Source organism: Dufourea novaeangliae, unplaced genomic scaffold (genome assembly GCF_001272555.1).
Source record: "Dufourea novaeangliae isolate 0120121106 unplaced genomic scaffold, ASM127255v1 scaffold14, whole genome shotgun sequence".
In the NCBI taxonomy this organism is placed as follows: Eukaryota; Metazoa; Arthropoda; class Insecta; order Hymenoptera; family Halictidae; genus Dufourea; species Dufourea novaeangliae.
In genome coordinates, this window is record NW_015373890.1 from 3,252,299 (window position 1) to 3,396,477 (window position 144,179).

At 36.0% G+C, this 144,179-nt stretch overlaps 1 protein-coding gene across 1 annotated transcript; it reads right to left on the reverse strand.

Moving 5' to 3' along the window:
• Positions 1-31,929: 31,929 nt before the first annotated feature.
• Positions 31,930-111,150, reverse strand: LOC107186131 (laminin subunit alpha-1-like). The gene is made up of 15 exons (XM_015573945.1): positions 110,967-111,150; positions 84,548-84,855; positions 57,463-57,705; positions 52,204-52,434; positions 46,288-46,501; positions 45,840-45,850; positions 45,622-45,783; positions 44,817-45,113; positions 44,399-44,659; positions 43,215-43,462; positions 41,966-42,200; positions 40,247-40,473; positions 39,053-39,240; positions 37,864-38,154; positions 31,930-32,030 (listed from the first exon to the last, which is right to left on the reverse strand). The coding sequence occupies exons 1-15, from the start codon at positions 111,148-111,150 to the stop codon at positions 31,930-31,932; spliced, it is 3,201 nt and encodes a 1,066-aa protein (XP_015429431.1).
• Between the last annotated feature and the right edge of the window lie 33,029 nt (positions 111,151-144,179).

Below are 144,179 nucleotides of genomic sequence, written 5' to 3' on the forward strand. Positions count from 1 at the left end.
GTTAAAGAAATTAAACGTCAAATAATTATTGCGTTCAATTTGTAATAGTTTTGTTTGGTACTGTATCCATTAATATCAATATCTCTCCAGATTCATTATAAAGCGTAAAATTAACGAAACACCCTATACAAATCAATCTTCATATATATGCTAAAATATCATCGAAAGAAGTCTCACCAATAATTTCAATACTACCCTCAGGCTATAAAAGGATTCGATCCTTCTCGAAGTTCATAACCACAAGAAATTTTTTACAAAAGTTATCCTTGAATGTTTAATTAATATGACACGATGTCACTGGGCTTCGATTAATACCTGTCGTCTCCGCGAGCACGGATGAAAGTATTCGAAATGTCTCCGAAGCGTGTTAACGGTGTACGACCTCGTTTTGCAATACGGGCAACGCAATTGTTGCTTCGCGTGGCAGACTTGGTGGTTGCGACTCACTGACCGACTGTAGAATCGTTTCAAACAGTAAATGCACGTGTACACTTTCGGAACAGCGAACAACACATCCTTCACCTGGTCCCGTTCGTTTTTCCTGTAAATCGGTCGATCGTCCAAATTTTTCTTCTTGCGATCGTCGTTCGTCGATCGAGGAACGTCGAAGAAACTCAGACACGTCTCCTCGAGACTACAATCCTCCAAGTGCGACAATGCGGAGGCATCGTCGAATAACGCCAGTAGCTGTAAAATGTTTCGTTCAAGGTTCAAATTACGCATGATTCACGGGCTTGTTTCGTTTTATCCTGATTAAGTTCCCATGAATGTTTTTTGTTTTAATTCGTATTTGTGCTATCTGTTGTTAGATCGTTAGTGACTTGTTAATTGATAGAACGGTTTTTAAGTCGTTTTATAAAGAATACTATATTTTCAAAGAGATTTTTATTTTACGTATAATGATCAGAGAGTTAACTTTGACATACTGGTGCATGAATAATATGTAAGATTTAATTAAAAATAACTTTCATTTACGTTCTATCGATTTTTACTTATTGAGGATACTTTATATTTAATATTCCTCTATTGCATAGTCCCTATTATAATTGAACTTAGTACGTGTTATTCAGCTGATTTTTGTATTACTTTTTTAGTTAACAAACTTTAGTATTTCTAGTAAGCATAATGTTTATGTACAGATATAATATTAAATTTTCATGTAATGTAAGGTAACTGAATTTATTGAAAATGATAATTTCGCAAGTCTGTAGAGATATACTTTCCCGTCATACATTAATAATTTTACATTCTTACAAATATTTAAAAACGATTTATGTAAACTCTTTTCTAACGTGGAATTCTTAGTGACAAATCAGAGTATTTATATTTTACTATAAATAGAGCCTTACAACATATCATGACATGTAATTGTCATTTCTCATACATGATATTCTAAATACAATTGCCAAAAAATTGTTCATTAAGTAAATTATATCCATATTTTAAGTGATTAATTGAAGCATAAAAAATGGTAAATTTTTTACACTCTGACAGATTTTCATTTCGGAATACTCAATTACCACAATAAGTGAAACATCCTGACAATAGATTTTCGTAGCATTTTAAATGTTAGTGTATTAAATACTGTTACATACCTCATAATCGACAATGTATTTTTTTGCGTTGTCCAGATTCGCCATGATTATAGAGATTGATTGGCGAACAGTAAAACAATTACGAAATGCTTGTAACAGACGAAACTTGGAAAGTACGTGGCTGTATCGGTACTATTCTCTACGCGGACAATCGGAAAATGACAAGCCTTAACAAAGGTCTCATTTGCTGTTTACGTCTCAGAACTTGAACTACCCCTGTTTATGATGGTGGGGGTATCTCATTATACCTGACAAACTTGAAGAAAAATAACTTGGGATTGGCTGAACCATTTTTGGGTGGGGAAAACTGTCGGTTACTGGGGTTAGTGGAATTATATAAATACGAATTTCCTATTATTCGAACGAAATTGTCACCGTGCCCATTTTTTTTCGGTAATTTTATTACATTTGCCTTTGAGTCAACGCAACTGTACCAGAGTGTAGCAGTTTCTTGCACTTTGTAATAATGTACGTTATTCATAGACATCTATCGTTTATAAAAATTTATATTTCAGTGTATAATGTAATAATAATTTTTATGTTACTTCTGTAAATGTATAATAATCCCCAGTCTAATAATTACTTTTTCACTTTTGATTTCGAATGATCCGATTATATATAAAAATGTCGAATGTGTTTTGAGATTACATAGAAAATGTCCATTGCTTTATAATATGTCACATTTGTAAATTCTTTTCATTTTAACAATTAAATTTTTAGTTAATTCCCAATCAATTCCTTTCATCTTTCACTAGATACCTAATTTAATTGAAGTTGCTGTGATACTATTTATCGATAAATAAACATTATCCAATTAATTTATGTTTTTTTTGCGAAATACACTGTAGTGACTTTCAAAGTAAAAAACTATTCGACGTGTGCATTTATCAATCCTACACTCCGGAGCACGCCGTAAAATCAACAGATAATCAAGCAAAAGGACAGAGACCCAACGGCGACGATCATTTCTTCCTGACGCGTACATCTGCATATTACGCCCATATATTTGCTGATATTTTAAATCGCGGCGCGCATCCTATTACGGTGTTGACAGATTTGCACCAAGCAGCCGACGCGATCTTCCAGCAGCAAAGGGGGCATCGATTGCAACGAAAAAGACGAAAAAAAATCGTCAAGACACCGTCGATCAACTCTTCGTCTCACTCGTTCGTGTTTTATCAACGTTCTAACGTGATGCGGGTGATTAACGAGGACATTCCTGAAAATCGCATCAGATTTCTGCGTTGTACACACAGAATCAATATTAAAAATTATCCTCCACCTTCTTCAATTAATTTTTCACGAAAAATCGTCCAAATTTCGAGTTATTCTTAAATCATCTATGAATCATTCTATTTGTTCATTCGTCGTAAAGATGAATCCTACCCTAACAAAGATGGCGTCTCTAGATGACATAACCTCTAAATTCGTCATCCTTCCAGCAGACAGTAACGTACATTAAAATTTGAAATATCCCCTTGCAAGAAGCTTCTTATTACAATCTTACCATAAAATTACTAAAAATGTCACCAAATTTCTTTATGTTTTTGTCTTTAACGCAACAATCACATAAAAATAGTAAAAGATTAATTTTTAGGTACGGAAAAAATCAATCTTTTCTCAATGAATACTATATTATCGCCCAAACAAAAATTTCACCTTTCGTCTGTTGTTACAGCGTCCGTCTATAGCGCGAATGGACAATAGTTAATCAAGATCATCCTCTAATTAACTCGAACATCGAACATATTCGACTTTCGAGGCTCGAGCTGGCTCAGCGTATTTTTCACTCGTCAGAGGACTCAATAAATTCCCCGTGTTATCTGGTATCTCTAATTCGAACCGAATGCAGCTGAATTAATTACACGGGCATGAGCAGAACCAGAACGAACAAAACGATGCACACCACGCGTACAAGCAATAAATAAGATGGCGGGGCAAGCCGTGAGTAGCGTCTGTACTTACGAAACCCGATGATTTGAGAGCCACTGAGAGATGCGGCCGGATAAGATACATACATACACAGTCGACGAACGGTCCATTTGTAACCGGAATGTTATTACGACCGAAACGGTATACAGGTATTAAGTAGTGATATACAATTATTGGTACGTATCGATAATTATTGATTTGATGAAGACCAGCTACCCACGTAGCGCCAAGATATCAGACGTGATGAAAATACGAGCGATCCTCGGCCATCCCGTGGACATAGTCTACGTGGGTGGATCGCCAGTGAGTGGACGATGTTACCAGATCGTACGGCTAAATGCAATTATGGACATGGATGAGCAAACACTGAACGAAAAGTCGATCGATAAATAGTTTTGATTTGTTTTTCTTTTTTAATTACCTACTGTTAATGATATACTCTTTAGAAATGATTGATTTGTAAGAGAGTGAAGTAATAGAGTAACTTAGGGGTCGTATACTAAGATTGTATCACAGTGAATTATATTTGCTTCCTATTAATTGTTGTCACCTCTTTGTAGACACTTGTGAGTCATAGAAATTAAACTGACATGAATTATAATTGAATTATAATTGCTTCCTATTAATTGTTGTCACCTCTTTGTAGACACTTGTGAGTCATAGAAATTAAACTGACTTATTGTAATTTGGTTTGCTGATATATTGCAATTTCTGAGGTGGACTGTTCTTGTTATTAGTGAAATTATTGAAAATTCTTTAGGAGGTTGATGTGATTCTCGGAGACCTTGTTGTCAGGTAATAACGACCATACTTTTCAATTTTTGACTGGCAAAATTCACGGGTTCAAATTACGTTCAAAAAAGTTCAAATTACGTGCAATTAATAAGACCTTCATACATTGCCTACCTTTTGTTATTTTAAGTAACATCTGGCCAATTTCATTGTCAAACAGAATACATAGTTTCTTATAAATAATGAGTCTAATTAATCTTTTAAATAACAAAATCTGGTTAATAATTTTTACTCATGAAAATAGCCTATTCCTATTCAGATTTGAATAGTGTGAATTTTAAAATGATAGAATCACAGCATTCACATTCCCATTAAAATAAAAAATGAAAACAAATATATATTAACAAAACAATTACTAAAAAATAACTTACTGAATTCTCACATTTAATTATTATCCACACTGCTTAATATTTATGTTTATCACAGTCAAAAATGTTTATATTAAAAACATAATCTTTAATTTGATACACCTACAGTAGCGAACAAAAAAATTACTACTTTCCTGATTTAAAAATTTTTTATGATTTCTTAAGATCAACTTCAAATGTTATTATACTGGTTTTTATACACCGTTTAATTATCTATCAGAATACGCATTGAATACATATGTTGTAAAAACTTATAACAATAAAATAAATCTAAAAAACGGTGACTTTTGTCCGCTACTGTAGATAAATTTTCTAAAAATATCTGCATTACAGATCATAAATCTTGTTACAGTTACAGCATTTCTAAAACTCCTAAACGAACGCACCCGTTCAGCGTCCACGTGCATCCTTTAAAAATAGCAATTTCACTGGAACAAGTAAAAAACTCAATCTTTATCATTGCATTAACAACAAACAGGCGTTCTTTTTTTTCATCAATGAAATACGTACTGAAACTGTGCACGGAGTCGTCGACAATCTAATATTATATTGCTTCCGTGCTAGTAGCTTTAATGGGACAACGTACCTGCTATTGTATAATGGCCAAGGAATGTATACATTAACCGATACAAGCCAGTTTAAATATTCCGTGTGGAGTCCGCTTAAGTCGGTTGCGGTAGAGGTAACTGATGCCTACCATACGAATATAATTTGCATATCAGATTATCGATCGGAGTAAATCATTGCAGGTTGGCAACCCGGTAGACCTGCCGGAAGGGAAGCTGACATCCCTCCGTAATATTGATTCCCTGATTGTTCTCGCTTTAATAACGCCATTTGTTTCGTATCGTGCGAAAGCAGCTGTTTAATTAAACCAACAATTTCTTTTTTTTTCTTCAATGCCACAGGAGAACTCGAGTTATGATTTAACAGACAGTGAGTTGTGGGTGAAGATTCTACTTGATGATAGTGAAATTATTACGACTGAAAGAATTTTTTTAAATTTACAAATAAAAACTGGGGATGAAATAAATATATAATAATTACTCTGACGTCAAATCTGTAGAACAGTTTTTTTAATTCATTAATGTCAACTTCTCTTTTTCAACCGATTTTTAAATGATTACTGGACAAAACTGTTGCCACTTAGTATCATAAAAAGATATTATTTGTAAGCTGGTATGTTTTTGTACTGGTCGGTATTAATGGGTTAAGAACTTTCCGGTTAACCACTGGTTGCAGAAATAACACAGCGCATCGGATGATATTTGTAAGAACGTCAGACAGGAAATTGCAGCTACATTTAGAAACGTTTAGCAATTCATGATAGATTACTTCAGCGATCATCTCGACTAATCGAGTGTCGTGGTGAAAGGGAGACATTTACTGCACAGTATTTTTATGAAAATAAGAAACACATGGTCGATTCACCTTTTCTGTTACCTGCTAATATGTTATGTTCGAATTTCATTCTAATGAAGTAATAGAATTGTTCCACTTTACTGTTTCTTCAATTTTTGCTACTTTGTTTAAATATATTATATCGAATAAATCATATTGCATTAATGTTACGTAAACTATTAATATATAAGGGGTTCTTTGGGTATTTCAGATGCTGCATTTTATAATGTATCAGATATAATTACGTCATTTTCTACATGACCTCTCAATTTGTTCTAACAATAACTGATAATTCGTCTTTCACCACTTAGCTGCAATTTAGAAATTTTGAAATCTAAAATATTATCCAAAAGTAACTACCTGTTTACATTTCTTGGCATAAAAATAATTTATTTTGAAGAAACAAGCTAAATAGTTAAAAGAAATATTAAGATAGGAGAGACCAGTTTTGGGGTAATTCCCAAAATTAACCGAGATACCGTTCCATTTCGGTAGCGGACGAGTGTTTGGGCAAAGTGAAGCCAAACACCAGGCATCGTAAATCACTAAATCGACGCGTAACGTTCAAGAGCGCCATTATCATTCGACAATTTTATACACGGTATTTACGCTATCTCGTTCGGGGCCCGCGGCAGCGCGCCAATAAATCTTGTTCGCCAATAAAACGGGAAAACACACCCGGATTTTTTTATGTGAAACTAGTACCATCGCGGATAAGGTGACTAGAGTAAATGTTCCAATTACTGCCAGTGCCTCTAATACTCCAACTTTATTCGTTTTATTTAATAAAAATATAACGTATAAAGAATTGTACACAAAAATTTTTATTATTACATTTGGACTATGATTTATATAAAAACAAAGAAATACATGTCTCTGTACGTATCTGGTATTTCACATTAATTTTGAAAAATAAAAATGCTGTTTAAGCGTTAAAAACGCAATTATCTATGTAAGTAGAAAGTAAGGGCGAAATTACACTAAAGAAAGAACCATAATTTTACCATTCAACATACATATATCTATTGTACAAAATGAATTGTTAAAGTATATAAGAATTTCCTACTTTAATTCTTCAGGTGACAGTTACAGGGACGCTGGGATTGCTCGCAGATTTTAAGTAATTATTAAGTAATTCTTTAGATTTTACCTATAAAATAAATTTTCTTTAATGAAAGAGATGTTTAAATAATGATATATTCCAAACTGAAACGATTTTTAGGTTAAACAACACCCAGTGGCGTATCCAGAAGCCTTTTCTTTAAGGGGCCCGGCGAAACGCGTAAAAACTACATACGTATATTTACAAGTATAACTGACATAATATTTTTATATTATATTACGGTTAGGAGGGGAGCGATCGCCTCTATCATGGATACGCCACTGACAATACGTAAATTGATTAAGTGATGTTACAATAAAATCTTATGATGGCAGTAATTGGGGCACCTACCCTATGGTTCGTCCAATGACTCAGTAAAAATAACCAAAACATTTGCGTGCTGAAACCAGCTATTATCTAGTAACTGTCTCTATCCCTGTTCCACCTAAAATGGTCATAATCTCCCTTTGTTTGTAGTTACTATTGTCTCCATTTGTTGGATGACGTATCCTCGGTCGCAATTGTGGAGTTAGGGACAACGTGACTCACTTGACTCCTTAGAATTTTGAAAATTCCTCAGGGCGAGGGAGGGGGGGGGGTGGGTGAGCGAGTTTTATGGCGCCAGGACGGACAGTTTCACGAGGACTGGTCCGATGACGCAGGTCGTTAGCGTCCTCTCATCGTGAAAATAATGGCGGGACAGGTTGCGCTGCAGGTAGATGGAATTATCGTATACATTTGAATATTTAAACGGCGGTTGCCTTTTGTCTTGCGGTACGCCCGGCTTCTTCTAGGCGCGAGGTTCCCAGCAACATTTGTTATACCTGGACCGATCATTATAACGTTCGAAAACACTTTAATAATTACAATGGCTACCCCGGATTATATACTGTCGCGTGACACACATTTTCGAAACGCCGTTCTGGGCTTCCTACGGGGCTGTTCGGCAATAATCGTCCGATTATGGGTCAATTGTACCGGCTTGTTGTCACCTTTCGCAGTTCTTGGAAAAATGACACCTTGGACGAATAACATGGTGGAGAATTGTAACGGAAATTTTGGGTAGACGATGTGCATTGTTGAGAGAATTTTTTTTTATCATGGAAATTGAAACAGCAAATTTCTAACAAAGCAGAGGTCTACTGTTAATTTGTGGTGTTACAAATGCATGCGTGTAGTGAGAGTAAAAGAATGGATTAAATCGATTAACGATTCATTATTTATTAGTCACCGATGGTTAGATTAATGTTATTCTGTTGTTGATACTATGGGGTACCGACAGCGTCGTATTTTGTATTCCCGCGTCATTTCGGTTTTTGATTCGCGTCATTCGTGACAATGTGGGTGTAATTTAGCGAAGCAGAATATAAATTATTTTACTTTATATCATGATTGACTAATTATTTTTGCACAGAGTTGAGTATTACCTATATAAGAAACCATTTAAGCAGCGATACGAATAATTGATACACCATATCTTTATTCGATATTCCGAAGGTTCGAATAATGCCAGTTATCTTTATTCGACGACAACCGAATAAATGAATTTATTCGATGAGAATTTATACGACAAATAAACATACATTCTTAGTCGAAGATCTTTCCATCCATAGCAACGAATAAAGTTTAATCTGCATCTCAATTTTGTCTCGTCTATACATATGATATGTTAATCTAAAATTGCTAAGGATAAACTCTTATATTTTCAAGACTATGTAGTTCACGGTGACCGCAAATGTAATGCGTAATTCGACGAGAACAGCAAGACCTAACAAAATACACGTCGAACTTCATCGCGTAATTCTAATCAAGCTAATGCACCCGCGGTCGCAACAGTACAAAATCAAATTATAGTAAGTGTTTCACCATCAACCAGATGGTCTCCTTTTTCATTGCAAACAGTTGAATTAGACTCGCATAAAATGATTGAATTCCATTGTTCGTTCGTGAAACGATAATTTATTGTCCACAATTTTTTTTACCCTTAACTTCACTACCAGACACACGGACAGTCTTCGAGTTCAGGTGGTCGAAAGTGGCACGCGTGGAAAAATTCTTTTCGTGCAACGATCGCAACTAATATCCACGCGAAACAATCTAGTGAAATATTTCGTTGGACAATCGAATCTATAAATGGTCGTCCAATTGAAAATATACTTCGAGATTGCGAAGCACAAAACATGGGAGTTGCTCGGCGTCACAAACTTCGTGACATTCGTCCGACCGTACGCTTTCCTCGTTGGTATTCTGGGATACTTCCCCTACAAGATCAGCTCGTCTAAGTACACATTTTCCAAAAAACGCTTCGCTTGGTCCACGATAGTAACGGCCTTATTTTTTATCGGTGTTCCGTATACGATATACACCGTGAATTCTAAAGAGATGGGGATACACGATACAGCGGTGCAGATGCAATACACCTTAAATTTCAGCTGGGGTCTGATCGTGATATGGAGATGCTACGCGACGTTTCGATCGAAATTGCTAGCGTATCAGATGATTTGTAACGTTTCCTGTGTACTGTCCCCCGAAAGTTTCATCAACATTGCTAAATGGGCGTTCCCAATAGACTTCATAAAGGTCACTATATTCTTCTACTTTCTGCGGCACATGCTGAGCGTAAAAACACTGATTCTTTGTAACATAATTGCTTGGTGGATGTTCTTCGTGGCTGTGGCAATGAAAATGTTGTTCGTGAACAACATGTACGTATTGGAGAGTTGTTTGCGTATGATAAACAAGTCGCTGGAGGATTTCAAGAAGTCCCTGATGAACGAGCCTCACCTACTCAGACGTGTCTACCACATGCAGATGAATCCTACATTGCTCAAGGAATTGAAAGTACTTAGGTTAGAACATCTGGATATTATCAAGATCACCGGTATAATTAACGAAACATTTGCCCTAGAGAATCTTGTTATGGTGACGTTAGCAATAGTAGATATGACGTTTAATCTATACCTATTTTTGACGAGCGATACCAGAGATGGTAAGATCATAAAACTGGGGACAATGCAATTAATATTTTTGGTTTACCATGGTTTGAACATCGTCGGGATCGTCGTGGTGTGCGAAAGATTTAAGGACCAGGCGAGGAACATCGGATTTAACATCCACCGGATTCTGGTGATTACTTTCGATGAACAGATAAGTACCGAGGTGAGATAGAACATTCTGTGTAGTTGAAAACCTGTGATTCGCCTTTTTGCTCTCCCTGTTTCCTAACACTTCGTCGTATCCGCTGCTTTGCACGAATTTGTTTAACACTTCTGATGCTATATATTTTTCATAAATGGATCATTTATACTTAGAGTACTCTCCTGTCCCTGGTGCATATCAGCGTTGAGAACTTTTTAGACAGAGCGACGGTACACTTCGTGATTCCTTTTTTATATGAGATCATTTAGTGTTGGCGGTGAACAATTCAGCGGACTCCTGAACACGTTTATAACGTTTACCTACAGTATATTATTTCTTGGACGTGTTTACACGGTGATAGCTTGAAGTTATTAACGTTGAAATAGACCCAGATAGCACATGATGCCTTGAAGACGCCCATTTAACGGCTATTTTAGGTCCAAGGCGTCTGTTTGCTGATATTCCTTAATTTATTTTAAAAAATTAAGGTCTAGGAGAAGAGCAGGCCTTTCTGCCCGGGGAAGTGTTAAGGAAAGTTACAAAATCTGTTTTGTTTTTAATAGGGAAGCGAAATAATTCAGGAAAACACACGGCGGCGACAGTGGGACTCAATGACCTAACTTCGAAACTTTGACAATTTCTTTTCTTAATGGTTGTGTGTCCAAATACTAACACAATCAAAAGTTTATGTTGATAATAATATACAATTTTGTTAAATGTTGTAATAAATAGCTATTCAGTTAATGATACTATAGTGTGTGCGATTGTATCACAACTTTTCTGATTCTATAATATTAAATTAATACTAAATCCAGTTTTCTCAATTTAAAAATTGATGGGGACAGAACCGTTAAGAAATAGAGCGACGACGTATGTATACAATATTTTAATCGTAGATTATTATGGACAAGCTACTTGCAAGGTTACTTCACGGTGAACGCAATTATAATGCCTAATCAGATAAGAATAACAATAACTGATTAAAAATTTACTTTCAACTGCATCGATTAATTCTAATGAAGATAATGCACACGCCACCGTTACGATACAAGATCAAATTATAGTAAATGCTTCACCGTCACTAGATGGTCTTCTTTTTTTCATTGCAAACATTAAATTATACTGTTCGTACGTAACAAGATTACGTATTGCGTGTATCATACTTTTTTACGCTAAATTTCACTATCCAAGAGTCAGTCAGTCTTGAACTTCCGGTGGTCGAACGTGACACGCGTGGAATATTATTACATTTTCCAGCAACAATTACCCGAAGAAACCTAGTGAAATATTTCGTTGTAAAATCGAACCTATAAATGACCGGCCAAATGAAAAGATTCATCGATGTCGCGCGACACAAAACATGGAAGTTGTTCGGCGTCACAAATTTCGTGGCACTCAACCGACCGTATACCACATTCTTTGCCATCTTGGGATACTTCCCCTACAACATTAGCTCGTCGACGTACACGTTCTCCAAAAAATGGTTCGCTTGGTCCACGATGATAACGATCTTATTCACTGTCGTAGCGTCGTATTCGATGTATATCATGAATTTTGTAGAGAAGGGGCTACAAGAAGTCTCGAAAAACTTACATTTCAATTTCTATTTGATCCTCAGTTTGATTCTGGTATTGAGATGGTACGCACGGTTTCGATCGAAATTGATAGTGTATCAGATGATATGCAACGTCTCCCGTGAAATGCCCCCCGAATGTTTCACCAAGATTGCCAAATGGATATTCTCTATAGACTTCCTAAAGTTCGGTATATTCTTCTACATTCTGCGGAACGTAATAAGCTTGAAAAAAATGAGTGTTTATAGCGTGGTTGCTTGGTGGTCATGCCTCCTGGTTGTGACAATGAACGTGTTGCTCCGGAACAACATATATGTATTGGAGAGTTGTTTGCGTGCGATAAACAAGTCGTTGGAGGATTTAAAAACATCCCTGATCAGCGACGAGCCTCACCTTCTCAGACGTGTCTATCACACACAGAAGAATCCTGTATTGCTCAAGGAGTTAAAAGTACTTAGGCTACGACACCTGGATATTCTCAAGACCATCGATACCGTTAACGAAGTGTTTGCCTTGGAGAATCTTGTTATAGTGGCGTTGTTGACCGTAGACGTGACGTTTAATCTATACACATATTTGGTGAACTATACCAGCGATGGTAAGGTCCTAAGAGTATGGACAGACCAGTTAATTTATATAGTTTACACTAGTTTGTGTATCATCGGGATCGCTGTGGCGTGTGAGAGGTTGAAGGACCAGGCGAAGAATATTGGTTATAACATCCACAGGATTCTTGTGATTACTTTCGATGAACAGATAAGTACCGAGGTAAGACAGGACGTTTTAGTTGGAGGGAAATCGTTGAATCGCCATTTTGATCTTTCTATTTCTTAACCCTTTATCGTGTCCGTTGCTTTGCATGTCACTACATTGACTCACAAGAAGTTTTTGTGTTTTTACGTATGCTGAGACGGCACTAGACTGATTCGCTCTTTTCTGTGGTGTCAGTGGAGATGTTCGTCGGTATCGACATTGTCGATCAGTTTTGCCGAACATCAAACTCGATCGGCATAGTGGAGACACCTTATGAATTCGCCTTAACGATCGCTATCGGATTAGGAATAAAGATGTACAGTATTCCATTAAAAGAAAATTATGTTGATCTTCAAATATTCCCCATTATTGCGAGGAATCATACAATGTCCTACTCTATGCCAAACAAGATTTGTAAGGACATTTTTTCCATATCTTGAACGGTCTATGAGATATTCCTGCGTTTTCAATTAAAAAAGCACTTCAGATATTGATATGGATATATGTATACAAAAATAGTAACTATCACATTTATTAAGTTAGTATTCTGGTTAAATTTTATTTTATTAGTGGCGATTTGAACTTTTTTCTGAAAAATAACAACTAAGAGGCGTAGTAGAAATCGTTCAAAAAAATGCCCTTTACTTTTGTCTGCATTTAATATATGACTACTGATTACTAATTGATATTATTAGATAATAAGAATGTTTAGGTAAGGTTTAATAAGACATGTATACTAACTAGTTCTAAGAAATTAAAATGGCGGTTAATATGTGAAGTATAACAGTTAGTAAACCAGGAATTTTAATTGTTTCTTTTGTCTTTATTTTTGAATTCACAGTTGGAGTTGTTCTCTATGCAAGCTTTGCAGCAGAACTGCACGATCTCGGCGAAGGGATTAGTGATAGACGCAACACTATTAACAAAGGTAAAAAATTCTTGCGAAAAGAAAAAGATAAAAAATTCTAACATACGTTTGTTTACAGATAGTGGGGACTATCGCGACGTATTTACTGATACTGATACAATTTCTTTTTGTCAAACCTTGTTGAAGAAAGTCAATTTGAGAGAAACTGGTCTATGCTTGAAGCAAATTTTGTTGTTTTGGAACAAACACAATTCCTATTTACAGGGTTTGCAAATTTAAATTAATGGCACATTGAATTCTCTCTACAACTAGGAGGTGGCATCTACAGGGTTTTCTACAAATACAATCTTCTTTTTCGTGAATTTAAACTACATTAATGCAAAAAATAGAAAAGTTTGTGGTGCATTTGGGTTATGTATTCTTAGTCATATATAGTAATAAAAACAAATAATGTTTGGTAAATAATTTAAAGTCAGGAAACTTCTTTCCTTTTGACAAGTTTCCTTTTTACTAGTTACAGTGTTTTTTACATGTACTCTCAAATTACATATATGTAAATGTTCGGACAGTATTAATAAACTACGAGTATAGAAAAAATCCAACGACATTAATTAAATAATTGTATTAAGAATCCCTACGTCAAAGTTCAAGTAAAGAGGTCCATTAGTTTTGTTAAGATATAACGGTTACCGGTTTTAAAAACAGTTTCAAAGTATTACTTGCGCGGAAAGGATTGTTCGGCTAGGTGTCTATTGCAGGGTGCAACTACATTAATTGTATGAATTTTTAAATAAAAATTTCAAAGAATACAGTTTAAGGGTAGTGTTATTGAATTGAAAATATTTTTTAAAGATCCATTTTTTTACCTACCTAGTTGTACGTAGTCCCTTAAGTAGCGTAAAGTATATTTGGTTCCAGTAAGGCAGAGACTTGTCGAATTTTTCTCTATTCAAATATTTGAATACTTCAGTCGTTCAATTCTTGACGAATATAATTCGAATCGTATTCGAATATTGGAGCATCCAAATACTATCCAGATACTATTGGAATATTTAAGTATTCGAATAGTGATCAAGTATGTACATATAGTACAAAGTAAACAAATTTTATACCATGAATATAATTATTTTTATAGATACAGTGATTAACCACATTGTTTTCTATAATTCTGTTTTGTCTGCTTTATTTTCATAAAAATAAGTGATAAGAATATATAAGCAAGGGAGTGTGAAGTGTGAATGATTCCGTAGTCCATTCGAATCAGAAGTTATGTCGTGGAGTAAGGGATTGAAGATAATATTGTAAGCTAAGTCCACTTCACTACTACAAGCTAAAACTAAAAAGATGCAAATATTGTGGAATGCCTTAAATGCCAATAAAGTTTGAAAACATTAATAAACTGAAGGTACTTGATTTATAATTCACATCATACCATTCAAATGCGTACCACAAATGTCTAAATACATACTTTATCACTATGTAACATATTCGAATACTTAAATATTCCAATAGTATTCGAATATTCGAGTATACGAATATTAAAGGAAGTATTCGAAGTTTATTCGTAATTATTCGTATTCGTAAATTATTCGAATAGTCTCAGTCCTAGGTTACGATTTCATTCGTGGAAACGACGTTTCGTATCCGTCCATCTGATATACTGTACGTACTAAATCGTATACAATGGGAAATGCAGAAGTCGAAGAAAAACAAGGGGCCTCCAGTGACCGAAACCAGGAATGACGCGGGGTCGAATGAAATGTCATGGTGCACCGTCGCAGTTGATTTACCGGCACCGAATATAATAATGCGATTGGCGACGCCCACGGTGCCGGCCGATAGTTAATTTACGGGGTGGCAACGCGGTATACGGTGTTACTAGAGAATAATTCCACCCACGCGGCTGCGGCTGCGGCGGTGGCGGTGGCTGGCGCCGTCGACCGCAGCGTAGACGTGGAACCGGAGGAGATCAAGACGGAGGGAAAGGGTAACAGTCACTGCAAATAAATTTTGTACTGGCCCGATTTCTTTCCGAGGATCGTCATTCTGCTTAAGAAAAACGTGACATTTTTGTTTTACAACAATAATAATAAGATTATAAGTAGACTGCGGATTTTATACATTTACTGCCAATAGGTTTCTGTTAAATACAATCAAGGACAAAATTTTCGTTAAATGCAACGAGTTTTCTGTTTTCTTTTGAGACAATAAGATATTCGAAAGAAGAAAGTAATTCCTATTGTTTTTGTCTTTATGAAGAACCTTCAACAAAAGCATTATTTTGAAAGTGACATTTACTTCTTTTTAGGTTTCGACTATACCTTCGAAAATTGCTTACGTGATCTTATCATACCTTATTTTTGAAGATATATGTTTCCAGAAAACAGGAATGAACTCTATCCGATTTAAGTTCAAATGGGTAGCATTCGAGGAAAGGAAAATAGCCACTCCCAACGATGAAAACTTTCGTTCGTAAATCACCTACTGACAGCGATTCCAGACTGTCAGAGTCTGCATCGAAGCATTTCATCTAGAAAACAATGAAGCCTTTCCTGTGTTATCATAGACGTCCCAAAACTATCGACAAACCACGAATTACCGTGGGGAAAGATTGGCCGCGTGGCTGCAGGCCGAACATTGAACGTTCGGAAACAATGTACACCGATATATCTCGCGGCAAATTGCACCACGATCGAGCTCGATCGAAACCGGGCACGACGAAGGGCAGAGTGAAATCGTGGCGTGGCATAAATCGTCGTCCATAAGTCCAAGTTATAAATCGTACGGTTCAAAGGCGAAAGTACTAGAACGCAGAGATATGGATAGATCTTTTTCAAATTCCCAGGGACTGTCGAAACAATGTATGTAATGAGATAGTTGTAAAACTTGGGGAGAAACGCAGATACGTCGATATACAAGACAATCGTTAAATGGACATTCGTAGCTGGGGGAGTAATGCACGAATACATTTCTGTGTTTGCTTTCTAGTGGTCTGAACCAATAAATTTCTGAACTGATTAGAAAAATTTTATTTACACTTGAGGCTCACTAGAGATTTTAAGATTGATCGATAGAATGCACGCTGTTTACGAAAATTTATATTTTTATGGACTTGTTTAAGATATAAATACGGAAATTTAGTAGGAACTGATTGTCACTGTTAATAGTTTTAGGAAGTCAAAGAATAAATGATTCTGAAGATTTTTATTTGTTGTTATTGGATGAATACAATTTGTATATCTTTACGTATATTTTATATCGAAACTTTTTGTTTGTCCTCTAGTCTTCCATATTCTTGTACATTGTACCAAGGGGTACACAGAGTCTATATAAATAAATTGAATTAAATTTAAAAGAAATTTAACGCAATTATTGAAATGCATTTTTCAGTAAATTATTGAACAAAGTCACTTTTTTGTGTTTCATTTACAAGGGAACATCCCCGGAGCGAAACTTGTGTTTTCAAACTGGCCGAAATTTTGTACAAAATTAAAAACTATCGAATACTTATATTTTTTTCTTGTTGCTAAAAAATGGATTGAAAGGGTGAAACAGCCCCTCAAAGTTTTTACGATTACGTGTGAAGTTATTGTCGTATTGAAAAATCTTCAAAACAAACTGAAAACAAATCTCTTCCAAGAATTTTTTCACTTTTTTAAGTTACTAGAATATAAATGATAGTAGCTTTAATGTCGTGATATAGTTATAATGATGAATGAACCTTGAGGGGCTGTTCGCCCCTTCGAACCGTCTTTGCAAAAACAAAGAAATTATTTAAATACCGTTTCGAATAAACGAAACTCGATATAGAATAGGAATAACGTTATTCGAACTTTCAGATGACAAATACAATTTTTGTTATCTTTCATTCGTTACTTGAAATTTTTATTCGAATAAAGATCTTACCCATCTCTTGTTTGGTATTTCTAGTGTTAACCCTTTGACTCCCAGTATTGTCCCAGTACAACAAACATTTTGAAATTGCGTAAAATTCTGTCGCCGGTTAATATTTGATTTATGCCAGGAAGAATCCGTAATTTCACCGATAGTAAAGTAAATCTCGAACCATTTGATCCAGCTTTGCATGAACAGAGCTCTCTCGATTATTGTCCCTTAAGGGGTCTGGGTGTTAAAGCGTTAAACACCGTACCAAACATTTTCATCGAGCACCCAAATGTAATCCACAAATTCCCATCAGAAATTGAAATACCCCTTACCAGAGGGAAGTCAATAACTCATTCGAAAGATGGTATGTATTATGCATTCGAGCCCTGAAAGTCCCCTAGACACGGTCCCATGTTACTTCGTAAACACGCGACAAGCAGAACGTTGAATTACTCGTCGAGGTATTTCCTCGCGCTCGTAATCGGCCGACGGGTTTTAAATCCGCTTGAATGGCTTGCGGATTCAACGGGATTTCGCGACTTATAAAATATAATAGTATCCGCAGGAAGGCGAGAAAGGGGTGTCGGTTTACCGGCGCGTTGAGAAACTCGTGTTTAACGTTCAACCATCGACGATTCGATCCTTGGCTCCTGCTCGGCCACAATGGAGGCACGTACGAGGGCAAAAATTTATAAACCTGCAACACGAGTCGCTGCTTCTACTGGACTCAGATGCACGCTGCACACGTACACGAGAAAATATGAACTCTTTCGAGGCGCTGACGGCGCTTGAAATAAAACCCAGTGGCCACGCCATCGTGCCTGTCACGGTGCCGTTTCGAAATGATTACAGATTTCACCAGGGAAGAATCCCACCTGTACCACTTCGATTTTATCGATATTTTGTAGGATGATAGAATACATATTTTGTAATGATACGTGTGAAATATTAGCAGTAGTTATTTGATAGTTTTTAAAGTATAATTAATTAAAGTTACATACATAAATGTTTTTTTCTAAATTCTTTTTTATTTATTTTCATGGCTTCCAGGTTTACAAGCCACGTAACAAGTCACTTCGCCATTAACGAATTCACAGACATCCATATTCATAGTACATACATGTATAACTAGATATATAAGTTTAATTAACTATACCTTCAACACTATCAAGAAACTACGGCTAATATTTCACACATATCATTAGAAATATGTACGTCATCGTCCTGCAAAAGATCGATAAAATCGGTGTCGTACAGTTGGGGTCCTTTCCTTACCAGAGATGAAATTTTATGAAGTTAATTCTGTTGGAAGTCTTGAGTTAGACTACGGATTTTAAGCATTTATAGACTATTCGATTGTCTAACATTCGAAATTGTACAAAATTTTTTTGGGAGGATGATTTTGATAACATATATTAAAGTCAGGGTTATCAGGCCTGGGTGTTGTTCGGAAATTTATCCTTATAAAATATTACTTAGTACAAAGATTCGCATTCTAATTATTAAATGTCACAGAGCCCTACAGGCAACAAATGCACAAAATTCACAGTCGAATCATCAAACGAACAATTAAGCCACGGTTACCATAATCCGGCGAACAAATCGCAGGCCAACCCCGTGGTAGTTTCACCTCGGATTAATACACGACAAATGTCGCCAATCGCGAGAGACTGCCTTCCACCATCGAATGGAATGCTAGGGGGTTCAAAGATAAAACGACGCAAGGGGATATTTACTGCAACGAGGCTCGTATAGGTGTCTTCCCGGTGTCCGTATCTACATTTACAAAGTGCCTAAGCACGCTCGAAGTGCCGGCCGAAGTAACGTACCTATGCGCACGAAAGGGGGTTTCCCTCTTGGTCGCGTAATGCAAGCAAAACGACGGGACCAACATCCTCGCCGTTTAACCGAGATCAACGGCCAGTTTATGGAAATTGCCGGGATGTACGGATATTGATTAGCTACAAGCTCGCGGTATGCGGGGGACCACCCGCAGGTGCCAGAATGGCTTTTTAGACTGTGGTTACACACGCGTATGTACGAAAGCTCGCGCGCCACCCGTACGACATAAATACGCGTGGCACCGAGGCAGAGATTCACGGGCCGGCTACTTGAAGGAACGTGGGCAATCGATGAGAGTAACAAAGCAAATATTTAAGTGGGGAGGAAGAAACTCGGGAGAATCATGGGAATCCTTTGAGTAACCAGTAAAACTGTTCGACGGTTGCGTTAAGTTAAGGGATGCAATTTGGATTCTGTGGTGTAGAGGATGTATCAAAATTATGTTACCACCACCATAGCGGGATTCTCCACCTCTGGATCGGTGGAGATTTGGTAAATAATTAGACCGCAAAATTGACCTTAACCTTGAAAATCAAGGTCAAAGGGTCAAAATCTTTTTCTATCGCATCGTATAGTACTCATCGCGAGGAACAAAATTGTTAAAGGGACTATGGGTGTCTTTTTATTCTTGAAATATTTCAAACACAATTGTCAATATTTCTTTTGAAGGTATTAGGACATTCTTGGAAATTAAGCAAACTGTATGTTGATTTTAAATGACCTTTGCTTGCATTCTGTAGGTGTGTATGGTACACGCGCCACTTGTGGTGATTTCAACGCGTGTAGGAAGTCATTTTTGGGTCGTGTTAAAACGGTAAATTGTATGATAGAAACTAGTAATTATTCTTTGCCAATGTAAAAATTACTAGTTACTGTTGTAATAAAACAAGAAACAAAATTACATTTAATGAGATATACTTACATTAGAATTAGTAGGATCGTAAGAAAAATAATCGCTCCTGTAGGATATTAGATCGTTGCACATGAAATTGCCGATTTTAAAATCATTAACTCCTTTCTTCATTGCGAAATTACACAGCGTACTCCGCTCGTTTCAGGGTACTAACATAGCAATAAAATCAATTATGTTCAATACAAAAGCTAATTAATGCTCAGAATGAATCTCAGTTAAATTTGACCATTTCCTCTACATTGAAAGATGTAAATTTAAGACTTCCTAAGGTGCATCTAAGTCTCTGTTGAAAAATACAATTTATATACTATTACAGAATATCACAATGACGACAACATTCAACGAAAAGGTAGGTGGCAGTTACAAGTGTCTTCGAAGAATCCTATTCAAATTGAGTATAATAATTAATAATGATTTTATGAATATAACATGAATGTAACTTTGTATTTCAATGAGAAACGTGTTATAGAGTGTACTTACTCGTGTTTTGTCTAATAAAATTCGTATAATGTTCAATATAATATGAAGTGCCGGTAATAAAACGGTGATTTCATGTGCAATAGTCTAATAATGCATCTGTAATTACTAGACTGCTTACGTGATGCATTTATAGCATATACGATTGAGTAGAATTCAGTGTAATTGAGAGTTTCATAAAATTTAAGAAAGTTTTTATATTGTTTGGAACCTGGAAGAATAATGATTCAAATAAAAAAACTTTTATTCAATTCCATTTCCTGTAAAGTAGACAATGAAAATTTATATTTGCATAAATATCCGCAGTCTAGAGATTACACAATGTCTTTGGTATTTAATTCACAATTATCTTTTTCATATATAAATATACATATTATATAAATAATTCCGCGTGAGTAACTTAAATGAAGACTACCAGATACCTTATATTAAGTATATAAGATATGATATTTCTTCATCCGTTGAATATTTTGTTGCACTAAACTTACATTGCGAAAAATTTCGATGCTGGATAAGCCGAGATCTTGAAACGCACAACAAATTAAAACGAGTGCCATTTAATTGCCAGAATGAAAAGAAAACGACGTGGCGGCACGGAGACGATAAGCAGCTAATGGCATTTTAATCCACCGTTAACTAATTGCTAATAAGCCGGTCGAAACGGAGCAACATTTTCTTTTTCCTCCCAACAAATCAAGTGGAAGATGTGGCAAAGGACTGTCCGGTTAGGCGTTGCGTTCAATGTTTTCCGTGTAATCGAAAGGCTAATGGACGTGTACAATTATCCGAGAAGAATCTTATCGATTTCTTTCCCACAGAACGATGAAGGTGGCTGTTTTTTTTCTTCTATTTTGTTTAATTATTATGGCTTAGAATGCGGCGAACTGGAAATCGTACAAGACTGTGTACACGAGCATTAGGAGTGGGTAATAAAGTCTTGCATTTCACACGAACGAGATAAACCGATAGTTACCTAGGTGCACATTTGTAAGCGCAGGCAACGGCTATCTTGGAATTTTGTAGTACAGACGGAAATATTATGTAATTTCAAACGAGCGTTCTTCAGATTCTTCGTAATTGAGTAAATCTTTCAGCGAAATACACGGTGAACTTTGGAAATTGTAAGTCTACATTGAAGCATAAAATTAGTATTTTTTTAATTATACGGACAATCAAAATTACAAACTCATATTACGTATCCAGTTAACTTATCATTTTAACGAAAAAAAGAACGAAAACGAAATCTATATTTATTTCTTTCTATAATTGTTATAATCATGGCTGGTTTCGAAGAAGACTTCTATCTCAATCGAAGTAGGTCGATTTTATATTATTGATTAATAATGCGTACCATAAACAAATTTATTATTATTATTATTATGTATTCGTATATGATTATTATTTCTTATACCAACTTATATTAAAACTTACTGTAAGTTGTAAATATTAGAAGAAATAGTTCAGTTATAAATTATAAACTATTATAATAGTACTTGGTTAATGTAAAAACGAAATATTTAATATAAACAGCAAACAAAATTGCATGTTTCCGTATGCTAAGTCATAATCAAGCAAAGTTTGGAGATGTTAAACAAAACGATTGATAAATATAGCACGTATGCACAGTAAATTGTTTAAAAATCAACAAGTTTATCTACTTTATCTGACAATTTATCGTTAGATGGTTCCATGAAATTTGTTTGAATAATCACCAGCTTCTAAAAAATTTCTAAACATCTATTGTTTTGACATTAAAAGTAAAATTTAGTAGCATGCAAGTATATCAATCAGACACAGAAGATTTGAAGATATTAAAATTAACTACCTGCTTCATGCAAATTCAAAACGTTAACATTTTTACGTTACTTACGCAATTATCATATTAATCTGCGGATGTTTACTGCAGTGAAATTAAATAGTATTTATGTGCTATTGTCTTAACAACATATTAAAACCCTTAGTATAGGAAACGAAATTCTGTGAAATTATTTTTTGGTATATTAAGTAATGAAATACTAAAAATACGGTTGCTACAATGCAACATTGTGAATCTCTACGAAGAATTACTACGTGGTTCGTGCAGCAAATTAAACGACTTTTCCACCACAGAATAAATCAGCACCAACAAATTACCCACCATTTCGTGAACAAAAGTTACAAAGAAACTGTCCCATGAAATGTAAAGCAAAACACCTAATAAGAATATTCTCAAGATTTCCTTCCTAATGAAATCTTCGTTCCCAGTAATATTTAATTAACGTGCATCGCCGCGTGTGGATGTGAAATACTCCGTACAAAAAGATCAAACTAATTTCACGCGTAATTTCCCAGTTGAGAATACATTAAACCAGAATTTTTCCGCGAGGCTCGAGCCTCGATTTGCTTCGAAAACCTGGCTATGATCGCACAGTTTGTTACGGCTTCACGCGGTTTTATGCGGCCATAAATAAGTCGCCGTTCGGTTCCAAATAGGATACCGTGTGTGTAATTAGTTCCGATTGCAGAACTCGCGTGGTTTACAAATTAATCGCCGCCAGTTTTCACCCCGTTTCAAGAATGAAAATCTCAACGTGCTTCGTCAGCGTTTTCTGCTTGCTGTCTCCTTCTATCTGCGCGGCTAATCGACTGGCAAGGATCTCTGGGAGATTTCATGAATGAAATCTCGCAATCGTCTGACAACGGGCGATACATTAGCGGTGTTTGCTCGCGGTTCTCTGCCAGGAATCCTAAGTGTGTTGCAGCGACCAGGTGTTGGGATACAACCGAGCTCTACCGGGTGTATCAAAATGGTACTCGCCAATTATGTAACCGCGGTTCGTTACGCTACATAAATCCGTTCGCTATTACAGGACATATATGTCCAACGATTCTTGGGTCTAGTCAAAGTTCAGAGTCTGAAAGTTGAGGGTTTGTACTCTTGGTGCTGGTATAGTGGCATCAAAAAGTTTAGATAGTGTATGGGAGTTTGATAATGGAGGTATAGGATGTGAGATTTTGGAATATTCTAATGGAAAATATTATACGTCAACCCGTTTTTCACTACAGGATACGTAGATCGAACTATTCTTGAGTTTCCTCAAACTTCAGAGTCTGAAAGATGAGGGTGTGTACTCTTAGTGCTGGTATAGTGGCTTCAAAAAGTTTAGATAGTGTATGGGGGTTTTATAATGGGGGTATAGGATGTGAGATTTTGGAATATTCTAATGGAAAATATTATACGTCAATCCGTTTTTCACTACAGGACACGTAGTTCGAACTATTCTTTAGTCTACTCAAAATTCAGAGTCTGGAAATTGAGGGTGTGTAGTCTTGGTGTTGATAGAGTAGGTTCGAAATGTTTAGGTAGTTCATGGGATTTGGATAATGGGAGTAAAGGATGTGAGATTGTGGAATATTCTAATGGAAAATACTATACGTCAATCCGTTTTTCACTACAGGACACGTAGATCGAACTATTCTTGAGTTTCCTCAAACTTCAGAGTCTGAAAGATGAGGGTGTGTACTCTTAGTGCTGGTATAGTGGCTTCAAAAAGTTTAGATAGTGTATGGGGGTTTTATAATGGGGGTATAGGATGTGAGATTTTGGAATATTCTAATGGAAAATATTATACGTCAATCCGTTTTTCACTACAGGACACGTAGTTCGAACTATTCTTTAGTCTACTCAAAATTCAGAGTCTGGAAATTGAGGGTGTGTAGTCTTGGTGTTGATAGAGTAGGTTCGAAATGTTTAGGTAGTTCATGGGATTTGGATAATGGGAGTAAAGGATGTGAGATTGTGGAATATTCTAATGGAAAATACTATACGTCAATCCGTTTTTCACTACAGGACACGTAGATCGAACTATTCTTGAGTTTCCTCAAACTTCAGAGTCTGAAAGTTGAGGGTGTGTACTCTTGGTGCTGGTATAGTGGCATCAAAAAGTTTAGATAGTGTATGGGAGTTTGATAATGGAGGTATAGGATGTGAGATTTTGGAATATTCTAATGGAAAATATTATACGTCAACCCGTTTTTCACTACAGGACACGTAGATCGAACTATTCTTGAGTTTCCTCAAACTTCAGAGTCTGAAAGATGAGGGTGTGTACTCTTAGTGCTGGTATAGTGGCTTCAAAAAGTTTAGATAGTGTATGGGGGTTTTATAATGGGGGTATAGGATGTGAGATTTTGGAATATTCTAATGGAAAATACTATACGTCAATCCGTTTTTCACTACAGGACACGTAGATCGAACTATTCTTGAGTTTCCTCAAACTTCAGAGTCTGAAAGTTGAGGGTGTGTACTCTTGCTGTTGATAGAGTAGGTTCAAAAAGTTTCCGTAGTGTATGAAATGTAGACAATCTTGGTAAATGACGTGAGTTTATAAAATATTGTGATTGAAAATATTGTCTTGAACTATTCAGGCGAAAATTGGATGTAAAGAGAATGGAGAGTATATGAGAGCTTTCATAGTGTAAATTGCTATTACGTTTAAATATTAGTGGGGGAAGATACTTTTAATTTAATGTCTGTCGTCTCACAATTATAAATTAATAACTGGTTACTTATTGGTATACACAATAATGTTCACCTGATTTACTTTGGCACTCAATTCTTCAAACATATTGTCGCCCGAGTTCTTAATTATTCTATCTCCACTAGTTCGTAAACTGAGAAAACTGAGTGTTAAGATTAAGATTTAACATTATTGAAGCATGAATGTCGTGAAATAATCAAACACACTATAATATCCCCAAGTGAATAACTATCAACATAAATTTTCTATTCTTATTAGCATTGGGAAATTCAATCATTGAAAAAAAAAGAAGTTTCGGAGTTGGGACCTAAAAGAACTGAATATTTATCGTTTTTTAACTTAGAATTCCTTTATTATATTATAATGAATTTGTATTCATTGGACCAATGGAACGCACGTAGATTGGTTAATTAAATTATTTTGCAATAATGGAGTTAGAACAGTCAAGAACTCGGGATACGATATATATAGTTTCGATCAAACGTCCAAATCCGATCGACGCTTCAAAACGAACTGAGAAAAAAAATTCTATTAAATTAAACGTCCACCCGTTACAGGATCGGCCCACGCGTTCGGCTAGCACGTTCTAGACGGTCAGGTGGGTATGTATATGGAGTTAAGAAGCGAGGAAATAAGGAGCAAGAGAGAGGAAGGGAACGAGAAGCCCGGTCGACCTATCTGATGGGCCGATTGCATCATTAGCGAGTGTACGTGCCTCGGTAGAGAACTCGCGCCCGCAGAAAAGCCAGATCTGGACGATAGAGGGGGAAGGGGTAAGAGGAGGGTGTAGAACGGCGAGGAAACGATCGAGAAACACCAATTAAATCTGATAGCGACCGCTTTCCGATATTCAGTGCAAATGACGTACGAAATCGATATGCGTACGGCTTGGAATAAATGATCGGGAATCGATCGAGGAAGCTTTCAATCTTCGGCTCTCGATAATAATCGTAACTATTTTCCGCTTCGTGGGACGATCGTTCGGATCGATAAAGGCAAGGGATTAAAGAGCTGCACGAGCCGGATAAGGACGCGCCACTGATAAGACACGATAAGGGTAATAAGACGGTAATACGATAGGGACCGTGACAACGCACTGTGCACCATGCATGTAATTGTCCCTGACGTTTTCGTACAATACTAAAAGTATTTGTACACCATCGTATCCATATTCGTTATTCGATGGGCGGATTTTATGCATTTGTAGTATCTAGAATTGTCCGAAATTCACAAGAGAACTTACCGCACCCGCAAACGCTGATTTTAATGAACCTTATGTGGAAGACCGTTCTCCAAAACAAATATTTTGGTAGTTATTTAGAAAGCTGCCGCCATTTTGGATTTCGATGGTTTATTAGTAACTTTTTTCTTTGTATGTTACCGCCGCTTGGTAATAAATTTCAAGATATTCGCAAAAAACTGTGGACCATTCCAGTGAAGGTAATATTGCTGTTTAAAGGACCAATCTTCAATGAATTTGTCCTTGAGATATATTGTTAAGGTTACCCATCTGAGTGATCGTCAGAAGGTTTTAGCCGTTGGTCGTTGTTGGTATAAAATTATTGACAAAAAGATTTCTCTTAACCCAGACCTGCAAGTTTTCACTATGTATTTCATTCGAATAAAATTCTACTCAACTCGGGTTAAAATATATTACATTAATGAAAAAGAACATTGTATTCATTTTCCTTCGATACAACTAGGTATCGCAGAGATCGATACAAGTTATGAGCAAAGGATTCGATATTTTGCCTGATCGATTTATCCCTACTACTACTAGTCATCCAACAAAAAAAAAGGTCTCAAATAAACACGAAGGTTTAATCACACAAGCGCGAATATGTCTGTACGGCTTTGTCGACATACGATGACGAGTAGTCGAAAATCTATACACCAGGGGATACGTCGAGGCAGCATTCCGCGGTTTCGTCGAGTTTTTGCGGCGAACAGCGAGAGTGAAAGACCGACGTCGGGGTCTAAACATCAGCCTGGTATGAAGGGGAAAGCGCGCGAAGAAGAAGACCCGTCCGCGGCAAGAACAGCCACGAAATGTCGCCTCCGTGTCACTGTCCGTAAGGGTGCCTTATACAGGGGCTTATCTGAACGAAGGATCGCTGCCACTTCGTATTGTATATCGGCGGCGATTTAAAAAGGGAATGACGTTTTATCGTGCAGTACGATCGATAAGGCATTCGAGAATGGTAGCTCCCCCACCCCCTCCCCTTCCGCCAATCTTTTCTTCTGAGGGCCAGGGTGCCTCGTAAGAAATGACCTACGGACGATTTTAAGCGCTGCTCATACAGAAAATCGCGGGTCCAGTTTGACAATAAGAAGGACCCTCTATGGTTGTATCTGAATGAAATTCCATTCGGTTGGCCAAAAAGTAATTTCATATTTTTACAGTAAATGGTGCCTTTTTCGTTTTTTTAATACAAAACACTGATCCTAACCAATAAAATCTACACGTATTCTGAAAGCTGACAGTTCAACGCGTTGTTTAAACAAGAACCGTCACAATTGTTTTGAATTTTCTTGAATTTACGTTGTTTTGAAAATGAGCGACGGGAATTGAATCGATTTTTCAAAAATACTTTATTTCGGTAGTGCTGCTTTTAAACTATATTCATTGAAAAGTTTATTTTAAAATTTATAAAATTAACGAGAAACGGTAACAATTATATCTCAAAAATTAATAAACAGATTTATTTGAAATTTAGCACAGGGATTTTTTATATAACTATCTGGTTATTTTCGCCGGAGTTTTGTTAAACTTCATGGTTTATTGGTTATAAATGAAAGAATTTCATATTTCCAGTCATGAAGTCGATTCCTATGTTCAAATGTCTGCTATTTTGCGAGAAATTGGAAAAACAAAAATCGGCTATGAAAGTGCTATTTATTTTTAACCTGACTTTACAACAATTTTTCCTTTGTTACTTCAGAAAAAGAGCAACGAAAAATTCATAGTTACCGTATACTCCTTTTTCGAAAAACCGTCGAACAAAAAAAGCTACCGACCGCTTCTTCTTCGAACTTTTGAATTAAAATTTGACATTTTACAGGCAACAGTATGTCCTTTCCAATATATCTAACGTTTTTGAATAAACAAATTTTTTCATCGAGAAATAAAATCTTGACATCCATCCTACTTTTTCCCTTCATAGGTGTATGTAGCACCTTATTCGAGAGCAGAACTTTATTCGTCTGGCGGTATCGTAGATCCGAAACGAGCCGAGTGATCTGGTTCTCATCAGCGTGGGCACCTATCCGTTCGCGGCGTTACCGCATATTGCGCCCTAAACAATCTTATCGTGGTCGTAACAGCAGAAAAGATCGGAACTGTCAGAAAAAATATCGGAGAACACGACATCGGCGAGCGTTGCTCGATTACGAGAGGGATCGAGCTCGAGAGGCAAGGGAAATCGCGCGCTGATACAAGAGGCGGCCCCGGGAGCTGGGCGGAAAATAAATTTCGCTGCGACAAGTGATCGCCCGACGAGACGGGGGGCGTCGTTTCCTTATCAGATCGGATCGTGTTCATCGTGGATCGACATGGTCAGACGGATCTCGAGACGATCTCCGCGCAAAACCCGCGAAGCGCGAATTCGAACGGCGAGAGCCCGGTGTCGGGGACGAAATCTGACTGAAGGGTGAGGGCCGTTCAGACGTTCAAATAACTTGCGCAAACTGACTTGTGCATTCACGTTTCCGCAAACCAGACTTGGACAAATTTTATTTGACATGAAAATAAGAAATAATTACTTGAAGTAATTTGGACATTGCTGGTGGAATATTATGCAGAACAAAAACACCTACCATCGGATATATTTCAATTCATTTATTATAGTAAAAAACACAAAATGAAATAAGCAAAGTTCAGTAACAAATCGAAGAAATAAAAATAAAAACCATATACTGCATGAACGATATATTTGTATACGCAGGGGTAAAATAATCGAAATAAAACATAGAAGGTATTCCTGTTTCCAAATTTAATAACGGTATGAAAACGAAACCGTATAAATTGAAGGATGTATGTGTATCGCCAACAAGGTGATAGCATACATTCTTGTCGACCCCACATACAGTCAGACTCCATGTCGTTCGGAAATATCGATCTTTCGTGTAGATATCAAATAGGTATCGATACTTTCGTGATAGTATTGGTATCGATCCCATCACTAGGTATTTATAGTTTCGTGGGATATCAAACAGGTTTCGACACTTTCGTGGGATATCAAACAGGTTTCGATTCGGTACCGTATTGGATTGGTATCGTTTCAAGAAAAATCGGTATTGATACTTGGTACCAAGTACCGAAAGTTTTGATACGTATCGATACTTCCACTGAGCACTTTAGATATTGAATCGATCGAATATCATCAATACTATTGGTATCGATCCCATCACTACCTGTAGGTCTCTCTTTCAGAAAGTTCTTCAATTATTTATTCGTTATTTCTATTCAAATGAAAGTTTATTTGAATTCTCTTCGACATTGGACTATAGTGCTGAAGCGAGTAGGGTGTGAAGAAAAAAGGTTTGACATCGTTCACGCGTCGAACCACGAAGAGCGCTCGTGTCGAACCAGCCGCACAATCCCTCAATTTCCCTCGGCTCGATTGTAAAACCGTGTTCTTTATATTCACCGCACTGTTATCCGGCGACGCGCGTCTACATCTGCTTATGTAGATTTCCGTGGCTGATTGCCCAGGCTCACGTGGGCGGACCGCAATTCGCGCTGCAAGATCGACTCTTGTACTTGCCGGATAGAAACTCGAGAACCACAGTATTTGGCACTTCCAAGGGCCGTGAACCCGCGAAAAAGATGTACGAGCCACTGAAATGGGTTCCATGATAATTACATTGTTCAACGAGTACTAAAATAATGGAACCCAATTTGGTTTTTTGTATTGATTAACTCGCTCCAGAAACATGTTTTAAGCATATTTCTGATATTACAAACCCATTGATACAGTTGATGCACTGTTTAGTGGAGAAAGTCAGTGAACGGGTTGAAGGTTACTGAATACAATGCTGGTTCTAGTTCTTCCCCTACATGTCACAAAGTCTAACTGTTTAGATATAAAGTTGGCACAGTTTCAGTTATTTCTTGAATTATTTACGTAGCACAATTTTTCTGACTCTATTTCGTTTTTTTTCAAAACTTTTTACGTATGTTCATTTGAGAGTATTTGGATGATTTTACAGAGTTTCATGGAAATCGGAGAGTGGACCTTTTCGGAATTACATCCCGTTATCATCAGATCTCAATATAATAGAAAATCTGTGCGAAATATAAAATTCTAAATTAAGAAAAATAAATATAAATAAATCCCTTACATTCAAAGTGTATACTCATTTTTTACTCTCACGGTATACCCCCCTCGATATCGTACAATTTCCATAAATAAAATTACCCCTAAAACTAACGAAAATATTCCAGGTGAGTCGAAGTTATTGGTCCACCTAGTGTACACAGATTTCTAATAAAACGGAGTATTTACTGTTTATCATGTAAAATACACGAGTATTTTACCGAGCTCCGGGAGCCAATTTATTTTCAAACTCCAGGAGCGACCATTCAACTGGTTGCATCGATTCCATTAACCGCGACGTTGATAAGTGAACTCCCGGCTACATTTATAAAGTTCAACTCAGGGGACCAGAGGGGGCTCATAGCTGGAGCTCTTCGAGGCCGCCCGCCCTGGGCCTTGTAATCCCTCGTGAAAATGATTCCCTCCGTTATCTTCGGGCCACCGATCGCGTGCGCGAAACGCTACGGTAGGTTCAGTCGAATGTACGGTCTCGAAACGGAATAGAAAATCGTGCGCCGGAGAACACAATGGAACGAGACAGTTCGATCGTTTCCGTGAATGTAACCGAGACCTCGTCGAGATTTCTCTATTACCTTTACCAGTATTATAATGGACCACACGGGAGGGCAAAAATTACGTAGACCTGTTCGATTAAGGATCTTTCTACTTTAAGAAGTAAAAGTAAGATATCTTCAGAGACTTTTCCCTCAGTAAATACAATATGTAATGAAATACATTATTTTAGTATTCATTGAATTACCTGTAAATAATATAAGAAAATTGTAAAAATAATCTTGTATTTTCTTTTAAGTTTTTTCTTAGCATGAAAGTGACTTCTAAAAAAAGACACCGCTAGAGTGTAGGTGATTTCTTGACTGAGATTCATCTGAAACAAATTCAAGAATATTCTTAATTGGCATGAGTGCCCGCTATCGCAGGAATCACAGTCGTGTTTATATCTTTCATTTATCATAATTTTATATAAGAAAGTCGCCGAAAAATGTGCATTTCTTTTTGTTTGATGTTAAGAAAGTTAAGTTTAAAGTCTTTAACATTTTTATTGAAAGCGCAATTTTGTTATTTTATAAGATAAATTATTTATTGTGGTTCCTGCGATAGCGACACTCATACTAATTGAGAGTTTACTTGAATTTTTTACGATAGCTTCCAAAGCGAGAAAGTCACTCGCTTTATCCGAAACAAGAAATTGTACACAACTTAAGAAATATTAATTTTTCGACCCATGTCTATTACGATTTTTTTTCATCATTTGACAAGTACTACCCTAGAAGTTATGAACCCTTTTTGTCACCCTGTAGGTACATATCAACCGACCATATTTCATTAAATCCATCGAGTACCAAAGCCCCGCTAAGTGAGTAGAAGCTGCGAATTAACTTTACATTCTCGTGTCCCAAATCTTTCAGGAAACTCGAGTTTGAAATGTAATATCAGAAGCGATTCCATCCACGAATCGGCATCAGCGCCCATTCTCGATGACTCCATGCTCGAGCCACGCGAGACTTTTTACTATTCTCATTCTTTCCCGTAACTAAAAAGAAAAAAAATAAAATAAAAAGGAAAAGTTGTGACTTCATTCGTTTTGGAATCGACGTCCCGATTAAGCTACCGATGTGCTAATTGCATCTCGGTTGCAGCCTGCGTGGCAGCGTCTATTTTGATGCACGCTGTTACGAGGGTCTTGAGAGGACGCGTATCTTCGCGGCTCGCAGGTGACCATTGGCCGTGAGTTGGCCGTGTACAGGAGGAGAATTTACATACAGGACGACGTATGGAAAACGCGGTCTTATTAAGCCACTCGGATTATCGTATCGTGTACGGCGACCTAAGCGCCTTAGCCATCGTTAATTGCACCGCGGAGCACAGTTAAAGGGGGTTCTAAGGCAGCTTCGAGCGCAATGATTGATTTACAGTTGTGGAAATCACAACAAATCCTAGACTTCTGCTAACTGTTTGTCTAATATATTTGTCTTTCTTGGGAAATGATTAACGCTGGGCTCTTTTTTGCTATTGGAAGATGGGTCATGGGGAGAAATTGTGGTATATAGATTCGGGGACTGCGGTCTGAATTGACGTACAGTGACCGTAAGATGTGTTTTTACACCTTCACTTTTTTAACCCTAAATTACCCACGTTTGTATATGCCAGTGGTTGTTAAGATCTTGTCAAGATAGGAACCATATATCGCCTATGAGAAATACTCCAGAGTCGCATCCTCTATTGTAACAGTGGTAAATTGTGAGTTACGTTTACTATCTAGGTGTGTAGGGGAACCTTTTGTACCTTGGGTACATTATTTGTTTTTATTTTTTTTTTTCAAAAATCCTAAATAATTTACGTACTTTATATACTGTATATATTTTACAGATTAATAAGACATATGACTTAATTTTTGTAGAATGATTTCAATATATTTTACTAGAACTATAAATGTTTCAAAAAAAGGTAATTATGTCCATGGTACAACACTACTACGTACCTCTGACATAGTACTTGTTTTTGTTGATTAGGTAATTGTGTTTAACAAGAGATATTGCACAAAGAGTACACTTCCGTTCAAAAGTATTAGGATAAAACTCTTTACAGCAAAATGAACAATGTTTGACTTACATTCACATTACATTAGTTTTATCATTTATATTAGCATAAAAATTACATTCTGAATTCAATATTTCGTAAAGAAAGTATGTCTTTAATATTCTTAAAATATTATAACAATTTTTAAGTTTATTTCATGTTTGAAAAGTGTTCCGATACTTATGAATCATAGTGTACTTGTAAATTCTACTGGTCTATTTAAAAACTTCGAGGTTTTGTACATAAAACTGTAAACGGAACCTTTATATGTATAAAACATTTATACACCACAGTATAATGGAGATTTTATTATTTATCCTGACCTGCATTTTTTTCAATATTTGTAACATTTTTACCATTTCCCATTAAACCCTTAGCTCATACCCTAGATCTTAATACAAAAATTTTCTAGTCTATACTCATCAATATAAATGTTGTAACATTTTCAATGTCATGTTACACGTAACCATTCCTTCCCACCACTTGCTATACCTACTTTCTGTCGACTTATTTCCCCGTCGTCAGCATTCTCTAAAGATCCCACGAGAGTGCATTAAACGACTTACAAGCACGGAAGTGTCCCCCTCCGATTTTGATGAAACTTCGTATGTTCGTTAAGCAGTCAAAAATAAGGGATACGTATTTTTTTTTATCTGCTGAGACGCGACTATAAGGGGTGAAATCACCCCTCGAAATTTTCGATCCGACATTGTCGACCCGAAATTTTATTTACATTTATGCTTCATTCATTAATCTCTTTAAACAACATACGAAAGATGATAAAAAGTATGATGTTATTTGTTACGTCTATTTTATATGCCATTATACGCAGTTTCCTGCGATGCATGCCAACTTCCTTGTTCGGAGGTTCGTAGTACAAGCGCGGCGCGTAACCAACACTACCGCGGGAGATCCGTCGGCATACACGCGCGGTGATTGGTCGGGGTTTTTCGTTAATATCTCGTTAACAAAGCCTCAGATTACATTTTCGCCAAGGAAAAACTAGTTCCAAATCGCCTCACGAGTGTCCCATTTCAGGGACGAGCAACATTTTTGTTACACACTGTATAAGTAAAATAGAGGCAGGTCCAGGTTAAACGAAGCGTATCGTACAGAGGCGAGAAAGAAGGAAGCTGCGTATTGCCGTGGTTGCAGGAAGTTAATTAACATCTCAGACAAGTCGTGGCTCGGACCCGTAGTCTGAGCTGAACCGAGCTAGAAACCGGCGTTGCACACGGTCCGCCATATCTTATGATATCTGTCCCCGTATCGCGAAGCGGTCGTGAGATACGGTGTCCCAGTCGATGTTTCGACCAATCGTAACCAAGGATTCGATCTTGAATTTTTTTCCAGAGGGGGAATAAATTGCGCAGCTATGAAACAATAAATTTCAGTTTTTCTCTAGCGTGACTTGGGTGTGGGTTAGACTAGACCGTGAAATATTGAAAGGGAGTGTATACTGCGGAATTACGACAATATTCTTGTGAAAATAAAACCACCTAGTATATAATGCGCAAAATAAACCGACAAATGTATGAAGAAACTAGTTTTAGTGATACAGTGGAATTTAATGTATATAATGGTCCATTATACGAATCCAATGCACGATTAGGCATTTAATCCTCCGTTGTCACGGTGGGTCGACTTAATCCAGAATTTTACTTTGAAGTGAAATATCTTCGAGGCATCATTGGAAGTGGTACTACTGGCGATATATAGTAATAATTTCAGATATCTTAAAAACATTTTGTTTAGAATTTTGTTTCCTTCAAAAATGTTTTTACATAATATGTAACATGTTAATTTTTAACCATGAATATGTAATCTACAATGGACAAACTTCATTTCAGAATTTTTTGCGACTTAATTTAACGAATAGATTTTAAACAACAGCTGATTGAATATTGGCTTGGGTCAAATTGACCGAGTATAAGAACTACGTTTGAGAAAAGAGATGTGATCGCGGAGGGTTAAATAAATGGAATGAATTTTAGGATCTAATAATAATACTGACTTCGTTAGTGATATTATTGTTATTGTGGTATGAAGATTATGCAAAGAGAGCAATGATCAATCACAGAAGGTAGATGTCTATGATGATCTACTTTTATGATATTTGGATAGTGAAAGATTTTCATATTTTCTTTACATTTTCATTTGTTTTTGCAAGAAATGAATCAATCGATTTTTCGAATAATGGATTTTCAGGACTCGAGTGTGCGTAGATTACGCAACTGGCGTGATCCCCGGTTAGATCAACGATGACGGCGAAGGAGGAACTGGAGAACATTAAGCGTGTTTACGCGACCATTGGGCCTTACGCTGAATGATTACGATTTATGGGTTTCTTTGTGGTAGCTGATCTGCGAGGCCGATCTTGAACGTTCTCGTGGAATCTACTGGCTGTAGTGATCTTAAGACTGCCTCCACAACGGTTCAAACCATGTTTTTTATTTACTTTTTTTTGTGAATATTGAAAGCTTCTATTTCTTTAATATAAGTGTGTTTCTGGTTGCATCAACTACTAGTGGTTATTGATTTAGTTTGTCACATTTCATGTATTAAATTATATTTCTCTTAAGAAACTAAATAATTTTCTTGAAGTCGATAGCATTTCCTTCAGGTCTTTGATTCTATGATCGAAAAACTTCCATTTTGTTCTGTTGTACCAAAAACACTAGGTTTTTAAAGGTGTAAGAATATGGATGATTATTATTAACGAAATTCCCTATTTTGCACGAAAAAAATATTATATTAGAAATGATATCCCCAGGAAACAATTTACATATAGAAACGCCAAGTATTAAATGACCAATGAGTATATTTAATTTAGCGACGTGCTGATATTTCAAGTTTGCAAGCCAAAGACATTTTGAATGTATAAATGATACCCTAATTATGTTTGCCCCCAGACAAAACTAAAATTATAATTAATTATCTTGCTACGAATTGAGCAAAAAAAAACAACTCCATCCTTGGTAAATTTAAAGTAACAAAAAGATAGGTATCTTTTAGAAAAAAAACTTAATACACATTTCAGGAATATAACATTGTTTTTGAATAAAAAAGAATAAAAACTACCCCGAATGAAATAAATAATAAGTTTATGTAAATTAAAAATGTGCATATTTTTAAACTTTGTCCATAAAGAGGACAATCAAGACTCTATCCTCATTTTTTGTTCAAATTTTCCAATTGGGTTCTATTGTTATAAAACTGTATTTCTTTAAAGCAATTACAAAATAAATAGTTAAAAATATTTGTTTAGCTGAAATAATATTTATTACGCACTCTTATGTCTCCACTCTAAACACCCATAAAGCTCATTTTGATCAGTTTCTTAGTTCAACAGTTACGATTTATTGAAAGAAGATTGACACTACCTATGTATACTACAAACATCTTTAGAACCAATAATTTTTAGAACTGTCAAAAATCCTTCAAGATACATTTATACATCACTTAAGAGTACAACCTATCCAAGTGTCAATCCAAAATATTAAATATTAACAGTCAAAATCCAAAATATTAATCCAAAAATTGTTCAATCGACTCCGAATGTCTGTTCATTGAATACTTTTACTAAATTCACACTAAAACCTACATTAAAATCCGCAGTCTACCCACAACGAAGTGCTAAAAAAAAAAAGAAAAAGAAAACAATTCTATGCCTAACCTTGCAGTCGCTGAAACACGCGGGCATCGCCAAGCGGAACAGTAAGTACCGGCCGCGGAAAACGCGATCGTAAATTAAAACTAAGCTAAACAGATTACACGTCAGAGTCGTTCCGCGGGCCAAGGGTTGCTTCGGCTCTTGTAAATCTCAAGTAACATCCTGAACTCACGATTCCTGTCCGTTTGGATAAGTGCCCACCGTGCTTAAAGAACTCGACAGATAAACATCCGCGGCTTAGTTAGAACAAGACGAAGCGTTATGCATTACTCTTACTCGTGTTCCTGGCGGTTCTCCGCGGCGAAACGCGCCGTTTCCTGCGTCCTACAACACGCTTCCTAATCATCGAACCGACGGTAGCGGTCAGTTGAATGTGCACAAGGGGGATGATTTTCCCCGTGGATTTCTTTTGAAATTGCAAATACTTCCGAGGCTTGGGAACGCCATTACTCGAGGCGAATTATTCGGTGAAAAATGGTAATTCGTCCGTGGCAAAAATGTTAATACCTGCTTAGGAAAAATGACTCCGTGGCAAAAATGGTAATTCTTGGGTATACAGGGTACGTCACACGTAATTGGAACGGGTTATATGTTCAAACTGGTAAGAGATAGAAAGAAACTGTTAAGGGATATGTTGAATGGTTTGTTAGTGTCTATTTTTCTATGACTTCACTTTGTTAGTAAGTGCAACGATGTACTTGAAAAATACAAATGCAATTACATCAGCCAAATCGTCCAGAGACGTATAAATACTTTCTTCGTCACAGTAAATAATCTAACAATCCATCGATCTCTGAAACTATAACCCAATTTTCAATCATTTAATTATTAAATACTTCCCCACGAAATATTTCAAATGAATTAACCATAAGTTTCTATATACAAAAAGCAGAATCGCACGATGCAGCATACAAGAACCCGAGTTAAAGCACCGTGATCAATGGAAACATTACGATCTCGAACAAGCGTTCGTTACACGAACCGATCAGAATCTCAGGAGGGGACCCTGAATCGACCCTTAAACACGTACGAGCCGAAGACACACCACACACCGGCCGCCACGATAAGCCGGCGTTCACTAAAAAAAAGAAAAAAAAAAAAAGAATTCTGAAACGGTACTTACCTTTGCAGCCTCCCACGGACAAGCCGTAATGGTCGACGTCGCAGCGATCGCACCGGAAGCCAAGGACGCCGTCCGCGCACCTGCATTCACCGGTTACGGGATCGCAGACCTCGTCGAGGGCACCCACGTCGCACTCGCATTCCCGACAACCTGCAGTCACGTTCCCGTAACCTTCGATGCAGGAGGAGCAGTCACGACCCTCGAACAAAGGCCTGCACGGACACTGACCGCTCCTCTCGTTACATTCGACGGTATTGCTACCGAGAGGGTCGCAATCGCAAGCTGCAACAATCAGGTTCAGATTTTTAGCATTTGCTCTGGCGATATCGGTAGGTATAGCGCCTCTCCGAGATATAATTTAAAATTCGATACTTTAACAAGAGACAGAATATAACCCAGAAATTAACCCTTTCATTCAAGACTTTGTAGTGACTTCGTAAAAACAGCAGGCCTTCGGATTTTTCACCCCTTTAAGGGTTTCGGTGGCAAGTTCTGTGTCCAGGGGTGGCTAACGTTTTTGAAGAACTACCCAGTACACTTAAGAGTACCACATAGCACATCTATTGAGAGGGTCATACCTAAATTTACTGTAGTTCGGAGAGGCATTATATAGGGTGTAACAAAAATGTTGGAGGACCCGGAAATGGGGACTCGTGAGGTGATTTGAAACAAGTTTTTCCTTAGCAAAAATGTTATCGGAGGCTTTGTTAATGAGATATTAACGAAAAAACTCGACCAATCAGAGCGCGAGTCTGCTGAGGTAATTTCCGCGGTAACGTTGGTTACGCCCTGCGATTGGTAGCAGTAAAACGTTGATTATTGGAAACGCCAATTATTCGAAACACCGTGTGCCGGAACACAGAACGAGTCACAAATGTTTTATAAAAGAATTAGTAAAATAGTTAGTCCAATCAGATATTAAATTAACACTTGTTTGCCCTCTTGTTTCGTACAGACAATGTAGAATGTCAGAGAACAATAACAAATTTACTACGGGGACATATGTTTATCTTTTCTTCTAAGCAAATATTAAATTTAGTAGTAAATAGTGGTTCATTTATTGGTTCACCTAATATATTAATGAAAGTTTATGAAGAAATTATTTCAATGAACATATATATTTGCAAAAATATCCGCAGTGTAACTAATTAAAGGTGAAATGAACTATGAGAATACTCACGCAAGCAGTTCTGTTCCAACGGATCTCCGTAATGAGCCTGCTTGCACTTGTCGCACTTCCAACCTTCCGTGTTGCCCCGGCACTCCAAGCAGCGGCCTGTTTCTTGATCGCATGGACCACCGCCGCAGAGGCACGGTTCGCAGGTACCGCCGGGAATTAAAGGATTTCCAAAAAATCCAATGTCGCAACTGTCGATATAAAATCAGATGAAATACAGTTTGTTCGTATGGCCATCTTGTAAATATTCTGCATATATTATTGGGTTATAATATCAGTAACATCAGAAATAATACTAGAAATATATAAGTGAAAAGAAAATTGTAAAATTTAACAGTAATAGAAAATGTATAATGAATTGATAATAACTGTAAAGTGCCTCGAAATAGAATGAAATTTAAAATGAAAGTTAAAATGAAGGTTATTTATAACTCACAAGGAAGCTTTCCCGACCAGCAGGTTCTAATTTTAATGAAACTTGGGATTGTAGAGGGCATCGAGTTATGCAAGGAACGATTTTTTTCGGCTGACATTCACTCTAAGGCGGTGAAATCACCCCTTAAAGTTTGCCGAATTTTTCGTTTTTTTCAATGTGTATCTTGTTAACCGTACGAGATAGCAAAAAACTTTTAATGAGAAAAGTGAACGATATTAAAAGACCTATCGAACTACAAAAGAAAGAAACGTATATACATATATATACAGGGTGGGACAATAACTATGTCCACTTTGAATATTCCGTTATTTGTAGTAATATAAAAAAATGTTATATAAAAAACTTACACGGTATAGAGGGGGGCATATTGACACAAACATTTTTTGCGTGGGTGAAGGTATAAAGGAGATTTCAGAGTCATCTCTATTTTTTTTAATGAAATGCTATGTTTTTTGTAACTAACAGTTATTTGAAACTCAATATGTATGTACATGAAATAAAATATTTAATATAAATCAATGATTTCATTTCATTTGGAATCTGATGGAACCTTTACTAGAGTCAACAAATTCTAATTTTTGTAAATTAATCGATATAATTACTTAGAAGGCAACGATACAAGAAAATAATACAAGTTTTCATCCATTTCTGATGTTTCAGTTTGCAATGCATAATTTGATTTAATGTGTAAAATATTCATCCCATTTCTAAGAAAAATATTTACGTATACAATTTTTGTGTACGTTTTATTTTGCGTTTACCTTTCGCAGTGGTCACCTGTGTACCCCTTCGGGCACTGTGTACAGACGTAACCGCTGTTGATGTCGTTAGGATCGTCGAGCTGACAGTTTGGACTGAAATTATTGGACTCGACGAGGAGAGGACAGGCGCATCTCTTGCAATCGTCAGGCGTACCGTAAAGGGCGATACCGTAAAAACCAGGCGCGCAACGATCACATTTTGGACCCACTGTGTTGTGCTCGCAAGTCTATCGAACGAATAAATGTAACTTTCATTGAACAAGAAAAACTGGTTTTCAATTGGAACTATATATTTAATTTATTTCATTTCGTCGTGTATTGAAAATATTCTAAGGGATTTTTATTTAATTTCATCGTTTGAATTAAGAATATTCTAATGTAATGTCGATAAAAATATATTAGTTTGTATTAAAATTTACTGTACCATAAAGGTTTTTGTACTGAATTGTGGATTTAAAATACGAAACCATTTTGCAGTTAGTAAGTAAAATAAATAAAAGCAGTCAGTGGTACATTATACAAATTTTTCATCTGAAAAAAATATTATTGACTTAAACATGACACATTAACGAAAATTTTACGCTTGATGAGTTGAAAGGTATGTAAAAAATAAATTTCATTAATGCAGGAATATTATAATGTATACATATACCCTAATAAAAAATATTCCAATAATAATTTAATACAGGATATCTTCGATAAAATAATTTTTTTGTTAAATATGTGATTTACGCGATCTTTTACAGAATTTAAAACGTTTCATATTCTATGAAATAATAATTTAGTTTATTTAGATTATTAATTTTTCTGAACAGTGCAGTATATTTCGATAAATACAATTATTATTTAAACATTCTTATTATTGACTGTTGGTAAAAGTAAAGATTACAAAGAATGTCTGGAACAAAAAAAAGGTTCGGAATTGAATATAAAATCATGCATATGTTCCTGTATCAATTATCTCTTTGGAAATTATTCGGAAGAAATTTTAAATTTTAAATATTTGATAAGAACTTGTAGATAATTTAAACACACTAATACATTTTACTAGTGTATGTTTATTATCAAGTTCATTAATACTTCAAGGGAATCAGTAGTAATGCATACGTATTTATTTGATTTTTAATTATTTGTCATAAAATGTCAAAAATTGATTGACGTTATCATTACATAAATATGTAGTTGTTTCTAAGTTACCTTAGAATACCTACGATATCACTAGATGGTTAGGTTGTTCGGGATAAGGAAGGAACCTATGTAAGCTATATTAGGTTCGTGTCTACACTACCATTTATGAACAAACTCGAAATTTTAGTTTTTTAAACACAGAAAATTTTGAAACAAATGTTTGTTTTCTTTATCAGAAATCTTGATTACTTTTGTATAAATTAACATTACTTATCATTAATGTCTAGTCAATTTTGCTATTATCTTTGTGTACTCTTATCTCGAATAATATTAAAGTTATACTAAAACTGTGATATTTTCATACATTACATATCGTATGAAATATAATATTTATTAAATATCCGTATAAAATATAATATTTATTAATATCAAGATTTACCCAATTAAACCAACATTGATATTCATTAATATCAATATTCAATTCACCAAATGGATATTAAACTAGCACTAGTATTTCAGTAATGTTAAATTATATTAAATAATTTTCATTATTTCACAAGTCGCTGAAGTAAGAAACGCTACAGTACTTACCGTGCATCCTCCCAACACGAGATCGCAGGTACTCGCGTGTCCGTTGCAGTCACATTTAACGCACGTGTGATGTTCCCGATGATCGGATCCATTTTTTATCACTTTTACATAGCCCCACGCACAGTTCTCGCACGAGAATCCCGTGTATCCTTCGGGGCACTCGCACATTTCAACTAAACTGGCACTGTCAGTATTAGCAGTGACCTCTCCGACCGACACGACCGCTGATTGCAGACTGAAACAGAATAACGTCAGCTATAAGTTTTTAACCTTTAGGCCCCTATTGTATATCGTTTCAAATTCCCTGTCCTCTGATAAGTAGAAACAATGGAGAGGCTGGTATGGGTTACAGGTATACTGCGATCCAAACAATTTTGACGCCGCGGTCATTTGGAGGGTCGATGACAAAAATCGTTTTCAAATAAACATTAAAAAATCCAATCTGTCTACTAAGAAATAATAATTGAATTATATGAAAAATTTCTTGCGTGAATGAATGCATCACAGTCAGTATGTATATTTTGGATATTTATATAAATTCGTAAATGGATTGAGTAATTTTGGAAAGGTCGAGATTAAATAAATATTTATTTTTCCTATTTGATTAATTGTATTGGTTTGTAGTTTAAATGTAGACTAAATTTCAACACGATATTTATTTTACTGTGGTATAATAATCAGTTTGATATATCTTCGAACAACCTACATCGAAATATTAAGAAATATGAAGAGAATTTCAATAATTTCATAAGAATTCTATTGTTCATCAAACATTCTGCAACCTGTGTTTTGAATAGATTCTAATTTTGTTCGACGTAGATCTATGTATGTTTAATTTTTCGTGTATTATTTACATGAAATAATATTTAAACAATAATAAAATCATAATTAAACAGCAGATTCTGTGAAATATACCATAATAAAGTAGGAACTTTAACAGAATTTTCTTTTCTTTTTATCTTTTTCGTAGTAAAATAATTAACGAAAGATGTAAATTTTAATTTAATACCTGTTTTTATAAACAAGACCATAAATACTGTAAATACAATCATAATCAAACGACTTCCGCATCATCAAACCATATATTATTCTATTCTGTATAAGCCAGTAAATTCAAAAGGATGATCGTTCTCATTTTTTGGTTGATATTTAAGCTAGAATTTATGATTTATTTTAAATAAAAAGGACCGAAGGAAAAGGATTTGAAACAAAAAATAATTCGAAGAATTCCATTGTTAACTCTGCATACCTTCCTTCGATTTGCTCGGAATGATATTTCGCCCTTATCATAAGATACTTCAAATCCGCGAGAACCCGCATCATTTGTATCCTGGTAACAGGATCCCCGCGAAATTCGGTTCTCCTTAATCTGGTAGGAATATCTTGGATCTCGCTGCGTACGTGATACCAGCCGTTTTCACGAAGAGGAACGATGATCTCCGCTTCCTGGCCATTATATTGTTCCTCGCCGTAAGCTATTCGCATGCCATTATTACCCTGGGAAGAAATAAGACGGGCAGATTAATTTTACAGAAATGGTAATCATTGCTATCTGCCTTTCGGAGTCGAGCTAAGAACCGAAAAATGGAATAAGTAAAACAAGTGGATAAAGTGGCCAGATAAATTTTTGATACACACGAAGAATCTTAACGAGTAGCCACAGAAACGTAATGTCATCTGTTTCACAAAGATTTATAAGTAATCTTCGAAAAAAAAAGAGAAAATTACTCATGACATAGACATAAAAATTAGTTTGGAAACTATTTGTATAACAAAGTTACCGAATCACCCTGTATAATGAAAAAAAATTCTGTGTATTAAATATGTTTATGGATTCTCATATTAAGCTTGAATTTTTTTATCTAATGAAGGATTTCCATTTCATTCTAGAAATATTTTGAAGAATAATAATTGAACCATTTGAAAACTTTTTTTGTCCGAATTAATTTTTTACTGTATACACATAAGTGCGGAAAGAGTAATTTTAATATTCGGAAAATATTCTATAATGTTAAAATATGCATAAAATGTAAATACCAGGAACAATATACAATACATAAATTATATATTTGAATTACTATTTGAATTACTGTAAACAAATCTGATGAAGCATCATATTTTTTTAAAATACTAACAAATACATGTACACTATTAATGCAGACATACAACAAAAATTGTGTTTTTATTCAAAACCATTAGTTTCGGAAACACAAACTTTGTGAAAATATGATAAATTTAAGTTATAAATATAAACTTTTCACTATTAATTATATTCAGAAAATTTTAATGTTACTGACTAAAAATTGAATGTTGCTCCGCGTAATTTAATGGAACCGATTAAAATGTTAAACGTAAACATTAAAATTACAATGTTACAAATTTTTCTTCTGCCATATGTATCACTTGGTCACGTATTACTGAATGGATACTCACAACTAAAATAACATTGGGCCCAGTGGTCGGTTTTCCGCTGGTATCGCCGCGCATAACGACCCAGGTGACAGAATAAGTGATGTTACTGCCGTACGATGAGAGACGACTGCCACAATAAATCGGCGGAGCCAACCAAAATGGAGTATCGTACTCGACTTCGAACGCTGCCACCGTCAGCCAACTATTGTCCGTGTCCACAATGGGAACAACAGCACGTGAAGCGTTCATGTCGGTGACAAGCCAATTTTCCAGTGAGGATATCTGAAATTGGACAACAATCGATGGTAATTTACACAAATTAATTGAACAACAGTTCCTCAGAGAATTGAACTCATTCACGATGCGTGAAAACCCATAGGTGAGTATCAATTTTAATTTTTTTTTTTAAGTGTAATTTTAGAGTTTTCAAGATAAATACCGTGGAATAAGACAGTTTCGCCGTGCTGCAACGATCGCTGACGCCGAAACAGTAGCACGATAGACAGCCATCGAGATTCTCCTTCGTTAACGCGAAATGTCCTGATTTGCATTCGTCGCAGAATTCGCCTTCGACGTTTGCCTTGCAGAGACAGTCCCCTTCGCAATCGTGGGACGGAAGGATCCCACGGGAATCGCACGGGCAGGGCATGCAGTCAGGGAACTGACGATATCCAGCGGCGCATTGGTCGCACTTGTAGCCGGAGTAGCCGGGTTTGCAATTGCAAGCACCTGCTACCTAGAACACAATCAGCGTTTAATTCGATCAAGACCAATTTGTAAACAGTAATTAGATAGGATCACGTTCTAAGTAATCTCATTCTGCCTTTGTACTTCTTTCACATCTTTTAAAAAATATTTTCACCATTTCTTTTGCATGTACCTAATATTTTTGTGGATGTTAAAAGGAACTCTGTATGCATTAACATTAGTTTCTATATACTATAAGTAGACTGTGTATTATTTAGACAAATTCATCTTCTAATTGTCTCTGAACAAAGCAGAATGAGGTAAAAAAATTCGTTTTCTACGAAGAATATCGCCACATTAATGAAGCTATAAACGCTTGTTTAACCAACATTAAAGTTTCTTATTTTAGTCCTTAATGATTTTATTTTCGAATTTTGTATATACAATAAATAATAATAGTAACCTTATTTTTGAGTAGTCAGGATTATTTGATGATGTCACGATTAATTAATGATGTTATTTTTTTTAAAAAGTTTATTGCATACGACTGTCTCTACCTTTCCCATGTGCGTGTAAGAGTCATCCGGAGTGCAGTAACCCGTGCTACCGTGTACGTTGCAGTTGCACGGTAAGCAAGGTTCAGGTGCATCAGGGGCGACACCGTTCGGCCTGTAATATCCATCCTGACACATTTCGCAATTAATACCAGCCGTGTGCTCCTGAAACAAACCAATTCACCATAATGATATTAATAACATTGTCTTTCTGTCAATACACGTTTCCTTCCTTTAATTGATTTGAAAACAACTCACATTTTTACACTCTAACCCTCGAGCACTGTTTTTTTTATTATAGAAATTTCAAAATTAATTTGACATCAATAACTTACATACATTATAATTAAGCGATAAGAAAATATACTTCCTTAGATCCGATTTTAATGCAACACTTAATGCAATAATTTTTGGAACAGTGAACGAGGGTTAATATTCTTATTAATCACTACAAAATATCGAACGAAAGGATGCCAATACAAACTATACAGCATAATGGGCAGAATAAAATTTGTAATATTACTGTTTTCTGTCGTATCAATTCAAGTGAAACATATGAAGTAACACAATGTTGAGATTTTCTTTCGTAACAGTTCGTGTCAATGGTTTAGTGACGGGAATCGTTCAATTCTGTTCGTTTTTTTTTTTTTTTTTTTTTTTTTTTTATACCACCACGAAATTTCCCACGAATGTCCATGGACATTCTCCTGTCGGCCACTTCCTGATCATATCTGCACGAGGTTGCATGTCCATTGCAGTTGCATTTCTCACAGTGAAAGCCCTTCGCAGCTGTGCCAGGTTTCCACGGAATCTGATTGTACATGGGACAGCATTTTTCGCATCTTTCGCCGCACGTGTGGCGCTCGCATTCACATTCTTGATGCTGAGAAACAATACCACCTCTTAATCGACACTTATTAATCATTTCACAACCTTAACTGATTCATATTTATATACCATTTAACGGTTCCGCCTATTATAGACAACGTTCCAGGTACTCTTTAATGCCACATAAAACCACAATGCAGCCGCACACGGTGCATTAACCATGTGTTTTTCATGGTTAAAGTTCTCAGACACGTTCATGCGTCGGTGCTTTCAGAGTAATATTGTTCAACAGAAATAATAGATATTCTCATATTGGAGAAAGTATTTGCGTGTGTCTTTAAATAAAATATACGAAATACATGTTTGATGAAAATTTATATCTTTGTAGACCAATATTCATAAATAAAAATTCCATAGAAATACATTTTTCTTTAAAATATATTTACATTTAAGTATCATACAAAAAAATCTAGACTTTTTCAAGATTTTTTATTCAATACTCCATATACAACACTGTAATTAAATTATTCACAAGCGACTACTACGATAATTACAATAATGGAAAAATTAATTTTTCTTGATTCGAATTTTAACGTTGAAATATTTTTGAATTGTAGGTTGCGTGTAACAAAAAGAACATTTCTCTATTACAAAATTAAATCAAGAATTTTGTACAAAAGTTTACAGAATATATTCTCAATAAAACGTTAATAGTGTATTCGGTAGTACAGTCCCTATTTACGATTAGAATTACAAATACACAAAGGATAAGAGTTATGAGTTATATTTGCATTGTATCTTGGCGATGTTATTGAGTCACAGATGCGAGCTGGCAATCGTAAACCTACAATTTTTTTCGATATGTCACAATCCTCCTTGTGTGTCTATGAATGACTGTTCGTCATTCATAAGAATAGACGTATCGGGAGAACAATTAATGAGTAACTCAATGAAACATTATCGGATGATTTAGTGAGATCGATGTGTCTAGAACTTAATTAACATCGGCGTTAACACATACGCACGTATTACAATCAATAATGATATAAACACTACGTACACCATTATATGGTTTTTTACAGAGATAATAATTATGAGAAGGAAGAAAGTTAGTATTCCACTTTATCGAAACAGACAAATCATTTATAAAACTGTTTTGTTATTAGATGCTAAAATTGTTGAAAACGTTTATCCACTAGAAAACCTTTTTCTTTAAGAAATTTAATAAATAAATCAAATATTTTTAGATCGACTTCACTAAAATAACTTCTGTCGTTGCTCATGGAAATCCAATGAACTATTAGATAAATGAGAAGTAAAGAACCAGTCACTAATTATTTCTGTAGTATATTAATTCTTTACAATTTGCATAAATGAAACAGAATCTTTTTTATTACAATTCAGTTTAATTCTTCAAAGTTTAATATTCATTAGCCTCTAGAAATAAATAAAGAATTTCTATAAATTTTGTGAACAGCAACATGTTCATACGGCTGCTTATTTCCTAGAATTCCAGCATAATTAAAAAATGATCGTATTGACACTTAAAGTGTTCCCTAATTTACTTGAACATCGTTCAAGAGTAATGAATGGTATATTTTATCGTCTTTCTTTTAATCTAATTCTTTTAACAAATATTAGTGACTCGTTTCGTGTACTGATAATAATCAGTATTTGGGATGATCGTTATTTCAGATAATTGACATTTGAATAATCGGATTATCTACTGTAATAATAAAAAATTCACTAGTTTAATAATAACTGTTCAATTTAATAATAATGAATAATACATATCAGATAAAAATTGTCAATTATTTTCGATGGAAGCAGTTTAAGAAAATGAGAAGTACAAGTTATGTATAGCTTAATTTATTAAGTACAATATAAAACTATTACCAAATGATTGACAAAATTATTTTCAGTGTCATGAAATCACGTCAGTTAATATACTAACAGAAGCAAACGATAAGATTTGCAAATGGTAATCTTGTATGATTGACGATGACAGTTTGATTGAGACGTAAGTCGGAATATCCCAGATGCTCCGCCAAATCGGTCTGTATTCAGTAATGCGGTCGCAATTCCGTCTACGTGCCAATGGTCGGATGCGCGGCGGATCGGACCCTCCCAAAAACTAATTCAATTTACCCCGAAGAACATCACCAAAACTCCATTCTAAACGATCTATTGTAAAGTCAACAGCGTCACTGCAAGAACGTTCAGTTCAATCTTCACTCGATCGTGGTCCGATCAAATTTTTTCAGGCGATTCCAGGGGCTTCATTATTCAATGGTCGAAATCGATGGCAACATTCGTTGACTATTAACTACGTACAACGGTGATTCTAGCAACTGGGTCCAAGCTATAGTTCTGTTCTAAGTGAAGTTAGACAAAAAATTGTAGATTTAAATTTTGCACTGTTTAGTAATTTCGAATATCTTCTGGCATGATTTTCGTCGAAAGTATGCATATCGATTCACTTACAAAGTGCAATTGCAATTTTCTCTAAATAGAACAATACGACTTTGTATGCATAAATTGATTTTTCGAACTATTTTGCGAGTAGAAGATTTATATCGACCACAGATTCCTCCAATTTGATTACTCCTCAAAAAGGAAATAACACGACGCATGTGAACGTGATTAATGTTGGACGGTGAATAGTTTCGTAACAATTGACAAGAGTTTACAGAATCGAGGACATTAAAATATCACGATTGTTCCTCGACTTCGCGAATGTCCATTTATGGATGTTAATGGCATTCAGGATTCTTACGTCTCTGGTTGCATGATTATACTACCAACGGAAAATGCGAGGGAAACGAGTGATTAATATCTCGTATACCGTCGTTCCCATTTCGTTCGAGGAATCGTGGCAGATGAACGATTAACAAGGAATCTCTTTTTATTAAATGTATTTGTAACCTGTGCCACGATATTATCAATAAATTTTCAATTTGAAACGAAAACTAATTTAATTTTTAATTTTAAAACTACAATAGATCGTGGATTTTCGTGCAAAGACCACTTTTTATAAATCAATTTAAGTAAACAAAATTTAATTACCTCGTGTTCCTCAGAAGTCTTATTATAGTAAGAATAAAATGTTTTTAAAATTACTTAATTAGTCCTTTCATTCTATTGTGTTTTAAACACATGTACGTAGGTACTATCAATGTATAGAATTCGTAGTCTAGTTATAAAAGATAATGTTTGTGGTGCATTAATGAGTAATTTAATATTTTTTACCGTGTTTAATAACAATGTAGAAGAAAAAAGAAAATTAAAAATGTATGATGCTGATTGGTGCTGTGATGCACCAATTTGGCGCCAGGATGACGGGAAATCTCGTTTTCAGGCATTTCATATTCATTTATTTCTCCCTACATCACAGTAGTTTTCTTCTATTTGAATATTATTTGCTTCGTTATTATAGAATATATGTTTAGTTTGATGTCTGAGTTCAGTGGATAAATATTGCAGCAAATTTCAACGAAACATTTTCGGGCGCCAATGTGTTAATAATATTAACTTAATATTCGTAACTGTTCTGCATTCTGCACCATTTTTAACAATCATAGGCCGATTTTATGCTTCTGTATCACACAAGAATGAAGAAAACATAGCAAAAGAATGAATTATTACCGAAGTATAATAAAATAAATAAATCTTTGCATTGTCTTAGACAAATTTATAATAAAACACCTGAATATAAAACAGAAAATTCTATTTAACTCTTGTCTATATAAACTGACCTATTAACCCGTTGCACTTGAAATTTCCTGATTCCCCATAAATTTTGTCACGTCAGAGGTGACCTCAAAGGGTTTAATTGTAAATTTTCATAGAGATTCGTAATTTATTAATGATTGCAGAATTTGAAGTATACTGTACGATCGTAGAACCTTAATATACGGTAGCTTCCACGGAGATACAGCGGCTTCGAAGCAAAAGACCGATCCTGCCATTAGCAGCGTTGGCAGACAGAGGTCTGACAAGTTTATGGCACTTTCGACGGATTTATTTCTTGCGTCTCAGGGCCTGTCCGGCCGAAAACCGAGGTATTCGTGAAATCTAACTTTAGAAAGGCGAATTCGAACAAGATTAAGCCCTGTAACGATTTACTTCTTATATTTTGTTTATCGTATTTATTCACAATAAATACGGTGTCTCGATAATACACAATAGTGTGAGTAATTTCTTTTCATATTATATTGGCAGTATAGTTTCATGTTAGTATTGTTTATTTAATTTCAATTCACAATAGTGATTTCAATGCAACACTGAGTTAACAGTAATTCACATTAGACTAAGTTATTTAAAAAAATAAATTATTATAGGATAATTTGGCATATAATAAATAGTTTTTAATTATTATTAAAAACTTAGTTTTATGTTGAGAGCAGTGTTGATAATTATAATCTAACGTCAGCAATGTAAAAATAGTTCTTTTTATCAGTGTATCGTCTGTTAAGTACTATTAGATTAAGTAGGTTGTAATGGATTAACTAGTATTGAAATATACATTTTTTAAATTCATTTTGTAATGAAAATTTTAACTTAGATAACGTGACATCTAATATGACGATGGTATCTTTTTTTAAACGAATACTAGAACCTTACGAATTCTTAATGAATTTTATCAAGTTTTAGGTGGAAAATACAAAAGCTACCGAATGAATGTGGCAACTACTGGATTTGTAATTTTCCAAAAACGAACGTGTGAATGTTACCTCCTTCGACTTAACAGGATACAACGTGTGAATTAGGGAATTTGTAACTAGTTTCGGAGTCGACGTTTCAAGTGTGAAATTTATGACTGTTGGGACATCGACACTTCAAACATAAAACGTTTTCATTCCTGCGCGTGGGCGATGTACGTTTGTAGCTGCTAAGGCGGCAAATATGACCGTCAAACATTGAAAGTTCACAAACACTGAATTTACACTAAATTTATATAATCTTATTTTTATTACGATTTTAATAATCATACGAACAAAGGTAAACAATAATATACGATAGTATGTAGGGGAGTCCGGGGCAGTTTGTAACACGGGGTAAGTTGTAACATAGTTAACATTTCCTGAACGACAAATTTGGCAAAGCAGCATGATGCCAGAGCGGTTTGAAAATATTGATATCGTCGGTTTCATTGCAACAATCGATCATCAAGTGCCTGTTTTGCAGCTACAGGTTAGATTTTTCTAGCACTTTTATTTCAATTAACCACCATCAGAAACCGTTTGAATTTTTGCTTCTTTGTCGCAAACGAATCATTACTAATGATTGAAAATCACAGCAATTTCTATCTGACTTTTACCCTGTTCCTTTAAGAGAAAAATTAACTTGCGTTGATGGTCACTCAGTTCACTCTTTTATAGCACATTTCAAGAAAAACTTTCTAACTTTCAAAATTTTAACAGCAAACCTAAAGACAAGTTAATGTGTGTTGGCAGCGAGTACTGTCAGTAGATTGTAACTTTTAGGAAGAAACATAAAGTATAGACTATGGACTGCTCAGTTGTTTCATGACCCACTATAAACCTTGTCAACAGTTTTAAAATTCCTTTGAACTGCCCGACAATAAATGATAAACAATAAAAAGCTTTCAAAGAAATAGCTTCCGCAGCAAACTATCATAATAAGGATGTCTAATACTTTTGGCCAAGGCTATATGACTTATTGTCAGTGGTTTTTGTGATAGGAAGAACCTATTTAAATGAAATGAATATTATTAACGAATTGTCGTCAACTCACCCCATGTTGAACGCTGTAACGACACCGTGCCGCGTGTCCAGAACACAAACACCGTCCGCCGATATTAATTTCCTTTATCGAATAAAAGGCGCGTCTCTTGTCCACGATCGCCTCGCCGCTACGTCGGAGACCCTGAAGCCGTAACCGCACGTATTTAGCCTTAGTGAATTCCTGAAGGGTCGTGCTGTGATTCAGGGCACCGGGTCTGCCGTTCACCAGATGTGTATGGATCTGAAATGGAAAATAGGTGCTTGGTCGAGATGTGTTCCCATTGTTCTTCAACATTAAATGTCATGTGGGAATAAAACTGTATCGTAAACATTGCATTATTAAAATGTATTTTCTTAACCTTTGTTAATCCAAAGGAACAATGTACGGTTTATGTAACGGTAAACAAAGTAAATTTTGTGGAGAACGTCTTGCTCGATCTTCAGAGCTAAAATTTCTTCTATGCATTAGGTTGATGCATAAATAACGGGAATTTTTCTATATGAAGGCAAAAGTTCTTATTTAAACATGAAAATCATTAATTAAACAGTTACTGTCATAAGCTAATACATAGTCCCTACCAACTTTTTTAAATCCTTGTTAATTTTCTTTTTTCAAAAAATTTAATTGCATCCAAACAATTACCTGTTTGTGCACTTAAAATTGTTTTAAATACAGCTAGATTTTCCAGTAACTTCTGTAACGTATATACGTCGCCAATAAATATAATCGGAACGTTCTAATCTTGTTCACTTGTTGACGTAAATTACCGGCTTGAATGAAAGCAGCAATTAATAACGACGATTCTAAAACGCTCGGTTACGGTACTAAATTCAGGAGAACGTTAACAATGAGCCCGAAAGAGTAAATCATTCGCGAATGGCGCCGTGTGTTAAGAAAACGAGTTCTATAAATGGCAATACGCGGCGCCTAATACGGAACAATTACATGGGTTTCGGGATACACACACCTACACTTTCCTACATTTCACGACTGACTAATTTTTTCGCCTTGTTACGCATAGGTCGTCATCTTTCCCAAGACAAACACCAGTTAGACTCACATTATACAAACGCCTCGCGTCAATATTATACTACTTTACTAACATCATACTAAACACTTTTGTCCACTATACAAATGAAAAGACAAAACACTATACATGAAGAAGCAAGAGAAACTACAATTTAGGAAAAAATGTTACTTATAATGTAACAAAGAATTTCAGATAGTTTCTCTTCAAAAGGTCCCTTTATGCGACTTTTTTTATCTGATATTGTAATAAAAAGTTAACAAATACATCGCTTAGATTTATGTTAGTTATATGCATGCTGAAAATTTTACCGAAATCGGTTAACGTTGTCATGAGATAAACACGGTTAAAAATGTTGAAAAACCGCAGTCTTTCGCGACTTTTGACCTACACCTGTAGTATATCTAATGATTCTTACATCTTTCGATGCCTGTTACTAGTTTCTGTATTAACAGATTTCAATAAAAGTTGCAGCATGTATATGTATAACTGACATAAATCTTCGAAATGTATTTATTAAATTTTCATTACAGTCTTAGACAAAAAGGTTGTAAAAAACAATATTTACTATTTCCTTCGAGATTGCAAACAGTCGCAAATTTTTCAAAATTTTTTTAGCACATCCTTTAGTAAACTAATCCTTCTAACTTCACAAAGAATCTCAAGTCACTTGGTGCAATTTTGAAAAAGTTGTTTGCTTTTAAATAGCGTGCGAATACTTTTTTGACTCACTGTACATATACCTCTCCCTTCCAACAATTTGAATCTGCAGGTCATTCGCGATCGCAAATTCGTTTACACATTTAGAAAATGAATCTAACTTCACAAAAAAAAACTCAAGTCACTTGGTTCAACTTTGAAAGAGTTGTTCCGTTTTAAAGTACGAATACTTTTTTTTTACCCATTGTACGTTTCACCTCGAACGAAAAACAATCACAGATGCGTCCAAAAGGATCCATCCAGGTCTCCGATCCTGGAACAACCGATTCCCGTGAAAACCGCGCTGTTCCAGCGGTGACGCACACGTCGCTCTCGGCCGATTCCCCGTTCCTCGATTCCCGATTTTTTTTCCACCGTCGCGTCGGTTTCTACCCGGCGTACAGAAGCTGGCAAAGCTGGCAACCCCCCCTAGGAGGTGCGTACGTGAGAGACCCATATAAGGTCAGCCTACGCCATACATGGCCGGAATGTAGGGATCGCCGTTTTTGTATCATCGATTCCGTCTCCCTTTCCCTCTCAACCCGCGACCGATCGTTCCGTCCTACTCCTTTTTTCCCCGTCCACCTTCTCCAGTTTACACAAAACCGAGCCCCGAGCGTACCGCGGGGCTCGTGCACGGCCTATAAGCTCTAATTATCCGCCGCTCTATTTCGCAGCAGCGACTTTAAGGCCACGGAACAATGAAATTCGAGCGAGACTTGCGCCCTAATGAAAGGACAAAGCGGTCGTATATTCCGAGGTGCAAACGGGACGTAAATATGTATGCGGACCACTATGGTCGTTTTTTGGGTACGTATTTAGCGAGACACTCGGGCAAAAAGAGGCTGGTAGAGGAATATAATGACACTTGTTTGGTCAAGAGATTTCAATCGTTACACGGTAAAGAAAGATTGTGAGGTCTGCAGACGTGATTCTTCACGTGACTAGTTCTAATAGTTTTGAAATCACTGAAATTAAAAGATTATTAGAAGAATATGATATCTGCAGACTGAAAGGATTTAACCATTAGACATTCTAATGGTGATTCTATGAATTCTCATAAATTGAAGAAGGTGGGAGCTATTGGACAACACATCTAGATACTTTCAATATTGTTGGAATCATGTCGTTTGATATTGGAATATTTATACGTAATGGCACCTGTACCTACGATTTATATCATAAAATAGACCTAAATATATCTGTTGTTAGACAACATTATTCGGATAATCGAGGTTTTGTGTTGAGACCATTTATCAATAGACTTTTGGTTTGGTAGTAAGAAACTAAGATTGATGGATACACGTGATAATTAGTAGGTTGTTGTATAAATTATGTCTTTCGATTTCTTGTTGGATAAGATCAACTAATTATTGGATATAAATTTCTTAAAGATATTGTGTAGGGTGGTTCTGAAAACAGAATTGACCAATTTGTAGATGCATAGAACCCACTCAAGTGGCGAAAAAACATCGAGTCAACATGGGTCTGCAGATTAATCCCGAATCAGGTTCAGACTACTCATGAATAGCTCATAAATTTTAAATTACCGATATATTATGTTACGGATAGGATGCGGAAAATACTGTATATTAAAATGATAAATAGAGACATACATTTAATCTACATTGTAAAATATGGTAGTTAGTGTCTGACTCGTAATAAATGACCGTTTACAGGTCAACTTTTGCCCAAATTAATTTATAATCTGAAGTTTTTCACTTACTTTAACGTCTGCTGCATTAAATTAAATTCTTCGATCGTGTTTTAAGTAAATTATTGACTGTTTACAATTTTTAAACTTTTTAAATTTTACTAAAGGTTTTTATAATTCTACCAATAAAATTCAAACTATTTTTTATTCGGCTTATACATGCAGCAACTAAACGAAAACTGTACCTATAATTTATTAAATATGTAGTATAAATTCAATATAAACAGAAAGAAAAGAAAAAGCTATGTTCGTATGTAGTAACATTATTAAAACTACAAATAATTTATGCGATTAATATCAACTAACAAGTTTCCAACAACTACTTAAAAAATTCAGATTAAATTTTATTCCTCTACAAAATACGAAAGATTATTGTTAGCCTGCAGACTTATAGCGTATCCGATTGTTTGTAGTATTAAACAAATAAAGAATAATTAATATAAACACAACATTGGCACGTTCGAAATATTAACAAGCACCATATAACTAAAAATACGTAAGGCTATGTTCGATTAATTATTAAATACTTCATCAATCCCCACCGACATGTGCAAATTACTTTATATCCGCGGATAGGTGATACACCGGCAAAAAGCCTCGATGTTCTCCGGAAATGCCTTGGAAGACTAGTTTCCGTCGAGACGTACCCTCAACGGGTACACCGTTCAACCATCGTCCGGCTAATCATCCAATCATGTAATTATAGGAACGGTCCGCGTAGAATGAACGGTAATTAATGATCTCGTTTCGAACGGCTACTACGATAAATCGAAATAACGGCTATTTTGGCGCCTTGAATTTTCATGTGGAATGTAAATATGCAGTGAGAACCGTTATTTTTTAACGAGAACGATCGATGATTGATAGTCATGAAAATTTCCGGACAAACTACAAACATTATTGAATCGACATCTTCCTCTTCGATCGTATATATGAGACGAGCTTTGGTAATCATTATGGGGTAGTCCAGTGTCCCTTTAAACCGTTCACAATTACAGTGGAGTTTCACTTGAACAGGTGTGTTTATAGTCTGGGTCGGTTTTATTGAATAAACAAATGGAAGCTGAACGACTCGAAGGACTGTGCTGGTTGGTAATTATTGTAATTAATCAATATCTGTGATGAGGGACTATTTGCAATGTGATGATCGAGACTTCTCTGGCTAACTGTGAGAGCTGTTTCACGATGATCGATTTTATTGCGGAAAGGAATGGTAGAACATGGTTATAAAGTTTGTTCGTTTGGCGAATGATATGGTATTACCATACAAATTTCATTATATTCTGTTTCTGAGTTGTTATGGTCAAGACCTGTGTTTTAGAACGGAAAATTAACAGAAGAACAGAATCTTTTAGACTAAAATTTTGAATTTCAAATATGAAATGTCGCTCAAAGTACCGAAATCTTTAAAAATGTATGTACAATTCTCCTAATAAAAGACAAAACATTCATTAGATGCAACGAAATCCCTATTTTATGTTAATGAATCACTACTCTTGTCTTCATGAATCACTTTGCAAAATGTTATTTTGCATAAAAATTCACCATCTAAGTATAATCAATCATAACATTCTTTTAAATTGCATGTTAGTAATGTTCAAAAAGCGTTTAGAAAATATCGTATTAGGGAAGAAATAGTAATATGTATTTAATATTGGCTAGGAGTGAACAAATAAATTTATAAAATTAATTTTATATAAAATTTATAAATCATTAAATGTATAGAATTAATGTACTTGTTAAATGTTAAAAAATTCTATGTAATTAAAAAATTAAGAAAATTTTACGGTTCGTATAAAAAGATGTAAAAGTCAGTATCAATAAGTACCTCTCCGTTTTCCATAGGTGTCTGTCTGGAATATAGGCTAGTGCAAATGACTTCGTCGTCGCCGATGTAAACGGGCTTTCCGGAAACGGGCGGCGCGGAATATCGCGTCCAACATTCTTCATCGCTGGGAGCGTAATACTGCCACGGCTGGAAATTTTCACCGTCCAGAGACTTCTCCAAAATCCAAGCAGCTGGTCGCGGTGAATTGGCTGCCTTTACTATCACGTATTCCACTTGATACACCTGAGAACAGAACATTCGAAACGTGTTAATTTATAATTATTCGACAAAAGTACATTTTTTTTAGTAGTTTAGCGTCTTTTTAACTATAAGACAGGTTTAAAATTAAAAATATTTTTCTGACTTTTTAATAAGTAAAATTTGGCCCGCGAATATTTATGCAAATATAGATTTTTATGGGCTAATTTGCCAGAACTGGGTTCGAAGGAAGATTTATTTACTTTATTTACTATTCTATCAGGTTCCAAATAAGATAAAAATCTCTTTATACTTTCTTAAACTCTTAAGTTTACTGAATTATAGAGAACCGTGTATGCCATAAATGCATAATATTGGGAGTCTAGTAATAATGGTGTTATCATGATCAATACGCTGGCATGTGACATTCCATTTTTTAGTATTTTGTTAATTTGAAAATTACAATATAAAATAAGTTATTTTTATGGTTACATGGCACGGTATACAGTGTGACTCCGAAAGTTATGTTACGTGAAAAGATAAGTCGAATTAATCTGAAACGCGTGTATTCGTCATGGTCGTAAGTAGAAACTGAATGCAATGAACAGACGTGCTAGCCAAGCCCTATTCAATTGCGCGCGTATCCAGCAGATTTTCACTACAATAATTTTAACTTTTAGAAGGAATAAACTTCCAACCAAACATTTATACAAATAAGTAAATTTCCTTCCTCGACCATCGTACTTCTCTTAAGTATTCTGTTACTTTTTTAGTTTCGAGGTAACATTGCAATTAAATTAACGCACCACCTTACAACTGTGTAAAATTTATTTATAAATTCCTACGATATAGAAAACTATTCAAGGTAAATGCTTCGTTGTGAATGAAATTAACCTCAACAGTCCACGAGATTTAGAGCACAGTATCTTTGTTGTATGTATACAGCCATGAAATACGATGGACTTGATCATAATTCACCAAACGTGATCCTGCGCTCACGAGTGACTCGGGTATACTGCTCCAGTGCAATAATTCGTTGTTGTCTAGGTGTCACTGATGGTACACAGAACGCCTACGGTGTTCTACGGTCGGTTCGTTTCAGCCCCACGATGGCGGAAAGGATGGCAGAGTACTCGCGGATACCCTACAGTTATATCTCATGGATATCCTACAGTTTGCCTGGTACCCCGCGGAGTGTTTCGAATTTCCGGTCTGATAATTAATTCGTGGCAGGCAGAAAATGTGTATGTACGTGGTAATTTGCACCGCGGGACTACTCAAGACCCATTCAAGTACGCTGCATTCTGTGCGGTAGTAACAGATAACAATAGACGATTGATGTCGTTGTGTCAGTTTACATATGTAGATATACACAATAAAGAGTATTTCGATACAATAATTCTGTCAAGAATTTAAGTGTCTATCGAAATTATTTAAATTCTGCTTATTACATATAAGTACATTTTTAACCTTCACCTGATCAATATCAAACCCATTTTAAATCATCAAAAATAGTAACAAAGGTTGAGAATTACAGTGGCAAATTTTTTTAATTTGGACATACACTACTATTTTAAAAATCCTCCTTTTTTCTATTTTTTCTTTTCTGAGCGCCTGAAGGTTAAAAAAACACGGAAGAATCGATAGTCAAATTCGAAAATGTCGCCATTTTGTTAATTACCGAGTTTTTTCATTCGTTGTGGTACTTGCCATAGCCAAACTCCGAATTAAGAATCTTCTTGACATTTTTATTTTAGATAGACAGAGCGGCTGGTATTACGGACATCACTTTTTTTATAAGCGATTGTGTATCAAAAAATTATAAATGTTCTTGAAATATGTATAAATATACCCTGAAACGTTAACTGTAAAAGTTGTTATAGTTTCTTCGCAAAAAAATTTAAAAAAATTTTAAATGTTAAAGATGACGCTCTTAGATACGACTGCTTTTTGCTACGTAATTGTTCCAATAAAATTCTGGGCAACTCTGACAGAAAATGCACGTCGAAAGAAGCAACTTTTCTCAGAGTTTTTAAATAATTTGTCCACGGTAGCGGTAACTCACGACCACTACAGAGTCGGACGTCACTCCTGTCACCCGGCGGACACGCGTCCGCGGTGTTTCGCCGGATCAACAAGACGGGAGAAGGAGTCCTCCTCCGTTCTTCTCGGTCGGGCCCCCGTCTTTGTCGTTTTCGTTGTCCTCGTTGTGTCGTCGTTACGCCGGGCATTGTGAAGCGGGACCGACGACGCCCACTTTCGGACCATAAAGACAGATCGCATGTCCGCGATACCAGCGGGTCTCCGCCGTTTCCTTCTAAGGACTTCGCCCGGAACGCCTCGATTCCCGTGCCACGAGAGGAAGCGGACTTCAATTATCCGATCCTTTTGCTACGTCGATGCCTGCGCCGGGCATGTAGATGCGCCACTCGATCCCTCTAACTAGCCGAAACATGGAAATCGGCTTGTTAATGCTCGACCCTGAATGCACCACGGTTTAACGGTGGTCCTTGGTCAACCGAATTTTTGGGTATGTATCGGGTGGTGGGTAAACAACAGTTTTTACAGGGGCTTATGGAGAGAACTGTAGGGGAGACCAGGTACCAACGTAATGATTTGTCTTTTTGAATCTGTAATTTTAAAATACTGTGGAATTTTTAAGAGATTCTTAGACGACGAGAAACCTTGAATATACCGTTCAACAAATTTTAACTTTTTTTCGGACTTCTGATAGTTTATAGCCGTTTTTTTTATGGTTTTTTGTGCCCTGAATGCGAATATGCAAACGGGTTTGCGCCAGCATCCTTAGTTTTCGAGAAATTTGATTTTGAAAAAAATGCAAATTTTCAACTTTACTAATTTCCTATGTTCGGACAGTCATAGTTCTTCGGTTGATTTTTGCGTCAAATTATTCTATAAACAATCATTTGGTTCGATGTTAATTTCAATAGAATTTAATCCAAACCAAACCAGTATAGTTACTACCTGAACATAATATGAGGTTTGAGCACGTTTAATAAAGTCTCATTTATAAAAATGTAGCAAGTGATATTTCTTTTAATTCTACTATTATTTATGTTGAGATTGAGTTCTTCCAGAACGAAGTCATTTCACAATATAACAAAGTGAATTTTCCAATAAAAAAAAATAGATACTTGAATGTTTCGATTAACCAATATAAATGTGAAAATATAGTCAATGCTTGTAACTACTTCAAATTATTTACATAAGAGCAACTGATAAAAAAACATTTTGTCCTATTTGTTAAATACAAATTCATGACACAGTACAAAGTTGTCTATAATATCCAAAAATGCTATAGTACGTCAGAGACTAAGAAAACTACAAAGATTATCAATCAAAACACAAATCGAATAGATGCAAGGGATCTTTCAATCATTTCACGCGAAGGTGTTTCGGAAACGTCATCGATATTTACAGACACTGGCCGCGGCCGTCGAAAGCTCGTAGAGTGAACTTATTTACAAGAAGGAGCGGGAACAAAGAGAAAGTAGAAGCAAGACGTGCAAACGTTCCAAAGGCTAAATATTTACACTGGCTGCACGTGTTCATCTGCTTCGACACGCTACCAGCATCGCGTGCCTCGTCATAGGGTAGGTCGTGTAGACGCCAAGAACGCATTCAGAATTCAAGGTTGATGTTTTCAAGTAGCAAGGGTATTGGACTTTGCTGACTACCGATGGATCCCGTAAAACGGGAAAAACGTAAAATAACGTCAACTAATAAAATATATATTAAAGTACCCGTCCTATTGTAGGAGGTGACCCTTCAGATACAAATTAATAGAAATCTTTCAATGAAATTGTTTGACTAATGAAGATTTTCGTCGGAAAAACGGTCACTACTTTTATACAAATCTAATTCAAGTAGAAAGAGCGAAAAATGGACAGACATGACAGTCAAGTCCTATCCTATAGGAAGAATATTCTACAAATGTTCAAAATTAATTTTCTTGATGCGATACAATTTTCAAGAAAGTCTATTAACATATATAGGAAAATAACACTCAGAATGTTGACCTTGCCAACATACTTGAAGGTCATTGAAATCGGTGAGGTCGCCTTTATTCCAAATAATTACCATAACTTATTCCTTTCTATGTGTCTTGTCAAATTCCAACCCCGTTCAGTCACATATTCGAACTCTAATAAGTTTAAACATCTTTAGGTCTCGATCCGTTGCGGGGCCATGCAAACGTAAAAAAGCCAGCCGTGTTCGCGGTAAATGTGCAGTCGCTTCGAGGAAAATTAAAAGTGGTCTCTCGCGGCTGCAAAAGTCACGCTCGATCTCGCTGGGAGCATCCGTGGAACACGATTTCTTTGCGAGCCGTCGGGCGAGAACAGTGACGGAATTCTCGTAACCGGGCTCGATCCTGTGAAACGAGCGCCGCGTCCAGTAGAAGGCTCCCACGATCGGTTACGACGACTAGTCGCCATCGAACGAGCTCGGACGTATCCACAGAGCCTTGTAAGGATGCGGCGGGTATTAGCATCGAATGACAGAAATGGCTTTATAGTGGAAGCTCGGGAGATGAAGAAAGTCGGTAATGACCGGACCCTGGCGCAGCTCGGCCTGCGGGGAGTCGATGATGAGCTTTGCTTTTGCTTCGAATCACGGTTGAATCGGGGTCGATTGTGTTGGAATCCTGGGTGAGAAACTAAAAGACCGATTCTACTTAGTGACATACATAATATACAGGGTGAACCACGAATCGTGATCAGTAGAGATTACTCTGTTATTAACAGACCGATCGAAAATGTTTTTATCAGGTATAGCATGGTTTCAAGAGAGCTTTAACCGGATTATAGCAAATTTTTGGTCAACTCTTTTTTGACATGATTTTTCAAGGCCACCTTCAATTTTTTGTAAATATACCTATAATTTTTTTACGCCTACCTGTTAGAGGATTTTAAGACGAATTCGGTAAGTATCATAACATAACATGCGTTACTTTTTTTGTCATATGGGTCGAGGAAAGATTAAGGAAATATTCGAACTGTAATATTACAAAGATTATTATATGTTACGGCATTGTACGCGTTTAGGATGTTGAGCTCTTGCCTACTGTTTGTCAAAATTTCGTTCTGGTTTTTAAATTTATAGGAACTTTGGATCGAGTTACTTACGATTCGGTTGAAAAATGATAAAGATAGTAAGTTTAATTTTCCTGAAACCATAATTATCTACACTTGAATTATGACTTGAAATGATCCAGAAGCTGCATTTCGACTCAGTAACCGCATCTTCTCGGAACAATTTGCGTCACTGAGATTACCCTCTGAATTAGTCAAACAGTCGTCAGAGCCACATGGTAGCTAATTAGGTTTATAGCAGTGTTTACAATTAACCACGTCGTGAGGATTAATTGCCCAGCGGTAGACGTATTTTAAAGCACACCCTCGTAAGTGGTAATGTGTCCTATAGCGTCATCGTTCATGCCACGAATCCTGCGACTCTTATTTTTCTCCTCGTTTGTCCTACTTTCTTCTTTCATTTCGTTTTCTTTCCGCGCGTGTTAGAAGGCGGTTAGTAAACATGATAAACGACTTACACAGTTATCTATTGATATGTAACGTCTTGAAAGAAATGAGTATTAAGTACCTTAATTCTGTTTTTAAAAAAAGGATACTGTGCATCGGAAAAATAGACAAGTATCTCCAGACCATAAGAATCAGTAAAAATAGTACGATAAATCAATTAAGAATTTGTTTCTTTAATGGTGAATAATTTCCCAGGAAAACAGGTAGGAATGTTTTTCTTTAGAATTAAAATTAAATGTAGATTTTTGAAAGGCAAATTTAACGGAGCGTGTTTAATTAAAATAAATCATAAACGAAGAGAATTTAATTTTCATTTATATCATGTTAAATCAAAATCGTGTAAATAAAATCTGATTGTACTTGCAAATGGTCAAATAATTCCTAATTCACAGATTGTAAACACCAACAGCAATAAGTGCATGCGAAGAAATTGTTAAAATTTAATAGAAAAACTCATTAACACGATGGAAAGGAAAGGTTCTCAAAAGGCTAACTATACTGGATCAATAGTTGATTATTAAACAGAAATTTTAGCATAATTAGTCGTTAAATGCATTCAATACTGTCATATCGCGTACGTTTCTGAAGGAAATGGATGATACGAAGACGTTATAAAATCAAAATATAAGACACTTTCTATCTACACAGTTCCAGGAATAATAAATATAAACCTGAAATCCATTTAAAAGTCGCCTACCCGTGTTTCAACTGACAAAGTGTCTGCACTTCCGAATTCGCAGACTGTAAGCTCGCAAATTGTCCGCGACTGGTCGCATAAATCATCCCGATATTTAAATACTCTAATTATAGGTGCCGGAACCGAGCTACTTTCTTAGCGCTCTGGTCAAATCCCTCGACATTAAATATTTTTGCCCCTGCTACGTCGTTCAACACGATATTTCCGGGGTTGACATACATATTGCTTGTTAACTTAATAAACGAACGGATCAAGATTTCATTGTCAATTAATTCTAAATAATTCATTCATATAATACATTCATGACTACATCATCACTATCGCAATTTGTATTCCCCATGATTTAGATTAGATTAGATTTCTTTTACCAATCCTTACAATGTCAATGAAATAGTAAATGTCAACGTGAACGTAGGAAAATTAAACAGAGGTCACTAAAGCATTGCTTCGTAAGTATCATTGTTACTGTTACATGTAATTTTTATAGAGAAATGTGTGTAGATTGAGGATATTTATGCATACTCAATGATTAAGACACTAATTTGTGAATATAACAATTAGACAGAAATTTATTTTGCTATTAATAAATATATAAATATTATTAAATTTTAGTAAGGATTTTATTATATCATGTTCTTCAGGGCAAGAGATGCTATACGTGCATGAATATTCGCAGTCTGGAACTATGGATTACAAAAATTGTACTAAATAACAGTTCAAAAACAGCTGATAAATAATAATTTAGTCTTTTAATTTTGTGTTCTTTTACCCTTATAATATACGGTGTACAAATAAGGTACATATTTAGGTACACACTGTATCTCATAATAAATGTACTGAACAGGACGAAAAATGTGCAATAGTAAAAATTACATTGATTTATAAGTCTTTTTATTTTTCAGTTTCTACTCAAATTTCAATTTTTATAGAAAAAGGCATTTTGTTTCTTCACATGACGAGTATACTCGTCGTTACCCAAAAAGTAGTCATTTCGAGTACACTCCTCAAAAATACCGTTGAAGGGTAAAACTTTATCAAACTCTTAAGTATATGTATAAGACTCTAGAGAATCCTACATGGTATAAATCCAAAGTCTACTGATAACTGAATCGATTGTGTATACATTCTTCAATAAATACACACTGCGTACGTTCGCCAATTACTGACATTCCCTCGCGCTGGAAGCAGAGGTCGACCAGTTGCAATTTCATCGGTAGAGCACAAAGGGGAGATTAACTTGGCCACGTCATTCCGCCCATTCATTCCTTTTCAACGATCCCCCGGTACTTTTGTTTCGGGGTCCGCGGGGATGATATAACGCTAAAGTAAATTGCACGCTCTATTCTCGGTGTAGGCCAGATATTCTGAATACACAGGCGAACGCTATTTTCTGACTGCATGTGGCACGTTCGTACGAACCGTAAGACGGGTTGAGTAAAAAAGAAACGTCCAACTGCGATAATGCGGTGGCAATTCTCAACCGCAGGATTCGCGAGTGTGCAATTCACGTTTGTAATTTTAGAAGAACATTAATTGTTCGAGCATTGCGCAAAAACGTATCCGAATTTTTTGTTTATTAGAACTTAAGAAAACATATTTTCGTTACCTGTATTACCTTCTTACTATTTTTATTTACTATTTGTTAAGAAATTATATGTTTACAATTTACGCGTTCAATAAATTTTCGGAAACCAGGCAGCAAAGTAACCCTTTATTATTTTATTATATAAATGTTTATAAGTTTGTATCAAACAATATTTTCCGAAAAAAAATTCTTTTTTGTGTATGTATATAATATGAAATAATACACGTAAAATCTAGCTACGTTTGCACAAGGTACAATTAAATTATCTAAAGACAGTAAAGAAAAATAAGAAAATTCGAATAAAACTCTAAGGCAAATTTTCAAAACAAAAACGTTTTTAATACCTTTGCCTTTCAAAAATAACTTTACGTAGAAAACAACAAATTAGTTACAAAAACCGACGGGTTACGATCAAAATGAAAAAAGATTCATGTTCGTATCTTTAATAGTTATGGAGACAAAAATTCTTTTGTGATGGTAGTTTTCGTAAAAATCAGTGAAAATTACCAACTTTGTGGGTCTGCATTTTTTAAACAATCTCAAGACCAAAAATATGATGCCTAACCCCTCCCAATTTTCATATGAAGTATAACAAATTTCAATTTGACAAGAATCCCAGACATCGTGTACAAAAGTGATCCGCTTGGCGTGGAATGATTCAGCACACATTCAGTGCCACATAACGTATATCAAAGTTACTGTTTAATATCTTCTCTTGATAAATTGCACAGGAAGCAAATGAATAAAAAGAAACATGACTGGACACTGACACTTTCGGAAGAGATTGTTTTTACCGAGCTGGAGTGACCGCGAATGGATTCTTCAAAAGCTGCCTCGTTTGAGAATTCTAATAAAGACAAGTGTCGCCCTTTTCCCAGGTGAAAAACTCTTCCCCGAGGCCGAGGAACGAGTCTCGAGGACGCAAAGAGGGGCACTTCATGCCGTGCCGGCTCCAGGAACCGTCTGTCCGGTAAACTTTCTTGTCGCTGCACCTCCGTGCACCCCCATTTACGGTCCTCGCAAGATAGCGCACAATGCCAATTTATTAGTGGTGCCCCTTAGCCTCTTGGGTAAACGGGTCCTTACGGTCTCTCCCATTGCACCCATAAAGGGACGACCGACACCTTGACTCGTGAGAAAGGGAACGACGAGAGATGCTCGCTTCGTCTAATCCTGCTTTCGACTCACAAAAACATAGAATGAAAATTGTAACATTGTTTTTAATCAGATTTGGAAATGTTTATAATTAATTTTCCATCCTGGACTGTGAATTCTATGGGTTTATTATGTCGTTATGCGAATGTGTAGATCGTTGCAAAATAAAAAGTTAAATGAACTTTAGTTGATGTTTTTATTTGATTTCATTCGTGGTCTAATGGAAGCTTACGTGGAAGTTTAGGTGGTATGGTTATTTTAAAAATTGTAAAATGTAAGGATGATTAATATTTAAGTGCCATTTCCTCGAAAATGGTAATATTAAATTTCTTCACTTCAGAAAGTGTACTCGATCGTAAAATAACGAAAGTACAGTGGGAAAAAAATAATGTTACGTATGAAGAATAATATGACAGTATACTGTACATGTAAAGAACAAACGACAGTAAATGGTAAATAATCTAAACGATCACTATAAACAAGGTGAATAATGGATACCATCTTTTACTTAATAAATTACAAAATTCTATACGAATTACTCTATATGTATACATATAATAAGGGATTCGTTCTGATACTTCTTAATTCTACAACAACTTGATAACATTTAACTTGTCAGTCATTATAGGTATTGTTATTAATGATACATCACAAATAGCAATATTCCGTAATTTATACTGAAGAATTGTTCCAATTTTTACTAGAATCAATGAAAAAATCTATTTCAATAACCAGTTATATTATTGAGGAACTTCTTGTATACAGTGTGGGGCAATAACTATGACCACTTTGAATATTGCCGTTATTTGTAATAACATGAAAAAATGTTATATACAAAACCGACACGGTATAGAGGGGGGCATATTGTGACACAAACATTTTCTGCGTGGGTGAAGGCATAGAGAATATTTCACTGTCATCTCTATTTTTTCTAATGGAATGCTGTTTTTTTATCGCGATGTGATAGCCGGTATTGAGTCGACTTCAGCGACCTATCATTGAAGATCATCCAAGGTAAATTTATTCCAGGTACTAAAATTAATGTTAAATCGAATGTTAATTTGGCGTAAATATCAGTAATTCCAAATACCAACAGGTAGGAGCATGGTAGGAGGCCCTTCTCCTATTTACGTCACTTTTTCCCTTAGCGGAAGCCGAGTTTGCTCGTCGGTGTACAACCGAAAATACCGGTGTAATACTGGTATTTTACGTTTCGGTAGAAGTCCCTGATCTCACGCGACCCCTTTGGACGGCCGCCTGGTTGCAGCACGGTGTATACACGATACAAATGGTAGCGGTGCTAAACGATCGTACGGACGCTTATTGTTGCCGACACGCGTGAAACGGCGAAACGTTCACGTGAAACCGGCGCGGGCACACGTGCAGCAACCACCGTGTCCGCGGCGTGTACGTGCTTTACGAGCGAAGGTGTTGCACCGCGAGATCCTGTCGCGGATAACAACGCGACGTGAGATCTGTTTACGATACAAGCCTCTCCAGTTCTTCTGCCGCCCTTTGCTTCCTCTTTTCTTCATTGTACCGAGCCCGGGGAACCGGTGTCCAAGGGACATTTGTCGTGCGCGCCTCTATATCCTCGGCAACAGCGTTACAGAATGGACGGTAGCACTGCGTTAAGTGCGTTACCATAACGCGTTGTAATAATTGGATTTCGGGGGTGAGTTTGTTTTAAGGGGTTATGCCTACCTGCGAGCTCGAAAAAAGACATGTACTTTCGGAATTTATTTTTAAAAAACTTGAAGACTATTTTAAACATACGTCATTGTATTCGAAAGTGTACATTTTAAAGTGCTTATAATAATTTCTTCATTGCAAAATATTAATAAATACGGGAAATATCAGCGATCTCCTGGCGACGTTTTTATGTAAGGCGTTTTGCGGTGTAATATATTAAATTATCTAGTGCCCGATCGTTCATTATCCTGAAAAATTAGGTTACGACAAAAAAGTCGTTCTTTTTTATCTATAAAATAAAAACTACGCAATGAAATACAAAAAGCCATGATCAGGCACTAGATTTTAATGTATAATATTCGACAGTCGCTCGCAGAGAAGAAAGCAATTTCGTATTCCTGCGAGAACTCTCGCGTGAGAAACATAATGTCCGGCAAGAAAAATTGGTGTGAAAATGAAATCAATAATTTAATTAGTGTCCACGAAGATTATTCCGTGTATTGAGAAGTTTAATAAATTTTTTAATGCAATGAACAAATGTCTGTTTGTTTCTACGAATTGTGGATCACGCGTGAATGGTTGACACGACAATAAATAATAAATACGGAATATAAATTACGATTCTGAAGACAAAAGAAGCAACTGCCGCGATGTAGCAAACCACAAGACCTCGTAACCTTATATTCAACCAGAAATCCTGGTAGTCGTCGTCGAATCTGACGTCTAGCCGACATGAGCCTCATAATCGGATTATGTCGTCTCGCGTTACCTTAAATCCATCTGCAATTAATACGTCCACCTTCTATTTGGTAACACGACACCGTCCTAAGTCCGGTTGTTTCACGGGTGTATACGCCGTACATGTGTATATGCGTTCAGTGAATCGAAACGTGGTAGCCCGCGATATGACACTCCATCAAAATAAGACGTGTAACACGTAAACCGTGCATAAAGGGTGGCCCCGTAACAATTTCTACTGTTAACGCGTTGATTACACCGAGTTTTTGCTATTGGAATAAAATATTAAAAAGAAAAATTATGCATGGTTGATGTTAATGAAGTCTTCGTCATTAAAACTCTAACATTCAATTAGGTCACTATTTTCTGAGGTCTTATTAACGAAGCATCTGGTGACATTATGACTAATACCACACAAGATCACAAGACAGTCCATATTTTTATTTTTAGCAGAATCCTGCAAGTGGCGAATCGTTATCACTTACGACCCACGATAACCACTTGCAGACGCTTAAAAGAAGAAATGTCAGTACAGTCTATCTCTATACGATCAGATGAGAGTTTCATGATTTGAGAAGAAAGAAATTGTTCGAGACGCTAGATTTGGATTATTAATAATTCTACTAGAATTAATTTTTGGTTTATCTACTTTAGAGTCTTCCGTGTGAAATGAACATAATCAAGGCGAACATTCAATAAATTCCTACAATTCGACAGATAGTACAGTCACAGTGACATAACTGGGAGTAATATTTATTGCGAAAGTCTAGCAAATCCATATAACACGAATTTTTGAATACAAACATTCTCAATGGAATTAATAATGTAATCACTTATAAATTAATTAATGTGGACTTGTTAATTGTATTACGCTATACGTATACTATTTATAAATATTGAAACAGTTTCTTCATTGCTTACATTAATTTGATTATTGCGGATACAGTTTATTAATTGATTTTTTCGGTAATCTGTTGCTTCGATTAAACGTAACGAAGTTTAGGGAGAACAGGAACCACTGATGGAGCATAATGGAATTTGATTTCGATTAACGCTAGACAGAAAAACAATTTCTTGAACGAGAATTAAATTTCATTTGACGAGTGAGTGAGTTAAGCTGTTCGAAGGGAGGCGAAATCAAATTTCACTCCGAACGATAGATTTACTAAGAGAGTAAATTGTCGATTCGATGGATGTTTTAAAATCACTTTCATAAAAACAAGATATACATAACAACAGAAAACAACTTTATACATTTTTTAAGTTGAGAAATTAAAATATAAGGTGTACCAATAAGTAATCCTCTAGCTTATAAGAAATCTTCTAATTTATATCTTTTGAATCATCTTTAAACTTCCTATTTTATTAACTGTAAACCTTTAGACTAGTTATAACGGTATGATAATATTAGATGATGTGTATAACAGATTAATGTATATAAAAATAAAATAAAAACTAATTTATTTTTAAAAAGAATTATGTGTATATAAGTAAGAACTTATTTACTGTTTGATAAATTGTTATTTACATATAGACATTATTACTTCAATGTTAATTCCTCTGTTAGAACTGTGAAGTTCTGAGAACATCTAATCCAAATTTAATCCTTTGCACTCGGGTCGTTTTATTGAAGTACTGACGACAGCTGTTGCTATCCCTACTTCAGATTCCCAAGAAATCCACAAATTCTATATCTTGTGTAGACTATTCATGAAACCGACAATGTTCAAATTGTAAGATAGACGATATACAGTATGCGTCGCTCGATGAACTATATCTTAGCTATAATTACATACACACACGGTAGATTTTCGAACACGATTTATTCGCAAACTAAGCTTCGGATGAGAAAATTTTATTTTACATTTTATTTCTCCTTTTTCCATGAGGAATCAACACGTGCCCGCTTGTAATAATTTTAAATAATACTAGTATAAAGTGTACTGTTTTAGCTACAATTTCATCTTCGTATGTTCCCACATTCGTTTAAATTTTAAATTGTAGATTTAATTTTATGGATTTTTAGGAGCGGTCCAATATAGAAAACCGGTGGTCCAAATTAGGAAACTAGTTGCCTGGAATGGACCGAAGTGATTAGTTTAGTTTGTTTAAAATATTACTTTTATCATACATTTTTTCAATACGACCAATACACCATACAATCATCGTATAATGCTTGTCTTTTTTCCGTTTCTCTTTGCATCCTGCGATGTTTTATGCTTGTGTAAGAGAGAAAAATAAAAAAAAGTGGTCCAAAATAGGCAACTCTCTCCTATCTAAGTTTCAACAAAAACCGAAATGGTATTCAAAAAAAGTGCCCGACTTCGCGTAGAATGACCCCAACACGTTGCAGCGTGTGTAGGCAGCTGAGGACTTCCTAGAGTCATCGCGACACATCGTCCCTGGGATGGTGTGTCTGAAACTCGTCTGTGGAAAATCAACGAGCGGACACCGCGCGGTCTGCCACACGGATTCCACGTCCTGGTCCTCTGCCAACCTGATCTTGGCTTGGGCCTCGTTTCGTGCCAAGCACCCATTGCCAAAAAGTAATTCGCGTGTACGTGCGTCGACCGTAGCCGTCCGCAGGGTGGACGAGTGTGCGCGCGGTTTCTGGACGTTAACTAGATGGTCCTGATTGGGTGTGATGGTGGTGAAATTAGTCTGGAAGCGAGACCACGAGGAAGTGCACGCGCCACGATCCGATATAAACTTCCGTCGAAGAGACGACCAAATTGTGGCCCCCACTTAGGACTATTAATCTTACGCGGTGGTACGTTTCGCGTATAATATCGGCTTGCTTTTGAACGAGCATTTACCGAGGGCGGAAAGTGCTGAGGTTTAAAGCAGTAAATATTTACAGAGAGCCGTTTTGTGTGGCAAAGATTGGTCAGAAATTTATTTCTTAATTTATGGTGGTAAATAAATATTGTTAAATTTTATTGAAGTTGTTAGTCTACTGTGCTTTGCAGGGTGAAGCAAAGTTACGTTATTCTGGTTGAATTTTGTTCCTGATTTCGAAATTTTGTTCCTTGACACGAGCTTTTGTACTGCTATGGCGATTCTGTAACTGTTTATTTCATATTGCGTTCCATATTTTATAGTAATTAAAAGTAAATAAATAGTGTGATAAATTTTGGTCTACAGTAATCCCTAAAGAACAGATTGGGTTATGGTAACCTAGTCCGTCCGAAAGATATCTGGTATTTCTGAATGGTAAAGGGTGGGCAGTTATGTTTGTGGTGTTTTATCAAAAAATTTGTGACTAAATTACTTATATATTCAGTCCATGTGTATAACATACAGTGGTCTTTGAAAAGAATCGAAATGTATTAATACACATTTATCTGCTAATGCGTATTTACCATGCGTACAAATACTACGCACACCATAGATTAGAAGCACTTACACCTTTGATCAGAAATCAAATATATATTATTAATTATATTGGTTCCACATATGAATATTACTAAATATGTCTTCACTACTAAATAACAGATATGATACGAACGTCTTAAAGCAAAATTATTCATGTTGATAAATACTGCTAAAAATAAGTCAGCACCGCAGATATTAAAGCTCCCTTAGCGTAAACTGTTTTACCAGTAGACATTTAGCACCCTCATTTACAGTATGAATATTCCGCTTAACAATGTTCATATTGTTGCTTAAAATACTTCACCATCACACGGTGGATATTCTTCAAAATATTTTTAAAACAGAATTTATATTTTTCCAGAAACGTTTTTAGAGAATAACTTACAAAAGTTATTTGGAACCCACCAAAAACTTTCAGAAACTTCAAAACGATTAAATATCTTGGCGATCAATAAACTCGTAATTGCGCTTTCAATAATGCAACAGATAAGCATTGACTTCTTCAAACAATTAACATTAAACCTGGTTGAAAAGTATACGAGGTATTAATGGCTCCGAGCCATCGCCGAAAAACTTTGTGGGGCCATTTACGCTCCCGGACAATTATCAAACATGACGTTGCCTAATTTATTATACGCATTGTGCACGATGTAAGGGGGTGATGCGTTGCGCATGTGTGCGCCGTAGATGTGTGTATACCTCACGGGCTTTCGGATACGTTTCAAGCCGTTTCGGAGCACGGATGCTCGTTACGAGGGGAATCGCCTTCATCATCCACAAAAGTCCGAGGAAACGTATTATCGCGGGCTTTGGGTGGTCCAGGACCGTCGATTTTACGACTCGATTTGCTTCCTCGACGATACTGCGAGGGGCCCGCCAGGCATTAAAGTCTCCGTATCGATGAAAATGTCGATTTATTATTCCTGCTACATCCTTTATTTCTAATTCATTTTTAATGAAGGATTTAAACGGCATTCGACTGCACGTCCACTGGCGACTGGGAGTGGAATGTTAATGTTATATGATATAAAATAATATGTGTAAAATCTTGAAATTATATGCAGTTACACGTACAAGTATCAGCCCACTTCGTACGTATAACATATTTTACATATTTAATCGGTGTTGAAATCAGAAATAGTAATTATATGTAGCAATTGGTTAATATACACCTAATATTATACTTTCGATTCGGATGCATTCAATTTCGAAATTACACATAGTTTACTGTTTACTTAGAAAAATACTGTTAGCAGCGAGAGTAACAAAAGAACACGTACAAAAGTATTAAAATGGAAAAATGGGGTTACTTAAATTAATAATTTAAATTCATCTTCTTCGGATACTACAGGGGACGTAAAAGAAGGAATAGGAGTAAATTCAAAAGCAATAATAAAAGATTAATTTAATACGATTATAAAACCTATTAAAAAGCGTTGTACCAAATGTTTAGATTGTAAAAAAAAAGCATTTAAGCATCTCCTTTAATAAAGATATTTTTTCAAAATACTCCGTGAACTAAATATTGTTCGACAATGTTATTCTAATACTTTCATACCTACAATGACGAGAGGATTTGACATATGTAAAAAAGACGAAACTTCCCATTAAAAAAAAATAGTGCACTTGCAAAATAGGCATGTGATTATTGCACTTGCGAAAAAAATATGATCGTGAATATTTTTCATTCATTCTTTTCCTCTAACATTTTTTCCTAACTTCAACCAAAAAAAAAAAGGATTTGCTATATGTAAAAAAAGGAAGGTTTCCATTTAAAGAACTAGTGCACCTGCAGAATGCACATACATTAGTAATGTACTTGCAAAAAAAATGTAACCGTGAATATCCAGTTCACCTTGAACCATTTGTCTTCTTCCTCTAGCATTTTTTTCTAACATCAACCAAAAAAAGAAATGATATGGCTTCTTAGAGTTATGTGAATCACCCTGTACTCACTTTTAGTCGAACTTCGAATGGCGCCCGATCGTGATTCACCGTGAAACTCAATCGATCTTTGCACTCGAATCAGCGTCTCGGAAGGAACGGACGCGCTGCGCCCTCAGGGATCCGTGGGGGCTCTCCCATGAATATCGCGGAGCGTTCACTTTTTTTTCTCATAGTGTTTCTTTGCTTAAGGAACCACGCCGCGAATACTTGAATATACGTACGATCGGCTCGGTGCCGGAGGAGCCGAAAGTATGCAGGTACCGTGTACAACCTGCACGGGTAAATACCTGCTCCAGTATACCTGTGGCGCGACATACGGCCGCCTCCATAAACGGTCGGGTACGTACCGCGGGTTATTCTTTCTCAGCCCTACGCTGTCCCTTGCTCCCGCAGCCCCAACGTAAACTCTGCAGCGCGAGATCACTGGGACAACGAATATCGTGGACTGAGAATATTGAAAAATTTACTGGTCAACGCGAGGTCTTGGCCAGTTTACTTTTTACTCTTATTGCTCATGGTTGATCCATGACCAGACTGTAGATGTTTATGCTAATACTGATTTTTGTGGTCTAATTTAAGGAGATTGGAATCAAATAGAAATAGCACCGATGTCTTTTCGTATGTCATTCAGTAATACGCTGCAAGGATATAATCATTACTATTTTTCTTATTTTTTATTAATGACATACATTGCAAAATTATAATCTCTTGCTAAAATAACAATAAATAAAATATTATAATTTCCACTATTCTGTGCAATGTTCCTGTTATGTAAAAATGTAGAGATCTAAATTAACATTAGAACTACCAAGCAAGTCAAAATGACTTGTCAGTATAAAAGTGTACTGATCATACTATAAGAATACAACGAGGATTAAAATATTATAACAACACAATTTCTAGGATCTTTTGCAATTTTTATTACGATACGAAAGTAAAGAAATTATGTAGTTAATTATGTAGTAAATTTTTAAAAATTGTCATGTTTATCGACCGATCGAAATAGATATACGTTTATCGTCGGTAGTTCTAGTGTTAAGAAACTGAACGAATCGATCACTGTTTCATTTAGAATTTATTGCATACACAATTGTCTAAAACTCAATGCAGATAAACTTTTAATGAAATTTACTTACATTTTTATTCTCTATCGAACCGCATATAAACCTTAATAAAGAGGCCAACCTTGTATTAGGCTCCAATCTGTACAAATTACTCCACAAAAATCTATATTTGCGTAAACATCCAAACTCTTCAAATGAGTTTCAAAAATCCTACACTATTTTTACTCCTCGAAAGGTGAGGATGATATCTGTCATTTCAAATATGTAATAAAGAAACAATAACCGGTTACTTATTGGTTTACCTACTGTGAAAGGTGTGTGTATACTCCGTTTTACGACATGTAGAGGAATAATAATACTGAAAAGAATGCAACCAACATAACGTTCGTATAAAGCACGCTAGTAACCTGTATGAACTAAAAAGTAACTATCCATTACTTACTTTTCTATGTTGCTTACGTTAACTTTAGGAATATATGCTAAAACCGTATAAAACTAACGAAAGTGTAAAACTATAATATTCAATTACACACACAAATACCAGACAAATATTTACTGAATCGTGTTTCTCACAACGTTAAGCTGGACGAACGAAGAAACCGGGAAGGAAGCCCCAACACGTGCGCGTGCAAATTACCAGGAACGACGCTGGAAAACTGCATAACACGCCCGGCGAAGCACGAAAGCGCCTTGACTCGTTCACCTCCGAGCGATTAAAGGACGAAGGGGCCCGCGTAGAACGGGCCCCGAGCGTCAGGTGAAATAATCGCCACGTGACTTCGCCGTGTTCTCCACCTCTGAATGCAATTATTTAATGCAACGGAACGTTTACCATTCTCCCTGCCTTATGCACGCACGCACCGTTCGTCCTCCCCTAGCATGTCCGTCTGGCTGGTCTAGTTTAAAAATAACCAGAAGCTGCGCGCAGTGCGGTGTAGGCTTAATTGCCGTGAAGTGCACGCCCGACCGTGCACAGGCGTACGCGACCTAGCAGGAAGAAATCACGTTAAATATGGGGGAGAGTCTGGAAATTGTTAGCCAATTCCACCGTGATTGTCCCTTCGCTGCCTAACGCTAGTTTCAGATGAGCATTAGCTAAGAGGATTGATATCTGTGGGCCTTTATTTATTACTTCCATTAGAATTACTTTTCTCGACACGTGAACCATGAATGGTTAACCCTTTATTTACTAAGGATGATTGCAGTCATCCAAAGTCGAGCACTTGTTGTGCACTAAATGTGACTATAGTCACCCACCGTTGAACGCTTCTGGTATCCTAAAGATGATGATAGTTACTTGTTGAAATTTCATATTAGTTAAGAATTCACTTAAACTAGTTTAATTAATTTGACGTATTAATTAAGCAGATACTCTGTTTGCAGCAAAGTGTATCCTTGCGATGCTACTATCTCGTACCGTGGCAGCCTATTGGCTGCCAACTCTGTCGTAGCGAAAGGGTTAAAGGCTATTGCTCGTTTAAGAACATAGCATCAAATTAGAAACGTTCAGTTGTCCACAGAACGATCATTACCAAGTAGTCCAAACAAATTTATATTTACACCTCTTAACCATACAATAACACATGCGCTCAAAGGAAAAGATCATGCCGCCATAGTGGCGACACCGGCTTTGAAGATAAACTTTAAATGCCGCCACTGTGGCGGCGCCGATCGCAAAGGGTTAATATTCACCAATCCAAAGACAGCTGCATCCAATTACTTCCCGAAAATTTCACAAAACTTTGTTCAGTTGCTTCGTCAATTATGAAGACTCAGAGCGGTCGGAGAACTTACAGGTCGTCCAAATAACCCTCCAATTAGCTTCCCTGAAACCGCTATAAATCCCTGTTCGATGAGCGTCGCTCCGTTTCGCAATAACCCGAGAGGGGACGTTACAGGCTACCCAGCAAGTGGCGAACCACCCACTTCGATCCTCGTAGATCGCGACTGGGACTTTTCGTCCGCTGATGGCAAATCGCGAGTCTGAAGGAAACTTTCGATAATGCACCAGGATATGATGCACCATCGTGACCAGTGGCCAGTGACTCGAAATACGAGGAAATCGAGGACGAGAACGGCCGAACGATAAATCAATGGAGGCCTCCTTGGTACGGTCAGAAAGGCCGATCCGGGGAGACATAGTGGCCGGCAATAAAGGGAACTTTTCGAGTGAAATATATACCGGGTTATATAGGCTCGAACCGTGCGGCGTCTAAATATAATTCGAGGCTCTGCTGATTTATAATGGATATTAGGATTGTTTATGTTGAATGAACGGCACCGTGAAAATGCGCACCGTTGCACGCGGACGCGTCGTGACTTTACATTCACGGAGCTGAGGCGTGCGGCGAAAATGAAGGGTGAGAATGGCTCGACGCGGCGATAACCCGAGCGGAACTTTGCATCGAATGATCGATAGAGGAGCGCGATGCTAGAGAGTGGTGTCGATACCACGCTGACTTTATTCACTAGGAAAATGTTGAAAAAATATATCGCAGTATTTTAATATTATACTTAGGATTAATAACAGTTGAGATACGAAATAATGAACATGGAACTATTTAATATATATTTTCTTTTACCACTTGTGCATATAAATGTTTCAATCGAGGGAAAGAAATGTATAAAGACTTTTCATTTATCTCTCAGAGTTATGCCAGAAATTTTTAGACTTTACTTCTAAATCAGTAGAACGTTCTAAAGACGACTGAAAGTCGATCATTTTAATTCATCGGGTTGTTAGAAGAATGATACAACTAATTGTAAGAAAAAGAATAACATATTCAGTTAATCAGTTTGAAATTTGTTTGTGGTAGAAAATTAATATACTCAATTATTTAGCAATGAAGAATTTTTCTTTTTATTTAAATTTATCTAGTATATATCATTCACGATTATATCTCTCTAAAATTACACGCAATAGAATTAACTTTCTAAAATAATCCACCAAAAGCTATAATTATTTTTATGGAGAATTTTAAATCAAGTACTCGCCACAACAGAATACAACTACATACTCGACAGACATTTCAAAAATTAAAATTAAAAAAACGTACAATAGGCTCTGTAAAAAATAGACCGGAACACAGCACAGAACAGAACAGAAGGTAAACCAATTGCAAGCGTGTATAAATGAACAGTTATAAAATAAAAGAAGCAAGAGAAAGAACGACGCGAAAGAACGGAAATGGATATACACATGAGACAGGAGAAGTGAGAAAGAGTGAAAACGAGGTAGAGAGTAAGAGAAATAATGTGAGTGTAAAAAAGACAGGAGGGATAAAAGAAGAAAAAAAAAGGGTTAACGGAAAGAAAGCAGAAAGAAAAGAAACGTCCGCTTACGGTGTACGCGCAGAATCACCTGTGCGGTGCGGTGAAAAAGCAAAAAAGATGGCCGCTGCATGGTGGTACGCAAGGGTCCTGCGCCACGGTCTGTAATTATCGCCAGTGGCCGTGGGAATTGAATTACGAGGTAAATTCGTAACGTGCCATGGTGTCCGTGCACCGACAAAAATCAAAGAATCACCGCGTAACCTCCTTAAAGACTTTCGTGTAGTAAGGAAGTCCTTTCCGACTGATCATCTGACATACTTTGATCACTCGAGCGTCATGCTACGGTTTAAATACTTTCTTGTTATTAATGACCGTCCGGTTCTTTAAAAAAAATATATCTTCATATACCTACTCTTTAAATATTGAACGTATCAATAAGTAAAATCCCTGGCCAAAAAATTAGGACTACCCATAATTTTCCAAATTGTTCGCTGTAATCGTAGAATTAAAAGGCCAGAACGTAATTTAGTAGTAATTTTGATTAACTGCTAAAGTACGTACATATATATATAAAGAATAAAGGGTTCTTGTCTTTTAATCAACAGTGTATGTATACCGTGTAATCCACGACGTACCTATATTATTCTTTGTAAGATAAAATAATTACTAAAATAGTGAAATGCAAAATAATTACTAAAATAATGAAATACAAAATAATTACTATAAAATAATTGTCCCAAAATAATCATCGAATTAATTTATACAAAGATTAGTCTTTCCAATTTCACTAGGGGAGGTCACTGAAAATTCTACCGTATACAACCTCAAGCTTTCATTCAAACGCCTCTTTTAGACGTAACCACGCGAGACCCCCTTTTGTGGTAAATACCCCACGAAGCGAAGGTTCCTTCCATGACATCGGCTACACAATCCCGTGAACCGTGACGCCCCGTTCTCGCTCGAAAAACGAGCAAAATCTAGCCTTGCTCGATCTTCCACCCCACGGGGGTATTATTTACGCGACTCCGTCCTTCCTCCATTCTTCTTCCACGGCCGAACGATATGATTCATTCAGTGACCCGAAGACGACGTGGCAGGTTCGAGGACCTCGAACAGCCGTCGAAGGGCCCGCAACACGACTCGTTAATCCGTGAACAATGAAAGATTTCGTTGCCATCGCTGTCGTGCCCCGAGTCGAGTGCCACTCGGTACCTCTTTTCACTTTCGACATTGCCGCAGGGATCAATGCGACCCTACCGAAGGGTTACATGTCCTTTAGTCCGAACGGTGATCGTTTTGAAACCGTGAAATCAATTCTACAGTTGCTTCTTCGCATCCCAGTTTTCTTTTATGGAGTCCTCGTGTCGCGTTTCTAGAGGTATTAATCACTTGACATTGTATTATTATAATCCTGTCGTTTCTCGTAGTGTGGAATTCCAGGTTGGTTTTATTCGATTATGTTCCACGAATAAAAATTATCAACGATAATCATTAAGTGGACTTGAAGTTTGCGTGACCACTTTGTTATTGAAGAAGCATTGCTTACACACGATCATTATAGAATAAAGTGTTTTATGGTTTAGTTATAGCGGCCTGTCGGCCTAAATTCCTTTAAAGTTGGAATTTCCTATGTGCTTCAGGCGCGTGCGTTTACATCTGAAGCAGACGGTGGTCAGACGTTACACGACGAAGACAATGGAATGATATTAACGTTTAGAGAACGGGCAGGTTTTTCATGACTTTTTATATTTTTGAGTTAGAACTGTAATACTATAAGACATTAGAATACCAAAAATATAATTCTTTGCTCACATTAAAAAGGAACCGTAAGTTGTGATAACATTGCCCCACAGTAAAGAAATGGTCATTTTCGAATTCGTAGCTTTTTTGCAAGTATTTTTACGTGAAATACCTTTTGAAAATCAACTTAATCGAGCAATTTACACAGCTGCAAAATCGAAAATGATAATTTACTGTAAATTGGGATAAAGGTACCCCAACTTACGGTACTAATTTTATATTTCACTTCTTCCCTCTAATATTATTGATTTTTATACGTTCTCATATTGCTCTTTTAACAAATTTAATACTATAATAGTCCAAACTGGCATTCTAAAAACGAGAAGCTTTCTTCACAGTACTTTTGTGTCCATGCATAAAAAAATATGTAACTCACGTTGAAAAAACAGTGGACAGAATTTTCATATGACATAGAAATACGTTTGAAAGCAAATAAGAGGACAACAGGAACATACGAACGTTTCACTTCGGCAGATTCTCCGTTATCACGCGATTAATCGAGAGAGGATCGAATGCTAACCGACGTGACACCCTTTTTCCTTTGTAAAAGTAGCGGCGACCGGCTCTTAATATATTTGCAGTGTCACGAGGAGACGTGCATTCCGCGCATTTCGTGCGAGTCGTTGGCTCATTTTAAATTTAACTTCTGTTTGCGCTACTGATTGGCATGACGAGACGCCCGGATCGGAGAGTCGGTCCGTCGGTCGCCCACGCGATCATGGACAGCGAAATAAATTAATTTGTTTCTACCTAAAATGGTCACGGTGATGGACCACCTTTTTTTATCCTTCCCTTGCATGGCCAGCATTGTGGAACGCGTTACACAATTACTAGGCGGATACAAATGGTTATCAAAAGCCCGGGAAGGGAACCGTCGTTTATTTCGGCGACAGAGAAACGCGTGACGTCTTTAATAATCGTATGTCACGTTTCGCTTGAAACTTAACATCCAAGATTTCTTTTTCTTCGGTGAACAACCTGAACGTTCTTTGTTGACTCTGACGATTTCTCTGCTTGAAAATAATTTTTCAGAAGTAGCAAACAATTCGATTATTTAAAACGAAAGAAAATTAAATTTTAGCTGATATTTCATTCATTAAGTACTCAGTACATTTATTAAATTAACTGGAATATTTATTGATGTATGTATAATGATTTTTATAATTATTTTAATTACAATGTTACTGGTTAATTTATTCTAATTTATTCAAATATGTAATGAAAACAAAAGTTTATGTACAAGTGAAAGGTAAAGATAAGAAGATAATATTTGATTTATTAGGTAGATATGCAATTATACATTTTTCATAATAGACCTCTGACCCATCTGTAATTATTTTTTGTGTATCCGTATTATTCATACGCAAAGCTCGTAATAATATGGATTGAATAATTTAAAAGAAAACGATGACCAGTCATTTATTATAACATGAAAGAAACGCAACCATGGTACAGCACTAATTTTTCCTGACTAGCGAGACGTAAGAAACAATCACGAATTGGCGAGCTGACTACTCATAAAATTAATATGCGTAATGAACGTTAACGAGGATCATAAATATGGCTGCCATGGTTTGCTTATCCGTTAATTAGCATAATCATCCCTGATACCCATTGACCATCGTTTAAAAATGTCTCGACGTATATACCTTGGTTGTGCGCCAATGTGTATGTCGTGCCAAATTTTCGATACCACAATGCAAAACGAATCTAATTATTAATGAAAAATAAACTTCCAGAATATGAATAGACAATTCATTTACAATTTTAGCATTTAGATTGAAGTGAAATTTCTATAAATCAGTTAACAGTTCCATAGGTTATACAGGTATATCACAGAGAAATGTAAAATCTTTCTTAAATAAATCAATTCTTCATTACATGTACATATTTAAAATTCTTCCCCAAACTGATTCAATTGTAAGTGGATCCTTATAAAATGAATATTAGGAATCTACTATTGAAAATATTTTTTCCCGATACTGGCAACGCTGTAGAAATGAAATTCGTTTAGAAAAATTTATTCAATGTATTGTATAAAACAATATTTGTTCGTTAATTCCACGATAATACATTTCTGCTTGCGGTTTCATAGTTAATCTTACGATAAAAAGTAATTGTATTAAATAACAATTATTAAATTATTAGTACTTATACAAGGTATCTATACTTTTATCTGTATAATTCGTATAATTATTAATAAGAAAATCTTAAACGTCGTAATAAGAGGTTCCTTTAACCAGAATTTTTAATTAATTAAATCTTATGAAAAATTCATCTCCTTCAGGCGATTCTGTGCAGCGCGATTATTCGTCGAAGATATCTCTTTAGGGGAAGGATTAGCAATCAGTATCCAATTAGAGATCGAGTCTTCGACCCAACTGTATCTCCCTTAATTACACTCGAAGATTTCGTCTATCTTAACGTATCCATTATTTCCCATCCGAAAGCTGTATTTAATTGTCGTACTAACATTGTAATTACTGTGTATATATAGCGTGGCGATTATTCTGCGTGAGTATTATTAATTGAACTGATAAAACTGTATTATGAAAATAATTTTATTCAGTGATTAAAATTATTATTTCGGCAAACCACTTAGAATAACATCATTGTAACTTAATTCGATGTACAAGTGTACAGTGGATAAAAAAATATATTGAATCGATTTTTTTTTAACAGTAGTCATTTAATCTATATGCATTATGGGATTAATAGTAGTCGCAATCGTTCATTAACTAAAAATTTAATTAAAACAGTTAAATAAAGTCGATACTGTCCAATAAAATTCTTAATCTTAATCAGATTCTTACGGCATACGAGGGACATATTTTGTAAATTCACCTATGATTTGTGCAGTTTTATAAAGTAAAAGGATACATATATCCAGATCAATTTTATGATTAATTTTTAATTTAAGATGACTAATTGATTTATGACTAATTACTTCGAGGAGAATAATTTAAGTCTCCTCGAATTTCATAAATAAATTGTTAATTTATATAATTATTGTACCACTTGCGAATTAATAAAGTAGGTATCATAGAATGCAAATTTACTTTTTGGATCCAGTGTAATTGAATGAACGAAAGGAAAAATAAGCACAAGCCAGTCGCGGCGATCGTTAACTAAGCTTATTAAAAAGTAGAAGGGCACAATTAACGGAAAAGTTGCCCGAGAACGCGGCTCGGGTGTCTCGAAACGCGCGCGCGCGGTTCCTACCAGCGACCCTCTAGAAAAAAGGCCTCGGCGGCGCTCGTTAAAACGTTTTTCGCGAACACTGTTCGCAATTTACCGGTTAACCGCTTCGAGTATACCTGTTCCGTTGCACGTGAAATTCTGAGAAAGGAGCCAGAAAGCACTTGTTCCCTGTCTCTATCGCCCCCCCCCCCCAAGTCCCATCGTCTGTCTCCGTTCCTCGAGTTTTGCTTAATCGATCGCCACCAGCCTCTCTTTTCCCTGATTTTCGTTTCCGTTTCTTCCCTGACCCCCTTTCACGGTCCCTTTTCGCTCCGCCGCCGGTGGCCCCGGAGGGACATAAATTGGAAGCAAAGTGGGCACAATGCGTGAAACGAGACTAACGAGCGGGAAAAAGGGGACGTTACGATTTTTCGAAAAGGGACTACGGCCACTCTGATCCTACCGACCTATGCGGTTACTGGGACCTTTAATGGCGACATAGTGTAAGGTGAATTTTAAAAAAATTTTCGTAACTTTATAATAACTTATTAGAAACGTTTAAGTAATGAGTACTAATATCAAATTGACTACAATCTGTTGTCAACGTCCACGTGCATATATTATTGTTTGTATACAAAATGGGTATTGCTCCTCTTAAATATTTATATAAATAAATAACTTTAAGTGGTTTTAAAATGTAGTCATTCAAAATAATGTGCTTTACCGTTCTATAATTAAGGATATCTTCAATGTATTTGTTATATGTAAATATGTGCACTCCTTGTATTCACTAAATGTTTAAAAAAATTTCATGTCCTACCTGCTTAAGATCCAAGACGATGGTTATGTATTCGTAACGATCTCCATTGGCCAAGGTTGGGCTTTGCCACCATTTCGCAGGATTCGAGTCCAAGATGTTACTAATGTTATGCCTCTTGCCTGGATCCGGGCTCCTTGCATCGCAAACCGCACACCTTGATGACTCCGAGGGTTTGCAAAATGTCTCCGGCCCTTCTTCGCCGCAGGTTGCGTTCACAGAAACGTCTGCCTTTGCGGCGACGTTGAACGTCGATGGAAAGAGGCCACTGTTTTTTAAACTTTTGCTTACGCCGTACAGCCCAGATGGACCTGAAATTAAAATAAATTGTTATTATACAAGGAAATCATATGGATTTACACAATAGACACTTCAATAAAATAGACGCATTTATAATTAAACTACGAATTTTTATACAGATTCATGTTTTTGTAGATTGACTCACAAAGATAGAATGGAAATAAAAATTTACTTCCTTTATTAAGAATTTTATTATGTTCAAAATAAGGTGAAAGATTTTTCTGAGTAGCATTCTGCATACTCACGTTTAGAAATGCATGGGGTTAATAATTAAATTATCATTTACTTAATAAAGTGCTTCATGACTATGTTGAGAGTTGAAATTGTCATGAAACTATGTATTCTAATCTTGCGATCAAATAATATCGATAAATAATTAGTAATTAGACTTTAAGTAGAGAGTACATTTTAAGTAGGATCTTAATTACTGAAGATAGTACAACTGTTTGCCTTTTTTAATACTCAGGCAGTGGAAGCATAATACGTATAAGTTCCACCATGTTGCGAGTCTCGCTTATGAGTACTGGAATCTATTGTTGTCAGATAAACCGAAATATTTGATAACAGTCGTTCTTGTCATGAAGAGACTGCGGATGTTTATGCATTTACAGCGTTTCGTAACTTGAAAAATACAACGAATTAAAGGTTTTCATGAACTTTAATACTATTTACATATTATTGACGTAATAAAATATCTTATACATAATTCAAAATTTTGTGCCACTTTAATCTTTACATATTAGTACTAATACTCGGAAATTGTTAATTTGTACTTGCAGTCTACACCCGTACAATTTATTTATTTCATAATTTAATTTTATAATCCTTATTTATTTTCATTTCACGTTTAATAGTAAACTATCCAGAGACTTATGCACGTGAATGTATGTTGGTTTAGTATTCGCTCGAACTATCGAAGAAGATTCTAGCTCTCGGTCAGTAACCAAGAAGACTCTAGCTCTCCGCCAGTAATCAAGAAGACAAAAATCCACGGGCGATATTACAGGCGTGATCGAAATGGAAATTCACGCGGCTGCGAACGGGTGGCGATTTATTTTGTAATTTCCTCGAGATACACACATCGACAGGTTTTGACAGAGCTCAGCACGAAACCAGTCGTCCACGAGGGAACAGGTTGCCTGAGATGCAGCGTTGCAACGCGGCTATTGTACGGCACGTACGCGCGAACAGGTTCACTGGTATCCCGGCCACCCTCGACACTTGAACAGGTTAAACGCGCGTAATCGACACGTGAGGCTGCATTGCATCCAAGAAACGTGACGTGCTATCGACAGGACTTCTGCCTTGGACACCGGTGTTCATTTGATTTCTATACGTTTCTCCTTCGACTATGCATACTGATCATTCGACATTGTGTATTTCAATAATTCAAGTCTTTATGTAAATGTATAATAACATTCTAATAAAGGATATTTCTTTTTGCTCTGTAGGGTAAATGCATCGATGAATGAACCCTAGGGTGGCCCTTATTTATAAGCCCCGAAACTTTCTTTTCGTATTCCTTTTCTCTCACCCCCTGGATTGGTTTCATTTCATAAGAAAGTAATCCCTGAAAAAGTTTATTGTAATCAGACAATAGGAACTCACGACCAAGCCTTGAAGTTTTGTAATTGTCCATGTTTTAGGAGTTTTTAACGATTTTCTCAAAAATGATAAATCCTATCGACGTTTATTAAATCTTCTATAATTTCTCTGTATAAAACTTTTTTTCGTATTCCCATCCATGTTTAAGGTAATGGCTTAGTTTCCATGAGAAAGTTTGGATTTGGGCCCTAGTAACCAATACAATTTTTCTCAATTGGATTTCAAATTGATTCGAGATATAATACCGTTTTAATATATTCGCTATATTTATATAATCTACCGAGTTTAAGTTCCCTTCACACTAGAACCACTGAACCCGTCAAAATAACCAATTGCCGATTTCTTATTTTACCACTACTGAAATTTAATGCTGTTTTTGGTGGACTTTGCGGTGATTGTGAATTTCCTGTAGATGTTATCTTATACTATATTATGTTAAATTGTATTCTAGATTATGTATCTTATTATATTTTAAAATTTCATTTAATATACCTAACACTTAATATCGGTAATTCTAGTGTTAATCGATGACGACTGTGAAAGCTACTCGAAAACAAGCTGTTTCTGTGCAGTAAATGTACAAAGAAACAGTCTAATGGGGATCATTATTCCCCAATGACACGTGTTTGATTTAATAGCTACACCTACGAGCCAAGCACGTTGCTTTTACAACTTCGGTATCCTCGAGTGTTCTATAACATGGGATACACGAGAGACCTAACGATTTTTGCAACCGTCGCCATACCCGGTTAATGATGCTGCCTCGAGTGAATTATGCAGTACGCAGAGCACTCGGTGTAATGTATATGGTATATCGGCACAATCGAATGGCAAGGTGTATTGAAGACTGAAACGAGTTGCTTTAGGATGCAAATGCGCGGTTTCAGAAGTTACCTGGTAAGAAATGTATGAAACTCGTGGCTGAATTTAACGTTGTTTCGCGATTATTCATGGCGTGCTGGATATATATGAAGTGTAAAACCGAAAGCGTTGCAGGGTTTATATCTCTGAAAGTGTGAAATAAAGAATACTCTTTGCATATTTGAAAAATTGAAAATACAACATGATTTATGGTTTACGCTTTCAAGAGAATATTAACACTTTCGGTTTTAGATATTATATATTCTTGTGAATATATACTGGTTAAGACTATTAAAGAGTCATATATTGTAGCTGCTTTGTCTGACAATGTGGCGTATAATTTTTGGAAAGTTTAATAAATTGACAGAAGATGTCAATTTAACCAAGCTATAGCATTACTTTCGTACCTTTCACGTTTGTAATGGTATCTATCAAATAACCATGTGCTTTCAAGATTTGAACTAAGGTTAATTGCGTTTCAAAGCGCCCGAAGACAATTATCGCCAAAAACCGCAGCAACATTTTAGCCAATACAATATATACCACGGGGAAAATGTTTCCGACCACTTCGGTATTTATAACTAGACTGCGGAAGTTTATGCAAATTCAATTTTATGTGGGTTAATTTATTGAACCCAAGTTTGTTTTGAGATTTGTTTCCTTTATCAATCGGTTTTGTTAAATCCAAAGAAAAGTGAAGTTGATGTTAATCTTGTCGAAAACTGTTACTGCATTGCATTTTGTTCATTTAACAAATATGTCAATCAATTAAAGTGAGGAGCCGGATTGCAACGAATTTATATTTGTAGTTAAATACCGATTTATTTTATTCAGAAAAATAATAAATTTTACTTTTGCATTTATTAAACATAATAATTGTAAAGATAGTGTGAATTGTTGTTAAAGACTTTATACTACATTTTCACACAATTTCCGCCTATACTTTTCCCCTAACGGAAATCCAGTTTCCTCGTGAGATACATTTTCACGTGTGACAGTAAATCGTGACTTTTACAGTCGTAACATTAAAAGGTGCGTACCATTCGTTGCATGTCCTCGTATCGTATCACCGTTGCGTATCATCGTATCGTATCACCATACAATACATTTTCACACGAAACGATGCAACTCTTGCCCCACCACATTGATACAGAACAGTGATACGATACAAAGATACGTAACAAGTGGACACGCCTCTAAATATTATAATCTTTATCGTCATGAAACCTAGATATCACGTTTTCGTGACATTGGTTTACATTGTCATACAAGTACAGTGTGACGACAAACAAAATCCATGACTGTCGCGTGAAAACGTACCTTAATTTCTTCTATCGTCAACGAGGTTTTTACCGGTGGTGAACAGTTACTCTGATTCACCGGGCGAACAGGCCACGCTCGGTGGATCTCGGTCGAAGCCACTTAATTTCTCGGTCTCACCGCTTCTTTTCCCGTGTCAACGAGAGTCACGCCTACGTTCAACGCTTCCCACTTGCGTCCCGATCTTATCGCGAAGCTTCGAGCACACCCGAGAGGATGATTCCCCTTCCTTCGTGGAATTCTTAACGCCGTCGTTACCGCAAAAGAAGCTGCGCGCCGCGTATCGGGTTGGAATCGTTGAAGGAGAACGCAACCGCGATCCACGATAATCGATGAATGCCTCCGAGACAACGACGATCATACCAGCGAGCCGCCATCTTCGATCGCGCCGAGCTACCATCTTCGATCACCGGTTAAACATCGCTTACTTCGGACCACGTTATCGGGATATCTCGTTCTCCCTTCCAACGGTCGTTTATCGAAAATCTTGTATTGATAACAGTTATTGGGACTCGTGCTCCATACCCAAATCCTCTTGCTTTCGAGCAGTCTTCTGTGCGAAGAAGCTGACCTGGTGATTAGAGGATGTAGCAGGGGAAGAGACAATTTGTGAAGTTAATCAGGTTCACGTAAAGGGTTTCTGTTTTTTTTTTGTACAATGCAGTAAATTATCGATGGGTGTTCTAAGGTTCCTCGGCACTGACGAGGTGTTCTGGAAGAAATTGTTTATTTTGTTGAATATGCCATCTATTTGGGGATGCCCACACACCGAGAAACTATGAATGATGGTACTCCGTTTGAGCTGTCTATGGTACATTTAAAATTTAATGGATAAAATAAAGATATAATATAACGTTCTCGTAAAGTTCTTGTTTCAGATTAAAATTTATGGTTGTGAATGAAACGTCCGAATACTTCTGTCTAGCTAAGTACAGATAAAAATTATTTTACATTTTGCAATACGTAGGTAGCTCCGTGTAACATTTATGAAAGCCTGCATCGGAATAACAGTAAATATTCCGGAGTGCAGAACTTCAGTAACATCACCATAACAACAAATACAACGAAAACTATTATCTGAATTCATTTGTCCGGTACTGTATATTACCCAAAGTGTAATTTTGTACTTGTCATTGCTCTTCCAAAACAGCGATATGTTGCTATTTGTAAAAAATCAATTTTTCGATACGATTCAATACGATTATTATTGACAAGATACCAACTACCCGTGCAAATCGGGGTTAGGTGTAATCGAGATTCCTGGTAGCTAATATGACTCAACCCATAATAGAGTTCCCTCGAGGCACACTCACGTGTCCCGAAAATCCCCGGCGGAATCAACCTCCAACCGCGTGAAAGCCACCCAAAATCATCCTTCCATGGCCAATGACTAATCCACCCCCTCCAACCTCTAACTGCGACTCCCAGTTTCGAAAATAACAAGACCCAGCGCTGGTCTCGGTGTCCTGCACACAGCTCAGGGACAAAACTCGGTGGAAACGGATCGTGTGCAGTGCACGTACATAAAAGCTCCGGAAAAGGAGCAGAGAGCCGGGGCGGCATTGTGTTGTGTCTCGCCGTCAGACTGGCCTGCTTCTCTCTCTTTCTCTCTCTTTCTGTTCCTTTCTCTCCGGTGTACCGGGGACTTAAGCCCACCGCGAGTGACTGATGACGACAGAAATAACCCTGTTCCATCTTTCCGGCGACCGGCCGGCCGGCGCACGTGTCCACGTTCGTGGGTAGTGATGGGTTCTGAAGCACTTCGAATCGCTTCGAGTATGTAGGTACATCTGGCAAAAAATTCGACTTACTTCGAATATCATGGGATAATTAAAATTCTTGACAAGTCTTGAATCTTGAGTGTTTGAAGATTCCATAGGCCCTGAAAGTCTTGAAAGTCTTGAGTCTTTAAAGATTCCATAGGTTCTGAAAGTCTTGGAAGTCTTGAGTCTTTAAAGATTCCATAGGTTCTGAAAGTCTTGGAAGTCTTGAAAGTTTTTATAGGCCTTGATTGCTTAGTGAGTGTTGAAAGATTCAATAGGCCCTGAAAGTCTTGAAAGTCTTGATTCGTTTAAGGTTCGATAGGCCCTGAAAGTCTTGAAAGTCTTGACTCGTTAAAGATTCGATAGGCCCTGAAAGTCTTGGAAGTCTTGAGTCTTTAAAGATTCCATAGGTCCCGGAAGTCTTGGGAGCCTTAAAAGTTTGTCTAGGTCTTGATTATTCATAGTTGACATTCGAAAGTATGAAGAAGATGCTGAATACTCGGCAAACTTTCAAGGCCCATCGAAACTTTCAAAACTTTAAGAACTGTCAGGACTTTCAAGACTTCCAAGACGTTCAGGACCTATCAAATCTTTAAACTTTAAAGACTCAAGACTAGTCAAGACTCCAAATTCAAGACTTATCATCAGTTCTGAAATAAATAGTTTGAAATCATATGTATGTTAGTATGGTTTTGTAGAGTGAAACAACTGCATCGAATAGTGGATCCAAAAGTGACGAGTAACAATCAAAAAAATTTTAGCAGCAATGCCTAAAATAACACGAAAGTAAGACAAGAATATGCAGTGTGTAACAACATGTACTATTTTTTCATAAAATTTTTGTCTATCTTCAACTGGTTTATATGAAATTGATAAGACTTAAGTATGTAAGTCTCAGACGTTAGACATTTCCACGTTATAAACTAATTACATTTGTTTTCATTTCTTGGCCATTTTTCATCAACAAGTGCTTTTGCAACAGTATCTATGATGAATGGCCAGATCAAAACGAGATTAAACTTGCTGAGCGAGTTATTAAATCTTTGATGAAACCAACCAGCAACAGTTTATCCTATCAGTCCAAATAGAAAATCGTTTCATAATCGTGTTACACGTTGTCTGAGCTATTTTTAACGTGTCGACAGGCGTGCAAAATGTTACTTCTTCCTACCGGGTTAACATTCCAACGGTGACATTTGTATCGACCAATGCATAGACGGTAAATTAGAATTATAATGCATACGTCGACTCGCTTGGTCGTGATAGTAGGAGTTTCGAATAACATCTGAGGTTCAAAGGTTCGGTAAAATTAATTGAACTAACATAAACATTAATTCTAATATTACTCATTTATATGGTACCCATTTTTTACGTAAATGATTTTTGAATAAATAAACCTTATAAGCTTAAAAATTATAAATTTGTGAGTATATTTTATATTATTATGGAAAGTAATAATTTATGAGAACAAGATACATTTCTCATAAATCAGAGTTTTAAATTTGGAAATGAAACTGAATGTTTCTTACGGTCACCTTGTACATATGTGATCTCTGCAACTTTGTGGGCAGTCACAATGAGCAGATAGCAGCATTATGAAACTTGTTCAACAGGTTAGTAAGACCCGGCAGCAACCATTCAGTCTGTATTAACATTCACTGCATTAAACAGCCAATTGTAAGAAATCTGATCATTCAATCAATCAGGAAGACTACTATTTTACACTGTATTACGTATTTCTTGATTCCAGCTTTATATTCCTATACTATTAATTGCATAAGTTGCTATACTATTTAATTGCATACGTGTCTTTATATACACTATATACTTTTACATAATAGTTATATCATAAATATTAATGTATATTAATATTCAATATGTACGAATTTTAAATGTAATTACTATAGGTACGTTTACTTAGTCAAGTGTAATAGAGGTGATTTTAAGCTAATTTAGCCACAATTTTAGCTACTAATTTATAGAAATGAGAATTACACAATTATATTAAATACTATTAAATTTTCTAAAATTCCATTAAGCTCTATTGGAATTTTTCTTTGACTACGTTTTACTGGTCAATTTGCTACAAATACATAAACACTACAGTTTAATTTAATTCTTCTACGTACCACAATGTTTATGCACGATAACATATTCTTTTAGTTTCATCATTTAAAAAAAATTTAATAGCGAACGCTTAGGTAAACAAATAACGGTAGACAGTTCAAGACAATGTCATCATTTTTAACACACTATCTATCACATTATTTCCATTTATTTTTGGTAACTAGTAACCGGTAATTTTCATTATAAGCCTTACATGCATAATTAAATATCATTAAATCTAAGTCATCCCACCACAAAATAAAATAAAACAAGATAAGGTTTAATGAAAAGGGCAATAGAAACAAAGAGCTTCCCGAAGAATAATAAAGAGTTATTTCCTCCAAACTAGCATCTTACTTTTATCAGCAGCAAGACGAAACATTTCAAGTCCGTAGATCTCACAGCTCGATGAATTACCGTAAGAGATGCGGTGGACTGAATCATAAAAAATCCTAATGGCGCTGAAATATATCGGCTTAGAAGCGTAGGATACACGAGATCGAGCGTGTACTATGACTCACAGTTACGGTTCGTTTAACTTCTTACGCGCTCATTGTCCCACAAGATATCGTTCAGTGTAGATCGAATCAATCATAACACAGACTAGAAAACGTTCGGTTGCATGCCGTCTTCGATATACAGGCTGGTAAAAAAAAAGGATTCAGAACTTTCAAGATAGATACATAGTATGTATATTCTCCCAAATAGAGGAAGAAAAGTCCTAATAAGCATTCGTCGAGGAATTAATATTTTCATGGTTATAAATAACTTTTTCAAGTGAATATAAAACTGAAATACACTTTTCTTTAGTGATATATAAACGTATCGATATATAACGTAAGGATTTTTCAAAGTTTTTTAAATTGTTGTATTAACAGTACTGTATTTCTCGGAGCACTTTACATACCGAAAGGGGGCTACCTAAGAGGCTCGTTCTCGGTCTGAAAAGTGCTCAGGGAGCCACTTTTTCTGTGCTCACGATAACTTGTTTACAAAATAACCTGCGGAGGGGTTGGCCCACATGCCGATGGGTCACGAGTGGACTCCCATGGTGGTCCTTATGACTAATAGTCTCGCTACCCATGGGTAGTGATGGGTAACCGAGCTTTCCGAACGTGTTCAAGTAGTAGGGGACAAGCTCGAAGTATCAGCTCGTTAGGAACAAGCTCGAACACCAATGCACTGTTACCCATCACTACCCATGGGCTGTTCCGTTCGTGCTCTACCGTTTCGGTCACTTGAACAGAATAAGAAAGGGCGAAGAAAAAGATCGAAAGAAAACAAGATCCCCGGACACTAACCGAAACGCCCAGAATTCGAGGATCCTTCAACTCTGACGTAATCTTACACCTAGAATGTGAAAGGTGGAACGGGATGCTGGAAGGACTCGGTGTTTGTCCATTAAGTTATCGTACCTGAAGCCAGGGACACGCTGTTATCGCGTTTAGTGAGCTCTGACAGTGTAATGTTGTCTCGGGTAGCTACCAGATGTGGTGAACACTTTAATGTTATGGTACTATCGTGTTCTTAGTCTTTGGTACCGTTATTCCTATTATATTTCATCGACTCACATATCTGGACCCTAGAAACAGAGTGTATTAAGTCCACTTTTTTAAAAGAAATGACAGTTTACGTGGTCCCTGTATCAAATTTTGCATTCTTTCCGATGATAAAAAATATGTTGTCTTAAGACGTTGAAGTTTTAATATAGCAGTGTAATAATGATACTAATTGTAAGTCCATATCTTGTTCCGAGTCAAACAGTGTAAAGTCCATCGCACAGAGCCCATTACGTCCTTATTCAGTATGCTACAACGTCAAGAAGTAATTGAAATAAACAATACTGAACAAATACATAATACATTGTTTCTTCGTGGTAATATTATTGTGTAACAATTTTCAGTCCCTAGCATTAGAGATTACTGTACGTTACGAAAGTTCCAATCGTTTTCACGATGTTAGGCTCGGCACGCATGAAACACAGTCGTGGCAAACCAACGCGGTTCATTTCGTCATCTAATGATAAACTCCGCGAATATGAAAAACTGACATCGACGCGGTGCCGCAATCGTAATCACTCATAAATAATGCGATAAATCACGGGGTAAATAGCGTTGTCCGTTCACGGAATAATACGGTGTCCGCGTATGGGTATGGCAGCGGAGCCGAGGGCAATGGCAATACTTTATTGTTTCGTTATGCCACACGTCATCTCTAGCTACCGTAAAACCCACTCGCTTTTAACTATCGGCGCTCCCATGCATTCATATGAATGAAAGTCATGGAAGTACAGGGCCAGGGGGATGTGCGTAAGTCAACACGTGAACCCGTTTTGTCGACCCGCAACAGCGGCCAACATGTATCATTAACCGTGGCAATCGTAAAAGGCGCGAGGGAAGAGGCGAAGAATAGAACGATAAACCTATTTCCGTTTCTTATTGTGCTGTTACAATTTTTGCGCGAACGTTGGTCCAGAAACGAAGGTGTAAATTGGAAATTTCGTGGATACGAATTTCTGTAAGGGTTTTACGATATTAGGTCGTTCCGCAAGAAATTGGCAAATTACTGCCTGCACTGCGTCGCATAATTATAAAATCACCCTGAAATTTTCAGTCTCTATGTATTGTAGTTAAAATAAAAACGAACCACTTTTTTTGTAGGGAATATTATCTATCCTTTTCTTAAGAAATATTATTTCCCAACACGGTTTTAGATATGATATACTTGGTTCGTTTTTATTTTAACCACAATACATTGGGAATGAACATTTTAGGGTGGTTTATATGTATGTAGTGTATACTTGACGTTACTTTTATGAATGAATATTATTAAGAAAGCTTCTTTCTTTATGGGAAAATTACACAGTGTAATCTAATAGCTTCAAGGTATTATCTAATAATAATATTACAATAAAATCAATTATATTAATCAGTAAAGTTAATTAAAGTACAGAATCAATGTCATTGTACAATTAAATTCGGCAATTTTCTCCACGTACATTAACTCTCGCATGACTGCGTAATTTCGCTGAAAGTGAACTAGATCTCAATGTTTTCAGTTAAAAAATTGAAACATTGCCTCCAAAAATAAATAAAATATTAAAAAATAGGTCAGTCTAATATCGACATTTCCGGCTTCAAAATAACAAGATACAACATACATATCAGTCTCATAATTTTGAAATAACGATTAAGGGTCTGGGCGTTAAAGGGTTAACCTAACAAAACCCCCAATACAAGAAAAAAAATTCTAAAACCTGCATATTTACATAACTACAACAATTTACCAATAACACAATTCAAGTATTATTAGTCACTGAACAACTTCAAAGCAATTATACTCTCGATTTGCCCCACAGAAACCACAGGATAAATAATTCAAATTTAAATCTTACGAAATAAAGCCAAGAAAAATTTATTATCCTACACCTTCGACGTCGAATCCACAAATCACTTCTGATATTAGAGAAAGAAAAAAATTTGCATAAACGCTCGTTTTTATGTGCCCAGATGTCAAGCTACGTTCGAGATCTGTTACGAAACATTCCATTGAGCAGTAAAGGCGTTCTTGTTGCGAGAGGGCGAGTTCGGTTCGCGCGGTCGAGATGAGAATCATCAATGAAAATGCAGTCCCGTGAACGCGCTTGCTCGTAAAATCGCCAGGAAAGCATGCTTCACGCGTCGATTTACGTACACACACGTGCGCGCAAAGATTCGCCGATCCGGAGTCCCGTATGCCTGCCCACTGCCGTCTGCTATGTTAATTACCAGACAATGGCGCCGCCGGGAAGAACCGCTATCGGGGACGTTTCACCACAGCGTGTCTCCGATCGAGTCGTCTGACCGTCTTTGATCGACTTTAACAGAGGACTATAACCGCGAATATCAACGGATTACAAGCAGACTGAAAACTTTAGGGGTTAATAGCTGTTATTAACCCTTTCGCTCTCAATGTAGCAAGATTTACAATTTTCAACTGTAATTTATAAACATGAAGAATGACCAAAAAGTTATTTCCTGTATTAGATGTTTTAGTGTGTCTATAGTAATAATATTAAATTATATTAATGTTCTTATTTAATAGTTTTTCATCAACTATATACATATGTACCTACGTATCGGTTATTTCTATTCTCTTCGGTTATTCAATGTTATTTCTATTATTTTTTTTAGGACGTCCATCAAAAATTACTTTATCGTTAATACTTTCCCAGATACAAAAGGAATTCTATTCTTATGGCAAGTGTCACATTTATTCTAAACCTTAAATGTTAATACCAGCGAAAGAGTATTTCACGTCGACTCAAAGAAAACGAGTAATATACATGTTTACTAAATTCAGTTCTCAGAAGCACTCGACGACATATTGTTTTCTTTAAATGTAAGTACAACGGTTCAACTACGTGTGCTCGAACGAAAGTTCATGATCATAATAAATCTCAGTCTTGTATGGATCACAGGCTTTTCTTTCTCGTTCTAAGGGATCAAGACTGTGAGATCCCAGCCACGAGTGGCTCGTTTTTACAGACGGCCTATTGACAGTGAAAAGAAGTGGTCGCGACCACTCGAGACTGACAAAGTCAATTTCCTTCATTCAAAGTGCCGGGAGCTGTACACTATCATCGGGGCAACTCGAACCGCTTTTGTACACGGTGTCGCGTTAATCTATTCCGGTGTTTATTAAAGGTAATTTGTCGACATAATTGCGTACATATGTTACAAATATCGCTTCGAAGATTCGGATTGATGAGGATGTTGTTATGACAACCGGTGATTTCAGATAATTTTAGAGTTCAGTTACACGATTTTTTCTAAGAATAGACTAAAACTGTAACAACGAAATATCGTACAATATACCGAGTGATTCACACAAATAGATCGTCTCAAATTACTGGTAGATTATTAAATATTTGGGGCAAATTTTTCTTTCTTCAATCTACGTGTTACATTCTTTCATGTATTTTAATTGTAAAAAAAAATTATTATACAAAAGATATTGCTTAATTACCAAAAATACAGTAAAGTATGACTGCTGAAAAAAGTCACTAATTGCCAGATTACTGTGTAAAGAAAAATATTTGAATACAAATCCGGTAAGATCTGTAAAACACAAAAATAACAGAAGATTAAATTAGACCTTACGCGTATTTATTACACAACAGAAAAATGAAGGGATAAATATTTAAATTCGCAAATTCTTTAAAATAAAAATTACAGAGCCTCGTCTAAATTTACCTACACAGTACACAATAATATCGTTTCTTAGGAGAGAAATGTCTCAAATTAACACAAGGTTTATATTCAATCATAACATAAGTTTGGGTAACTGATTCATAATCAGTCAGGTATAACTTTGTCCCAAGAAATATAATGATCATTTTCGACTTTGCAGCTCTGCAAATTATTAAATTAAGTTGATTTTTACGTGAAAAGGTATTACACGCAAAAATACTGGCAAACAAGCTGCAAAATCCAAACTCATAATTTTCTGACAGTGGGACAAAATTACCCCAACTTATGGTATCCAAATTGTGGACCAGTCACATATCCAAGTTCCCAAAGCAATTAATACTAAAATACTCGGTACATTCTCGATCCAGGTGATCCAATGCAAAATACAAGACGCGTACACGCGAAAAAATTCTTACATCACGGACTCTTCCTGTTAATTAAATCATTAAAGTGAGCAACCCGAGAACTTCTTACACACATATCCCCCATCTCCGGGGTCTTGGGATGATCACCGCCATCAATATTGTCGTCAAACACTGCCGCGAGAAATCGATTATCGTCTCGGGAAGTCATGTGTAAGTGGCGTCCCGCGGCGAATATCGGGCCGAAAATGAAAACCTGTCCGTGACCGGATAATTAATGCTGCCCCCAGTCGCCAAACCGTTCGGTCGATTAATCAGCCACGGTCGCCGCAAGATTAACGAGGCGCGATATTAATGGTCACGCCGCGCTGGGCTCGTAGCGATCGTACGGAGAGTTCGACTGCAACGACGGGAATGAAAGAATCGATAGCGAAATGATTTTTCGACAAATAGGTTGTTAAACCTCTGTTGGCTAAAGTATTCTAGCTATTCTATTCTGGCACTTGCATAAGTAGGAGAGACCGAGGCTAGTTGACTAATGGGGTTAGTTGACTAATTCCCTTTAACTATTGTATTATAGAATAAATGGTGCATTTATTCTCGATATGGGCAAATATGAATGACTATCTCGTCATTTAATGTATCATCATGACAGAAACTCGCGTGTTATATCAGTGAGAATAAAGAATCTAAAAATATCGACATTGAGTAAATATATTTGTTCTGATTATTTATGATCTTCTGTCCATTAAGTGCTGCATAATACTTTGTGGAAATGTAATGCATTTCCTGTAATTTAGGATATTTTATTTTATCCGGTGTATAGAGGTTTTGTATGTGCGGCCCTTAACATGTTAAAAATGTTGGTCGGGGTTACTTGACAAAGCATAGATAGGTTTATCCTCAGAGTCGAAATTTGATACAGAAAGCTTGAATATTCAATAAGTCTTACAGTGATAGCGTTCGTAGATGGGCTCACAAAAACTGCATCAGCTCTAATATAGTGTTTTATGTGTGCATTACCTGTCACTCAAATGATAACTTGTAGGCCTAATTTGACCTAATTTTTCTTACATATCATCATTTAATTCGTTACGGTAAATATATATTTAAATTATTGGAATGTGTATGTCAAGCATAAACGATGAGTTAACTCGTCTTCGCCAGTTAATAGATTAAAGATCGGAATCCGATTAGACTTTCCTATGGCCGATTCTATCTATAAGCTGTTGTGGTTCTGTCGAGAGGTATTTAATTATTACAAAGGTTGCCAAATAGAAACTCGAAGATTAATCGTTTCGACGTTGGCAGTTTAAAAGTTGACCGATGATAAATGATTCGACCGGTTGCGTTCTTTGAATTAGAATTAGGTAGCGAGGATAAGCGATTTATGGGTTGGCAGACTTTGTTACGATGCTGAAAGCATGTGATTTATGTGAAAATAAAAAGATTTTATCAGGATTTCAATTCTGAAGTATATCTACAGAATACTCCTTTTATCTGTTTCTATTTTAAATTATTGTCTATATATTATTGTCAATATAACGATGGTTTAATTTTTTTATTGTATTGCAATTTTTTTAATAAGATAAAATTTGGTTAAATATTGTAATAAATGGCTATTCAGTAGATGATATTATAGTGTGTTTAATTATTTCACTACGTTCCTGCTTCTATAATATTAAACTCTGTAAACTCTAAGCTCAATTTTTACAGTTTAGAAACTAGTGGAGATAGAATACTTAAGAATTCACTACACACAACTTCACACACATACTTCATTACAAGAAACCACTACATTTAGTGTATTTTCCATGCACTGTCTAGTAATTTAACCAGACAGGTTTTAAACTTAAATTAGAAGAAACATGTGCTTGTAGTATTTCATTTGACTTGCGTGATTTACACTGTGGTAAATTAAAATGGTTACAACAATTTCCTTCCTTCTGAATGGTAGACCAAGAATCCTGCAAAGGATTTTATATGCGTCCTACTTAAATACCACGAAATAAGCGTGTCCATGTGTCTCCACGCCCAACAGCAATAAAATCCAAAACTTATGACGGTTTTGTACAAAGTATAAACTATGTTCTACACTGATCCGACAATGACAACAGGGGCACGATCGTAAAATTCCACGACGGTCACTTCCCGTTTGCGTGACCTTCTCTGTTCTGCCACGATCATGTTACAAATGATGGTTCAGATTCTTTTATTTATTACACAATTAAATCGAAGCTCGCGAAGTTTTACAAAACAGCTTGACGATCTTTTACTCTAACTTTGCAATGCATCATTCTGTCGAAGAATGATCACCTTTTCATGTATGTCCCTCCGCCTGTTTCATATTAATATTATCATACAAGAATATTTTCACAGATTTTGTAAGCATATTTTTTCATCGTATTTATATGAAATTGAATTATAAATATTTAGCAATTAATTTACTGTTCTTGTTTGTGTTATTAAATTCGAAACGATTTAAAAGATGTTGAAATAGTAATAAGGAATTAAAAAATGAGATAGACAATGTTCGTCATTCATGAGAACCGAATCTATTTATATGTAATATGATAAAGAATATGAAGCTGTAAAATTAATAAGGTTATGAATAATAAAATAGTAATTTAAATAGTATACAAATTTATAAAGCAATCATGGATTTGAATTTTTATTTACATACGTTTGTAATAACCCTTAAATTATATCTTCATAAGATCTAAAAAATTTAATTCCATAGCATTATTCGAATAAAAGTAAATATTTTCTCAAACAATTGGAAAATTACTTTGAAGCATTTGCAATAATAGAATATATACAAAATGGGGGAGTGTGACGTAATTCAGCACAAATGAGAAGTTCAAAACAAAAGTAATTTCGTTACAATTACAAGCCTTAATAATTGTGTAAGTCCGTAAAAATAATTCTACACTGCTCTGTTTCTTTACACTTATACTTATATCTCCGTGAAATTATCGCGCACGATATCAGAATCGGGGTTCTGCTTTCTCCAGTAAGTGTTTCTCAGGCTGATAAAGCATGCACCCTCACGATTTTTGTATGAGAAACTTCCTCAGAAACGATAAGAGCGATGATGTCTCGAGTGATCATTAACATTTTAACACGAACATCATGCTCGCACTTCTAATTATCTAAGTCTCCGATACAGTATCTCAATGGTTACTTACGAGCTTGGAACATTACACCCTGTACCTATTATAAATTCAAACTATTTTTCGTTATAACGAAAAAATTGAAATATTATTTCTTGCGAGCGAAATTATTTATAAATTGCCTTTGAAAATTAATTTCTTTAAAAATACAAACTAAAGAATTTAGATAATACACTTTATGTTACAGTAACAATAATTTGAATGTTTTTTACCGTGATCTTTGTAACTTTACTAACGTTTTGCATCCGACAGCAATAATATCTCCACGCATTGAATTCGCCAGGGCATCATATGCATTCGAGTTGCATGTATAATTTTATTGTACTGCCCACTGGAATCATCGAAAAATGATATCTAGACTGTGGATATTTATGGAAATTCACAGATTCAGACAGCAATTTGTAAAAATTCGAATCAGGTAGAAATTCAATTAATACGAGTAATTGCTGTATTATATTCTTAAAAATATGCACATATTATTGAATTTTATTACACACCGGCAGGCTAATGATAGGTATGCATTAATTCTGCATTTACGATTTTATTATACCATGCATTGAAATCACCAAAATATCGTATCTATTAGTGTTGCATTCACCATTTTATTGTACCAAGCATTGAAATCACCGATACATCCTAAGTATTTGTCTTTTGTTTACAATTTTATTACATAAAGTTCATACACAACTTCGTCATGATCTTCTCACTATAAAATTTACGATCCATCTTTTCATAAATATTCATATATGGTGGTTGCACTAATAAATGTAGACACACCAGTGAATGAACATTATATATGAAAACGAGTAAATTAAATTATTAAAATATTCCAAACAATTCCTTGTTAAATATTCAAACAATTTTTGTACCATTGGTTAGAACAATTCATTTACTTAATATTGTTCATTCGCTGGTGAAATCTAAATTTTCTTTTTAATTTAATTAATCACATGTTTTCAATTATTCAAATTGAAATCTGTATGTTACTAGAAGATATACATAGATATAAAAACATCTAATGCTCATGTGCCATATATTTATTAATATTATTATCATTTAAAATTCGACTGTCATAATTACAAAATCTCTGAAGTGTTCATTCATTGGTGCGTTTACCCTCGAAAGCATTTTCTCATACGATTCATTCACCATTCCGTTTACGCTAATAATTACGTATGTGTATCAAACTCGTCAGCAATCAGCCTCGCACCTCAGATTCTTTAATTCCATCCGGCAGATCGCGTCTGTCTCAATCGGCTCGATAATAATGCAATAAATACTTTACGCGACACGGTCACAGTCATACGCTGACCGCTTATTAATCATTTCTTCACTTCTGTCCGACAACTGTTTTAATTCAATTCGTACCCTCGTAACACATTAATGGCGGTGTCCCTACAGGCGGCGGACAGATTGATAAGCAGACAGAAATCTTGCATTCGGTGTATCATTTCACTTCGATTGCATAACACGCGTTCTCGCACCACTCGATCCTGCCGAGCATTGATCGGATCGGTATCTTTTTAACGTGTCTCTTGCTCGCGTCAACCGTGACTGGCGAACGGATTTTTACACGGGCGCGGCCAACGCGTTCCATTTCTCCAGATGTTATTTCGTCGACGGTTAATGATGACTTTCAGGAAGAATCAACTGTAATCGATACTTCCGCGTGCAATGTGCTTGGCTGAGCAACATATGTAAAAACAACGACGTGTCGTATATCGATATTGAATTTATTCTGATATTACTAATTGAACACTTTAACGTCCAGACCCTTCAATCATTGTTTTAAAATTACGAGACCGATATACAGGGTGTTCCGCTTAAAAAAAACGTTATTTTTATCTTTACGATTGGTTACTCAAATTTCTGATACATGATTTCTGTTTTACGTTTACATACAAATATTTATCCCTTCTAGCACTAATATTATTTGAAACTTATTCTTGTTTGGCAGCTGTATCCATAACTCGCTAAATCTTCTAAACCCGGAAGCTTTTTTGGCAAAATAAACCTTCCACCAACAGTAGAAAAAAACAATGAAAATAACCGTAAATAAGAATCGAGAAAAATGTTTTTACATACACCGAATGAACGAATTTCAAGTATTTCAAGTTCAAACTTAAAATCACAGGCTGTGCAATCGAAGAGGGTTAAGACATTACCGCATCAACAATGTGAGACCAATGAAGTTTAATACGCTTGCTCGACTCGCAACCGATCAATTGACTTTTTATCGAACGAGAAACGTATTGTCCGTTCGATGAAAGGGAGCACTTTCCAACAATCTTTCTTCGTTTTTGTTTCCTTTTCGAAATCGCGTCTTCGTAACACGGCATGTCCCCCCCCCCCCAACGTGACAGGATCGAGGGAGATGGGACACATCCTCTTCATCGAGCCAGGACTTTAATTGCAGACCCAACAAAGGACCTGATCCCTCGACGTGAGTCGCGGATTCTTTTCAAGCGTCAGAAGCCTATCAAGCCGCTGCCTGACGCATTTACTACAAAGTGTATTGCGCGTACCGGAGACCCGCTGAAAATCGACAGTTAAAAGTCTCACGTTCTGAATCCTGGCGCAGACGTTTTGTGGTGCGGTTTCCGGGTGGACAACGGTCACGTGCTAACAATGCAACGTAATTGGCCGTCAACGTGGATAAATATTTCTCCAATCGGGGCATACTTTCTCGCGGACGCCGTGTCCACGAGCGGAAACTACTTATATTTCTTTCCATTGTCACTTTTGCAAACAATGATGTAACAGTATAAGAAGGTAAATGTGACGGATGTTGCTTACGGTGGCAGGTTGGAAGTTTTTATTGTTTTTTAAACAAGTTCTTTTACGGGGAAAGATAAACTGATGATGTCGATGGGAATAGATGTTTTTATACAGGGCTCTGTTTTTGTAAATGATTTTTGGTTTTGGTGGAAATGACACGTTGCGATGATTTAGGAGGTATGATTGATGGTTTGATAATTCTGTGCCGATTTCTAAACTGATATTTGGATCAATACTGAATGTGTGTTTTAAGTTTTAGGGAGAAATGTGGTAGATGCGACTCTTTACTATTTCCATAGTAAGTACAATTACTACGGTTTCAATTAAAGTTTCCCTGAATTATCACCGAAATCTTTTTATTGTTCTTTCCGATTTTAATATTTTCACGTTTGGTACCCACTGATAGATATTGTAGAGCATAGACTAGTAAATAATCAGGAATGGGATAACTTCTGAAGATGTGGCAATGCCTGAGAAATTGATTGATTTGGTTGAACCAGTTAATAATAGAAATACAATAATGGTAATTTATTATAAAGAATGGAACGAAGACTCTATGTAACTATTAGAATAACTGTTTTCCGTTGCTTTGGAATAGCTGCACATTTCTTTTCTTTTTTTATTCTGTAAGTCAACAATTTTCGTATACATAATGTTATCTAATACTATCTTAAAAACAGACATTTAGACAAACAATTTACTGCATAATGTGATGAAAACAAGAAAGTTGCATACCTTTCAAGAAATGAATATTTGCAGGACCTATAATTGCGTGTAAATATTCAAATGGGACACTCTGTATATATTACGATAGGTAGAGAATTAAGAAGGAAGTGTTATAGAAATACGTTTATAATTCAACGAAGTACTCACTCCAAATTCATTAAAAGAATAGGACATAAGTGCGAACGCGGCTTTAGATCGCTGCAGTTGGCACTTCCGATCAGCTGGAGTCTGCCCGTGCTCAACACGTTCTTCGATTCAATAGCAGAACGAAGGACCATTTCGCTCGCCGCCAACTCTCCGGCGTCAATTAATGCTCTTAATTGCATGCTTACCAGAACTCCTTTCGGTCTTAATTACCGCATCGATACTAACCTCGTACAGGTTGCCATCGACGAGTCACAGAATTCTGCTCCGCGGATAATATTTATGTGGAACATGCTCGATAATTTTTATCGGGCATTATTACTACTCACCGGACGAATTACGATTCACCATCGAACAAGTACTTAAATATGCGCGCCGGTATATTAATACATCAGGCGTCGATAGCTGATGCTCACGCGCCATTTGCACGCGAACTCCCGTCGCGTTACAAGAAACGAAAAACAACCGGGAAATTAATTGTGCGACGATAGACTGATAAATTACATTATAGTCGATATGTAATTAAACCACGGTCGGAATTAAAAAAAAATAAATACGGAGGGGAAAACCTATAACATGGCTGTATAGATATGGTTCTAGGTCTACAACTTTTGAATTTATGAAATAAATTGCCTAATCAAAACTGTATTTCTTAAACGGTTTCGTTATGAATATATATAAAATAACAAATATATTAAAATAACATAACCGAATCATTCAAAAGTCCAAACATACTACTAAATTCAACAACAAAACGAAACCTCTTCTGCTTCCGATTTTTCTGTAAAGCATAATGGTCCAGAATCAAAATTTAGCAGCTCGAATGGTAAAAAAAAATCTCCTTTATTCTCCAAAAAGCTCACGTCAATTTAACCATGGAAGGATTTGTCTCATGTATTATTGTCTTCCTCAGACCCTTTCGTATTGTCAATCTCAGTCATAAGTAAAAAAAATCCTTAAAAATTCATACTTTCATAAATATGTTAAGCACACTGTTAGTGAATGATGACTTCATCGAAGACGATCACTAAAATTGTTGTTCTTAATTTTTATAAAACATCACATTTTCTCCAAACAGACCTGGCGTCCTGATACCTATAAACGACAGTGTAAAGTAGTTCTTTATACTAATTTTACACTAGATTACAAATATAATAAATAATCGAATCCATTTAATATCACAGTTTCGAATTGATTTTATGGTTTGAAATTGAGAAAGAAAATGGGATTGTTTGCACAATGTGGTTAACGTTCGTTTATCCGCACTCGGGCGACCAAATTGAAAGCGAATTACAAGCGCTCGCCACGTTTAATGCCTGCATTCGACACATGTCGATCTCATCGTGCTCACTGTTCGAGCAAGGTAAGCAGAGTTGTCGGGGTGTTCAGCGATTTTATCTTGGCGATCTTATTTACATACGCTGACACCGCAAACTCTATTAATTAACACTGCCCACGAGGAAGTTGAGCGCAATTGCTCCTGCAACGGGACACTGTACTTACGCTGACAATTTTTAATGTCAAGTGACGCGTAAAAGTTTCCGGGTCTGTCTAACGGAAGTCCATTATTGCGAAATATATTATTAACACTTGAGCTACCAAAGTAGTCAAAATGAACAATAACTATCTATTTTCTGAGGTCCTTTGCAACTTTTATTGCAATTTATAAGTAATAATGTTCGTTAATTTATCGATTTGCATATTTTCAACAATCTATCCCTGTTATGAGTGTGACAAAAATAGAAATATGTTCATCTCCGGTTTTTACAGTGTTAAAAAATTATGGTTTGCACAATATCGTAATGTGGTAAATTTGTATATAACTTATTTTGTTTAAGATTATGTTCGTTGCAATACTAATTTGTCAGCTGTTCTCAAACTATGCATCAAAGAAACATTATTAACATTCTAAAGCTTCTTTCATTAATTCCACTACTGAAACAAATTAGAACCTACAAAAAACTCTAAAATCAACATTTTTCTTCTACCCAACCTGTATCATCACTTTAAGACATTAATTTTAAGCTATAATCTCTATTCCCCACATAATTGAGGGTCTCATAACTAAAACGACCTTTGTGAAATATTTTCATTTTTACGATAACAACAAATTCTAGTAGTAAGAAGCGAGGTTCACAACATGGTGGAACCTACACCATCAAATACGACCTACACTACCAGCCAAAAGTATGGAACCAGGTCTGCTAATTAAAGAAAGAGAAAAACATTACCTGTTCTATAAAAATTTGATAAAAGTAATGTGCAAAAACTGATTGGAAATGATTTATATATGTACTGATTCCGTAATTTTTATTATATCCTAACAGAATAATGAAATACTATTCCATCAATTCTGATCTCTGATTCCATACTTCTGTCCGGTATTGTGTGTCCTGATTTATTCCGAAAAAAAAAATAAATCGATTCTTAACACTTTTAAAGACGTCAGAGTATTCTATTACTCTCCCTAAAAAAAAAGAATAAAAATCAACAATGCTCGTTACGAGCTCTTCAATTCAAAAGAATCAACCATGGTCCAAATTCTTCAAGAAAAACCACATACAATCCAAAACAGGAAGCAACATCTCACCGATCCAAGGTCGACAGAACCACACTAACCAACTCCGTTCCGATCGTCCCATATAAAATTTCATTATGTCGTGGCCGTAAAATATTGAAAAATCGAGCGGCTATGAATTAGTGTCCACTTGGTGGAACGGTTAGTAGGAACGGGTCCCATGAGGCCGTGTTAATTAATAATTGCCCGTCGTTCCGTGGCAGCATGGCAAAATGAAGATCGGCCCGGTTTTTGTCCGGTGGACGATCCACAGGCGCAAGAACCGACTGTATCGCGTCAGTTCTCTGACCGTAGTTGGCATGTGGAAGAGAGGAACGCATCGGCTGCCATAAACAGCCTTGGCCTTAGCCTCGAGTTCAGCTATCGGTTTAACGCAGCCGCCTTCGTATACCCAACCTGGGGGCCGCGGGGATCGGTAGCGCAAAAACCGGGCACATGTTTTATTCGATCCAACGAATGGAAGGAACGTCCACCGCGTGCTGCTGGCGCTAATAAGTGTGCGCTATTAATTGCACCCGCCCGAAGAAAACAACCGTACACGAAACTGCAATATGTAGTGGAGGATAATGGCAGCGATGGGGTTGGGTAGCCAGTTGGACGCTAAGTTACAATATCGCGGCAATTACTTTGTTGATTGACGCGGGAATACAAAACATCGCGGAGGGAGCAATTGCGTGTCTTTGGAAGGGACGCGGACGTCTCGAGCAACGTCCGCGAAGGGTAAGGAATAAGGAAGAGTGGACTGCATTCTTGCGCTCGGAATGAGAGGAATCTTCCGACTCGGCGAACAGTTTTGAAATGTTTTTGCCTTGGGATTTATTAGGTCGTACGGAAAGTCCGTGACATTTTCGTCCCAGAGTTTCCATCGTTTTTTTTTTGGCGGAGAAATATAGAATTGGTTGATCCGATGGGTTTGTACTGTCTTCTAAAGGTGCGTATCCACTTCTTGCGTATCCACTTTTCGATTCCAGGATACGTAACAAATGGATGCACAGTTTAAGATGTATTTATGCCGAATAGTTTACATTTTTTGTGTGAAATGTAACTGAAATAGTACGAATTAGTATAAAATACATATTTGATCGGAAAAGGTTACAGCATCCACCCCATTTAAGGGACATAGCCCTTACTAGTTTCAATTCACTCCGATTGCTGGATTATTTCGTATAAGAGAAAGACTTTGAGAACAGTGGAGGAATTAAAAAGTATTTTGAATATGATTCATTATCTTTTCTTAACAAAAGGATGAAAAATTGATACAACTGTAACAAAACTATCTGAAGAAGCGAAGAAGTTACAAAACAAGAAGCGGAAAGTACATTTCTGGATCCCAGAGCCAAAGTGTATTATCCGCGTTTTTAACGATGTGACATTTTATGTGTTTCCCCTATCAAATTTTTCACTCTTACTTACTCTGAGCCGAACACTGTAATCTCCATCACATAGGGGACTTAATGCAATGTTCATTGTTTCTACATATCGAGACTTGAAGAGTCCATTCAATAGTTCGAAGTTACCGACTGTCTTTCGTCGAATTCTTTCCGAACAGATCGACACTCACAAGCTGTTTGCGCTATTGATTTGCTGACCTCTAAAGTTCGAAAAGTGTGACTTAATACACTCAGGCTTTAGGATCCAGATATAATTCTTCGGAAACAAATGCACTTATATAATTTTTCCATGGATCCTGTCATTTAAAATCTTTATCCCCGGCTCCTCAGACTAGCCTATTCCGTTTTTTAAAACAAATCCTACCAACCGGTTAAGCTTCTACTAATGTTTTTAACATACCTACTTCCTAGATTCTAGACTCCTAGAAATTCAACTACAACGTTCCCAATTTACGCGACGAAACATCAGTTTCAATAGACACTTACTCGGCATCCGCAGACTATAATAACGCGTCAAAGTTCGAAAGATGAAGATGCCCGAAAAAGAACAATTCGGATCGTGGCTCGCGTGTACGGCCACGCATTATTTATGAGGCCGCCAAAAGAATCGGTCCGAGGGAACAGCGCTAGTAACGGCTCTCGAAACGGAGGAACGAATTGTACAAATTTCTACGTGTGCCGTGAAATTAGGAGCAGTTATCTTTTGCCGGCGTTTCCGGTTGTCCCGCGAGTGGCGCCTCGAGGGAGCCAGAGCAAAAGAGACAGAGAGAGAAAGGTAAAAAAAAAAAAGGAGGAAAGCGGAGCGAGTAGGCGCCGCGAACTCGAAGGTGCAATTTCGGTCGAGTGGGCGGCCTATGAGGGCGAGGAAAAAGAATAGAAACGAAAGTGGTTGAACGACCCCGACCGAGCAATCGAACCGTTCGAACCGACATTTTTATTCTGCTCGTCGCGTACGATCCTCGTGATGCCTTCGAGTCACGCGAGAAGGTGTTACATTCCGGACTGACACCCTTCGCTTTAAACGCCTGTTCTGGTGATACCTGATCACTGGGCTAAAACTGCAAATTTAATAAGTGTGTAATGAATAGACTGCATATATTTAGGCACAATTACAATTCGTCAAGTGATTTATATAAGCAAGAACAAAAGTAGGAATTTATTTCCTCTCTAAAGTACACTACCGCTCATAGGTCTTAGGACACTTATCGAATATACACTGAATGTTACACTGTATGACGAAATTGCTGGAAGTGTAAAACGAGTACTAATTGTGCAGTTTCGCGGCGTTTCTCTATTTTAGATATTTCACTTCGGTTGTTTTTAAATAGCTTCATTTTATCAGTAAAACGAAAAATCAGGCTGGGAAGCCGAAAGAGTAATGTACTTTTGTCAGTTTCGGTTAAAAGAGCAGAGGAAATTGTTAGCAATCATACACTCAATACCGATTTCAATGTCCTTTGGATATGTTATAGTAGTCAACATTTTGCACAATTTTTTCCTAAATAGTTAAAATTGAGAAAAGCAAGAAAACTGCATAATTTAGGGGAAAATTTAAAAGCTTGAAAAATTTCTTATTAGTATACGTATGTTCCATTATGAAGGTACACCAATGATTAGTAACTTTTTTGACGAAATCAGTTCCTTTCTGTGAAAAATCGAGAATCTATACCCACTGTTTCGTAAATACTCACGACATTTTTACCCAGTAAAAGAGCCAAAGGATGTTTCTAGTTTGGAACATATCATCATGCAATTATTACATTTCTCAGAAAATTTTGTGGTTTTTTATCCATGTTCTAATGACAAAATACAAAATTTTTACTTCGAAGACTGACAAACTGTCAGGAACATGAAATATGGCCATGCAGAAAAATAGCTGGTAGGTCTCAGACTAATATTAAAATAAAGAAATCTCAACATAGATAAAAAAAGAGTTCAAATAGCGCCATAATTTTTGGACAGACCTAATACCCAACATAATAGGAGATACTTATCGTTACCTAAATCTCATAGTTTCTGTAAAACAAGTAACAAGGTCTTCTAATGTCTTACCTAGAATATTATCAACTTTCAATTTAACGAACTTCTTAAGTTTACATCCTCGATCCGTGATTCAGCAGCAAAAACGAACTGGACGACCACCTTTTGCATCTTTTGTTTCTGTGCAACGAGTATCATTCGTTGCTGGCTTTCTTTCTCCTTCGACTCGTTTAACAAATTATAAATCGCTGAAGTGACTGCACTCGGTACAAGCACTTCCTCTGACATCTTGATTGCGAATAAACGGAACACAGACGCGCGCGGATGCTACGGTACCATTAATCGACCAAGTGTACTGAACTGTGTACTCGCCTTTACGCATAAAGAATCAGGCTACCCCGCGTCCTGAACACGAGGTGCATCAATTTTGTATAATTCTATCGGCTGAGGTTTATGACTTCCTTCAAAAGGCTATTAATTTCATGACTAATACAATAAATCATCAATTTGTACCGATAAAAAGAAAAAGCACCGTAATATGATGATAATAAAGATAATAATAACAGATGTTTATTGCATTTACTACTGCTATTAAAATCATTGTTGATAGGAGATAAAGTCTCATAAACTCATAAGTAGTAGATTGTGGACGTTTATGTTAATACGGATGTTTGTGGAATAGTTTATAGAAAGTAGAATCAAGCAGAAATGTATTTACTATATTGACTCTAAAATAAATATCTTGCTGACTGAAGGGTTAAAAAATTAACCTACATACATACATGTTTATGTCACGTAAGCACTTCAAACTGACTGTATAAAAAATTAGCCTTTCACACCGATATGTTTTATATTTAAAATTCTATTTCCATTCATACAACTGTAATTTCCTCTACCTTCAATTATAACAAATAACGACTGAATAATACTCATTTACTATTTCGTCACTGCAACCCACACGCGGCGTACACTTCTTGCGTGCCTATATACTGCATATAGCTTTCGCACGCCGACATTTTATTTGCATATTTTGACGTATTTTACCTGCATAAAGATACCCAACGTGCACGCCGGACGTACCATCTGATACGGAGTGACGAATACCTCAATTGCCGATTATTTCCATCGAAATTTATGCGACATGCGTGCGGTCCACGCCACGCATGCGTCATCCAGCGTATCCTTTTTAGGGATATCGTTTGCTTGATCCTTTGAAAAGATTACCAGAACCCTGTTACCTGCGTGTTACCGATCGTTATCGGACCTGATCGGAATGCGTCCGTGGCACAATTTGTACGTTCCGACAAAGCTCGGTGACGTTTTGTAAACGATAAAATCGCCTAACGACCCCACTTCATCCTTTCTCGCTTATTATCCACGGCGAATCAACGACAATGTTTCGTGGAATGTGAAATATTGAACAGTTTTCTCTCGCGGCGATTTTCCACGCGTCTCGAATATTTATGAAAATAAAAGATATTGATCATTTGGTTTAACATGTTTATTGAGAAGTAGTTCAGGTTTCATCGTGTACCTTTGTATCAATGAAATTAAATGTGATGTTTTAGCTATTACACACTTTGCTTGATATAGTCTGTAAGTTCTTTTTTGAGAGTAGATTTAAATGGTTATTCATTGCATAATACGGAAATATAATTGATTATTAGCCTGAGGATTTTGTGTATTTATCGTAAATGTGAATATGCAACACAATACAATAAAAAATTCTACTTTACTTTGGACCTAACGAAACCTTTAATACGGGAAACAAATCTTTGGCATAATTTCAATTCAGTAAATTGATTAAAAAAAAATCTGACTTTGTATAAAAATCCGCAGTCTTCTTATCATTCATTTAAAGAAGACACGAATATTTCAAATGCGCAGAGGTTTTTAAGCTACAATGAAAATTGTAAAGGTAGAAAATACATTATAAAATGTAATAATAATTAATTATATGTTTGAGGGTAATTTACTGAGACAATTTAAAACAGAAAATTATTTCGTCTCTAGAAGATTTAATTTTGTTGGTAATAATTCCAACATTTTATTAAAACCTGTTGGAATGTTTATTTTATGCCAATGTAGTCAATATTAGATCGAGAAACTTACACACGCAAACACACGCGCACACACACATATACATATATAACCGTGGCTCCCATAAAATTCGATAGAATATTGTTTGGCCCCTAAATGTCTGGTGGTCGAAGAGACGCGATTATAATAGAATCGTGCGAGAGAAAGACCATCCGCATCTGGCAAGACTTCCTGTCGCACAACGATGCCTATTTACGAAGCGCGCCTCTGCGAGTTTCACGCGCAAGGATTCCCCTTCATTGCTCGCCCACCTTCCACTTCCGGTAGATTCGAATAAAAAGCTACGCGTGATTTCGTGTCAAACGAACGGTCGCCCTATCGTCTTACCAGCTAGCTCAACCACTCGAAAGTATTCTATAAATCTTACACTACACATATTGCTTTTCTAAACTTTTTTTTGATATTAACTTTTCTGTTTAATATTAGGTTGTTGCATAATAAATATCGTTTCACAGAACCGCTTTATTTCAACCGTCTTAGTTTTCACAAAACTGGAAAGAATAAACTTGTAACTTGTTGGAAAAAATGTGTTCAATCACGTTTAACTTGATATTGTCATTTTATTTCATATTATCGGCGGGGAATTCAACTTCTGATAGAAAAATGGCAATATGGTTATGTAGATACTATTTTAAGTAACAGATGACCTAGCAATAGTAAAAAGCTGCCATTACTTTTTTTATACAGCTAATACTTAAATGTTCCTATTACAATAACTGCTTCAAATAGTTTATCCCCTGAACGATGCGTTTTACGTGAAGCTATAATTAACTAGAATATACAAGTCCTTCGTGACAAAAAAAAATTCATTCCGACAAGTAAATCTCCGTTTAATTGTAGTCTATCGAAAAGTGGAACGTCCGAGAAGCAGGCACGTTCAACACCTCGAATGAGGATGAAGCGTAGGCTCTAATATAACAACTACTCGACGTGGGGACACACGTTCGAGGGATATCTCGCGTTAATTGCACTGTAGTCTCGTGGTACACCTTGATGACACTCGCAGGTAGTTGTCAGAAACGTGTTTTGCTTCCGGGTTCTAGACTCTTTTTTCTTGTGCTGTTTTTGAAGCAGTATCGTCCCCAATTGCAGCGTCATAAAGGAAGTTCAACCAGAAAAATGAAAGGTGTACGTGCTATTAACCACGGGGTGCTAAGTGTGTAGAATATTATGGTAAACATACTGAATATTGTAAATATTTTTGCGAAAATATAATAGATATTATAATAAAATATGATAGATATTTTTGAAGAGGATAGTAGAAACAGTAAAAATAATAGAACAGTAAAATAGTAGAGGGAGAGTCGAAGACTTTTAAAAGCTACGTAGTCTGGAGAGGATACCTATTTTTTTTGCATTTCGTACAGTTTTTTTTTGAGAACTAGTATTATAGTTTATAATTATATGCAGAGATTTACGAAATGAGATGATAAAATTTGTAAATAAAAATTGTACTTATTATTACAGTATTTGGAGATGGGAAGCATTACGACGAGAATGAATGTAATAAATGTTCAGAAGCACTTAACACACAAAAATCTTTATATACAGAATGTCAATTTTAACGATTTCTGCTATTTATAACGAAGCTGTTATTTTCGTGTTAAATAGTGTTCTTATAACTTTATAACAAATCATTTTTTGTCAAACATTTATATAACATTCTTTTGTTACTTTTTTGCATAAGGGATATCACTGAGTTTAAACATTCAATTTGAAGACTCCCCGTGTATAAGGATTGTCTCGTGCCAACTCAATAGTATTCGAATCGACGAAACATTTTTCATTAAATTTGAAACGGAAACAGGAGTACTTTACTCCAATGAAAACTGATGGTCGAGGAAATGGATCATAACACAGCAGATGACGGTGGTAACACCAATTTTTTTATAATGCATCGTTACTACTCTTTCATGCAAACAAAGCAATGAAGTTTAAGAATTAAAATTTGCACACTTGCATGGGAATACATAACATTACCATATAATTATTTTAACATCTATTATTAATAGGCTGTGTATATTACACATTTATGATTATAATTCAACGATGGTCTTTATTTATTCTTATCTTCTCAAAACTTTTGAAAGAGCAAGAAATCTAGTCATTTCTTGTATCCATCCCATTTGCTATCTGTGTTCGATTCTTCCAGGTTCAGAAAGTGAAAAACCACCATCATTTACAAAAAGTATAAAGTCGATTTTCAACTATAACAAACGATAAGAGGTTTTTCTCTCTAGCACTTAAATCGTCTTTCATGATTAGAATGTCTGCTGTTTACCACGTACACCGATCATTTACTGAAAATTGTCTCGAGCCGATAAGGACCTACGCGTAGGAAGCAATTTCGAAGGAAGACAAGACGCATAGTAGCAAAAACAAGTAAAACAGAACGCAGATAGCAAATAATTGTAAGGTACGATGGGTCCGTCATGGGCCGATATCGTTACGGACCCAGTTCCTGATCACTTAAGAGTAACTATCGCCATTTTTTTTAAACATATAAATAGAAAAATTAATCAAATCCAAAAGAATTACTGTTATTCGAATAAATCTATGTATTATCTTCAAGTTGGTATTGACAAACGTGCAGAAATAGCAATACAATTAAATTATAATTTAACTTTAAAATTAAGAAGAGCAACAGGAGCAATTTCTGATCGCCTAAATTATATGTTAGTATCTTGCTCCGAGCTGTCGAATTTTACGTATAACTTTCTACATAGTTACTAATCATTTAGTAATTTTTTGGAAAATATACTTTATTATAATATACTTATTATATGATATCTATATGTATACTAAACTGATCAGGAATTGGGTTCTGATCAGTAACTGGGTCCGTGACGGTATAAATACATTCTACTTATGGTCTCGGATTTTGTTGGCTTAACGCGACATCGCGATCGGTGACAAACGTCGGACGAAGTTGTCGACTGAACTTCAAGGACTATGATTCACGCCCATTACTATTCTGACTTTAAACCATAAATAATAACAGGGGAGCAGTTTCATCGTTTCGAGATGTCTCGATTAGAGGACTACCCGCTGGGAAACTAACTGCCTCCAATTTTCCACGAACGCGTGCTGACGCTGTTGGGACGTTCCTGATTTAGAGGAGCGGAGAGAACAGCCGAAACTACCGGGGCCTTTAATTTGTTCAAGGAAGCGCGGTCAAAGTGTGTTGCAGAAAGCAGAGAAAATGAAAAAATTCGAAAACATACACTCTGTTCTATATTTATGATTCACCTGCAAGTTAACATTCATTTCCAATCAAAAGAAGGGTATTCAGTATTTTCACAGATTAAATCCAACAAGATGAGAACGTCCAAAGAAAACGATTTTTTACTGAAATGTCGAAATGTGGTATAATTATTTTACAAATTATTCCTAAGCACTGTTGGTCGGAAATTAATGTTGATTGTAGCTGGGTTATAAATATGAAACCATACATACTTATGCTATTGAAGATAATTATAATTCTTGTATATTTTGACTGTGATTGCCAACATTATACTAATTATTTCCTGTCGATATTATTAACCCTTCACTTACTCTTCACATTTGGATACCTTCGGATACAATTATTTCAAATTTTGATCATTTCAAATTACATATTTAAAAACTACAAAATTTGAAATAATTCGTTTTTAAGAAATGCTAAATACATAAAACGTAGATGTAAAATTTGAAACGATAAAAACTCAAAACAAATAATCAAAAACATTATTATTATTATTTTACCGTGTTGGTAACTTTTTGCATGCCTTAAATGAAATTCCTCGCTGAGAGCATAAAATTGTATTCTTAAACTTCATCTATATAAAGTAGAACCACACGATACGAATGATAAATGATTTCTTATTAAGAAGACTAAGTTGAAAACACAGAACACAATATTGCTGTGTGCACTTCATGTCAAAGAAAATCTAATCTAAACATTCAACAGTACCTACATTACAAATCGAGAATAAAAACAACCTGGAGTTTTTTTTCAATTTCTAGTTAATTCTAGCGATAAGAACCTTAGTCTACTTATAATACTCTCACGTCGTGTACAGCAAACGACCACTATAATCGTTCTCAAGATATCGTCATAGCTCGACGAGAAATTAATCTCAATCTCAGGAAGCAGATTTGGCCGCGTTAACTCGATCCACCATGAATCCGACGTATATAAATCGACGCTGTAATAATATCGTCGGCCGCGATCGGAGTAGCAAGGTGTAGAACGGATGTCGTTCATCGAACAAATCTCCTCGTGTGGAACAATGCCTGACGATCCACGGACCTCGATCAATTTAGAACAGTAATTACACCCGAGACTGAGTAATTGCATCCTACCTAACGCAAAATATCCCTACCGCTCATTTGCAGCAATAATAACATAACAAAAAAATTTGGAGTATTTTTTGTTATCAGTATAAAAAAATGGTTGTTTTCTGTACTTTTTATTGGTTGAATCCTATATGTGAACTTCCAAAACTTGCTATCTCAGGACAGTCACTTTAATATGATATTCGTACAAAGTTATAGCGATCAAAACATTCAAACTCGTATTCCTTAAAATCGTGACTTTTGAGTTATGTCGTTATTGAAGCAAAATATCCATATTGTTCGGAAGGGGGAACGATTAATGGGGGTTCATGAAACTCGAGACACGGACAAGACCGTGGATACACGAAACGAGCGCGCGGCTAGATGGTCCGAACACACGCGTAGTAGGGTATTACGATTCAGCACCGAGGAGACGAGACAAAAATACACCGTGTCTTGCCGCGTTCGGTGTAGATTGTAGATATACGAAAGCGGAGGTGTGTGACGGATAAAGATTTTAAAAAAGAATCCGGGACGAACTTGCCCCGGATGCTACGACGAAAGATCTCTATTCCTGTTTTTTTTTTTAATTTTTTGTCAACGCACGCTAACGACTGGACGTCAAATAAAGGATTTAACGAGGCTCAAGACGAGAAGATGAATGAAATTCTATCTAGTGTTCGCTGAACACATTTTTATACAGGGTGTTCAGCGATGACACTGACAAACTTTGGCACATTTGGCAAATAATTCTGAGCCAAGAAGGTCGTATGCAGATTAGGGTAGACTGGGGTCGAATGTAACAATTTTAGTTTGGAATATTCCGCAAGAACTATTACAGTTACAGTAATGTCTCGATAAATGCGACGTTCTCGGGTCCACTTCGGAGCATTCATGGGAAAATGGAAAGATTTTCAGCCTCTCATAAATTTGTTTTTTTGCTCAAAGCCGAGCCTCTTCTTAGCTTTTGTTTACTTTGTTTTGATTGGTTCCACAAGGGGACTACTCCACCAGTGGTGGGAATAACGCAATTATTCGTGTCGCATTCATCGAGGTATCAGTGTGCAATACAAATTTTATATCTTAGGTTTGTTTATCAATTTGACATTATTAAAGTCATAACAGTTTGACGTTGTCATTAATAATATCAGAACTATCAATCAAAAATGGGAATAAGAGAAAATTGTGTATCAAGAATCGAGAATCAAGTACAGTACATTGAACATTGAGTTGAAGAGCCGCGAATATTCAAATCAGTCGAAGAAAAACGTCTGAACAGGAAACTATATGCTCTCGACCGACCATTCATTCTATCATAAGCGTGGGCGCGCCCTTGTGCTGCTCATAATGAATGAGATTCCGTAGACGATAGCATCGAAAAGCAGTTTCATCGAACCTTGTCCCTGAATCCGATATTTTTCATATGTAAGGTCTACATCGTTTTAGTCGATTTTTGTTCGTATTAACGATTTTCATAAGAGCAAGAATAATTAATTATTTGTGACATTTAATATCGTTGAGTCATTGTACCTCAATAAGAAATATTAATTCTTCGAGTGTGCGAATTAATATGATTTGAAATCTTTGCTTAAATTTTGATAAACGAAACCGTTTGTCCTAATACTAATATTTCTAATAGTAAATTTCTTCTTTAAAAAAAATACAGAAATGAAAAAGAAGTCGAAGGAACGTATATTCTCATATATATTATATGCTGTTATTATTTATATTGTCATGGTATATCATTAACTATTTCAAAGTCAATTTCAATTTTTATTTCTGTTATTAGAACTAAATTTGTAGTAAACCTAATAATACGAGTAATTTCTGTAGTAAACTTGAAATCAAACAAATATGTTTATTTATAAATTTGTGAACCGCTAATCGAAACAGTTCATTAAGTTTTCTAGTTTACAAATGAAAAAATTCGAACAATATTAAACAATTTGCAGCTGCCCTAAACGTTCCGATTGGAACAGTTGAGTTTATTTAAAATTTCCTGGCTCTCTTTATGTACATGTGTACACATGTAATTTGTATATTTAGATTGCAGCTGCTTATTCAGTGAGTTTGCTTTTCGAAACCGTTGCTTACTTTTAAATGCACTTCTGTTTACTATCTCATCCCACTTGTTGCAGCCGCTTAGAATCTGGCGTCTGCCTGGAGAAAAGGAAATTTCAATCATTCCTGAAGCGACAATCTGGATTTGGAACTATTCATATCCTAATTTCCTATAGAATATTGCTTTTTTAGTAAATCAAGTTTATAGCTCAGAAATAGCTGTTTCTTTAACCAGCTCATTTAAATCTCAAACAATTAGCAAAAATGCTCATTTTTGTTCAGTACTGGATATATTTATTATTTTGTGACTGAAAAAATATTCACTACGATTTCTGGCAACAGATTTTCATAATTCAATGTTGGATACAACAATGTGAAACATCTCTCTATTTATAGTTATTAACATTAAAAGCAAGTCTTCAGAAATATTTTGAAATTTTGTGACATATGTACCTATTATATCTATTAATTATATCTATGATTATATTATACCTATATAATCATTTCGTCTTTTATAGTTTCTATTATTTAGTTTTCGTATAGTCTTCATAAAACTGAATTAGATTAGAAAAAATACAACGAAATATTAGAAAGAAAGTGTTCATAGCAGAATATTGTTTGAAATTATGAATTTTTTTTCACGAAACAATTATGTTTGCTCATAATAATTTTCTTTAATCTAAAAGTTATTTCCATAACCATTTATGGGGAAACTTTTAAATTGTTAAATCGAGAATAAAATACTATGTAGAATGATTATTCGTGGCAGTTTTTTAATTCTTAATTTCCTAACTGCTTAATAATATATGCATGCTCTTCAAATTATTATTTAACCTGCAATTACTATTTCTTCTGAGAAAAATTTCCAACCTCGGTAACGTGTACTTACTTATAGTATCTCTGAAAACATATACTTTATTATCACGACATTAATTGCAGTTACTGTATGTAATTATAAAGTTCAGATCCACATCATACCTATTATTACATGCAACACTACATACATAATAAGAAAAGTATTCGCAGCAACATGTCAGAATTATAAACGTGTACATTTTTCACAAACATTTCTATGTAATTTGCAATTTTAAATTAAAATTTCATTTTCCTGAAAATTATGTATCGTCTTACTGAATACATATTGAATATTTATCTTATTTGTTTATTTATCAATTAATAGATTTATTCTATTGCCACAGTTTATATTATTTTAATGATAATCTATTTTACAGTCTGCTTTCATATTAATTATTTTATTTTAAATTGAAATATTAACCCCCTTAAATAATCCAAATAATCTAAATTATAGATGTGATCGACTTACCCAATTACAAAAATTCGTGTACCTGGAGCTGATCCAAATAATTTGATTCATCAGCAATTTACGATCTCTGCGTAGTATCTACACGTTTTCACGAGAAGGTGAATTCGATTTGATCGGGATATCCCCGAGGGTCAGGGTTCAAGGCGATCGCCCTTGTCACAGTCAAGACTCGCGGTTCCCTTAAGTAACCCAGAAAGGGCCCAGGGATCCAGTCTCCGTGAACCCCGTAGTAGAGTATATGTATACCCCAAGCACGTATACGGTACGCGTCGAGGCAGTGTTACTTTGCATGCCCCGTGCGATGGCATTTAAACAAGAAGAAAATGAAAGAAAGGTACGCAAGAACGAGAATGAAATTATTTCAAGTGGCCCCAGTGGTGATTTGCTCGCTCGCGGCCCCGGCAAAAATACAAGTTACACGAGGAAGGCCGGTGTATGTGCTTTATGCGGGAATATTTTAATCGTTCGCTAGATACGCCGCTCGTAATTTGCAACTTCTTTCCCATGCTCGTGGTCGGAGTAACGGCGGAACGGCAACACGTTGGTAAAGCGACCGCGAGGAACGAACCTGATAATCGTCTGAAATACATATCTAAGCGGTTTGTTTATTGAACCGGAGGAGGGATTATCGTTCCACGGGGATTATTACTCGTTCGTTCGGGGTGTGTATCTAGAAATTACAAGATACGCGCGAAAAGATGTGTACATTACAGCTTAACAATATCTGGACGCTTGCTTATTTTTTACGGTATTTGATTTAAGGTGGCTCCTGCACATTTTTAATAATTATAAATTCTAATTGAAAATATTAAAAATATTCACAAATCTAACCTTATTTGAAGTTTAAAAATATTCAAATATTTTTACATAAAGTTATATGTATACCCTTTGTGACATTTACTCTACGATAGTATACTTAAATTTCTATTCTTGTTGTAGTAAAGTTTTATTTTTTAATAAATTTCATATCAATCGAAAGCTCAACCAATACAATTGACATTCCCATCAAGAACGATTTGAAACCATGTAGAAAATCTTATTTACAGTTCATGATTGAGGAGTCCATAAAGACTTCTGTGACTCTCTATAGAGAATTCAATGAACAGTCAACATGTTAAAGACCTAACTGAATAATGAACACTGGAAACGTAAACAAGATTGGCGTAAAATCCAGTACATATCATGCAATATTAGTACATACTTTACACCACGAGCCAAGATAATACCGAATGAACGGATATAGTTGAGATAAAAACAAGAAAGTAGCTCTTCTTTTCTGCCAACGGACGGCGATCAAGAGGAGGTCGGGATTAAACTGGCCGCTATCTTCGCCGAGGATCATTAATTTAATTAGTTTCGGGGAAAGGGCGGATTTAATCGTTCGCTCGGGCGAATCGATGTGAATGCTTGCTGTTTCGCGAAAGCCGTTTTTCAGCTGTGGAGAGAACCGTATCCCGTTGTAAAACTGTTATCGCGCTGAGCGTTTATAGAGAGGCCAGTGATTTCACTCGTATTTCAGATTCGTTCCGATTCGTACTCCGTGCCGAACGCTTCGAGCGGTTTCTGCTTGTCTCTCGTGTATACTGAAACTTTCGATGGTGGTTCCGAGACTAAACGCGTTTAATGCACGCCATTAACGTGACAAACTTTAGAAATGAATACTTTCGTTCCTATAATCTAGAAACATAGTTTCATAGAAGACTATACAAGGTGTCCTGTAACAGGTCATATGTACATGGGAAATGATCGTGATTCCATGGGATATATGAATAGAATACGGATGTTTATGAAAATACAGATTTTTATAGACTCGTCTGAAGGAATTGGAACCAAGTAGAAATTCGTTTACTCTATTTAGGATTTTATCAAGTTTCAAAGAATCGAAAAGAATCATTGAAGTTTATCAAAGTTTTAGAACAACTAGAACGAAACAGAAATTCGATTACTCTATTTATGGGTTCATCGGGTTTTAAATAATCGAAAATCCTCATTGAACTTTATCAAAGTTTTAGAGCAACTGGAACCAAACAGAAGTTCGATTACTCTATTTAGGATTCCATCAGGTTTCAAGCAATAGGAAAGCCTCATTGACTTTTATGAAATTTTAAACTATACTGAGTTCTAGGGGATCGTATACGTCATAAATACATAAGATTCGTAGTCCAGAGATAAAATAAGTACAAAATGTAAAATAAAATTTCTTCATTACTCGCTTCGTTTTTGAAATAATTGGTTAAATTTTTACGAAGTACGTCTGTATATTAAAAAATTGATATTACATACAGCGTCTTTTGTACGATGTGGTACTTAACGCTGATTGTTAAAGGTTATAAATCCGATCATGTTAAAGTGATTGCTATGACTTAATATTAATAAAATTGACTAAATAAAAAACATTTGTTTGTTACACTTTTTATATTCGTCCAATTTTTCCTCGGTAAATTTTATTATTTTCTGCACTACCAGAACTTCACTTAAAAATCAAAATTTTCAGTGAAAATTCAATTGTATAATATATAATGTAACAACAAATTGAATATAATACAAAATGTATAATAAATTAAATATTTGTATAATAGATGAAATGTCAACCTAAATTACGATGAAAGCACCATTACGATTGCAGTAAAATATAATACATCACTTTAAAAGCTTTTGGTATTCCGAATTTTTATTTCGATCTAAGTATTATAAATGTTATCATAAAAATAAAAAATTCAAATTACACGGAAACGATATTTTCTATGCAGCCGTCTAATAGTTAGTAAAGATTATTGCATATACCTTATTCTCGAACTAGGTGAAGTGAAGCTTATAATTATATTTCTACGTTAATCCGTGTAATCTTGAACTCGTTTCCTTTCCGAAATTATTTACTCGATGTAATGACTGTAAAAACGTCTACCTTCGCTATTACACGCATAAATCATGTGGTATTTGAGTCAAGAAACACGTAACCCATTGAACATTTCAATTACAGTTTTATGGTGTTCAGCAATTCGCCTCAGATGATTAGACTCGTAATTACAAATAAGAGAACTATGACCTGCCCTTACGAGCAGCGCAACGGCAATGTTAAACAACGCGATCTCAATAAGACGACGAAAACTACGGTGATATACGTTACTCTGTCACATAATTAACCCACTTTCATTCGTATAATCGCACGCATTCGTTTTACACCATATTTAACGTGTAATTACGTCTTTAATTACGCAGAATTTATTCGAGAAATTATTTCATTCTACCGTTTAAAAATCTCGTTATCTGTATGTAAAATAACCCCGTAATATTAAAATGGAATAAAGTAAAATTTGAAAGAGTATGTTATGGAATAATTGAACCGAATGAAAGTAAGAATAATGTGTGCTATGAAATATTGTACTGGCTTCATTTTTATTCATCAACAATATGATCCAATAACATTAGATATTATAATAAATATCTGTTAAAGAATTTTATTTTTTTATGACACACAATGTAAACCTATATGTGTCAGTCAAATTTTCCTAGAAACGACAGTTTTCTTTCTTTTACAAATTGGATATCAATAATCATCAGCAAACAGTGTACTGGAAAATTAATAAAATCTGTGGCTATGTTATCCCCTAAACAAATGTTACAAAAATGGTAAAATTCAAAATTAATTATAGCATAATGAAATTATTCAGACTTCAATTTTTAATTACATTCTTTACCAGAAAAACTTGAAATAAATTAGGCACCAGTAGTTTGCATACACTACCGCTCACAAATATTAGGACACCTGGTCTGTATGAAAAAAATGTGATGTTTCGTAAAAATTATTACTATAGGTCCCTTTTATTAATTATATAGCTATGAGCTATCAACCTTTAATAACCCCTAAACGATATTTATTTCAAGCTTTGAGTAATTTCCTGATATGTACCTTATAAAATTTACCGTATATTCGATAAGAATCCTAATTCTTATGAGTGGAGTATTACGATCAAGCGACATTTAGGTACATTTCGTTAACTAAATTTCAGCTTAGACCAAACTTAATTCAAGGAATTATAATAAAACAACTTACTGTTTATAATTCACATAGAATTACATTCCCTGTATGCATATGTCACGCTTCGGGAGACCTTTCGCGCGTGAATAATAACAGCAACAATAACAATAATTTTTCGAAAGGCATGCAGTTAGAGTCTCGTTTTAGTCGTTGCTTGGGCATTAATATCGAGCGTAAAGAAAAACGATCGGTCCGATTAGAGAAGCAGGAAGCGATACATAGGCGGACCCCGGCGAGTGCCGCCTGGATCACGATACATATCTCGAAGATCCGATCGGCGCGGCGGCTCGCGAACGTGGCGTGTACGATCGATCGATCGCGTTCCAAGCAACCCTCGGCGAACGTTAATTATCGCGCGTTATTCTTATTTATCGTTTCACGAAGCACCGATAGTTAACCGTCTATGTCTACGCTATTAAAAGTGCCACTTTCGAACACGTTTTTCGGGAAACGAGACGAAAAAAGGAAAAAAAGATCGCGCGTCGTTCCCAGCATCAAGTTTCCCGCGATCAAGACTTCTTTTACGATAATGAAATTCATCGTCGGTTCATTTCGTGAGTAAAATAGCTTGAAAATAATTTCAACAGTAGAACTCGGGGACAAAATATAAATATTTAAATAAATTGTACATTTTCTTGGTCTCTATATAAATAAATGAAGTTTGGTGTCAGAAAGGGATTGTTCTATTATTCGAACACTTACGTCTCCCCATTAGTTCGGATAGGAAAGGCTCGACCGTAATAAAAATGCCTCAAAATATGAACCAAGGTTTCACCAGCCGTTCCACAGCGGTCCAGAATGAAAATGTAGCAACTCGTACACCGTGTATGGTACACGTCGTGAAATAAACCAAACTTTCAAACGTTTGTGTCTAAGAAGGGAATTACATACAGAACGCTGGAAATAAGCTGAATTTTTGTAAATTTATTTTTAAAAAATCTATTAAATAAATTATTATAAAATTTCCTATATTCTATGTTTTTTGTTTAAGGATACAACCAAATTTTTGTATTAAAAATGTCGTCTGCAAATTTCGCTATTGAAGGAAGTTGCTGCAGCCACGCTGTCGGAGGAATAAATTGGCGAGCATTCTATCTCCTTCAAATTTGCCTCGAATGAAAAACTCAAAAATATTTCTTAATATTTATGAAATGATATCGTCGAGGAACCAAAAATACTAATAAAAAATATTTTTAGGGTAATTTCTTTATTCATTTAGGAAAAATAAAGTTGTTTAAGTAACTGTTTTCATTAAACATATACGTTCGTCGACTATAGTTCATTACAATGTAGTTGTATACATCGGGGCAGGTGGATTGTACGTCCAGCAATTTCCTTCAATAGCGACATTTCCAGGCAGCATTTTTAACAAGAACAATTTTTTGTAACCTTAAGCGATAAATATAAAGTACTAAAAGTTTAATAATCATTTATTCGCTTTTCCTTTGTCTAATAAATTCACAAAACTCAGTTTATTTTCAGCGTTCCAAATCCTAATTCCCCCTTAAGGTTAAGTTTTTCAAACAAAATGCCTGTTTACACTTCCAAAACAATTCATGGACAACACCTTAGAAACTCAAGAATAAGATGATATGAAGTTCGCGGAAAATAAAGAAAAATTCTTTCTAACCATACTAGCTGCTAAATTTTCAGTCCAGATCACTGTGCATTCGCTTCGTCAAAAACGAAAATACAATCGCGTTCAAATTCAAGTGCGATCGGGGCTGTGCTCTTGACGTGGTCCTTTGTTTCTTCACGTGTCGGTGATTATTGCCGTGGAAAAGAATCGATAACCTCGGGGAATGCCTCTGACCGCGCTAGAGAGAGTCACGCCCGGAGAGGGTGCGTCCGCGGTGTGTGCACCCTATGCTGATCCGATGCGCTCGCCGCTAAATATAAAGCAAAGAGCTGGGAGGTGCGGAATGTCCTGACACTTAATATTCTCGGAGCAGACGAACATTTTACGAGGCCAGCGGGATTCGTCGGAATTTTCGAATAATATTTTAAAAGACCACACTCCGAGTACCAGTCAACGGAAACGGGTGGCAAGGGATGGGCTTGTATGACGCGAGCCACCTGGGGACTACCTTAACCCTCGTACACCGAATGTTGGGTCATTTTGACCCGTCTGTCGCGATAGTTAACTGTCGAGAAATCGAATGTTATCACTAGACTATGGATCTTTATGCAAAATGAAATTTTATAAAGTGATTTACAAAGGTGAAATGAAAAACAGAAACTTCTTTTTCCTCAGAAGGAAGTTATTGTGTTAAGGAGAAAATGAGAAATATATGAAACCTGATAGAAGTTTAATCTTCTGTTGCATTTAACACAATTCTTTATGCTATAAATGCATAAAATCCGCGGTCTAGTTATCACTATGGTTCATCCAATGAGACGAGTTAGTAAAGGCGATTGGCTGGAAACTGTCTCTGTTCCTGTCTGACCTAAATCGTCATCGCGTTCCTTTGTTTATAGTTATTTACTCGATTTGTTGCATGAAGCAGAGACTGTGAATTTTTATGCAAAATGATATTTTTTACAGTAATTCATGAAGACAAGAGAGAATGTAGGAACTTTTTATTTCGCTTAACCCTGTTGGGTTTCATAGTGTAGTTATAACATTTTGCATAAAAACTCTTGGAACCATTTGTTTATATCAATAGAAACAGAAGTTAACGAAGATATCCATATCCATTGGTTCACAATTTAAATATCGTTTGAAAAAAGCATTTCGAAGAAATAATACATTCAAAATTAAATCTAAAACCTTATCCTGTAGCAAATATATCATGATTATTAATACCGTAGATCAGAATGCATTACTGGAGTGTTCAGCGTGGATTAACCGTCGAAGGGTGGAATGTCCGACAATCAGGCAAAAAATTCACGTAGTATGGGTAAAAATTGACCCACAACAGTCGATTAGTTAAAATCTTTCCGTTAGGAAAGATCATTGATGATACGAGGGAGTCGCGATCGAATGAGGAGATGCTGATGGAGCGGACGCGAGACGTTCGAGGCTTCAATTAAATGAAAAGGGAGATTAAGAGGCACGGATGTTAGCGGGGAGGTTAAATCCATATGCGTGTCGGTGATTGTGAAAGCGGCCTGAATCTTATACTTTTCATTTGAAGATTGTATACCGATTTTCGCGTTTCGTATATTAACTGTACTCGCTGCCATAGCACAGCTATCAATATCGTTAGTCCGTTCAATTTTCAGTTTATTAATGAATGATTCCACCTTAGTATAATTGCAGATCGATATAACACAGAGTAATTGATAACTTCAATTTTTAGAGATTGATGACTTAGGCCGCTTTTTTAATCACTAACAAATGTATGATCAATCTGGGGGAAGTTTAAAAAACATTGAAGATTGTATGTGATCCTTCTTTTAAATTTTTAACACCCTTGAACGCAGAAATTTTGTTTTGAAAATGTGTAATTTTGAACAAATTGTAACATTTGTAAAAATCACGCGTTCACGCGAAGAAACAAATATGGCAGCATATTTCACAGAAACGAGCGTGGATATGTCTCGAAGGAGAGGATTTCTGCACCGGCAATAAAAATCTCCTATCTCGATCTTTTCGAGAGCCATTGCTCTTGGCGAATTTGCATAACATCCGAGACATTACAAACAAACAACGATTCGCTTATGTGCATCATGCTGCGTGTGTTATGCAAATCGCCGCGCCATAACTTCAAATCGTTGGTTCAAATCGTAAGTCATTTAAAACGTCATTAAAAAGTTCACTGGTATATACCGCTGGGCGATAAAAATTCTAAGCGTGGTATGTAAATTGATTGCTTGTCGTGGAAAAGAAACGAGATTTAAAAACTAGTTCGCGCTGAAAACGAATAAAAGGGTCATTGTGCGACAATGACAACAATACCGACAATTATCGCTGAGTATGTATTGAATAAAAGATACGGTAATGTAATGCATCTTTTTTTACGGAGTCAATACAAGACTCGTGCGATGAGGACAGATAGTGTGATTTATGTATATGTTAATAAACATTGAACGGAATTCCTTGAATTGCATGTACTGTAAAATCTATGTAAACAAATACGTGTCTTTCGAAAAAGGATAAATATTTGGAAATTTGTAGTATTTAATTCTTTCAAAGGATAAGAGATTCTTGTTTAAATATTATGGAAATTTAACTGAATTTAAATAAAACTGATTACTAAATTTACATTTTTGCAAATTTATATAAAAAACTATGAGGTGTTCGGAATTTTGTGTTTCTTCTTAACCATTTTATTAGATTAGAAATAACAAACGTTGTATTTATTTTTAACAAATATCGTACTGTAACTACTTTGATTTTCAGATTCGTAAAACCCGCGATCTAACTTTTAATCCTCATATTTTCACTGGTGTGAAAATTACAGACAGAAATGAGATTGTTAAAAATTTAATCCATTATTACAGTAGGATTAATAGCAACTAACAGTATTTCTATTAAACTTGCACAATGCTCATTTTTATTTAAAACCTTACTGTATATTTATCCTTTTTTGTTGCAGTAACTTTATATTGGACAATAAATTTCAATTAAAGTATCCGTAGTATAGTTTCATTCCCTTATGTATAAATGATTAAATTGGAAATCTGAATCAACAGAATAAATATGATTAAAACTGCAACTTTATTACTGGAATTATATTAATTTCAATGTAATGTAATAGGAAGCTATCTAAATTACTAACAGTTTCCTAAAAAATTCTCTTATCGCGACAGCTCATCAATGAAAAAAAGTCTTATATTTTACAAAAAATATCTTGCAAATGATACCGTATATGTTCACACAAATATCAATTTCCAAGAGCTATTTCACAAAAATGACAGTCATAGAAATATTTGTTTCTCGAATGCAAGAGTTTATCAAAACATTTAATGATTTATTCTACGAATTTCCATTGCAATGTATGTATTTTACACGCTAGGTCACAGCCATAAACGTATAAACAGAAGGAAACGTAGAAACAGAGAGGAAGCGTAAGAACTCACCGTGCTTGACGCTTTGCCGAAATCCCCGGGCGGCGAGCGCGACGTTCAGATTCCGCAGGGCCAACAGTAGAACGAGCAGTCGTCGAAACATTAAAAACCTGCGGTTCGTTCGAACAGCCATGATTCACAGGAATATCCGCGATTCGAGATACCGTCGAACAAAGCCAACCATTCACGCACACGCGAACCATACATCAAATGGGAAAGCGAAAATCCTGAACTAGTCTTGGGGGGCTATCGTGGACTGACGTTTCACGACGTCGATCTTGCCAGAGTTGAATCGTTCAGTTGCCCGTTCAATCGCCACCGGATCGTTCACTCGCGCTTTAGCCCGCGTATCATCACTTCCGATCGACGCCACGATCATTTCGCGTCCCGCGTATCGATCGTTCGTGACCGGCTCGTTTGAAACGATTTCATTTTCCCGCCGTTCACCGCGAAACGAACACGACCGTCGAGCGAAACGGACAGACAGAGACGCACGAAGAGAGACACGACTACGCGGGGGCCACGCGCATGCGCGCACAACGGACTATCGGAAACGATTCGAAATGTGTATCGTGGAGACTAACCAAGTAAACGAATCACGGAATGTCCCGAAGAATCGAGCCAACAAATTCACTGTTATCCGTCGTAATCGAACAGCACAAACACTTCCCATCCCTCATTCGACATCGTTCGAAGGTAACACGCTCGATATGATCACGATGTTATACGAAACGCGGTCGCGATTTTTCCACGCGTCCCGGCGTTCACTTGTTGCTCCAAGAAGAGTACGACGACGGGTCCGGCAGGAATCTCTGTCGCGCCGGTTTTCGGAGCTCTGTCCCTCTCCGCGCGTAAACAAAGACGTCGTAGCACCGTATGGGCGTTTGGTTTCCTTTTTTCTGCGCCGTCCCGTATCGTAAATATACAACGTAGAGCGGTAAACAGGTCCACACGCGAGAGACGACCGTGGCGCGCGGCGTATAGATCCGTTCCAAAAAGGAAACCGGGACACACGACGGGAAACACGAACGGTATGAGCGCCGCGAGCGAACTGAACCGAAGTGTCGAGCCACCACCGAGTACGGCTCTCTTTGTCCACCCCACCCCTAACCCCCGATGCGCTTCTTTCGCTTACGCCAACCCTAAAACTTTGACAGGTAGAAGGACTACCTGACATACGCGGCTAGGGACTATTTCGTATGGGAAACGGTGAGCTGTTAATCTTCTAACGTAAGGTTACAAATTTTTATTATTGCCTTCTGGGAGGGCCGGCGGACAGGTAGAAAGTTAGTTTGGTAAGGTCATTCGGGGTAGCGGGCTCGATTATTTGAAATTCGACGGTATTTTGGGATAATTGAAAGACGACCGTCTGATTAATAGACAGTGGATGTTTATGCAAGTATCGATTTTTGTGGAATAATTTACTAAGACTTGGATGCAATAGAAATTGTATAGAACCTATTAAGACTTCTAGAAGAGTCCATGAAAAATAAAAACTTCGTTAAAGTTTATGAAAAGTTTAACTGTACTGAATTTTAAACAATCAAGTAGGCGATAGATGCATATCATTCGCAGTCTGCTGATTAATGCTTGCATACGTTTCGGTTTATAGACTGTAATGATAACATAGACTGTTGTTGAAAAGCTTTGGATTATTTACGTATGTGAATAGTGTGAATATTACAACGAAAAATAGATGAATATTATGTTGAGTCATAAATAACTTTTGTATGATAAACTTATTTTGGTTTAAGATATTTAATGATTAAGATTAATCGATACCACTTTCTCAATTCTTATCGAAATTAGTCATTGCTATTCGATTAAAGTTTGTTCACGATTCTTGCTTATTTCATTTTCATTTTTGAATAATTAATCAAACTCAAAATTCGCTATAATTCGAAAACAAGGTCAAGTAGGGTATGTGTTTATACGAACTTTTTTTTTGTTTTCATGTATGTATAGATGCATCCACATGTCACGCCAAAAAATTGCTTCCCATTCAAAAGTTCTAGGTACTTCAATGGTATACTATTTTTATCAATTTGTTCATTGATCTAAATAAATGTCAAAGATAACATTTGTATCATTGATTTGTAAGTTAAAGTATAAAATTACCTGATCGTTCCACGAAATATAAAAAGATTTGTAGGGATGAAATGTTCCGAGATGACCTAACTTAAAGGACAAAGGTAAGTAATGAACAGTCAAGCATAGATTTTTAAGCATTTTTTTACTAAAGAAACATATTTCAATAACGAACACACACGGACAAATCAGTGGTCGAACTAAACCATACAAGATTAGGTACTTCTCTATTTCTTCTTTGCCTCTAGAAGGTTACAATGCTTTGGTTACCTTTTTTTTTTTTTTGGTTTTAGGTATATAGGATACTTACGGGTATAATTAGTGTTCTTTCTTGGTTTTCTCTTTTCTTTTACTCCTTTTAGCACTGAAATTACCAAGCGCGGCTCAAAATTTCCAGTTTCGCTCGTAGTCGTATCGGTTGCTCGATCGCGTGATCGATCTGACACGTAGCACTACTATCGTTATACAATAATTACTATTACTATCGACTCGCCTCGGCAAATTCCGACCGTGATCACGCGTATCAAGGAGCCATCTATTGCTTCGCATTTTCAAAGTTAAACGTACAATATACGCCCGACCCAATTTCCATAGATTTCTCTCTCTCCCTCGTTACAACGACGTTTACATCAAATTCCACGGTTCGAATTCAACGAACTCACGCGATTCTTCGTTTCCTACGATGAAAGAATCGTTGAGTAGGCTCACCTTTTAATCCTCGTTGAATTCATTAATTATTGACTGAGAAAATAACATGAAAACGCGAGTGTCGCACCACTCTGATCGCAGTTATTATTAGTTAGTTATTTTTACACGTAAATACGCGCAGATAGGTATTGATATGATCTTTCGATATTGTTGCGTAAACACACGTACCTATTAAATATACCAATAAATAATCCACTATATTCGAAACAATTTAAAATTTTTGTTTCCACGATCCGAAACTCACGATCCCTTAACCATATTCATTATTATTCTTCAACACCCGGTGCCATTGTTATCGAGCAAAGGGGCGCGAAAATATATTGAACTTAAATTAAAGTGGCTCATTCTAGAAATAGTGAATCACTCATTGGTACACCTAATAAAAATTAACGATGTTTCCTCATGATACGGTTCCTGGTTTCTTTTCTCTGTTCGACTTACAGAAAACGCACAGGCGTTTCCATTCGGCAGTGATGTCACTCGGGCACGTTGTCGAATCGAAGGTTCGATGGTCAATAAACTGTGGCGTGACTGTTCGCAATTTTCGTGTATTCCCACACGGTCCATCGAATAATTCCCGTTTCCTTATGTTCCATGTTTTTCGCGACGGTTGAGGTTATATTGCCTCTAAGTTTGTACGAACGCGCGGCAAATTCGACGAGGATATTCCTTCTTTTTTGTTGATATGTTAAGCAGAGTTTCGGAAAGATATGTAAATCGATTTTCAATTAACGATCGAAGATTTTTCGAAGACGACAGATTCTTTGGTATCCCTTAACAAGTTATAATATACGTACAATTAACGCGCAAAAATTGTTGTTAGAAGGTGTCGAGACCTCGATCGCGCTTCCTGTGTTCGCCAACGGGTGTTCGCTCGATATCTAAACTATAAAACAATTCACACTGAAAGCGGGTTACGCAATGCAGGGTGGCGATATTTGGTTCGATCGAGCGTCGCGATACGAATCACTTTTGGTAGCTCGAAAATTTCATGAAACTTTCACACAGACGCCCACCAGTCTATGAGGGACATTACAATCATCGACATATCCGCTCACAGAGGCTAAACTCGTCTTTCGAACTCAGTTCTCGATTCCAAAACGGCTCATAACCGGAAGAAAAAATTTCCCCGGAATCAGGTTATCAACATTTTTCTCATTCTCGTGAAACAATAATCTTTCATCTTCCTTTTCACTTTACAATCATCGCGAATCACTTCCAACCAGACTGTGGATGTTTATGCGAGTAAACACACTTTTATAGATTAATTTATAGAAACTGGAAGTTGTACAGAAATTCCCATCCTCCATTAAATGTTTCTTTAGACCAAGAATAAAATGAAACATTTATTAAACTTTATATAAAGTTTTTATATATAAAAGTGTATAGAGTTTAATAATGCTTTCGTTTTAAGCCAAGTTTACACTATCGGACAAAAGTATGGCCCGATCACGATTAATCTGAATTTAGACTATACCTCTCTCATTCGATTGCGTGTGATTGATAATGACCACTGCCCGATTTGACGTGATCTGACCGTACCGTGACCGCTAATGTGAATTCTGGCTTTGTTCTTCCCCTGCACCTAACTCTGTGTGTACCACGAACGCATAAAATCCGCAATCTACTCGCAATGTTCGTACACAAATACGCTGCCGCGAGAGTTGTATTGTTTGTTCCCATGCCTTGTTACTGTCCCACCACTGACAATAAGTGTCATACCGGCGCACATAAACTCAGTGGCACAGATGCACAGACGCACGTACATACATACGCAACGACCAAATTTGCTACGTTTCGTGTATTGTAGTTACATTGAAATGGAACGAATCCTCTGCAGCTGTTATAAATACAAACTATATAGTAAATACTCCAGAGCGTTAAGCTGCGTCTATACTATATAGTATAACACGTTATATAGCAAAGTTATAAAACTTGTTAGAAAAAAGGAAGAAAAATGTTATATAACATTTTTCGTGTTGTATAGCAAGTTATATGTTATGCAACAAGTGTGATGCTATGTTTAAATAATGGGATGCGGAATGCTGTTCAAACTTGTTACAGACTTGTCCAAAAGGTACAACCTTGTAACATGTTAGAATAGCATGTTATATAGCAAAGTTATATAACAATTTGTTACGTAACAATGTTTTGTTACATAGTGTAGACGCAGCTTAACGTTGTACGCTCGGATGCAACGCGGCGGCGTGCGTGTACATCTGTTATTTACGCACGCAAATATACAACACGTGATAAGAATAACATCACACAGTACGTAGGTAATCATAGTAGTAAAAAGTAAAAACAGTATGAAAAATTATTGTATTGTTTCCCGTCACTTATTATTAGGTCGCGGTCCACGCCGCAGACCACGCAAACATGGCCGTCATTGCTGTTCCGTAGACAACGTTCGTGGACGAACAAGCTAGAAAACACGCGAGAAATGTGGTTTCTCCTTCGTTTTTTTTAATAATGTACATTATTTGTCTTGTGTGGTATAATTAAATAACGACTATTACGTCGAGAGCGTTGGCTGTTCCCCAACTTTGGCGTGATCGATCGAAAATCTTGTGTTCGCGTTGGTCTTGAGCGTGGAACAACCGATTATAAGTACAAATCTTGAGAATACCGTATTATGCATTCAGTGACTTTTGCGATGATCGCTGTTGTCTCGTGATGGCGATGATAGATACAATGCTTAACAAATTCTGTTGCCTTCAGACAAGCGGAATTCCGCGGTTTTGGTCAGCGACAAAGGATTGCGCGTCTTCTGAGAAATGATGGATTTGGATGATTTTACGATGAAAGGCTAAACGTTTCAAGACGAACTTTTTTTAATTATATTAAAACAGCTGAAGTTTGGATAAGTTTTCGAGTGAAACATTTATCTACTTATGTAATATACTATTCAGGTCCGTTGTTTTCTTTTAGATGTCGCTGAAACTTTGCAAATATTCGCTCCAACTGCTTTCCTTTGTGGATAGGTTGATGTCGGTTGGATGAGAATAAGACAATTGATGAGAATTATGAAGTCGTCGATTGAAGTGATTCTGTTACATTAATGGATATGCTTTGCAGTGATTGGTAGCGAGAAACTTAACAGGCTTATCTAAATCCATCGACTTTGTTCACTATTTCACTTCGATGGTTAACAATAAACCATATTTGTTCTAGTTTGTATGACACTGCCATTGCAGTAGTCCAAACATGCTGACATGTAACAACTGTCAAGTTCTTCGCTATTTCAATATTTGATAGGTGTTTTTATCTGCGTGTAAATGATCGATTGAAAACGTTGATTATTATTGTCCGCTTACCTTCTTTTATAATGAAATAAATATTAAACGTTAGTCGAACTCGCGATTATGCCATTTACCTCAGTTTGACTGGCATCATTCATTTCATAATGCATACATAACATTAACGACAGTCTGGTCCGTCTGACGATCCGACGAACAACCCTTACGAGATAAATGACAATGAATTATTTAATTTTGGTCAATTTTCCTTCCGTCAAAAAACCAGAAGGAAATTGAAAGTATTCTTACACAAAGATAACTAACTGTACGAACTAGTACCGTTCCACGAAACACAAGAAAGTCTTGCGTTAGTGACATATTAATATGGAATTAATATTTCTGATTTAGACTAACAGTCCCGATAAAATCTTTTTTATTTTAAATTTTAGGGGCAAAACGTTCCGAAAATATTTTTTCCATCCTCGAGTTCCACGCCTCGTAATCATTGGCGCGCGTTTTGAATTTTTTACGAATTACAAACGAGAACTTCGAAAATATTTGTCGTTACCCTAAACGTTAATTAATTCCGACGCTATTTAATGATAGTCGAGTGCAACACCTCGATAATCTTCATGTCAAGCGCTTTTGCTTCTTTACAGACAAGCGACGATCAATGTTCAATAGCGTGCAATGTCTTCGACAAACGCAACAAAACATCCTCGTGCGTAGAGTTTGTCCTCCACACAGATTTCTGTTTAACCGACGATCGTGATATAAATCTCTTACTGACCCAGAGCAGAGAGCGAAGCTTACAGAAACCATCTTTATCGACTATCTTCGGACACCATTCATTTTCCTTAAAGAATTGAAGCTACTCACGTTCCTCGTTTCACTGATTGAAAAAATTATGTGATATGAACTAACAATTATCGTATTCTTCGCACGCCGAAATTGGTCAGATATCGAAGATGAAAATTTTTGGCGATACGACATTTGGTCCTGCCGATAAATTCTCATCCGACTTTGTCGTTCTGAGTTCATGCTTGAGATACGAGATCGTGACGAATATTTTAAACGTGTTAAAATATTAACTTCCTTTTAATTCGACTTCTTAACTCAATTCAACTATGACCACATTTTCAGCATTGTCATAATTTTTAACGCAGTATAATTGAAATCGATCTTTCATGAAATTTTAGGCTAAAATTTCAAATTAAACGAATGTTTCTATAAATATGAAACACAGAACGAATTTTTAAGTTTTGTGGAATTTCTTTCTTTAAATTGTTAAAAATTTTTAAGATAATTTTTCTCTACGTTATATAGAAACGATTATATTCTTCTGTACTTTCACTCGGAAACAATTGTTAGATAATCTAGCAAGAGACATCAAATGTTTTTCACAAATCGACATCCCTCAGGTTTTACAGTTGCCACAAGGGCACGATAGATTACATAATATTCTATAAATGTTCAAAAGAACACACACAATTAAAAATTTAGTAATGGATTCAGTTTACAATGAAATCAAACAAACATGAATTACGAAAACTCTCAAATATAGAATTCATAGCAATTTCTAACACCTCTAAAATGCTAAACAAAATAAACAATGAATGCAGTTTTAAATATAATTTATGGTTTTAGAGTTTACTGACGCTCTAAGGAAGTTGATAAACTTGTTTCTTTTCATGACTTTTGTAAGCTTATTATGACTGTGCACTAAAACAGGAAGTCTTATGCAGATGTGCTACCGACGTGAATTATTTCAATTATTTATTACAGTTTTCAACCCCTCTTGTATTGAGATTAGATCTAAATGCGCGCATGAAAGGCATGGCGCATCAACAACCCTATATTTGCCGCAATATGGCTGGTAACAAATGTTCTCGTGTTTATTAGCTTCGACAGAATACAGGTTAATGACATGCGAGTGTCAGAGATAAGTGAAAATAATTTCCATGGGACGTATAAACGATGCAATCTGTCGGTTAGAAATGATAATGATATGTGATTAGTATAATATTTTCGTACGCCTCACAGAGAAGTAGAAAGTGGCGAAAATGAGGCTTATATAATTTTTCTTTTCATTTAAATTGATACACAGTTGATAAATTTGAAAGTGTTTTGCTATGAATTCCTATTTTTGACATATTTCCGAAAATGGACATCAGAAGGATCGAAAGTGTTTAGTAATTCTATTGTTTAACTTCGTAGCAAAATTTTTCTCTTATTGAATGAAAGAATTCAAAAATGTAAAATCTCTGAAAAGTATCATGATTAGCATTGATTCGATCGTGAAGATGAAAATTTATGAACAGATTCTATGTCACCGTTGTTTACAGCAAAGATTGAAAACGATTTCTTTAAAACGTGCTGCTAAACCACTTCCCCAAAACCTTTTTACATAATTTAATGCTGCACGAAATAATCTTCCTATACATCCGATTTCATGGTTAATATTCTTGTAACCATGGAAACAGATGCTAACATATCATAAGAAAAAGTTCAAATCCGTAAGAAGCATATATGATTCCAATAAATCATACATACATACTTCTTTTTCCTTTCATTTCATGTCACATTTTTCTAATTTGAACTTAGAATAAATTTACGTGAATCCAGGAAATATGTCACTCTAGCAGTACCCAATTTTCTAGAAACAACACTATAATACTAAACAATCATATAATTTTTCTATCGATCCTCAGCATTTGAACTGGTCAAAAGTATACAGTTTGGCTAACCAAATTTGGAACCACTTCCAGGCATCGGTAAGAATGTGCAAATAAAAAAAATAGGGGAACAAATACGTCTTCTGAATTGGTAGGATGTTTATTGAATAACGTTTACCATTAATCGCTACAGCCAAGAAAACAGCATGACATAGCAGGGAGGGAGCCCATTATCCTCCCTGGATGATCACGTGTCTTCTTGCGCATGCGTATTATGGTTCCAGTTTTACTTAGCCAAACTGTAGACACAGCTTCAGTGGTTCCTGCTGTTGGCAGACAACATATCGCCTGAACAGCAAGAATCGCTCCAAAATCGAACTTTGCATACCTTGTACACATTTCCTGATCAAGAATCGAAGGATCAAACGAAAGAACACCAATTCGACGACCTAAGAAATTTTCTAGGGAAGTGATTACCTCTCGATTAATATCACTTACATACGTCAACTCACTACTCCATTCCCTTCTTGGCAGTTTTAACTAGCTTCCGTGTGTCCGAATCCACTTAATCGGAATTTTTTACCTATCCCCACAGCCTAATTACAAACTGTGAGCTTCAATAGTCTGTGAATTCATCCACTCACGTGTCTCTCTTCCCCAACATACATTCTCGTACTTTTCCTCATGGTACATGTCAATTTGAGTTTTAGCTTTTGGTGCTGCATTCGAGACTAAAACTCTTGGAACGGACACAAACCTGAGAGCAATTCTTCGATAGCTTACTGAAAAATAGTTGTTGCTTCTATTATTGACAGAAGAACTCAGAGAAATCTATTCTCAAGAAGACAGAAGCATGATACCTATTGTTCAGTGTAACTTTCCAGAGTCACTCTCATGTAGATACGTAGCTTTACTCATACTTCGTTCTGCTGTTCACCATTTCCAATCCACTCTTGCTCTATTTATTTGTTCGTCATCGTTCATTTTTCTATCATGTACTCGCACATTTTCGTGGCTTTTCCTTTTTGCGTCCTGTCATCAGGCTATCAACATTTTCTCGTGCTATTGAACCATCGGCGCCTTATCGAGCGTAGAGTGAGAAAGGAGTTAACACGAAGGCCATGTCTGGTTCATATGTTTCACATAGATAATGCACCTTGCTACTGTGGCTGGCGATTTCGTGACTAATATCAACTGACCTAATTAATCGATGTGTCTGATAATGTTGGTTTTCTTCAATATGTAGACATATTGGAATAGAATGTGATACAGCACCATCAATGTGTACCACCTGTAGCAACATGATTCATTGAGCATTCTGTATAATGATGCGCCAAATGTATTAGAATTCAGTACTAAAAATTTCCTAAAATGATTGAGTTTAAAACTACAAAGTCTTTATAGTATTTTATATTATTAGAATTATAATCATATTATATCTATAGCATTTTATAGATGTAATATTATTATATTTCCAATTTGTATACACAGTTAATAGTCTAATGCTTTGCAAATGCATAAATTCTTGAATTATAACGCTACTTACATACATTCAACGTACAATAAAGTTGAAACGTAAAACTCGATTATGTTAAAAAAATTTTAGCAACTTCATCGACACATTTAGTACATTATTATGTAGGGTGCGAAATATCTGTGCGCAATATGTGAACCAAATCGCTATGTCTCGAGTCGTATAATCTCCTTCAAACAATGGGGCCGAAAGGATCAGTCTGATAATGAGAAACGGTATTCTAGCATTTTCTAGCTTCTGTTCATCGATATGATCTATCAGGATTATGCCGCGTATTGCATTGAATTTTTTCATAATTTCTATAGATCTTAAAATTTAACGATGTACCAAACGAAATATTATAAAAAAGTCAGGTGGATATATAAATAACATAAAACTTTGAATGTGTCTATTTTAATAATTGTAGAATGGATTCATTCAATGATTGAAATGGTACAATTAACTTATAGTTCCTTCAATGAACGAAGTTAAGACGGTATTAATAAAAATATGTTTCTCAAATACAGAAGGATCAAAAGCATATCGAGAAAAAAATAATCGTTGTAAAGTACAATAGATATTTTAATGGAGATTCTAATGTTACGCAACTTACAAAATACTTATTAGCATCAAGAATCTTATATAAAAAAATAATGAAGCCAAAACAATATTTTTTAAGAAAAGTGTCTTTAGAAATAGATTAATTTTACATACACCGGCATAATCCTGTTTCCTCTTGGCTATTTACACCATTTAGTCTTGCGAACGTGTATGTAAAATGTCTCTCGATTCCTCGAAAATTCAATCGATTCACCCATTTGGTCAACGTTATTGATTGCATCAAACACAAACTGACAATCATATTGTTCGGTGACTTATATATTTGGTTGTGATATGGAATGCGTGCTAAAGTCGATAGTTAAAAACTTTTTGTTAACTTTTCATTCATATTCTCACACACACACACACACACACACACACACACACACACACACACACACACACACAGACAGACACACAGACAGACACAGCTTTTCGTTCTGTTTCGCTCGTTCACCGCTTTCACCAATGTTCTTCACGCGGTTATAATTTCTATAGTTAATATATTATATATATTATATAATAATATATTATACGCAATAATATATTATATATATACTATATACTTTTTTATGGTAATTGTAATCTATGGAGACGGCACAAAGCTGAACGGCTAAGTAGTAGATACAAATATGTTACATGGTACACGAGTACGATCTCTGACGCTTGCATTTCACTCCGTTGCGTTCCGTTGTAAAGCAGATGCAATAAACAAAGTAATGAAAAAAAAAAAACGAGAATGAAATGATGCTTCGTATCCTTTACGTTTTCAGTTCTGACACGTTCGTAACGGTGAATTTTATTTTATTGTCCCCGTAAAAGGCAGTGCAAGGATCATTATTGTATAAAAACAGTATTAAAAAATATAACAAACGAAGTTACGTTCAGTACTGGTTGTGTGGAATCACTTTTGTTCACTCGTTTCGTTCGATTACCAAGACGCGTATATAAAAACTTGTGCGATTCATTTACACTTGTGCAATAATTTAAACTGTTATGGAATTATATAAACAGACGACACTAAATGATGGACAATATAATGTTTGATAAAAATGTTTAAACGTTATTACCAAACTATAAAATGGGGTTCAGTCGATATTGTACCTTGTATCTCTAATTTGTAATTAATTTTACGATCCGATTTTCTGTGATTAGTTTTCTGGTGATAGTGCCTACGACTTTCAGTCTAAGGATGACTGTACATTTTATGAATTATACAATAATCTCATTATCCTCGTCTTTATATTCACGGCAGTAGTTCTTGCTAAATATATTACTACAGCGATTGTCATTTGAAATATTCACACGAGGATGATTCTATTTGATCTAATGTAATAATATGCAATTTTGCGCGATGAAAGCACGTCGAACCAATTTTCCTCTTATACATATATCAACGTTACACCGATCGTGATAAATCTCTTGTACATACAGTATTAATTTCATGATAACCGAAAACAGTCACAGGGCAGTAGAAATAACAATGATAACCGCAACACGATCTGAGTTATGATAATTAATATGTATAACTTCAGGGTCGATAAACTCGTGCATTGTTCTTCGTAATACAAGCGTAATCTATAACTCTATTGTACTGTGTTAATATTTTATACAGGCATAGAAGATGGATCAATAAAAGTTACGTTCAATGTCTCCACAGCGATGGAAGTGAAACAATTTCTGAATAACATAGTTAATCTGAAAAAAAATTATTCCGACCATATAATGGCGTCTCTTACGTCACATTTTCTTTGACAAATTTGTTCCATATTTCTATAGTTCCATTATTATTCATAATAGGAATTTTAATCGTTAAATGTTAGCTATTGTTAACAGTCCCTGGAAGTCCATGAAGTTCTCCAAATATTTAGGTTATTTCCACTTTCCAACATGCTTTGGTAATAAGAATTCTGTCATGACGTAGTACTTCCTTCTTAATTAATTATGTAATATACATACGAATATTATTGTTTCAATACATAAATTGTTCTCTAACATGAATAAAGCATTGAAAACATAACTTTATTGCATTATTATTGAAACACGTATTATTGACAAGATTAAAAGAATTATATAATTCTCATCTTCAAAATCTTGATCCAAAGCCTTTATATTACGTTTGTACTGTTGACGTATATTGAAGACCACGAATGGCCATTATAAGCTCATTCGCAAAAAGTTTGCTGGAATTTAAAAGTGCATGTAACCAAGAACCAGAATGAAATCGGTTTTCCTTCACTTTGAACAGTGGATATATTAGTACAACACGTTTAACCTTTAGGCTGACAGAAGCATTGTTTTGGGGCCCTAAGTTAATTAGTGAGCGACCAATAATAAACATTGAACAATATATACACGTTGTATGTATATCGTAAAAAGAAATAACTAGAAAACAAAAATAAAAAATTAATTTTAATTTTTCTTCTATTCTATCTTTCTATCTAATTTTAATTTTTAAAGGAAAATTCTTTAAATTTCTAACTTCTAGGTTAGCAAAACGGTTCTGCAGTCTAAAAAAATGTTAAATCTAACTTCAGAATCGAAAACAGCGATATCTAAAATCCCCAGAAATATTTCAACACGTTGACTGCCCCAGTGAAAAAGGTCGTACGTAGCCAGACACGCTCTGTTTCATTTTTTTGTCATCATCATTGATATTAATTTTACACAAAGATTTTGTAACGGTATTCAAATAATCTAGCCTCTGCAATATAGGTGTTACCCATATTTGAGTGGCGTGGGAGTCAAAGAATTAAATAAAAAATTGATACATTTTGGGACATTAACAAAATTTGCAATTCAGCACAATGCATATACTACATACATGCTGCCTAGCATAACTATAAAATCACCTTAAAATTGTCAATTCTTATGTATTGTGGCTAGAATAAAAACGAACCAAGTATGCTATGCCTGAAATCGCGTTGAGAAATAATGTTCCTCCGGAAAAGGATAGATTCTATTCCCTAGAGGAAAAAGTGGTTCGTTCCTATTTTAATCACAATACATAAGAATTTAAATTTTAGGGTGGTTGTATAGTTATGTCACGCAGTGTATACACATAAATTTTTTAGCCAAAAAGGATCACTTTCTTCATGAAAAAGTTCCAACAGCCGAAAGGTTAACGTACAAATAACCACCCTGAATGCACAAAGAAACTTTCCACGCGCAATTACCACTGTTTATCGACCCTTACCTGTTCAACGAATGTCAGTTCCCTCCTAACTGCATGTCATTCGCTACGCCAGAAGTATTTACTAACAGTCTTGCGTTAAGCATGCAGTGTGCCTCGTTTCTCCGCGTGACAATTACGTACGTTTATCTACGTGCCAGTTAAAACAACGTAGAAACTGGACAATCGTCTTTGGATCAATCGATATCACGAAACTAATAGAGCAGTCGTCGCGGTGAAAATACTAATGACGGTAATAATCGTTGCGGAACCGGCGGCTTTCGGTACCACCGGTGAGCAATAAATCTTCAAAAGCGATAATCACCTCTCGGTCCTTCAGGATTGTTCATTTTGTTTTGTTGCTTTTTGCCGCCATCGGTGGAGTGAAACGCTAGCATACAGGATTTTGTTAATTTCTCCCCCCCCCCCCCCCCCCACCACGCATACACGTATTGCACACCCACATGC

Bases quoted from the DNA above. Each gene is read 5' to 3' on its own strand.
- LOC107186131 (XM_015573945.1), bottom strand. From the start codon at position 111,150: ATGTCAGAGGAAGTGCTTGTACCGAGTGCAGTCACTTCAGCGATTTAT. The intron at 45,114-45,621 runs GTAGAGACAGTC...ATTGTGTTCTAG, and splicing joins CTTACACGCACATGGGAAAG to GTAGCAGGTGCTTGCAATTG. The intron at 44,660-44,816 runs GTATTTATCTTG...GTCCAATTTCAG, and splicing joins CGAAACTGTCTTATTCCACG to ATATCCTCACTGGAAAATTG.